The sequence below is a fragment of the Anastrepha obliqua genome, chromosome 1 (genome assembly GCF_027943255.1).
Source record: "Anastrepha obliqua isolate idAnaObli1 chromosome 1, idAnaObli1_1.0, whole genome shotgun sequence".
Taxonomy (NCBI): domain Eukaryota; kingdom Metazoa; phylum Arthropoda; class Insecta; order Diptera; family Tephritidae; genus Anastrepha; species Anastrepha obliqua.
Genome location: NC_072892.1, coordinates 62649553 through 62793731, shown reverse-complemented (window position 1 = coordinate 62793731; position 144179 = coordinate 62649553). Strand labels below are relative to the sequence as shown.

The 144179-nt window shown below is 35.1% G+C and overlaps 2 protein-coding genes across 4 annotated transcripts; one reads left to right on the top strand and one right to left on the bottom strand.

The window, feature by feature from the left end:
• Positions 1 to 77479: 77479 nt before the first annotated feature.
• LOC129249907 (G protein-activated inward rectifier potassium channel 3) lies at positions 77480 to 141312 on the bottom strand. Of its 3 annotated transcripts, XR_008582742.1 has the most exons (6): positions 140791 to 141312; positions 128901 to 129211; positions 90632 to 90906; positions 89790 to 90572; positions 82372 to 82783; positions 77904 to 78014 (listed from the first exon to the last, which is right to left on the bottom strand). XR_008582742.1 is itself a non-coding variant. In XM_054889574.1 (5 exons), exons 2-5 carry the CDS (start codon positions 129176 to 129178, stop codon positions 77716 to 77718), a joined length of 1635 nt encoding a protein of 544 aa, XP_054745549.1. In that variant the 5' UTR covers positions 129179 to 129211; positions 140791 to 141312; the 3' UTR covers positions 77480 to 77715. The 3 variants fall into 3 exon arrangements, 2 of the variants coding, with proteins under 2 accessions (XP_054745549.1, XP_054745552.1); XM_054889574.1 differs by lacking the exon at positions 82372 to 82783 and having other exon boundaries at positions 77480 to 78014; XM_054889577.1 differs by lacking the exons at positions 77904 to 78014; positions 82372 to 82783 and adding an exon at positions 87344 to 87552.
• On the top strand, positions 134416 to 136030 carry LOC129249919 (uncharacterized). Its single transcript, XM_054889587.1, has 2 exons — positions 134416 to 135815; positions 135943 to 136030. The coding sequence occupies exons 1-2, from the start codon at positions 134416 to 134418 to the stop codon at positions 135968 to 135970; spliced, it is 1428 nt and encodes a 475-aa protein (XP_054745562.1). The 3' UTR covers positions 135971 to 136030.
• Positions 141313 to 144179: the final 2867 nt, after the last annotated feature.

The following is a 144179-nucleotide window of genomic DNA, read 5'->3' as shown; positions in this document are numbered from 1 at the left end:
CTATTAATATTAGGGTTAAGTGAGGCCAATGTAGGGGCATATGTTAAAGGGCTAAAATGTTGCAAGTGAGTTTTAAATGGATGCAATAATGTGTGAATATGTATTGAAAAATTGCTTGTGGGTTTCATATGGATATGTATTGAAAAATTGCTTGTGGGTCAATAATGTGTAAATACTTATTGAAAATTGCTTTTGCACGAGTTTACTTGCCTTCCAAAGGTTCAAAACTACCAATTTTCTCCAACGAGAAATGTTTAATTATAAAAATTTAATGAAACTAAAGGATTTCTTTGTTTGTTGTTTATACAAACTTAATTTAAATATTTACAAATAAGCAATAATTAAAACATCAAAACTTGAGTTGCCCTACATTTAGTATAGCTCTCTTTGACGGTGGGCAAGCGCAAATGGTAATATCTGAACGAATAGCTGGCGCTTGAAAATAGAGCGTTTCCATGAGTAATAGTGATCCAAGTATTTGGAATATGGTTTTCAATCTTTTTGAAAATTGGTGCATTTGTAAGCTAATTGTATAATCAGAAGTTACTGAAAAATGTTTAAAAACAAAAATCTTGAGATTTATGTGATATTAAAAAAAATTGGTATTGAGATTTTTAATTTAACCCTAGATTACTAAACTTAACTCAGTGATACTCTGCCACTAACCATTCGTCTCACAGAATACAATTTGCTTTTTTACTTCAAATTTATATTTTAATTATTTTTATATTTCCTTTTTATGTCAAACAAATGAGGAAATATTGCGTTTTCCTATTTGACTATTTATAAAAGTTCTCTTGGTGAGGTGTTGTGGCGGGATATATAGAATTTGCAACACTGCAGGTATTCGTAGTCCATTAAGCGAATGTTTCGTGATCCGTGACTAAAATATCTTCGGTTCTTTCTAACAATTTTAATATTTTTAACTCTTTTAAAAAAATATTATTAGGTGCGCAACTAAGTTATCGCTGTTTTTATTCTGAAAAAATGGTTACAAGTGAATCATTGAAAGTATTGCCCATCGCTGGCTACTACTTTTTCCCATATTTCTGGTAGATCTCGTATAACGTCGTGGTAAAACTGTTCATCTTTTGAGGTCATCCACGGATCAAGCCATTTTTTGATGTCGTCATATGAATGGAACTGCTGGTCAGCTAAACCATGTGCCATCGGTCGGAACAGGTGATAATCGGACGGCACAATATCTGGAGAATATGGCGGGTGGGGTAGGCTTCCTCATTTGTTTCCAGGTAGGTTTCAACGGGTTTGGCAACGTGAGGCCGAGCGTTGTCATGCTGTAGAATCACTTTTTCATGTCTATCCGCGTATTGCGGCCGCTTCTCGCGCAGTGCTCGGTTCAATCGCATCAATTGAAGTCGATACCGATCTCCAGTGATGGTTTTGCTTGGTTTTAACAGTTCATAATAAATAACACCAACTTGGTCCCACCAAATACATAGCATAATCTTCACAGCGTGAATATTCGGCCGAGCCGACGGCGTAGAAGCATGACCTGGTAGTCCCCATGACTTGCTTTTATTTGGATTGCTGTAATGAATCCATTTTTCATCACCCGTCACGATGCGATGAAGAAAACCCTTCCCCCCTTCCTTTTTTGCCGCTGGAGCAGTGGTTTTAACTCATAAGGAACCCAAGTCCCCTGTCTCTGAATCATTCCCAAAGCATGCAATCGCTTCGAAATGGATTGATGGGTAACTCCTAATACTGAAGCAAGCTCTTGTTGCGTTTGACATGGATCCTCATTGAAAAATGCCTCCAATTCAACGTCTTCGAAGGTTTTTGGCCTTCCTTCACGTGGACGGTCGTCACCATTAAAATCACCGTCTTTGAAGCAACGGAACCAATCTCGGCACGTTGTTTCACTTAAAGCAGCATCTCCATAAACTTTTTGCAGCTCTCGATGCGCTTTAGCCGCTGTTTTTTTTCGAATGGAAGAGGAAAATCAACACTTCCCGCAAATGACGATTATTCGGCGCAAAATCAGACATTTTCACAAAAGCAAAAGTAGTTGATACCTAAACAAAATCACCAATGTGTCGAAGCAGTTTGTTTACCATATAACTAAGCTTGGCTTATGACGTTCAGGTTATGTTAGAATCGACTAGCACATACTGCTGGCGGCATCTATAGACAAACAGCGGGAACTTAGTTGCACACGTAATAAAAAAAACGAGTTTTTGTTTAAAATTTTTGGAAAAAATTATTTATTTGATATACAATTTTTGAAAACAAAATGCTTTTTGACTTTTAAAAGGGTACCTAAAAATACTTTGTAAAAGTGCGAGCCCAAATTTTTTTTAACTTCTGATTAAAAAGTTTGAAATTTTTGGTTGTATGATTAGATTAGATTAGATTTGTGGGGGGTTGGACAAGCCCAAGCACTCAGTCAGGAAGACCATTGTACGACACCCGCATAGATTACATTGGAAGGAATAGAGACAGGATAGACACAATACGGATGATAAGACTGAAAAATTTGGTTTGAAGTCACTCTTCCGTGAATCTTTTGGATTCATTGGTGAGTCTTAAGAAAACCATAAAGGAATGAGTATGAACTTTATCCATACTCAGAACATCGCTGTCAACATCCTAAGTCTGATTCTGGAAAACGCCGGACAGCTACAGAGAAAGTGCTCTACAGTGTCGTCATTCCCACGGCTCGATATGCTTATTGTGTCCTCAACGATTCCCATGTTAGACATATGATGACCACAGGCCTTTTGTCCTGTGATTACACCCTCCAGTACCCTCAGGTCGTTTCTGCTGATTTTAGAAGAAAGGTCCCTATTATCCTGTTTGGTTCTTTCACAAAGCACTTAGCTATTTTGCAGGAGCCCAACTCAGTCTTCTATTGGTAGACCTCATGAAATCGTCAATCCATAGTTGGATCGATGCAGAATTGGCCCCTAGAAAGGGTTCAAGGTCTAGTGGCATGCTTCCAGAGCCTTCATTAGCCAGTTCATCAGCCCACTCGTTCCCTGTAATACCGCAGTGTCCAGGAATCCAAATAGGACAAATTTTGTTGTGTTTTGCAACGCTGTTTAGTTTTGTCTTGCATTCACTGACTAATTTCGAAAAGTAGCGAGGTTCAGCAAGAGCTTTCAATGCAGCTTGACTGTCACTACGAATTTCAATATTACTACCCCGCCACTTTTTCTCCATTAGCCAGTATGCTACCTTGAAGATGGCATAGACTTCCGTTAAGAATACCGTAGCCATCTGTGCTGTAGCGTCTTCGTCCAAGTACTATCCAGATCTACTACCATCAGTGGCTTTGGATCCACCGGTGTAGAAAGTGTGCTGAAATCGCCTTAATGGATTTATTTAATATTTGCTGTAAAATGAAATAAAGTTTTACACTTCAAAAAAAATTATTTAAAACCAAAAATCGAAAAACAAAATAAAAAAAATATTGTTTTAAGATTATAAAATTGAAAAAAGTAGTCACAACTAATTAAAATGCCTTCTACTACAGTTTCTCGGGGGCTGTATAGTAATATAAGTACGTGTCGCCCATTTACTAGAATGTCAACATTACCCTTTATAAAAATATCTGGTTTTATCTCTAAAAAGTCTTTCAAAAGTGACACCTAGATATCAGTAGAAAATAATTTCTAGACGGTACCTTTTTTGGACGTTTTTTATGTTATCTTTGAGATTTGCCAAGTGTACATAGAACAACTTATTAAAATTGCTGAAATTCATTAGAAAAATGATCGATCTTTAAGAACAACATACCGCAAAATTCGTGATTTCAAATGAGTCGATAATCCAAAGGTTGGTGAAAAAATTTCAAGAAATTGGGCATGTCGAGGATAGTAAAAAGACTTGCTTTATTTGCATTTGCGAATGTCAGCGGGCATGTAATAAAATAAAATGTATCAAATTAAATGGATAAAAAATAAAATGTATAAAAAAATGGTTAAAGAAAATATTTACAATAAATTGCGTGAAAACAAATCTATAAACTTTTTGCAATATTTGAAAAATTATGTCTGTTTCTGGCTAATTCCAAAACATGACCAATATTTTTATTCCAATTCCAAGGCTTTGACGCATATTCCGCAGCCATGATAATTTCTTTCTTCCGATGACTCGGCTTCCTTCAATATTTCCGTCTAGTATAAGTTGAAGGAGATTATGATTATATATTTGGCATATATGGCCCAAGTAGGCTACTTTTTTCCACTTAATGGATTTTAGAAGCTCCCTTTCACTATTCGAAGTACTTCTAAGTGCGAGATATGGTCGTTCCACCGAATTTCCTATGCAATTTATAACCGAAATTTCATCGTCAAAATTTCTTTACTGAAATGTAAATAACTAAATTGACAAAACATAACATCTCACAAAGCGTATTTTTAGATTTGAATTAAAATCAGGATTTCTGAGAACAATGTTGAATTTATAAAAACCAAAATCTGTTCGTTCCGTTGAGAATATCGCTGCTGTAGCGCATAGTGTTGCCGAAGAACTTTCAACATCGATATCTCGACGGTTTCAACAACTAGGTGTTCATGACCCGATTGTTTGGCGGATATTACCTGTAGACATGCGGTGGTCATGGCTGACATTTAATGATCTAATTTTTCATATAAATTAGCCATATTTTTAATAAAAATGGTAAAATCTGAAAGAATTCAAATTTTTACATGTTGGTAGGAATGAAATATTTTTGGGATTATTTATTTATTTTTTTCCAAAGTTAAAAATTTTTTCAAAGACCCTTTTACTTCAAGTGGAATATTTAGTAAATTGAAGAACTCAAAGTCGCTTTTCGCGTTAATTTTCGAGTTTTGGATTATTTCAAGCTTCCATCAATCGGACGATGTGTGCATAAAAAATAACAGTGGCGATCTAGTAGATCAAAATGGCACTTGCTAGTTACTACTTGGGTGTTGAGTGCTTTTCCGCGATCATAACCTAACTCAACCTTCTCTATCTTCGCCCATTCATGCGGCTATAGAATATTTGTCAGTTTATTAGATTGATTTTGATAGCATTGCTTCGCTCGCTGCTCAACTGATCACCTAACAGGGTTGGTCTGCGTATGTGCATGACCTATTCGCACCATCGCTCCCCCCACACTCTGTGCTGCTATTCAACACACCAGCCACTCCCGTTTGTTATTCAATTGTCACTCTCAAGGTGTTAAATTGTTGGCTTGTAACAACGGTTAAAAGTATCTTAAGCCATTTAAGAAGTTGTAAGTTGTATATCTGTTGCATTCGTGGCATAGTTGTTCTAATTGTTATCTGACAGTTAACTCTTTGATGTATTTCATTTGATTTCACTCCATTTCGTTTGTAATGGAATTGATTTATTGCTGTCACGCTCAGCTGCCGACGCTGACAATTTGCAGCGCAGCATGTGGCATGTTTGGACGTATGTACGTATATGTACATATACACTTCGATATTTATACGGTAGTATGTGTGTACGTATGTATGTGTCAAATGAACCATATTTTTTAATTAATTGGCGCAGAGACAAAAACTCGCAACGAACTTTACTGATTTTATTCTTATTTTTTATTTTCTATTTTTTGTTTGTTTGATATTTCACTGTCTAACGGTGACAGTGCGTGTCCAATGACCCCCTATACATATATGTATGGATGTGTATGCATACATTCTTGCATATGTTTGTGTAGTTGTTTATTGTGCGTGCCTGCCAGACGTCCACATGTTTTTGGGTCAACACTGTTGTCCGTCAATCAACATTTCTTGAACATTTTTTGCATCTTGCCATTGATTGTTCGATTTTTTTCAGACCTGCGCTTTATTATTATTATTTCTTACAACTATTTTCACAGTTAACTTTTTTTGGATTTTTTGTAATTCTTATTTTGCATATGTCACTTTGACTGCGTTGAAATTTCGTTTACTGCTGCACAAAGAACAACATACTCGTACACATGTAAAGAAAAAAAATATTTATCATACAAAAATACAAAAAGAGGCAAAGATTCTACTATTCCATTGCATAAAAGATGTAAAAAAATCAAAACAACTGAAACTATTTGATTGCGAATGGCATAAATGATATGACACAAACAATTTGATCACCCCCACTGATGTGTAGTTATCTGACCAGGCATAGCAGAGATACATTTTTATTGTTGGAAAATAAGCTAGAAGGTGGTGCAGAATTAACCATCCAATTTTGTTTTTGAATAATTTTTTTTTTTAATAAAAAGAAATTATTTTGAGTGATGAAAAGACTTTCCGACCTTTACGCGTTCCATTATTTGCTTTTATACTGCAGTTCAGTTCTAGTTCAGATGTGTCAAATATGATTGGCATATGAGGACATTTGCAGAAATGATAAATCTTCGGATCGAGTGATTCATTTTGCGCCACCTTGTATATTGATGATTTAAATATCATAACCAAACTTGAATCAAATTATAGGAAATGACTGGCTGACTTTCGCCGAACGCTGCGCACAACCGTAGATCCCACCATTTGTAAGTAAAACAGCAGCAAGGAGACACTCAGGGGTGAGCAGCGACCTGTCGCACCAGCGTCCACAAGAGTCGGTTCTACGTTCCCGGAGCGACCCGGATTTACCATTAACTTCGTTAGTTAAAGATGCGCTTTAACCTCCACATCTGCTAAAAATGCACTACCTAGCGTGTAAAGACTTGTTCTAGCTAGTCTTTCTCACTCACACTTGGTGTGGCCTATGGGCTGAAGGAATCATTGGCCCACATTTCTTCAAAGACGAGGCTGGCGCCAATGTAACAATGAATGCTGAATGCTATCGCGCCATGATAAATTAATTTTTGTGCCGGAAATTAAAGCCTGTGATTTCTACAACCTTTGTTTCCAAAAACACGGCCCTACTTGTCATACAGCCCATCCGACAGTGGATTTACTGCGTCGTCATTTCGGTAAGCAATATATCTCTTGTTTCGAAGCAGTGGATTTGCAACCAAGATCGTGTGATATCAGACCTTTGGTCTTTTATTTGTGGAGGTATTTAAAGTCTAAATGTTTTGTGGATAAACACGCTTTATTGAGGCATTGGAAGCTAACATCACTAAAGTTATTCACGAGATACCGACCGAAATTCTCCAGCGAGTCATGTCAATTTGGTGTTTAGCGAACATTTGAAAGAGATTGTCTTTAAAATTAAATTGAATCAATGTTTCTACACAAAAATAAAAAAGACAGCCCAATCAATTTGAATTGTCGTTATTTTACTTCAATTTAAAATCCGATACCTCTAAGTTTATCACCCTTTACAACCTTCCTGAGCGTCAGACTTTGTCAAACGCTTACTGTATGTCCTCCAAACATTCAGCTATGGTTTTAACAACTTAATGGTAACGCGTTCCATGCGTCTGTCTGAAGCCAAAGTGATGATCAGGGATGATGGGTATATATCCGCATAGAGGCCGATTAGCCTGCTGACCATATTCTCGAAAATATTCCAAAGCATATTTCTTCGAAGATTACTAACAGTTCTAGAGACTCTTTTAATATGAAATCGAATATTTGAAAACGTTCGAGTGCATTAAAATGGATAATTTTAAGTGGTTTTTAGTAAGGCGTTTTTCAATAGGTGCGCTTCAACTTTTTTCCGATAGGGAGGGCGAACGACGCAATATTTTTATTATTCGCTTGTCATTTGTAAACTTTATTAGTATACATTTCATCATCGAACGCTACACACTTGAGCAACGCGTTAAAGTTATTCAGGCTTATTATGAAAACGGGCGTTCAAATCAAAATGCATATCGCGCACTTCATCTTCAGTGAGGACGCACATTTTCACCTCAGTGGATTCGTCAATAAGCAGAATTTCCGCATTTGGGCGAAAGATAATCCAAGAGAGATCACCGAAAAACCAATGTACCCACAAAGAGTGACTGTTTGGTGCGGTTTACATGCCTGTGGCGTAATTGGCCCATATTTTTTCGTTGACGAGAACGATCGCCACGTTACTGTGAATGGAAATCGATACCGCGACATGATAAACGATTATTTTTGGCCGCAATTGAATGGTATGGACTTAGACGACATGTGGTTTCAACAGGACGGGGCCACAAGCCACACAGCACACGCTACAATTGATTTGTTGAAGAGTAAGTTCGATGAGCGCATTATTTCCAGAAATGGACCGGTCGAATGGCCGCCGCGCTCGTGTGATTTGACGCCTCTAGACTATTTTCTTTGGGGTTATGTGAAGTCATTGGTCTACAGCCAATATTGAACGCGAAATTGCGGGAATTTCGGCCGATTTATGCAAAAGAGTGGTCGAAAATTGGGTTCAACGATTGGACTTCGTAAAACGTGCACGCGGTGGTCATGCAAAATAAATCGAATTTCATACTTAAATGTATATGTTCAAGCTCGATAGTAAAAAAAAAATTAGTTAAAAAAGTAAAACCGTTTGTGTTTTATTCAAAAAAAAAGTTGAAGCGCTCTTACTGAAAAACGCTTTACTTTAACTGATCTTAAACTGGTTACTTTAAGAGCATATTGGACAGAGTTTTTCATTTTTGTTTTTTTTTTGTTAAAAATACCACTAACTAACATGGAAAAAGATAGCCCACGAACTGGTTCAGCTGAAAAGAGAACGGGCAGTATTCTACTTCAATACCAGGAAATATTTTTCCTACAGGGTACGTATGTATAATACATGACTTTTATAACTGACTAATTTGCTGCTGACGAAAATTTCATTTTGATGGATTGCCATTTTTTGTGGCGCAAACAAAGAATTGACGGTCAAAGGGGCGAGGCATATTACAAATGGCGACTGTGTCATGTTATATCGTTGTTGTTGTTTTTTTTTAATTTTTTTCTTTTTTAATTTTTTTTCAAATTGGGTTAGCAATGTAGGCTGTAGGGCAACACAAAAAAACGATAACAATTGATGTCAAACGCTTAGGGTACGTGCAAGCGGACCTAAGTATTTTTCGCTTTCAGTGCTCGCAAACCAGGAAAATAAAAATGACACGCAAAAATAGAAATAATGTTAGTCGCTGTCAATGCGGAACTGCCGGCAGTGTCTTGGAAGAAATATCGTTACCACTAAACTAAATTAAATAAAAGCAACATTGGCGGCGGCAACAACAATAATAACAACCAACGGCGCATCGGCATATCGGCAACGAGTAATATGTGCGGTACGTGCGCATGCGCCTGCGCATTGGCGCGTGGGAGTCAAAAGCGGCACGATTTGTGTCGCTTAACTATTTTTAAATGAAGAAATAAAATAGCAAGGAATAATGCTAAGCGGCTGTCACATGCAATGCAAAACGAAATGCAAAAGCAAATACGATAAAAAAGCAGCGACAACCTGAATGTGATACGGATGGTGCTGGTGTGTTTTTTTTTCAAGACACACACACACACATGTACACACAGTCTTATCCACCAACTAAATCGGCGCTTGTTGCGCTTCTCGCCACAAAAACTAGAGCACACGCGCGGTCGCCAGCGGCACTTTATGGGTGGCCGCGCGCCATTTGCCTTGTCAAATGTGACCGCCAATGTGCAAAGGCATCGAAAAAAGCAAGGGAGACGGAAAAAAAATACTAACCGGCAACCGCAAACAGCCAAACAAAGTAAATATAAAATAGAAAAAAAAAAAAACAAAAATGGTTCCAAATGTGGCACAACAGGAAAGCAAAAAATGTTGCACATCCGCCGCTTGTTGCAAGTAGTGGCACGCAGGCGCGACCTTGCCACACAACGCTAGCCGCACGACCGGCAATGCCTGTGCAGCGGCAGCAACAGCTGCGGTGGCGCACTTAATTGATTGACAGCCATCAAACAGACAAGAAGCACTGAGCAAAAGTCGTTTTTTAGGCAAGAAAATTGCGAAAAAACTAGAAAAAAGTACAAAAGCAAATGCAAATCATCGCAAGCGGCGCACAGCGGAAGTGACTGTTGCAGCACTAAAAAGTATGCAGTTAGAAAAAATCAGCACGAGTTGCGCGCACGCGGCATGCAACCACCCACGCCACGCCACGCCAAGCAGCCAGTAAACAAATCAAAGGCTCTCAACAGGCGATAAGTGCATGTGTGTATGAGTGTGTGCATGTGTGTGCGAGCGATGGGTGAAGCTGCCGACACATTGCATGCCACCAGCTGAAAAAGAACGCAGCAGTTGCCGAAATATTGCAGTTAAAAAAAATTAACAAAATAAATGAAAAGCATTTTCACTTAAAAACCAACCAAAGTCAAAAAGCGAATTTTTCATAAAAAGAAAAATAAATTTAATGCGAGAGTAAGCATTCATGATAGCACGCGATTTTCGAAAATAAGTATTTTACATGCGGCTGCAAAATGACAGAAGCTTTAATATCCAGCAGTGCGCCAAATGCTAGTGAGGATTTATTGAAAGATTGAAAACGATTGTTGAAAGGCTGATCGGCTGTTGAGGCCTAGGCCAACAATCTATTAGTAATGGAAAACAGGGCTACTAGCCTAATAAATCATTTGCGTTTGTATGTTTAATATTAGGGTGTATAAATTATGAGATAAAAAATATGGTTATGCAAGTCCACCTACATTTATAAAGAAGGCCTGTCAAGACTGACGAAGCAATTCGATTTTCGAAACAAATAGATAACGGCCGTGAAAAAGCATAGCGCTTAATTATTTTGGGAAATTCTGACTACTTATAAACCATTTTTTTTTTAAAGATTGAGTCATTAGTAAAAAATTGATCTGTCCAATTTTCGAAATTAGCTTCCGAAAGCGAGATATGGGCCTTCGAAGTTCGAAATAAGGAGTTTGGTAGAAAATTATTTAAAAATAAAATCAAAATCCACTTATTCCACCTATTTAAGTAGCATACCACATTTATCTCACAAAACTTTTTCTAGGTGCTATTAAGGGTCATTAATCAGGTCTTTGAAAAATTAAAAACCTTATGTTTTACAAAAATTGTTGACCGATTTCTAAGAACTTGGTGTTCTAAAAGTGATTAAACGCTCTTTGCTTTGATATGTATTGAAATATGTTGATTCTGCCGCAAAGTATTATTTATTTATTTTTTTTTAATTTCAATTATTGATACATAAAATCATAAATCATTCTATAGTCAAAACCGTATTAAAACAATTTCTAAACTTTGTGCAAAATTCTTAAACATTCTAGAAAATTACGTCAAAATTGCAAAATTTAATAACAGAAGTGATTCAGGCATCTCATAGCCCCTCGAAGAACAAACTGAGACGGCTCTTTGGCATTCTTAAGGGGGTTGCATACGTCCAGCAGCACCAAAAATGCGCTAAAAGGAAAACTGTTTTTAGAAATAAATATAGAAAAAATGTATGCATTATTTATTAGTACTTCAACTTTATACAAAAATTTATTTTAACTTTTTTTTACAAAAATTAGTATATAAAAAGTCAAGTGACCCAAAGTACAATGAAAAAAGTTGCTCCACGGTCTGCATAGTTTCTCCTTGAAATGTTGATGTATCTGTAAAAAGTAAAAAATTCTTGTAAAATAAAGTTGTAGTTGTAGTCTGTCGAGCCAGATTTTAGAATTTCGAAAAATTACGGCATTTAAAAAAAGTATGCGTTTGACGTCATAAATGTCACCCCTTAATTATGTTTATAAAAATGTTTAATAAAAATATCAGAAATCCTTCAAAAATCGACAGGCTATAGGTAATACACTTTCAAATATTTAAAAAAAACCGCATCAAAAAATATTAAAAACTGTATGATTTATCATTCAGACCGTGGCGGAAAAAGTGGTTTCGAGAAAAACGAGCTTGAACGGCCAGCTGCCTTAAACAAAGGGCAGCTACCTGCGCGCATTAAACTCTCGTCCAGCAGTTACATTTTCTACCATAACTTTGTTTTTATGGGGAACTTTTACAATCGATTTTCACTAAAACTATAAAAAATAATAATCTGTAAAAAAACTCGATTTTTTGAAAATTCTGGACATATGTATATTAACTCCTTAAGGTCACTGCAGATTACGCAGATTCGTACGCAAAACTGTCCGCCTTCACTGTTGTTGGATCGCCCTGTGTTCCCAATCAATATAACGGAGTCGCGTCATGAGCTTAGCTGCGCAGTTTGAGCTGCCTCCCTCCCTCTTGTGAAGGTGCTGGAGGATGGTTGATGACCCAGAGCTAGTTTGTCAGGTCACGTTCCCCTCTGAAGCCGTCGCAATAAAGAATCACTTGTTTTGCGCTTTCGTCAGCTGAGAAACTGTGAAAAGCGATAGTTACTGTCTCCATGTTTGGTTCCCAACTCTACATCAACACCTGGTATGCCCTGCTGCTGCCACCGGCCAACTGTAAGCAATCGTTCAGATGCTTTTTGTTGTGGTGTGAGCCGTGCTCCTTGCACGTTATAGAGCTCGCTCATTTCATCCGCCGAGAGATCTAGAGAGAGAAAACTTTCCCGCTATTTCACAGATTTTGCCATCAGCCACAGTTCTGTACGCGCAGCTCGCCTCGCCTGTGTGCATGTGTGACTTCACCTATATTGGGCTTTTTGGTTCCTGCTCAGATGGGTGATACATAATGGATTATGGACAGTAAACAATGAAAGTAGTTGCCCGCGATTACCTTGGGTCGCTTTTATATTAGGTAGGAGTCGCGCTCGAGCATCATTGACCGAAGCTGCGTTGACTAACTACAGACTGTATAATAATATTTTACTAAAGGTTTACCCAAATTAGATGCTATAATATTATTTTGCAGATATTATAAACTGTTTCGTCTAAACTGCTAGTGTTCCAGTTTATAGGTAAATACTCTAAAAACTTATATTTATTTTGCTAATATAGTCATAAAGACTCCCTCGTAAGCAATCGTGCAACCATTATTTTGCAGATATTATAAACTGTTTCGTCTAAACTGCTAGTATTCCAGTTTATAGGTAAATACTCTAAAAACTTAGATTTATTTTGCTAATATAGTCATAAAGACTCCCTCGTAAGCAATCGTGCAACCAACGCTCCAATGCGTCTGGATTATCGAAAAAATTAAGATATTAGTCATGGTGACGCCTACTCATTAAACTGGTCTTTCGGCGCATAAAATGGGCCTACTCAAGAAATACACGCAATATGCATATTTAGTGCGTACAAATACAAAAAAAACAAAATGTTTATACTTATACTTGTAAGTAATATACATATACAACTACACGCTTGTACTACTACAACTTTGATGTATGAATTAAAAAGTAAATTACATTTCTCAACCGACAATAATCAATTTAATTGAACGGTGTCGTTGCTATTTAGGCTCAATAAGCGAGATTCGTGCCTGTTGTGTTTGTTGTTGTTGTTGTTGTCGTTACTGGTGATGCACTTGAACCTTATTTTGCTGTCAAATTATACACTTCAATGGTCGAACCGGTATGTGGGAAACGAAAAGAGCGACTTGTTGTAGTCCGTTCGCATGTGGCCGCTCGTGTGTAAATATATAAATACAAGGACATTATGTTAATGACTCAACAATTGTGCTGAGGCGGTCATTAAAGGCAAGCAGAAACAAGTGTGGCAAGTTAAGGTAAATTAGCAGTATTTGTTATTGTTGCCATTGTTCCAGTTTAAAGTATTGTACAGGAAGTTAAGAAACAAATACAAAATAAAAAATAAAAATTAAAAAATAAAAAAACAAAATATGCCGAAAATCTGTGAGAATCAAGTGTAAGTGGAAAATGTTTGCTGCTGCTATAAAAAAAAATTCACTTTAATACTAAAGTGTTATAAATAAACACACACATGCATATACACATTCAAAATTAGGTTCAGTTCTGATCATTGAAGCAAGGAGTAGTTCCCTGACGTACAGGTTTACATTTTAACAAAGATATTACAAATGATATAAATAATATATATATATATATATATTATATATATATATATAATATATATATTATAATAAAAATAATTTTGTGTTTGTAGTTTACCCAATGGCCTACTCTTGAACGCAAAAGGTCTTGTGTTTCCTATTGCATGTTTTAGAAGTAGTTGATACTAGTCCTATTGACAAACACTACCACCTTAAACGTATTACATCAGGCTCTTTTTAACCTAGATATCACCTGTCTCAGGTTGAGAATTGATTGAAAGCCAAATCTCAGAGCGTCTGCAGCACGAGCAGCAGCATTGACTTCATTCTGATCGATGTGATCTCGATGAGAGATATGCAGTCTTGTCTTTTCCAAAGCAATACAGTGGCAAAAGATATACTTTGTGGTTTCAAGATCCTCCAGACAGAATCTACATTCTGTCTCAATTCCAATGTGCATTTTTGAGAAATTTTAATTTAAGAAATAGTGACTTGTCAGAAAACGAACATTTTTCCTTATGTGTACTTTTCGCATGTTATGCAGTTCCCTATTGTAGGTAAAATGTCGCCTTATGTGACTTCTCAATGGGTAATTCTTTGAGCATTCTCCCATCTATTTACCCTGCATTTAGCTTCTGCCCAGTTGATACCACAGAATGGTTCTGGACCGTGATAAAGTGTTGCCGAGCCGTCCTAGCTAGTTCATTAGCAAATTCATTACCTTTTATTTCAGAATGCCCCAGAGCAAAATTCAATTTCGTTTGTTGCACTAAGTTGCTTTAGGTTCTTAAGGCATTCATCCCCTGGTTTCGATTCACCAGAATGTGAAGCTTGTGCTTTTAAAGCAGCTTGACTGTCCGAGTGTATAGCTTGTTGATCCTCATATGATTTACTTTCGCACAGATTGAAATTGCTTGAATTTCTGGCTGAAAGACGCTAGGTCATATGCCCTTTGGTTGGTAGATTTTTGCCTTTAGACCATAGATTCCCACACCGACTACAGTTATTGTTTTTGTACCGTCTGTGAACTATTCAAGACTTCTGCTATCGACCCAAAGACCTCCCAGTTCCCATTAATCATAGTCTGAGATTATGATTTCATACCTGCGATCAAAAACACGTATTGGAATATGTAGTCTGTCAATGAACAGATTATATTCTGATCCCGTACCTCTGTTATGATACTTGTACGATCAAAGTCACGACATTTCAGGACTGGCTGCTTATTTTTTAAGCAAAATAGCAGTGGGGGTAGTTCTACTATCGCCTCTGTAGCAATAGAGGGACAGCAGTTCATGGCACCAGGTGTTGCGAAGCAGGCTTGTCTGCGAAAACTACCAAGTAGTTGTTTCGTGGTTATTTGTTTAGCTTTCGGCTACCAAACAAGGGAGGCAATGAATCATTTTAGAGTCTAGACACCATATTTTGCCATAAAGACTACGATAGGCCCATACAGCTCTAGCGGCTTCATCTATCAATTTTTGGTTATATAACAGATGTCCTAAGCTTCGCCCTTTGCGAGATATTCGATTTCAAAGATTATTTCAAAAAAATATATACCCCATGTTTGCCTTGTAGATGTTAGTTTAAGAGTTCGAATTTCTTTTTTTTTTGTTTTTTAATAATTAATAAAACTCATCATCAATTAGAAGCAAGCCCTGACAGCTAGAAATGGCTGCTTTACAAAGCTGTATTATACAACATCTAAACGCAGATTTTAAGCCATAGCGCACATGGACTTCAGAAGTAACAAATTCCAGGAGTCGAGTAGGTTCAGAGTCCAGCCTTGAGCAACGGACGCACAGATGCTCATAACTTAGTTTTATATATTTTTAATGTTTTTATTTAATTATGTAGTATATACAGTGGGTACTTATAACTAGTAAAACAAAATGTACATACGTAAGTATATGACGGAACATTTTTCTTCATTTTTTATTCAAAGGATTCAAGTTCAAAAGTGTCATTATGAAATACAAAAAATAAAACTTCAGTAAGCACAAAATATTATTATTTAAACTCAAAGCAGGATTTATGGAAATTTATTTCAAATCTTCTGCTTCTTCTTGATTAGCGCGATGACCGCTTACTTGATTTAATCCGAGTTTCACAAAGCGTGCCAGTCGTTTCTTTCCCGTACTAACCGATGCCAGTTGGAAACTCCAAGAGGAGCCCAGTCCTTCTCCTCTTTCTCTGAAACCATCAGCTGGCATCGAATACCTCGAGAGCCGGAGCACTTGTATCTATTCGAACGATATGATCCAGCCAGTGGGGCCGTTTAACCTTTATTCGCTGCACTATATATATATTGTCGCAAAGCTCATACAGCTCGTTGTTCCATCGCCTGTAATACTCGCTCTTGCCAACGTAGAAAGGTCCAAAAGTCTTCCGCAGAATCTTTCCCTCAAACACTCCAAAGGGCTCCACGTAGGATGTTGTCATCGTCCAAGCTTCTGCGCCATTATTTAAAATCATTTCCCTACATTTAAGACAGCAGGATAAATATTAAGACAAAGCTCTATTTTTCCTAAATACTCTAAGCGAATTTTCCCTAAATACTCCAAGCGAAAATTTTTATAAATTGGGCAGATACCTATGATGTGTTGGACGTTTGCGGAGACACCCAAGTTACAAACTGTGCAGGCGGTAGAAAGTGCATTCTTAAAATGTATCGCATTTAGCTTAAGAAGACTTCCTCTTGTATGAAAAATTAAGCTAATAGCGTAGACAGAAAAATCATAACTGAAATATTTAATATCTCTAAGTGCTAAGTTAATATACAACCCGGGTGATTCTGATTTAGCAGCAGAGTCCAACAAAACTGAAAGTTTTTATGACTCAGATTTTCTAAAAACGAAGGTATGAGCACAGACAAGAACTCTGAATTTAAATCATTAAGAAGCCCCATATTTAACATTAGCGAGATAGCCTTCCACGTGTTTACCCAATGAACACCGAGGCGTACGATCTCTTCAGCATTTCATCAATTTTTCGCATATTGTCTTGACATTTCGACTGCTTTAGAAATTAAGCATTTATTTAAAAATTAAAAAAATGATAAAAAGTAAAGATTTTAATGTGTGGATCTTATCAAATTTAAGCCCACGCATCATGCGCTGCTTGTTTCTTAACTAACTTTACAGGCAATAGTAATTCTACGTTTTTCAGTTTCACAATATCGCAACGAACAGGCTGCCTAACCTGCCTGCCAGAAATAACGCACACAATACATGATTCCCTGCCTTCGTATTAATTTTCTTCACTTCTAATTTACTAATTAAAAAAACAAAAAAAGTACCACGCATTATGCTAAGTGGTTAAATGTCCATTAGTCGCTTCAGAGCAATTTTCTCATTAATAATTTTATGCTATGTTCGCATTCATTAAAAATTAACACCACCTTGTATACATCTACATATACAGAAGGCTTCAAGAACGAACCTGTTGTCATCATATCAGACGACGCTACCGAAGTATAACTTAATAATTTACATCAAAATTTATTAATTTTAATATGTTTTATACAAATTTATGAGTGCCTGAGGGGCATTGAAAATTGTCAAAAAATGTGTGTTGCTCTAGAGAATGCATAACAACAACTTTTTGCAACTACGATATATTGCGCATGCCAGTAGCGTTGAAACATGCAAATATAAGCTTCTGTCGGTTTGGCGTTGTGTATGTGTTGCAGGACCGCCGTTGACAGCACACCCTAAAGGCAAGCAAACAGGCCAGCAAGTAGGCTACCACCAACATAACATCATCAACTTGCCGCATGTCACAAGTAGCGTAGCGAAGTTTCAGCAGAAACAGGCACTCATTTTACTGCGAAACAACGAATTTTACTGGACAATGGTCGCTTTTGTTGCTATCACGAATTTTATTGCAAAATAATGGCCGCAGGCTAAAAATATGCATAAATTTGTGTATGTATGTATGTGCGCTCATATGTCATATAGCATATCATATCATACTGCGATAGCAGCCATACTGAATCACTCAAATTGGCGCGTACAGTGTGTAAGACGTGCAAGATTGATGAAGAAAAACTATTAACCTATTTTATTTGTTTAATTACAAATTAAATATACTTATAAATGATTACAACGGGCGACAGTAACAGGTATTTAAGAAAAGTTTCATGTGCACTGGAATCTATAGAATTAGCAAAGGAAAGCTGCATACTCAGTTTTCCATTTTCGCATCAAACAATATTTGTAAAGAACTTTAAAGTTTAAATTTCAATTTAAAATTTCCTACAAATTCATATATTTGTACTCACTCCCTGGTATTAACATGGATATTAAGCGATAAATAAATTTTTTTTTTTAATTTTCGTTTTTTTTTTTGCTGTAAAAAGTAAAAAAAGATAGTTAAGCTTTCGTCCTGTACAGACTGTGTGCCATAAAAAATCTATAACTGTCCTAGGGAAAAATATGCAAACCATTTTTGTGAAGTTATCCTTTTTTGTTGGCTATCTATATTGATATCACAGAGTGAGTACAAATATTTTATATTTTTACTATAATAAATAAATATTTTACTATTCATAAATAAGTTCTCTAAAACTCTAAGGTAGTTAGGTAGGTAGGTTAGAGGGCAAGATATCACAGGTACACTGCAAGTAGCACTAGAGCACCGTTTTGATACCACAGTGTAGACCAAGACCTGCGAAAAATGTTAAAGCTTAAAGGAAGAAAAAATTATCTACCGCCATCCAGTGCTATTGATGTAGGGGAGGAAAGAACCGAGATCTAGGCTATCCTCAAATGGCGCACTAAGGAACCTCAAGTACGTAACCTCCAAGCCTGGTCATTTAAAAAAAAGGTTTCAACGGTCTCTTTCTCTGCAGGATCCCAGAGCTTTTGCAATGGGGGCTGTTCGGAGTTTCTCTGCATGAGTTCCGAATACCCAGTGGCCGGTAATCCCCGCTAAGAGGGTGGGAATTGAATGACGGGAATCTCCAGCGTTCTAAGCGTCCTGCTTCCATCGTACTGACGCCAAAGTGTTTTTGAGATAGCGCAATAAGATAGAACTCCATCTGTCTTGCGCTTTTTTAAGAAAGAAATTATGCTGTTTCCCTTTAACAACGGTCAAGGAGATACCGAGATGGGGACAACGGATAGCAGTTTTGTCGCCTCCTTCCTGGCAAGCTCACAATTGCATATCCGGATGAGAAAGTGCTTATCAAATCTATGAGAAAATGAAAAAACTGAGTAGGCAGCGTTGCTATATACGAGAGTCTTTTGAAAAGTCCGTGAAAAATCAGAGAGATGGCACTACTGGCGCGTACCGAGTTTATGTTGTGTTAGCGGCATCTCTCTTTTTCTTTTCCATCACAACAACGCATCAGCTCACGTCTCAGCAGCATGATTAACTTAAATAGGATTCCAACTCGTTTCACTTCCCCCTTATTCTCAAAACTTGACCACCTTGGATCCCTCGGACTACTATTTGTTCCCCAATTTGACGGTATGGCTGGCGAAAAAAAGATTTTATTCAAACGATGCGATGATTGCAGAAACGAAAGGCTATTTTTCAGAATTAGATAAATCTTATTATTCAGAAGGGATCAACAAACTAGAAGTGTATATGTAATTTTAAAAGGAGACTAAGCGGAAAAATAAAAAAGGCGACTTCGAACGTCAAATACATTTTATGAGCAGCTTTCTCATGGCAGATATACACTCGGAGTTTTGTTATTGCCTGGCGAGGGGCGACCGCTATTAAAACAAAAAAATTTTTGTTCATTTTGGAGTTTAGAACCTAAATAAAAAAAAATAAAAAATTGGCGCGTACACTTCTGTTAGGTGTTTGGCCGAGCTCCTCCTTCTATTTGTGGTGTGCGTCTTGATGTTGTTCCACAAATGGAGGGACCTACAGTTTCAAGCCGACTCCGAACGGCAGATATTTTTTTGAAGAGCTTTTTCATAGCAGAAATACACTCGTAGGTTTGCCTTTTCCTGACGAGGGGCGACCGCTATTAGAAAAATGTTTTTATTATAATAATTTTGCTTTCACCGAGATTCCAACCAACGACCTCTCTGTGAATTCCGAATGGTAATCACGCACCAACCCATTCGGCTACGGCGGCCGCCTAGAACCTACGTACTTCGAATAGTAGACACGCAACTTCGGTTACGGTGGACATAGGCTTACCCCAAGTAGTTAAGTGGTTTTTATTTTTGTATGGACTTTTTAAAAGACTCTCGTAAAATCTATAGTTCCACGAAAAATGTTTATAAGTGGTACAAAGACTCCAAAGTAGGTCGAGAACGTGTTGATGACTTGGAGCGCTCCGGGCGACCATCGACGTCAACAGATGACCAATACGTCAATAAAGTGAAGGAGTTAGTGCTCAAAAATCGTCGGTTGTCTGTTAAAGACCTTACTGATACGATCGGAATATCAGAAGGATCTGTGAAAACCATTTTGAAAGACCATTTGGGCCTAGGAAAAGTCAAATCTCGTTTGGTACCGAAAACTCTCAATTTCTTGGAAAAAAGTCGTCGCGTTGATGTGTGTGAAACAATGCTTTCAGACTATCAGGACAAGCTCAAATGCATCATTACGGAAGATGACACTTGGAATTATGCTTACGACCCTGAAAAAACCGACTAATCAAGCGAATATCGTGCTAAAGGCGAGGCCAGACCGAAAAGAGCACGTCAAAGTCGTTCAAAAATAAAGGTCATGATGACAGTTTTTTTCGATTTTCGTGGTGTGGTGCACTATGAATTCCTTCCACTTGGCCAAACTGTTAATAAGGAATATTATTTGAGCGTTATGCGTCGTTTACGTGAAGCAATTCGTCTAAAAAGACCAGAATTATGGGCCAACAACTCTTGGTTATTGCATCACGATAATGCACCGTCTCACACTGCACTCATTCATCGTGACCATTTCGCCAAAAATTCCACGCATCGTTCCGCAACCACCGTATTCGCCTGATTTGGCTCCGTGGGACTTCTGGCTATTCCCAAAACTCAAGAGACCCCTCCGGTGAACGCGTTTCGAGTCGATTGAGGAGATAAAAGCTGAATCGAAGAAGGTGCTGATGGCTATACCGGAAATGGACTATTTGGCATGTTTCGGGGATTGGAAAAATCGTTGGCATAAGTGTATTTCATCGAGAGGGGATTATTTTGAAGGGGATGAAATTGATTTACAAGAATAAGTAAAGATTTTTCATTTTACAACCAAATTCACCTTTCTTTTTGCCCACAGGTACATACTTATTCTACACAATTAAGGCAACTGGCATCAAAGTCTAACAGCCTGTACTGCAGATCAATACTTTTAATTAGGTTGAGATTATTTAATTTTAATTCACTCTCCACACTTGCACTTTATTGTACCAAAATTCCGAAAAGTTTAATGGGCTTTAGATATATGAAAGTGGGTGTGAAACTTCATAGAAAACAAAAATTGAAATCCACTCGACAGCCTCCATTAGCTCTATATTTCACATATTACTAACCACTCTAAGTTGGAATACTATCGGTCTGTTAGTTAATTTCATTATTATGAAACACACCACTGTACACAACCGAATCAGCTTCAAAAAGCGGTCGAAAAATCTTTTTTAACGCTGTACTTTGCATTTTTATAAGCAACTTAAATCAATTGAGTAGACAACAACTACAAAAGCAAACTGAAGCGCTAATAAAGATGAAAATTACATGGAAAAAATGTAAAAAAAATGTCAAAGCGAAATCGAAATTTATGCACCCGGCGCATATTTCTAGTAAATTATCAAGGCTACATAATTTTTGTGTTGCCAGCTTTATGATATAAAAATTAATTAAATAGAACTCTATGAAACAAAGTTTTTTGTTAAAAATGGCATGAAAGTCCAACTTACGAATTACAAGAGGAAATCCGAACTATGATCTGACTAGTCGAAAGTGCAAGAGGCATATTTCCGCAATGGCTCTGTACTGCTGCTTAAATGCAAAAGGGAGACTGGGTGGCATCAAACAACGGAATACGGAGAGATCCAGAGAGTTAGTGTCTATATTCAAGTTATTCTTGAATGTAGGATTGCAAAAAACACCTCCTAAATCTATGAATGATCAGCTCAAGACATATTCCGGGCGCAGTAGAAAACGAGCATAGTCTTAACCACACCATTGAGTACAATAATAATACCTATAAGAAAAGGCATATCTCCGGGAGACTCTTTAAGCGCTCTGTGGTTTGTTCTTAACCTAAACCCTCTGTCTAACACACTTAACAACACAGCATATGGATTTAATATTAAACACGAAAAAGCTACAGAACACAAAATAAACCATTTAATAAATATCGATGACATTAAACTATATGCGTCAACACGAGCCCAGTTAAAGAACCTCCTTAAGATCACAGAACAATTCTCAACAGACATAAGAATGCAATTCGGAATAATTAAATATAAAGCACAACACGTGGAGAGAGGAAGATGGGTAGGAACACAAACAGAAAAAAATTGATAGTCAAACCGTGGACAATTTTCAAGAAAACGAAACCTATAAACATTTGGGTTTCCAACAAAGCATCAAACTAGACCACACAACTATTAAAAAAACCACTTGCAGCACAATAAGAAAAACGCCACAAACAAATCCTTAAAACATATCTGAATTCCAAAAATCTTACCAAAGCCATAAATATATATGCTATACCCATACTACCATACTCATTGTGGATCATACGTTGGTCCAACACAGATCTCAACAACATTGAAATAGCAACTAGAAAACAGATGACAAAATATAGAAAGCTACATCCAAAATCATGCATACAACAAATTACAATCCCAAGAACAGAAGGGAGAAGAGGCATTATAGACATTATGAACCTGCACAACAAACCCAAAAATAATCGCAAGCAATTTTTTCCAAAACTAAGCATCTAATCTATATAGAGCAATAGTTACAGCAGACAGAAACTTTTCCACACTAAACCTTCACAACACGGACCATATAATACCATGTACAACAATAGACGAAAAAAAACAACTTGGGCACAGAAACAGCTACTCGATAGACACTCACATATAATGCGGGACCAAAATATTGACCAGCAGAACAGCTATACCGGGCTACAAAAAGGAGTACTTTATCCTGAAACAGAAGGATTTGAGATCGCCGTTCAGAACCATATTATCCTCACGAAAAACACCAAAAATACATTTTGAAAAGTCCCAACGTCTCAGTTGATAAATGCCGCTAATTCCAAATACAAGCAGAAACGATAGATCACATAATCACAATGTCCTGTACTTGCCACTAACGAATAGACAGAAAGGCATAATGCAAGTATAGTAGCAAAAATCCTAGACCAAGAAAAGCAAGCAAACGAGAAACCATTTTAAAATACATTCTACGCAATATAATAGAAAATAAGATATATACACTCTACTGGGACATAGCAATACATACAGATAACCATAATTAGCACTAGACCAGATATAACACTTATTAACAAAACTAATAGAACCAACTTCTTTATTGAACTTAGCATCCCAAGTGATGCAAATATACACAGGAAATATACAGAACAAATAGATAAATGCATTGAGCTTACACAAGAAATAAAACGCGTATGGAAACAAAAAAGTGTTCGAACAATTCCATTTATAATATCAGCCCATGGTATATTACACAAAACATGTATACCGATAATTTGAAAGATTTAGAAATATAATATTCATCACAGAAGAATCGGTGATTCTTAAAACGTGCAATATAGCAACAAAATTCTTAAATCTCTAACGAAATCTAATTAAAAAATATAATAAGTAATAATTAAAAAGAGAAGTGAGATATACTCCATACAACAAAATTAAAAAAAACGCTAAACACAAAAGTGCCAACACAACTTGCCGTTCGAAGCTGCCGTCGCGCTTGTTGAAAATGGACCCCGCCTCGCGCGGTATGCGCGGAGGAGAATGACGTGAGAACAAAACTAATACTCTGAGCTTTTTTCAATTTTTCCATATTTGTAAGAAAACGTAGCCTACTATTTCAATTTAAGACTTTTTAATATTCTTGGTATAAGTTTTGCAAAATTAGCCTAAGAGCAGCGAAAAACTTTTTCTAGGTTATTTTCGCCTCTACGAAGTCATTCTGAAAGAAAGAGCCGATTGATGCTCACATTTGATTTGAATGTTTTCCTTATACAAGTATATCTACTACCATATAGGTAAATGTATGCCAGCCAGTAGTGCAGAATACATTTTAGGAGCAATTATGGGCAGCAAATTTTCGAACGTGAGATAAAAGTGGTTTTTGAACATGCTTTAGCATTTTTTACTCCCAAGATTTTGGTGAAGTACCAAAGATTGCACTAGAAAACATCTGACGTGAATGATAATCATCATAGCCTCCTCAAAATCAGAGATTATTTCAAAGTCAATTTCAATTATGACTCCTAGCCTTCAAGGTATAAAACACAAGGTCATATCTGTGCTGGCTACTTACGAGTAGCTACATCAATCTCAACCAAGGCTAATGAGCTTTGGGAATGGGCACAGAGCGGACAAGATTGAAAAATAGCTAATAAATAACTGATATTTTTCCCCAAAAAATAAGTCTTGGATTCTCGTTGCCGAAATTGGATGAAACATTTTTAAGTTGCGCGACTGAGATGCTTACTTCGTACTTATGCTTGGTTCATGCTTTTTCTTTTAACGAATTTTCAACTCCAACTCGTAACTTCACGGCTCGCCTCAAAATCAATCTTTAGGCGGTAGGAGTTCAGCATGTGGAAGCTTTTTAGAAGCCGTGACAACCTACATTACATAAGTTAAAGACAAGGGGCGAATAACAGGCAATTTTTCAAAGAGATAGTATAAACAAATACGCGAATAATCAGAAATCTGTGATTTTAGCTTTAGTGGAGGAACCGAGGTCTAAGTGAGTGATAACTGCGCTTCTGGGGGAGCTTCTTTATAAGTTAATTTGCTCGAGATTTTTTGAGAACATATTTCACGCAGAGCTTTTTATCATGAAGAAGGCAGCACTGATCATCCTGAAACAGCCACAATCTTCATTAGTACTAATGTTGTGCTGAAAGTGGGGTAATATAGTGAAATAATGAATTGTAAAGAAATTTAGTCCATAAGTCTAGAAATGATATCTAGGCAACAACAGTGTTATTCTTTTGTGCTATTCTAATTCAGAGGAATAATGCCGCCGTAGCCGAATGGGTTGATGCGTGTCTATCATTAGGAATTCAGAGAAAATGTAGGTTTGAATCTCCGTGAAACACCAAAATTAAGAAAAAGTTTTTTTTCAAATAGTGGGTGCCCCTCGGTAGGCAATGGCAAACCTCCGAGTGTATTTCTGCCCTGAAAAAGCTCTTCATAAGAAATATCTGCCGTTAGGGATCGGCTTGAAACAGTTGGTCCCTCCATTTTGTGGAACAACATCAAGACGCACACCACAAATAGGAGGAGAAGCTCGGCCAAACACCCAGAAAGGGTATAGCCGCCAATTATAAAGGATGATTTTTTTGCTAATATATTATCTTTTTAAAAAGTTGGTTTACACAGCTGACGCACGTTTCGTGTTTTGTTTCACTTTCAAACATCTTCAGTTTGGTCTATAATTTAACCATGAATCATCTTGCAAACGAACAACGCTTGCAAATCATTGAATTTTATTATAAAAATGTGTGTTCTGTTAAGAAATTTTATCGCGCTCTTGTTCGATTTTATGGTCAGTTTAATCGACCCACTGAAGCGGCTATTCGAGCTATTGTGTCTAAATTTAGAATCAAATTTACATTATTGGACATCAAACCACCAACACGCTTATGTAGAGTGCGAACTGAAGAAAATATCGTAGCTGTATCGGCCAGTGTTAATGATGACCATCAATTATCGATTCGTCGCCGTTCGCAGCAATTTGCGAAAGGACTTAGGTGTGAAGCCTTTCGAAATACATCTGGTGCAAGAATTGAAGCCGACCGACCTACCGCAACGCAGAATGAATGGTGAATGGGCTCTTGGAAAGTTGGCCAAAGATCCACTTTTTTATCGAAAAATTGTGTTCAGCCACGAAACTCATTTTTGGATCAATGGGTATGTAAATAAGCAGAATTGTCGATTTTGGAGTGAAGATCACCAGAAGAATTGCAAGAGCTACCAATGTATCCAGAAAAGGTCACAATTTGGTGCGGTTTATGGGCTGGAGGTATCATTGGACCGCACTTCTTCAAAGATGCTGCGAATCGTAACGTAACTGTGAATGGTGAGCGCTACCGTGAAATTATATCCAACGTTTTTTCCCAAAATGCAAGAGCTTGACTTGCATGACATGTGGTTTCAGCAAGACGGTGCCACATGCCACACAGCAGGCGCAACAAATGGACTTGCTGAGAGGCGAGTTCGGTGAACATTTTATTTCACGTTCGGGACCCGTCAATTGGCCACCCAGATCGTACGATATAACGCCTTTAGATTATTTTTTGTGGGGCTATGATAAAGCTCATGTCTATTTAGACAAGCCTGCTTCAGATAACACATAGGAAGACAACATTAAAGCATTTATATGTGAGATACCGGCCGAACTACAGTAAGGGTTCGTAGCGTCACTGGGTACTTGCACTACAAATTCAATGATGTCCTACACCCACTAGCTGACTATTCGACCTGTGTGATGATAAAAAAGAATGGCACCATTTCAGCCCTTCCTATATTCATATTCAAGTCTAAAGTAGAAGCCCTTTAATCCCTTGGAATCTTGATATCACATTTGACTGTCAAGATAACAAATCTTCTATTTCATCTGAGGAAGGGGTACTAAAAGATGCTAACACACTTTTTGTACTATTGAAATTACAATTATATATAAAGAAGTAAGGATTGGGATTCCTTAGAAAATATGTGACCTACTCATTGAAAAGCGGGCTTGACGTCAACTCATCGAACGCTGGGTTAGTCCAGAGATCCTTCTGGTGATAGGAAACTTTAAAAGTTTACAAAGCAACAGCTTTCGAATTTTGTGGAAATTCTTAACGGACATTGGCCGTTAGGTATCCGTGAGGAGAGATTTGGTATTGCTTCGAGTACTTTCTGCAGTAGCTGTCTGAAAGATGAGGGGAAATCACCTCAGCAACTTCTTCTCAGCTGTCCTACTCTCACCGAGCTTAGATTCAGACATCTCGCTTCTCATTTTTTTGCTGTACCTGCGGATAAAGGAGGTTTAGTAATTATTCATCAGGTATGAATTTCACCTATAACTTAAAATGGTTAGCGGACGCATTAGCCAGCGGTCGGTCGTCATACACCTCTCAAAGCCCCCCTTCCTTTTTCCCCTCCGTTCAGTTCTTTCCTCTCTGCTTTAACTGGGTGTTTGGGCAAGCTCCACTTCCTATTTGTGGTGTGCGTTTTGATGTTTCTCCTACAGTTTTAAGCTGACTCCAAATAGGAAAAGATTTTTTTATGAGGAGTTTTTTCATGGCTGAAATACACTCGGAGATTTGTCGTTACCTTTGAAGGGGTGAGCACTATTAAAACAACTTTTTCAATAATTTTCTGTTTCCTGCACTGCAATTCGAATCTGTGCACTTTTAAATGGTAGTCACGCATCAACTCATTCAGCTACAGTCCCGAAAAAAATAATATTTGCTTGCAAACTTTTTTAAGAAATCTGATACTTTCCTTGAGTTATCGGATAGAGGACTAAGAGGACTAAGAATCTTGGCTAAATCGATTATTCCAATTATTGGGAACATTTTGGAGTACAATTTTCGGTTTCGTTAAGCCTTCAAGTGGTGATTTAATACCCAAGTGCGCTCGTGCGTTGAGTATAAAAAAATGCGTAGTTGTTGGCTTTACTTTACAACCGAGAGGAGTCCACGAAGTTTGGGACAACAAATTAAATGAGTAGAAGAGGAGAAGTAAGCGGAGAACAACGCAACACAATAACCCAGTGCGTAAGCATATAATTTATTGGCAACATAATTTCCTTATGCACCTTAATAGGTACCGACATTTGTTGCATGCGCGCTAGCATATATACATACATATCCCCACATGCATCTCCAAGTAAATTGTTGTTATTTAAATATTTCGTTGTGCTTGTCGCTGTTCACGAAATAAAAGACATGCATGGATGGAAATATTTAAAAGAAGAGGCATATTGCAACTCCCAAATTTCCTTCAAGATGCGTGCAACAACAGCGCCCAGGAGTGCTTTACGCGACATTACAGTGGCTTCTCGTGTAGCGTTGCGAAAAATACAGGCATAATTAATCAATTTTCTACTCAACAGCCGAGACAGAAGCGGCAACGCGAAAAAAATGGTGGACAAATCAGGCGGCAACAGCAGCAACAACAGAAACAACGTAGGTTAATAATAAAAAAGAAGAAAAACAAGCGTGCAACATATTTGCATATGAGTCAATTTATAGGAACATCTGTATTTATTTACAGGTGTGGATGTGTGCATGTTTGCATATGCCTTCTACTCCCTGCACACACACACACACACACAGACATAGAAATACTACATAGGGCTCAGAGAATTACTTAAGCAACACTACACCTCAACTCTAGCGTGTATGTGGTGTTGTTGCTTGCCATTTGCTTTTTTCACAATAATGAATGCCGCTTTCGCTAAAGCACAAACTGCTAACGTATTTGTTGTTGCTATTGCAGTTTTTATAATGTTGATTCATCGTATGTAAAAACATTTGCTACAACATCATGGACTTTTTTCGCGCACTTTTGCCGCGAATTGTTATTGTTTTTGCATTTGGTGTTTTCGTCGCCGCTTTCGTTACCTTGCTCGGTAATTTTTTAACCATAATCGAGTTTATTTTTTTGTTTTTGTGCCATTGCAGTAGGTATACTTATTCTCCGTAAATCCCCTCTTACCTTCGAATTTGTCCCTGTGCGAATTTGTAGCTTCACGTTTATTCGGTTTTTATTCTGCTTCTTACTCTTCTTCTTCTTTTCTCTTCTTCTCCTTCCCTCTACTCTGGGCCGTGTAATTTATGTTAACTTTGCTTGATTATGCATGAATTGTGAATTCTTTTTTTGGCGTGGCCACTGATGCTGTACTCTGGCAGTTCGTTGGGGCAGTTTTCGTTGCTATTCTCGCTGTGTCGTACGAATACCTCCTACAATAACTTTAACAAAAACGAAATTTGTGTACTTCAATGCATTTTCTTGTAGTTGATTTTTAATGTTGTTTTTGTTTGGTAATACTCAGAGGTGTGTGTGTTTATGGGGCTAGCAGTTTTAGTCCTTTATGCTTCTGTCGCTTTAGCTGTAAATTTTTGCTTTGACATTTACATCATTTAATTTGACACATTTGCAATCGGGGTTTTCTTGAATTTCACTAGGATCTGGCAAAAAAAGCAAATCGTAAAACTTTTGGTCGAATCCCTAGTCTATGTTTTATAACAGCAGAGAGACTTCGCCACCAAATATTCCTCTTCATTTCATTAGAGAACATCTCGCCATCAGTTCACATCAAATAAAAATTAATAATAATAAGTCTAGTAAAGGAATCGATCGCCGTAGCTGAATGGATTGGTGAGTGACTACCATTTGGGAGGGGGTAAGTTTGAATGTCCATGTATGAACATCAAAGCAGCGTCGTCAAAATTGGGAAGGACCTCTCCAAGCCGTTTGATATCAAACGAGGTTTCAGACAGGGTGACTCGCTGTCGTGTGACTTCTTTAACCTGATGTTGGAGAGGATCGTACGAGCCGCAGAACTGAATCGCTCAGGCACAATATTTTATAAGAGCGTACAATTGTTGGCGAACGCCGATGAAAAAGAGGCAAAGCGAAGGGGTCTGGTGGTGAACGAGGACAAAACGAAGCACCTCCTGTCTTCAAACAGGGCGCACTCGCGTATCGGCACCCACGTCACTGTTGACAGTTATTATTTTGAGGTCGTAAATGACTTCGTTTACTAGTACTACTTTGGACTAAGTACTAAACTGAGTACTAAAGTCCTCTCTCGATGAACAAAACTAACACTCTATAAGGCTTCCATCATTTCCGTCCTATCGTATGGCGTAGAAGCTTGGACGATGACAATATCCGATGAAGCGACGCTTGGAGTGTTTTAGAGAAGAAGTTTCTGCGCAAGATTTTTGGACCTTTGCACGTTGGTGTCGGGGAGTCGCTCAGGCGATCAAATAATGCCCTGCATGAGCTTTACGACGTGATAGACATAGCGCAGCGAATAAAGATCCAGCGGCTGGGTCATGTCGTCCGAATGGATACAAACACTCCGGCTCGGAAAGTATTCAATGCGGTACCAGCTGGGGGTAGCAGAGGAAGAGGAAGGCCTGCTTTGCGTTGGAAGGATCAGGTGGAGAAGGACTTGACTTCTATTGGTGTGACCAACTGGCGCCGGTTAGTACGAGAAAGAAACGACTGGCGCGCTTTGTTAAACTCAGCCAAATTCGCGTAAGGGGTAATGACGCCAAACAAGAATAAGAGGCGGACGCCGTAGCCGATTGGGTTCGTATGTAACTATATACCATTCGATTATATCTGGATTTGAGCACCGTGCACGCAACACCAATTTATGAAAGGAATAGTTTTTCTGGTGTGCGGCTCTTAGCAGGCAATGGCGAATTTCCGAATTTCTGCCATGAAAGAACTCCTCATAAAAAATCATCTGGTCCTAAAAACTGAATTTGTTGATATTTGCAGGGTTTTACTGCAAGTCAGCTCACATATCCTTTCTAGTACATAAATTCGCATTTGAAGACGTATTGAAGATATCCAAGAAGACCTACCACCCATAAATGCTAGAAGGAGCGATACAATGAACCGCGACCTATGGAGAGATATTGTAAAGGAAGCACTGGCTCAGCCCGAGCCATAATTCGTATGATGATGAAATTCGTATTTGGCTTTACAATTATGCGTCCAGCTTCAAGAGTACGAAATTGAGCCTCTATCTACTTATGAGTGCATTAGTGTGACAAACGCTCAACAAATTTTAATCACATTTAAACGCAAATGGCTTTTTATTAATTAAGAATTTTCCTAGATTCTGTTTGAAAAATTAAAATATATTTACACACTAAAAACGAAACTTTTAACAAATTAAGTTATTATTCCTTTCCACCAGCTGGAGCCTTTTAAAATGCGCAAACTATATCCCCAGCTTTATAATAACTTTGGAGGTTAAATTATAAGCGAAATTCAGTTCATTAAAAAAATTCCACTTGATCTATAAACAAAGTGACTCAAGAAATTATAAATTGTTTGAATTATTCTCTATAAAACGTAAAAAGAAACAAGTCCCACACAGCCTCTGTGTACACATCCACACTTTTATTGCAATTTTAGAGCCTTTAATTGCCTTTTTGTGATGACAAACAAAAAAAAAAAACAACGCATCACGAACAGCAGCAACAGGTTGTTGCTAAAATTAAATCGAATTCAGGCGTAATTGAGGCGTGTCACAGCAACATGCCACACTGACACTTCCATCGCCTGTCATGCACCACCTGATGGCCGAGGCTGTGCTGTCACAAGTAACACTTTAATACTGGTTTTCCATTAAAAACTGTCAAAAATCGTTTCAGCTTTTCGCCCACGAAGGTGGCAGAAAATGTCAGAAATTCAAAATTTTTAAACGAAAAAATTTCAAACTAAATAGGCTGGAAGAAAACAAAAGCCGCCAATCTTTTGATTCAGCAGGAAGTCATTTGCGAAGGCAAAACAAAAATATCAAATTCGGTTGATCAAAAGTAACTCGCATTGAGGCGAAAAATGCTTTCTCTGCTGCCATTTAAAATATTTGGTTAATTTAAGGTATTACGAGGGATTTCAAAGAGTGGAAAGACTTTACAGGATTTTAACAGCTTAGCAGAGGTTTTAGTAAATTGACTGCCAAATGTATGAAGGAATCGAAATACTGGGTAGTATAAAAGTTCTGTAACTAATTTAATTTAATTTTATTGATATGTACTATATGCGCAATTTTTCAACGCTAATTTTCTGACGTTTTCCGAGTAGCTCAATTTCTCTAATATATTATTATAGAACTTTTGGGTTTACTGAGGGAAAAACTGACTCAAGTTCATTTTCAAATCCATATGAATGGAATGAAAGTTTGTAAGATACCTAAAATAATTATAGTTAAAGGTTGCAAAAACAGAGCCTGAAATATACACTCCTGAAGAAAATAATAGAATCACGATATTTTTAAAAGTTTTGTTACATTTTTTTTTCGAGTTATTTTTTATACAAATTTTATTTTTTTATAAAAATATAGTCCATTATACATACATGAAATAGCACTTACAATTAAATATTCAGATATTATATATAAAAATTCGACCAATATCCATAAAAAGATAAAACATTTTATTAAAACTTCAAAAAAAGAAAATCAGGTGCGTAGTTTTCTGGCTCATTAAATTTTAGTCGAAGAAAATGCAAGTTTGTTGTGGCTCAAAATTCGTGTTACGTACGCAGGTAGGTGGAATGGTTGAAGTACCAGTCTGGCACTCTCAAGTAGCAATAAAGCGCAATTATGAGACCTCCAACAGAAAGATATCTACAGCCAGCAGGACTTGTTGATATAATGAAGAAAATTGAGGGGATTTAGGTTGGCGCACTGCCCCAGGCTGTCGAAAAAGGAGTACGCAGTGAACTTAGTGAAGGTGTAATTTTTCAATAATTTTCTTTTCTGAAGGTTGTGCACAAGAAAAAATTGCAGGCAACCGTTACTTCTTAGGGAAAAAAATTATCAAAAATTAACTGAAACTTAAAACTATTTCACACTTCAACTTCATTATCCTACAATTCAATGGGCTATAAAACTTCGTAGGGAATTTCTTTTCTAAATTCTTATTAAAATTTTTGAAGTTTTGATGAAAATTTATTGAATTTTGATAAATGTTGTACAAAGTTCGACAATTTCATTTATATGACACTTCATGAAAAATAGGCTATATTTTTTTGAAAAACAATAAAATAAATGAAAATTAAAAAGAAAGTAAAAGGAAGTAGTCAAAACTGGTAGTAGTTAAAATGTCGCGATTCTAATATTTTGCCATTAAGTGTATATGACCCAGCATGGTCTTTCTGTTGATCAAACATCAGTAAAATTTCTAGATACCATGTCATAAATTGTTGACAGTAGTGATAAGAGTCAAGTGTTTGGTCAGGCAATGGTGGCTCATAAAGTACTAAACACTCCACTTTACTCTTCCAGTCCCACAAAGAGTCTATTGAGTTAATATATCCGATCAAAAGCTTCAGCCTGGCTCGCTCATAAACCTTTTCATACATTATTGTCGCAAGTGATAGACTTTTCATCATCACCAATGTTTCCCATGATTGTTTTAGTGGCTAGTCGAACAGAGCGAAGTTTTCCAAATGAAAAGTACGAAGCATTAACAGCTTATTAAATTGTAAAAGTGACGTATGATATGTTCATATAAAGCGTAATTGATTCCATGCTCCAATTTATATTTACAACAAGGCCCAATATTATTTTTCTGAACTCCCTTAATTAGATGGCATCACTCATACTTAACATTCGGTACTGCATTTAATTAAAATTTTTAAATGTGTAAGAACAGCCATAGAGTCTATTACTAAAAGTCGATATTTTAAATCTTTGTGGCAGATCTGCTTGAGATTTAGGTGCCGTATGAAAGGTTTGACGCCCGACGCTTTGGATGGTGAGCAAGACGGTTGTTATATCTTATTTTGCCAATTTCTTCATGTAACGGTAGCACTGCAAGATCACGATTAATTTTATCGTTGCAGACAAACCATGGCACGTTGGCACATACACGTAGCATTCTTGGCTGGAATCTCTGTATGATGACAAAGAATTGATTTTGAAGCTGAGCCCAAGATTTCCACTCCATATGTTCATATAGGTTTCAGTATTGCTTTATATATGAGCAGCTTATGGTACAGCGACCAAGTGGCCAATAAAGGGATCAAAGTTTTATTCCAAGTTGCTTCCGCTTTAAAAATATGACATATGATATCGCCACGTAAGGCGTCGATCAAAATGACTTCTTAAGTATTTAGCTTAATCCGTTGGGGGTATCTCGCAGTTGTTAAGATGCACTGGGGGAAAAGCAGCCTTGCGGAGCGTCAAAGTTATTTGTGCTGATTTTGCTTCATTGGCTTTTATACGCCATTTGTTCAGTCGTATGCTAAGGCTATCAAAGTTTTGCTGAAGTTGATGAGAAGCAGTAGGAGCGTGACTATTTCTAGCCCTTACAACAGTGTCATCTGCATATGCAGCTGTATGTGTGCTTACTGCTAAAGGTAGGTCAGTAGTGAAAATCGTATAAAGTACTGGTCGCAGGACACTTCCCTGCGGTACAAATGTCTGCTTTGTAAGTATGATTTTTGCAGTATAAAGAAAAACACCTGTGTCACTTGATATGAAATCCCTCTATAAGCAACTTGTTATACAGAAATTTCGGTCTAAACTATTTTTTTTTAATGCCTTATACTTCATTCTTAACTAAGTTACTGTAAAGGGGAATAAGACTCTTTCGTGATGGCCACAAAAATGCGTTTATTTTCAAAACATGCCGGGTAATTAGTTTCTGGATTTATAAGAATTTGGAAAAATGTGTGCTAATAAATCTCTGAAAATTTAAATACCATCCTATAATAGATAAAACAATGTTTTCTTTTTCCGCACAGTCATCATTTACCTCAATATACTTCGTCCAAAGTTTTTGAATTTTTTGCTGCCATTCCAAAAGTACGATTTATCATTATTTTGAACCAGAAGATCTCCTTCGCAACTATCTTCTGGTTCAAAATATGAAAAATTATAATTATGATAAAATTGAGCGAATAACTCGTAATCGGATTCTGGCTGTTTTGCTACCCAGGTAGAAGATAATTTTTTCCTTGTAATTTCCTTGCTAAAATCGGCTCTATGGTTTTAGCTACTTTGTGTTACTTAGTATTACTTGCTTACGTAGGTTTAAGTTAATTTGTACTGTTCGTAGTCTGTAAGATTGTAAATGCAAACACTGAATAAATAAATAAACCTTTTTAATAACTCTGCACAACATGCACTGAAGATCGTCAATTTCAATGTAATTGAGACATATGACGAACAAAAAAAAACGTTATCGTCGTGACCTTGTTGGCCGTCTTAAATAGATCCACAGATTCATTTATTTTTTTCCAAAAAATTGTACAAAACTATTTGCAATATATTATTTAATTCATTTAACAAAAAGCAATGACTTTAAAAGACGTCTGCCGGAAAATTTAGGTATATTTTTGCTTGAAATTGAAATTTGAAAAGGTCGAGCCAAGGACCACCAGAAGATTTGGTGGCTCCTAAAACACTCAGGCTAAAAAGCCTATTGTATTTAAAGCTTTGGAAAAGAGGCCGATAGTCAAGGAGGGAAGGAGAAAAGTATCAGAGAAAGAAACAAGAAATAATAGAGACAGATATAGAGATAGTTAGTCCTGTGAGAATTTTCCAGATTCTTAGGCAAATCTGTAAATATCCTCCAATTTCAGAGAACGAATATTACTCATTCTCATGACGTCGGAACCCAAAACTCGTAGCCGTGCTCTAGCAAAGGCAGGACACTCACAGAGTAAGTGCTCAGTGCTATCCGCCTCCTGCAAGCATGACAGGCTCACTGGGTCCTCAATGATTTTAATGGTGGTAATGATACACCGGAGTGTCCCGGAACCCATATAAGTACAAGACTGTTTTGTCTTGTGACAGAATTGAGCTTCTTCTTACATTCTTGAACAATCTTTGAGGTTTGCTTCGCGTTCTCCAGGGCCTTTAGTGCAGCCTGACTGTCTCTGAAAACTCCAATCTGTTTCCCGCTCCATCTCCTCTCGATTATCCATTCGGCTACTTTCAGGATGAAAAAAACTTCTGTTTGGTAAACAGTTGCCAATTCCCATTGGTAATGAAAATATCCGTCAAACCTTCCTGCATGCATTCTGGATTGCTCCATAGTTCACGCAATGGAAATCTGACTTCAAATTCCTTTCCAAATGAAACTGTGTGTATCAGGTCGTCTTTAGGTGCCAAAACAGATGATACTTCTCAGATAGCAACCTAAAGATTTCTCTGTGTCCCGAAGTTCCGTCTTCGTGCCAGAAACCATATTTATGGAGTCTACACATTGCTTTTATTGCTTCCTGTTGTATCTTAAGATCCAGGGGGAGCAAATCAAGCATAGCATTTAGGGCATCACCAGAGGTTGTACTCATGGCACCCGTGATGCATAAACATACACATCTTTGTAACCTGTATAGTTCCCGGATTGTGGACTTAACCATGCTCCGTCGCCACCATATCACAGAAGCGTAAGTGATGATTGGTCTAATAAGTGCTGTGTATGTGCATAGGACCACAGCACGTTTCAGACCTCAGGTTTTACCAAAGGCTCTACGGCATTGCTGAAAAATCTTCAATGCGTGATTCACCTTCAGTGAAACGTGTGTCTCCCAAGTCAGCTTCTTATCCAAGATTACACTTAGATATTTAACTTCATCGGAAATACCCCCCGTATTTTTGCTTACAAAGCTATTTGCCTATAATACCTTGTCTATACTTTAAAGCACCCTTAATAAAATTGGTTAATTTTTTCTATTGAAAAGGTATTTCTAAAGGACACAGCGGTATTGTTTTAATGTTGAGCATCGTCCTAGAAAATGTTGACTTATTTTTCCCCCATTTAAGTCACAAAAAAGCAGTTTTTATTATAAAGACCTTAAGCATTATCCAATTACTGATATTTTAATTATTTAATTTAATATTAAAATAATAAAAATAAATAATGTAAAATTTAATAGTTCTGAATTTAAAAATATTTGAAATTTAAAATTTTTCTATGACGCCCTTAAAATAATTTTTAAACTACTTTATGGTCAAGTTCTTTACATATTCTGTCCATACTATTTAGTACTCTATTTCACATTTTTTGCCTGTTAGTAGTTTTACTACAATTTAGAAATATTTCAGTTTTTTCTAAAACCGTTTCGTCCAATTTCAAACTGGAATCCAATCCTATTTGGTTTACAACCTTGGCCCAGAAAATATTTTTTAGGAGGCTTGGGAGCCCCCGGGCTTTATATGCAAACATTGTTTTTGGATATAATTGAAGTGTAATGCAAGCGTGTAAATGAGACCACACTCGATACCTGTTTCTAAATAAATAGTATAAGTTGGTGAACAGCTTGGGAGTTTAAAAATTTTCTTTATGAATTGCAGTTGCAATTTGTCAACATTATCAAACATAGAGTATCTAAACACCTACCGCCATAACTTTGGACAGCTCAATAGACTGATTGAAACATTTTCCGTTTGACGCCTAATTTTATGTCCGTCTTTCCAAAAGAGTTATTCCATTTGAGGTTTAAACTTGAGATTGCAGTGTTACTCCTTTTGCTTCTTGAAAACCACAAGGTATCTGTTATAATAATAATCTCTCGTTCATATTGCTATTTTTCTTTATTCGATAGTTTGCCCCACCTCTATGTTCCATTTTTCACAGTAAATCTCTAGATTATTTATCATTTTTAAGGGATAAAAATGCAGCCTTCTATTTAGATCGTTAACTTGCAAACCACCACCCAAATCTGCAAGCAAGTTAGTTAAATATAGCGCAAAAAGTTCACTGTCCCGACTTCCTTGATGTTTTGCATGTAGCAGTGAATCCACTTTCGTATATGGCCCCAAAAAACTGCAAAAAACATGATTGAATTGCAACTGGACCTCACTAAAATAGTGAAGAATAAGCTAACAAATTTCCCCTATTCAACTTTTATCAAGATTATTTCATAATAATTGACACCTATGAGGCGACGAACATCGAAAATAAAATTAGCCTTGCTGGCTGACAGACCAACCTTGATCTTCTTTGTCTTTGATTTTCCTCTATTTCCCACTGTCCCGACTGTAGCCGTCCGTTCCAAATGGCTGTCACAACAAAACTGGATATTTTATAGATAAGTCAAAAAATTAGGGGTCGGTCTTTCGGAAGATGCTTCCTGACTAGAAAAATATTGCATTCGGGGTATACTAATTCTCAGGCAACTCAAAATCGCATCATCAAAACCGGCTCTTCGTCTCCCATCCCTCTTCCAAAATTTAAGTAAGAGCACGCAAAAATGTATCTTCAATATTAATACCTACCGCCATTTTAGTAATTTTGCTGCATAATTGGCGATAATTTTTTTTATGCGAATGGAATTAAGTTATCAACGGCAAAAAATACGGCATAAAATTTAGCGATTAATGCAATCAGGAGAAAGTAATTAAAATTAATGCACTCAAAAATAAGCCACTCAAAAAGCATGACAAATAGCCGTGAATGTACCTTCGTTGCACATACGCGTGTAGGTATGACAACAACTATCAGCTCGATGCACCATCCACACATCACCAGTCAGAGCCAGCCACAGCCACTCTCATTGCCGCCGAGGCTTCTCATCTTTGCTGAAGATGTTGATAACGTAATCGCTTGACCGCGAAATAAACGCAATCAATCATGCGAAAATCAGCGACGCCACATAATGCGGCAACGCCCCAGTAACTAAAAGAAAAATACGTAAGGCCGACTGCACTCAAACGAGTGATGCGTTCAAATTTTGGGGTACCAAATACGGAAGAAGCGTGCGAAATCAGCTTCAAAAAAAACCAAAATTTCGCTCCAAGTTACAATCAACACTTTGGCATTGGCAGTGGTGAGCTACGCTAAAGCCCAGGCACAATGGACAACGCTTGACTGGTGTTGGTGCATTGGACGTGAGTGCCAGCGGCAAGAACTCGCACTGTCCATTATTTACTACGTTGCACGCAACTTGGTGGACAGTTTTTACGCGCACAGACGCTTTATTGGCTGCAAATACCCAAAACAGCTTCCGATGCAGTTGTTAACGAAGTTGGTTTCTGCTGAGTTGTACAGTATTTTAATTACACGAAAATTAAAAATTGTTCATTAAATTCACGAAACTTCAAGGACGTAAAATATAAATTGGGAGTATAGTTAGGAAGTTTAGCTTTTACTTTATTTAACTATTTTTGTATTAAATAAAAGTTTTATTAATAGCACTGCTTAGCGCTTACCATTAGTTGCGCCCATTTCTGAGACACTTTCGCATTTATTCTGGAAAAAATCGACTGCTCTTTCCTCTAACTCTGGTTTTCGGAGAAATGCGGTGTTAACTACCCGAAAAAGCGACCATGCCCCTTGAGGGATTACCTCCAGAGGCCCTTAACCTGATTGCACTTTGAGCTGCGATGGAAATAACGTAAAAGTCGATGGGAAGTAAGTGCGAAAGGGCATTTAGGGCAGCACTGGGACAAGTTTTATATGATGCGGTGATGCCAATGTATGCAGTCTTTTGCACCCTCCCCAGTTTAGTGATATTATAGTCCTTTCAAATAGCTTCCCATAAGCTTCCCATAAGTTAAAATTCGCAAAACCACTGCGTTGTACATCCACAACACGACCTGTGGGTTGAGTCCCCATTCCTTACCGAATATAGGTTTGCAATAGTAGAAGGCTATACTGGCCTTCTTCACCCGATTTTCAATATGTAGCTTCCAATGGAGTTTGGAATCAAGTATCACTCCAAGATACCTAACTTCCGATGAGAGCGGGAGAACGTAGTTGTTTAATTTGAGAAGTCGAAAGGGTGGAGGTTTATATTTTCTGGAAAATATCACCAACTCTGTTTTGTCAGAGTTGACTTGGAGGCCACAAGTGGCAGCCCAGTGACTGAGTACAGTCAGTGACCTTTCCAAAATCTCAGCCATGACTGAGGGAAACAGTCCCGATACCATCAGGACCAAGTCATAGGCGTGTGCTACTACCTTAACCCCACCCTTATTTAGCATTATCAGAACTTCGTTAATAGCAAGTAGACAAAGTAGCGTCTACTTTTATGAGTATTTCTCAGTAAGCCCTTGCCAAATCTTTAATGAGAGATTAAAATAAGGACTACTTCCTCATCATATTGCATGTATCCCATAGTGAATAACCGCGAGAAGGCTAGTTGACTCTAGTTGGTTTAGCTCAATTACATTCAAGATATTGTTGGGGTTAAACTCCTACATTTCCAAAATCGACCCCGACATATTCAATATATATCAGGCATGTGAATGTATCCCGCACGACACAAAACACCTGTTCAAATACCCTCTGAAACCCACTCACCTAACACCGCCCTCCCTCTAGACTCAGCGGTGTCAACACCGTACTGGCAGGGCTCAAGGAACTGCTACAACAACAACCTAGCCTAACTCAAAATAGGGTACTTCTTAGCTTGTGATTCATTGAAAAAATAAATATTTTAACATTTTCATTTTTGGCATTTTTTCGTAGCATCCGCTGGGAAGCGTTTTTTTTACATTTGCTCATTTCTTCCCATCATCCCATATCTCTGCTTCTTCTCCTCAACCAACTTTGTTAAGCTACTTAGGGTCGTGCGTCACTACCGATTATTAATGCGGCATGCGGCTAAAGTTGAAATTTTTGTTTTTACTGTTAATCATACGTCTTGCAAATTTGACCACATGCAACGAAACTCCGTCTCCATAAGAATCCGTTAATTTGTGGTATTAGCAGAAAACTTAACCCTTTGATGGAGAAACCAATTTTGTTATCTTTTTTATTTGTCGCTATCTCTCTGAACCTGAATAATATGCATCAAACTTTAAATCTTACCCATCAAAGGTGAGTAAGGAAAAGCAAATGCTCCTTTAAATACTTTGTGAAACGAAATTAAGACTGCAAGGTTGGGCACGAAAGGGTTAAAAACAAGCAAGTCTACATCATCAAAACACTCCAGCGCAGTTGCCTTACTCTGCTGATTATACCGTTGATGGATGTGAATTTCTGTGAAGGATTTTTCCCTTAACTCACTAACACTTGCATAAAGCAGTTGAAGAGCGGGGCAGGCAATATGTGAGAAAATAAAAATATTTGCATATAATAAAATCGTGGCAGTTTTTTTACGGAGAGTCCATGCACATACATATATGAAATTTGTGTTATCATTAACAATATGGAAGCAAATGTGGGTCAGATTATGCTTTATCCGAGTAAAATTTATGTCAGTTACGTTTCGCTTTCGAAATTTGCTTATTCATTCAGTTTTCAAAAGACGTAGATTTCTTAGCACTTTGAGATGCCAATTATGCCAAGGGATTTAATGGCTTATGCCGTCAAAGTATTTGTTTCAATGCAAAAACCACTTAAAAATTATGAGTTTCAAAAATTTTTAAGCATAAGCAAAAAAGAAAAAAATAAAAAAGAGAAATAATAATAGAAAAATACTTAAAAGGCGAAAGGTATTTTTAATAGCATTTGTAAAAAATGCAAACCCTTTTTTTGTAAAATTATTAAGCACAGAATTTTTCAGTTCAATTAGACGGCTGCGTTTTGGAAGTCTTGATTCTGAATTTTCCGTGTCAAGTACTTATAATACTTACTGATTATAAAAAGCACTACAAGGAAATTATATTTTCAGACTTAGGAAAACTAGTTTGAAAGTGCGCAACCATTTGCTGTCTCAAAACAAGAAGAAGAAAATCATTATCGAAGCCCTTAGAATTATTTTCAGGCTGTTCAAATTGTAGTAAAGGATACCAGCATTTTTTTTTAGATCGGCTATGTTGCCTTTACCAATAGCTGATTTTAATAAATTTGTTCTATACTGTATGAATGTTGTAAGGAACATAAAAAAATTTTAATTCAATAGATTTTATGTCAAAATTTACTAAATGAAATTTACCTCTGGGATAGATGGTTTTTGGAACTATGCCCAAAATAAGCCCAATTCGTCAGCGTTACAAATATGATTTTATCGAGCTGTAAAACGTTTTTCAGGCATCGAAACTCTTTTTTTTAACGCTGACACTGCTTTTTGGTCAGAACACAGCTTTTTACTGCAAATTTTCAACAGCCTAATTCCCAATTTAGCCTTTAATCCATTAAGAGAACTGTAAGGTTATTTTACCTTTATATAACACATCCGGGAACAAAGGAAACGCACGTTTAAACTGCTCGGTTGCTTTATTTCAACTAACTGTACATATTAAAACTAAGAATAACGGCTGAACCAAAATGTTCATGGCCAACTATAATTCTTACAAATCATGGCCTGCTATGATTCTTATAATCATGGGTTGCTATGATTCTTACAAGAACTTGCGTTAAAGCCACTTCCATATTCATGCATTTTTCATGCAGTTTCTTATAATAATTAAAATAAGATAACCAGATTTTGGAGTGCTCTTACTTTTTTTACGTGATTAGCTACACATTTATATGGCTTAGTTTCCTAGTCAGCTTTATTTTACCATTTTTAATACGCGATGTGGTTGATTTTATCCCAGATGATTTTAATGTAGAGCATGTATCAACCTTTTTATAATTTTTTATTTTGTTTTAAGTAATCAAAAATGTTGAACTTTCTTAGTCAGCTATCAAAAAAGTGCGTATATTGTTATCACTAACTTCGCGTAACCGCTTCAACGCAATGGGCCGTACTGAACAATGTATACAATGTAAGTAGAGTCTCAGATATCAATAAAAAATGTGAGAAAAACTTATAAGCTGGGTTTTTTTCTAAAATGACAAAAAAAGTTTCCTTCTAACACTTTCACAAAATCAAATTTTGTTTTTAATTTCTTAATTTCTACAGTGACTCTCTGCTTATTTGATGCAGCTTAAAAAAATTATTAAAATAACACATATATTTTGGGGTATTTCCATTACAAAAAAGTCTTATAGTCTTTTTATTGTTAAGTAATAAGTTTATTTAATAACAAAAACTGTTTCTTCATAAGAAAGATATGGCAAATTAAAATAATTCAGTTACAGTTTTGAGGTCACAGCTTAAGTGATGCACTAAATTAAAAGTATTCAAAAAACTTAAACACACTAATATTTTGATTTCATGATTACGGCTAATAAAGGGTGGTTAAATTTCAAGGGCCGCTGTTGAATGTGAAGCACACCTAAACATCAACGACACCGTTGGACTTCTTTCTTTGGGGTTATTTGAAAGAAAAGGTGTGCGTCGATTAGCCAGCAACAATTGAAGAGCTAAAGGATTATCAATTATGCCTAAGCGTCATCGAAAATTTGGACCATCGGATGAAGGTATGCCGCCGAGACCGCGGCGGCTATTTGGCCAATATTTTGTTCCATACGTAATTGAGCCGTACCAATATTATCATAATAAAGAGAAATTACTATAATTTCCTAAAAAAAATTGTATTTTATTCAAAATCAACACCGGCCTTTGAAACTTAACTACCCTTACTTAGTGGGATATCCCTTTTGATTAAGAACAGCTTTTAATAGGGATTCATAGATTCTACAAGTTTTGTTGTATAATCGGAACTAATTTTATCCCATTCTTCCTGTAGTGATCGTTTCAGATCAGAAGCATTAAAAATGTTGTGGTTTCTTATTTTATTTTCCAACATTGACCACAAATTCTCAATAATGTTGATATCTGGACTCTGTGCAGGTGTCTGTACTACATATGGGCAGTTCCAGGTAAGCCAAGTTTATACAATACCAAACGTATGATTGGGATTGTTGTCTTGGCTGAACCTAAGCGAATCTCGAATTCCCATTTTATCCGCACTTTGTTTATTTATGTTTCCTTCGATAAATGTTAAATTTCCGATGCCTGAATAGAACATGTAGCCCCATACCATCACACTGCCCCCGCCTTGTTTAACTGTAGAGCGCAAATTACATGGTGGAAGCGCGGTGTTTGGATTTCTCCAAACGCAGCACTTCTCATCAGACCTGAAAAGGCTAAATTTGCTTTCATCAGCAAAAACAACGGACTTCCAGAACGAAATGGCTTTGTTCAAATGTTGTCTGCAAAACTCTATTCTTTGTTTTCTATTACGAGCATAAATCAACGGCTTATTTTGGGCAGTCATTCCATGAAAATTTTCTTCGCGCAGAACTCTACGAATAGTTTCAGGCTTACAAAACTTGCCTAAGTATTTTTCGACTTCGTACGTTAATTTTGGAGCGCTTAAATCGGGTTTTTCTTTAACTTTTCGAACAATGCACCTCTTCTCTGCATCATTAAATATTCTATTTGGCGCAGATCTGCTCTTATCTTCTATACTGATTTCGTGGCGAAACCTTTCTATAATGTGCTGGACAGTTGAGGAACTAATAGCAACAATTTCTGCAATTTTCGTTGGCTTTTTCCCTCTTTGTAATGACAAATTACGTGCCTTCGCTTTTTTAAAGTGAGGTCCGTCTTCCAATTTTAACAAATTTTAATTTTTTCAATGATTTAAGCTGTGAGCATATTTTGATGAGAAAGCTATGATATTTTTTTGTATATTTTTTCAGCAATATTTGTCTTTGTTATTGTTCTTTTGTTATTTTTTACTGGTAAACAGTACATACATATCGTATCGTATACATTTTTTGAAATTTAATAACATCGAGTCATTTTATTTTTTCTAAAAAAGTATTACCTGCATCAAATAAGCTGTAAGTCACTGTATATATTTAGCTTTACCAAAATTAAATAGAAATATTAAATACAAAAAAAAAATGTAAGTAAAAAAAAAAACAAAAAAAAAATTATGAAGTACATTCTATAAAAACAAAAAAAAAACAAGTATGAATAAAAATTTAATAAAAACGATTTTAAACACTTTGGCCACAGCATCATAAAATAGTTCTCAATATTTCACTCAGTAAAATTATTTTCTGCCAAATAAAATACTTAAAAACTAAGAAAAAAGGATGAGGTGATAGAGTAGATGAAATAATATTTGAGCAAGGAATTGATAATTGCCGAATTCATTACGCACACTCTGGACTTAAAAGCCATTAGCGAAGCATTTGATTTGATGCATGCTGGCAAAAGCATTCATACCATTGTAAAATTATACTGCATTTAGTTTTTTCTTAATTTTAAAAAATTGAAAGAACATAAGATATTTCTCGTTCAAGACTCTATCAAAAAAAATCCATATCAAAAGTTTGTTTAAAAAAATTAAAAAGTATAAAAACATTAAAACCCTGTACCCAAATTTTAAACTATGAATAAGTCCCAAATTTATAATTTTTTTTCAAAATTTGTCTTGTATATTGTTTTTATATTCAAGCCTACAAATATAATACATTAATTCTCTGAAAAATTTACAAAAATGTTCAAAAAACGTGGATGGTCCATGTACTTGACATGGAATCACTCAAATATTAATCGCTGCTGCCTGATATTTGCACCACATCGCACATTGGATTAAAGAAATCCAAGGGACAATTAACAATCATTTAGTACTTACGAAATAATCAGCAATCAAATAGAATTTTATGAGCTTTCAAGTACACACAAGCCACCTATTTATGGGCGAAGCATCTTGTTAGTAGGAACCATGTTTTTGTAATGTTTATAACTGTACATGATTTTTGCCACGCCCTTTTTCTTCATTTCAGCTTTTAACACCTGCAAAAACAACAAGGTAAATGCCTCATCGGATAGCGTGTCATGTCTCATGAAAATTTTCCATTAGCACATAATAAAATTTTTTTGATCTTTCATATGTACACATATCAATAAGCGACTGAAATATTATAATGCAGATATCAAGAAACAGTATGCAGCTCGTAAAAATATACAAAAATTAAAACATATTGAAGAATATATAAAAACAACCACAACAATTAAGAAATAAAAATGAAACGCAGGTAAACCGCAGTGCAACAAAAAGCACAAAAATATAAGATGCATACAAACAAAGTACGCAGAAAGAACTTAAGGGTAAAGCTAAACTTAAAGAAGCAAATAATTGTAAAAAGACTAAAAAGAGGCGCAAACTCAAGCAAGAATGCAACAAGAAATGAAAAAAAAACGATTTTTGTCAAAAGTGAAACTGGTAATTAAGTACTGTGGACGCCACACGCAACTTGGCATACAAACGACGCCTTTTTGCCTTATTTATATGTGTGTATGTTTACCTTTATTTGCTGTATATTATTGGGGTGCACCCGCTAGCCTGTGTCAAGTATCCTGTAGCAGCCGCAAATGGACACCGCAATAAAAACAAATCGTAAATCTGCCGACTGTCATTATTTGCTGTTAATATATCCAGTTCCAACAGTACCAGTTAAAAACAACAGCAAGAAAAAACGAAATCAATGCAATCGCCCAACGCAAGAGGAAAGACTTAAGTAGCGAACTCGCTTGCTGCCACCACTGCCAATGCCAGTGTCATTGTTGAGCTTTGCAATTTTGGCAATACGCTTCAACTTGTTTTTTTTTTCTTTATTTGTTTCTGTTTTTCTTTATTTGTTTTTGTTTTTTTTTTTAGCTTCCTCCGCTGTTGCAAAAGTTAATTTCGGCCAATTTCCAGTGAAGTGCATGAAAAAATTGGACAGCTCCTTGAATGCTTCATTTTTTTCAGGAAGTTTTTTTTGTTCAGATCTACTTATTGGTGCTAAGAATTTCGCTTTCGGCTATCCGCTAAAAAACAGGTGTTGCAGGTGTTGTTGCCACTGCACCGCTTCTCTGACTGACTGACTGGCTGGCGCACAACTATTTCATGTTGCTGGTATTCTTTGTTTGTTTACCGCAAAGCTTGTTTATGTATTTCTCAGAAATATTTGTAACAACAACAATGAAAACAGTAAATGAAATTTCTGCAGGCAAACTGTCATTTTTCACTCGCTTCGTCGTGGCGTGCATTTGTTTGCCAGCACCGAAATTAAGTTAAGTAAGAAATAAAAAAAGGGACTTCAAAACACTTAAGTATTGCTCGATTTTTAGTATCCCGTTTTTCCACGCAACTAACATTTTTCCGTCAAAATTACTGTGCCACTAACTTTGCTGTGGAAAAGGGGCTCACCTCACTCTTCCCTTATGCTTTCTATTGTGCTGCTATTTAGCTTTGGTGGACTCAAAGCACATTGTTGTTGCTCCGTTTATGTTTCTGGTTTTCTTTATTATAGGTTTATTTTCATCTTGTTCGTTGCTGCCACGGTTGTTAATTCAAGTGCTGCATTTGTTTAGAGTTCCTTTAAAATTCATATGAATTGAAGTCTTACTGAGTTGTACTGCAAAGTTCCCGTAGAAGCAGTCAAGTGTAACTGCAATGGCACTTAGTCAACTGTGACAAAAATGCAAACATCTACTGCCGTTGTTGTTGTTGTTCAAGGCAATTACAGGACTCAAAAAGGTATACACTTGGAGAAAATTTGTGAATTTGGATGGAGAACAGCAGCTTATCCACTTCTTTGCCAAAGTCTACTCCAAAATCAACTCAAAAACTTTGCCTGTGGCGTGTGAAGATTGTCAGAGCAGCATAATTACTTCGTTTGGTGGCTCAAACAGAGAACAAAGAAATACATATAAGTATACCTGTTGTTGAGCCGAGCCCCCTTCCAGCTGATGTGACTTTCCTTATGTAAGATAATAATTTATAACTAATTTACAATAAAATGAGACAGTCCAGCAAATTTGCAAAAATTTTACTCAGCTCGAAAAAACGTACAGTACTAATCGGTTACTTCCCTTGAGGTTAAACTTTTTTATGGATAAGTTCGTGCGGTTTTACAACAGATGGCGTAACTTGATTATTATTCCATCGATCCACATTTCCAAACATTCATTGGAGAGCTACTGTCGTAAGGCACAAACGTCAGTATAAGTTTTTTATTTGAAGCGTAAACAACAATATTTTTACCACACTTGAAAATGTCGAATTTCGTGCCAAATAATGTGTTTTTGCGGGGAATTCTTTAATATGAAGAAAAAAGCAGCCGAAAGTCATCGTATCTTGGTGGAAGTTTATGGTGAGCATGCTCTAGCTGAGCGAACGTGCCAGAAGTGGTTTGCACGCTTTAAAAGTGGTGATTTTGGCCGCGCCGCCAAAGTTCATGGATACCGAATTGGAGGAATTGCTCGATCAAGATCCGGCTCAAACGCAAGAAGAGGTTGCAAAAACTTTGGGAGTTGATCAATCAACCATTTCCAAACGTTTAAAAGCCATGGGAATGATCCGAAATTCAAATTTCGAAAACAAAAACCGCACGAACTTATTCATAGACCTATTAGTAAAAAGTGCAATTAACTTATCAAAAATATCAGATAGAAACTGACTTGAAATAAAATTTTGTGCTGATACTTCCACAGTAGAATTTTCTGAGGATTTTTTGTGGTAGATTCTAACCCTCTAACTTCTCCCTAAATGGGCATTTTTAACCCATTTTTAGAACAGATATAGCAAAAGTTTATTAAAAAGGGCAGTTAGAGGGATAAGTTGCTCTACAAAATTTTTTAAAAAACAATTCTATAGGGGGTCAGCGAAGGCAAAACACACGTACCAGTTAAGGTACGGAAGATCATTAAAATCTACCCCAATCTGAGGACAACCTCCTCTACTAAAATCTGCTGTGCAAGTCTGAGGATAGAAATTTTATATAAAATCGATTTCAAAATCTTGTTTTCCAGAAATTAATCATGGTTTCGATAAATATGCTACAATAAAATTTTAACCCGCTCCAAAAGAAATCAGGCCCACTGCACTAGGAGTGTCTTCGGCCAAGTGAAGTTAATTATTGCTTCCAATAGCCTATTAACCATCGTATAAATACAGAATTGGTTGGACAATAGTAAGCTCCTTGCTCAAATTCTTCATATTTTCATTGAAAACACTACCAACATAATTTAGATTTCAAGTCAACAGGGCATAAAAGGTAACGAACTTGTTGATATTACTACCGAATATGCACCGGCCATTTATCTGCATTGAAAAAGCGATATTTAACAGTTTAAAATCACTTATTTAGAGAAAAACTTTAAAAAAATGTGTACCATTGCAACCTATTTTTTCAAGCGCTAAACTCAATTTATTTCAGGACTTAGACATTTCTTTAAGTGCAAGCATATGGCAAGCAATTGAATGGGAGTTCGTGAGAAAGGAATTTCGTATCCACTTATTTCGTTATTTTTTTACTTCTCCGTAGCAAAGGTCAGCAAACATATTTTTCATTTTTCCTTTAAGAAATAGCTTTTTTATTTAATTTGCTTTTGACATAGCTTGACTTAAATAAGCCTGAGTTCTTGAAATTCTTAGCTAACTGCTGCTAGCCTAAAATAAGATTTGTTCAAGTGCAGTTAATAATAATATTAAAAGCAAATCAAAAATAAAATAAACCAGAAATATAAAAACATTTAAAAACAAACCAAAATTAAGAAAACCACGTTGCACTTTTTCTTAAGCCTTGAGTAAGAACCTTAGTTTGAAAGCTACACACCGGTTTTAGGAGAGATAACAACACCACGCGGCGTCCCGTTTGGCTATGAACCTGAGTGTATCCTTATTCAACCTAACCCAGTCTAACAATCTTAGTTTTAGTTGCTCAACTAATTAAACAAACCTTATACAAGATTTATAAGAACTCGAAAAACATATTCAGAAAATACACAACACCACCAGCATAAAAGTTGTCAAAAACTAACGTAATTTGTGTGCTACTTGAAGTCTTACGCCGCCTTTAAAAGTATGCCGCCGCCTTTTATTCGCTTCAACGTAGTATATGTCTGTCATTCTTCGCTCTACCTATATTCTCCTTCATTCTACCTATGTATATTCCCCTTCGCTGTTAAAACTGTTACGCTTTCACACAATTCAATTCCGTAAGGGTTCAATTATTTCAATTGCCAATTGGGAGCAAATGGAAGCAAAGTTCCATGGAAATTTCTTATTCTTTATATATTGCATTCTGACTACTGATCGGGTGTTAGATTGAACACAAGTGTAAGATTTAAATTGTTTATAGAATTATAAAGAATTTATAATCAAAAGTTGAAAAAATTAACAAATTTTACTGAATTTCCTACAACATTTTAAGTACGGCTTTCATTTCGCACTCGACTTCACATCAAGCCTACATTTTATTAAATCAACATTTTATGGAAAATAAAAATGCACATAGTAATTTTTCAAAAAATTTTGATTACAAAAATTTAAATCTGTTGAATTTGTATACACCTTAAAACTTCGAAAAACCAAGTTTTATGGTTTCATATATAAATTCACGTATTTGTATTTGCATATGCCTTCTTATTGATTATTATTAATTTGATTTACTTGAAGAATTTAAAATAAAACCAAGTTTGTTAATAATACCTGTTGTTTTTATGTTATTATTATTAATTTTTTTATTATATATGAAGGAAAAAATGTATGGTAATATTTACCATATACCTTATAAGATATGTTGTATACTAATATATGTATATAAACATGCATATACATATACAATTTCGCGCAATTTTCAAAAAGAACAAATCTATATGTAAAGATGCATACAAATCATATGGACATATCAAATATACGAATCCATTCCGTACGCAAGCAAATGTAAGCTAATGTGCGAGAGCGCGGAACGAACGACAAAGAGCACAATCGGCCCCCGCGTTCGGCAACGTTCGACATCTGGCTCTGTCCTACTTGAGTGAGCATATATATGTATGTATATGTATGTATATGCGCATTTGTATATAAATTCACATAATTGTATTTGCATATGCCGTCTTCCTGTGTGCATGGTAATGAACCAATTCTCCGTTGAGAATAAACGATGATAGAAAAATAGGAAATGAAAGGGAGTGTTTCAAGTGTAAAGTGTCTTGAGAAAGTCAAATCGATGATGATGCGTCTTAGTGTTGTTGACTTATTAACGTCTGATGCACAATCGAAATTGAAGATATCTTTCATGAATTTGCTAAATGTTTCGTCATTTTTTACGTTTGCGTAAATGTAACTTGACCTATTCCATTGCAATTCCATTTACCTCCTCCTCTATATCCACACAAAATATCTATCAAACAAATAAAATTAAAATTTTGTTTTGAAAATTGCAACCATTCCATCAATATTTTCTTATGACGTTGTCACGTTAAACTATCGTCAGTAAACCGACTTTACAGACAACCTCTTTTTATTTTGGGAGCTTTGTACCTGTGCGTGACACTTAAGCCAGAACCAACATTTTAATGTACAGTACAAAGTATTAGAGTGCAAAACTAGCTTTGTTTTGACTTTGCAACATCAAATAAATTTCAAAATTCTGGTCCCGAATTGCACAAAAATTACTTTATAGTTTCTCTTAACATGAAGAAATAAAAATTAAAATTGCCTTAATTATCACCTAACAGCTAAGTTAGCATTTTTATGGTTGTAAAGCAGCGCTAAAAAGTAAAAACGAAAGACTTAAGCTACGAACTTAGTTCCTTTTTGCACGCCTATAAAGTTCCCGGTTTGCGATAATTGACTTAGCCAAAAGGAAAATCTACACGCCTTACATTCAAATCACATCAAGTTAGCAATTTTTCTTCACTCCAACTACGACTGCGGCTTATCAGAGCCTTTTCGACAAACGCGTCAACATAATTTGTCATTTAGGCCAGCCGCTATGGCTGCGCCGCAAATATATACATTTGTATCTAGTATATAGTGTATAGCCGAAGGCCTCAGCTGACGTGGCAGCCTCGCAGATTACGAAGTTGAGTGACGATGGCGTCGAAGCGATGGTGTGGCGGTGATTAGTTAAGTCGGCGTTGTTGGCGCGCGATGCGATAAAATTGATAAAAATTTACTTTTAATTTGATTTGCAAAGAGTGGCCGATTGCTGATGGTGGTGGTGGTGGTAGCGACAATAGAGAATATGTGGGCTATGTAAGAGATTGGCATGAATGGCATTTTCTAGCGCGTTGTGCTCAATCAATTGACGCTTATCAGTGTTGCGGTATCGCAACAATAAAACAGCTGAAAGCATATACGCACACTAAGCGCTTAAATAAAAGCTTCCTTTAGGCAATTAAAAAATACCAAGTGCATTTTCTCCAAATTTTACAATTTCATTTCTAATTTAGCAAGAAATATGAATGGAAGTGTAAGTGAAATTTTTTTATGATTTTATTTTGATTTTTGTTTTTTGTTTTTCAATTCTTCTAATTCCCTTGCATAGCTGGCTCAACATTTTTCTTATTTCTCCACGAGCATGTCATTTTAATACAACGTCACGCTTCATACTGATCCGCCATCAGCCTGTGATACCGATCTACATCTCCACTCCACGCAGCAGCAGCAGCAGCTAACCAAAATAACAACATCTAGATAAGTGATTATGCAATTACTACTAAGTTGTTGTAGTCCAGGCAAGCTGCTGTGTTAAAAATACGCCAACATATATCTACATAAATGCGTATCTAGTACATATGCATTCACACAATTTGTCATCTAAAGCGCACTTTTAATGTTTCAGACATTTTTCATGCGGCCAAAGACAAATTCAGCACGGGAACGCAAGCTGATGCAAATAAATACCAAGAAGGCAATTTTGTTACAGTGGCATATTTTTCGAGTAGAAGATTAATTTTTAGATTGCCATAAACGGACTCAAAATTCATCCTTATTCAGCACCTGGCTGCTGCAAATCCACAATAAAATTTGAGGTTTTCTATTTAAAGCAAGCGCAGAGAAGAATTACTGTAAGGTATCTTTTTATGCGAATTACTTTTATGTGATTTTGAAATTGTGCGGTATGTATTCCATTCAAAAAATTGGTGGACAAACATAGATATCGGCCTTTTTAGCAAGCCGGCGTACAGACAGACCACGCCATTTTTTCCCCTGACATTAACATTTATGGATGTAAGGCCATGATTATATAGATGAGTTGCTAGTGGATGATACCTTATGTGGCAATGATATTACTGATCCAACCTTAGATGTCGTCATAGGCTTAGAAGGTTATAACCATGAGGAAGAAAAACCAACACCCCGTACTTCAAAATTAATTCGAGAAGGGTTTCAACTTTGCAGTAAATTAAAAAAATAGTTTTCGTATTAATTACCCAATTCTGAACGAGCCTTTAACTTACAATGTAATCTGCTTAACTGCAAGTCTGGATATCGTAAGCTACATGGAAAAATAGTACAAACATCATCGCAAAGTTCAACTACCGTTTACATTGTCAGAAAAGAAAGAGCTCCACAGAACGAGAATGAAATTTGTGAAATCCATCGTCTTTACCGCAAATATTTCTGGCAGAGACAGTCTGAGATGATGAAGGTGATTCGAAATAACATCGCAAACGGTGCAAACCATTATTAAATAACAATAAAATAAAATGAATTAAATTTGAAACCAAGTTTAACGTTTTTATGCGATTTTAGAAAATTATGGAACGTATCCCCACATTTTTAAGGCAAGTAAAGGCTTTTTTAATGCGAATTTTTTATATGAGCTCTTCTGTTAAACGTATACACATAACGACCTGATTTTCTATAAACGTATCTTCTCTGTATCTTTATCTGAACACAAGCTTCATTATTTTTGTCTTTTCTTCTTACAATACCTCTCTATGGATCTGTAAATATTTCAATAAAATAAAAAATACTGCACTTTTCTCTCTTGGCTCACTCGCCTTTTTAGCGATTTTCTTTCTTTCGAAAAGTACAGCCACCGTTCCTAATCAGCTTCCAATAGTCGAATTTAAGTCGTGTTTTTCCAATGGCAGCAATGTACCGTGGGCTGACTCCAAACGGCAGACCGTTCTTTGTTATGAGTTTGCCACTGCCTGACGAGTGGCGGCCGCTATGAGAAAAAACTTTTTCTATCATAGGTACGAACCTAGGAACTTCTCAATGGCGATTGCACACCAACTCCTTCCAAGTGCCGAACCATCTAATTTGTGTGTTAAATCAGTCACTAAATCCGAAAATCTACATAATTTTTCCCTGAAAAAAATATATATCTAACTGAATAGCACCTATTCATTCATAGTAATAAATTCAGCCCGATAGGCCAGCTAGAATGAGTCCGTGACATGGCTTCTGGCGATTAATTGTTAGTTCGTCTTTCAAGTTTGATACATGCATTCTTGCTATTCTTAAAAAATGGTTGCAAAGATATTACTAATATGCAGGACTAGTATTTTTTTCTGGAAAAGCCAACGATGTTTCAAGAATTTGTTCTGGCCTCTTGTTAGACTTTGTTTTAGAATCGCCAAAGCAAAACTGAGAATCTTTATTCTCATGCGAATAACTTGCATTGCTATTAGAGGAGTTTTGTTCATTCATACTCAAATTTTTTCTGGTTTATGTTAGGTTTCAGAAATATGTAAAAAAAAATTTCGGAAATCGTTTTCGAAAATTTTCATGTTTTTACAAAAACAACTCTTTTAACTATGTAAATATTCTGACAAATTACTTCGTTAGGTCTTTAAGCTATATACGATTTTTAATCATCATCATCAATAGCACTACGGTCTTGCGCCTTTCCAGTTTGCGATCCGCATTCTCCGCAAGTCTGCTGTGACTTCATCAATCCAGCGTTTGATTTTTAAGTACCTGTGTGTAAACCTTAGCAGCGCTGCAGACCTCCTAATCGGCATCAATAATTGACTACAAGCTGCTAATAGTAGCTATTTTGTCACCTGGAACTTTTCAAAATTAAATTACTATAGGGGATATTTGGTCGTAGGAAGGATTTTGGACCAGTAAAAGAAGCTGATGGATCTTATAGAATAAGTTACAATGATGAGTTCGAACAGCTGATATCTGGTTAAAAATTGTGCATTTCGCTAAAGCTCAGCGGCTGAGATGGTTTGGGCATCTACTCAGGATGAACGACAACAGGATTATGAAAAAAACCTTCAACTCTCTTATTATGGGCAGTAAAAAACGTGGATGAACACCAAGATGATGAGCAGGCGATTTCGATGCAGATTTACGTCTCATAAATGCTAGGAGAAGCGACGCAATGAAGTGAGCCATATAGAGCGCTATTGCGAAGGAAGCACTGGATCACGCCGAGCTATAATTTCTATGATGATGATGATAAAATACCCTCGCAACATTCTCTAGATATTAAACATTTTTTCCGATCTAGATTTTTTTAATCTAAAATCATAATTTGGTGATAAATCATAAACTACAAGAAAGAAAGCAAAAAGTAAATTTTCGCTCTCAGTGAGCCATTTTACATAAGAAAAGACTGTTCGGATTGTTGCGTTTGTTGGCTGTGAAGAAATGTAATTTTTAATCCATTTCAAAGTCGTGTAGAGTAAAAATAAAATTGTTTTTAATATAAATACTCTTTTCATTGTCAATAAAAAATTATACAAAATACAAATTCCATTTATGAAGGAGAAATAAATAAATTTAGCCACGAAAATTGTCAAACTATTCCTATGTGCACCGCGTGCCCTGTCAGTAGGCGTAATTTGTTTTTACCCGTAGGCGTCGTAATACTGCCATTCAACAAACTGTCACTAACTATTTAAACTTACCATTCATCCTATTGTACTGACCCTTCAGGAAATCTCATTCGTATACTGAAATTCGAATCATGAGTTTAGTGGGCTGGTATCCATATTTTCCTCCGAAAAGAGCTCATTCAGACATATTTCAATATTTCCCTATTGCGCTTGAATTACTAAATTTAAGCAACACTCTTCGCTTCTCCCTCCTGGTAGCACTGATGTTATATTTCTCCCCACTTCATTTTCTGATTTTTCTCGGCAGGCAGCCATACTTTTTCTGAACATCCATGCGAATTTGCTTACGCACGCATAATTGTCAATTTTATTGATGGTATTTGTGCAAATTTATGATTTCCAACGTTTATCTGCGGAATTAATGCGCCACTGTCTTTGTGTGCGTATTCGTACATTCATAATTTCTGGCACTTAAAAGGATCCAGATTTAGTAGCCACACCACTTCTGAAGTTTTGGCTTTTATTTCAGTAGCAAAAATTAGTTGCGTATTTATCGTTTTTGTTGTTGCTTACATAAAATATTTACACACATTGACTTGAAGGCGATTTGCAAATGCCAGTCATAAAATTCATTAGAGCAGCCATTCAATGGGCACATAACCAAAAGTTTTCAATTGAAATTGTGAGCAATGGAAATGCAAGCGCGATTAAAATTTAACAGATTGCAATCGCACATCAAGATTGTGGCAATTTTTCATGTTATTCCATTTCTAGCTTGCCGGCGATTTTTCATTTATCTATTTTTCTGATCTACGTGAAATATTTTTGCAGACATAGTTTTTGAGCCACTCGCGCATGAGTGTTGAGTAATTAGTAAAACTATTTATTAATAATTTTTCATTTAAAAGCTTTTCTTTACGGTGGCACTGCTCCTGAGCAATTAATTTTTGTAGTATTCGAGAAAAACCTACTAATTGGGCGCATGCTGACAATAAAGTTGACAACTTGCAAAGATCACAAGAATTTACGATTTATGTAAAATTGACTATGCAAATTTGCTTGAAGTAATAATTATGGACTTGATAGAGAAAAATTGCATATTTATGCTTTTGAGCGCTGAGTCATTAAATCTTAAATGAGCTGCGTTTTTATAGTTTTTAAATAATAAAATATTATATTTGAAAATTTAATAGGCTGCAAACATCTGCGGAAAGGAATATTAAGGCGAAGATCAAATTGGTTTTCTACAACTTCATACCATTTTTCGTCTAAGTGCGCCCTCTCTATGAGCAAACATTTCAGCCTAATCTAACATAATTTTTTACCACAAGAAGAGTCTTAACTCTTTAGTGTCCAAGATCGCCTGTAAGTGACCTAAATCTATTCGTTGCCTTCTTAATTTTGCAACCTTTAGTTTTGAGAAGCGCAAAAATTGGTTTTATTGCATTTGCAACTCATCCTAGTGGTGGGATCGACTGTGACAGTCATTTGCAGTTGGAAATTGGTGAAATTCGGGCGACTTAATTATTTCGCATAATTATGAGCTCCAAAAAATTAAAAACCGTTAACAAATGTGGTCGCAGTTGGAAATTAAAACTATATTATAGTTGTGTTGGACAAATGCGGAGTATAAAAATTGCAGTCGAAATGCCAAAATTTCACTGAATGCAAAGGAAAAATGTTTTGCAAAATTTTTACATTTCCTTCAAGAAAACCCGTCTAGAAGCGATTTTGAGATAATTCGGAACTAAAAATTATGAATTAAGTTTGAAAGTGGAACATTTTAAGCAAATCAGACAACTTATTTTAATAAAATTAAAAGTTAACACTGCGGCCGCCGCGATGGTTAGTGCCTGACTACATTCGGAAGTGCGCTGGTTTGAATCTCCGTGATAGAAAAAGTCAAAAAATGATAGAAAGGTTTTTCTAATAGCCTACGAGTGTGTTTCTGCCATCAAAAACTCATTATAAAACAATATTTAACTGGCATGAAATTGTAAGTCTCTCGATTTTATTGAAAATACCAAGACGCACTCCGCAAAAAGGAGGAGGAAAGGGTTGTAAAGCACCAACTATGCACATAAAGAGTGAACAATTTTAAGATGTCGGTTTTCAAATTGAAATAAAACAACTGAAATTCCAATCTATTGCGCAATATTTTCATTTCATTTTATTTCCCTTTCAAATATTGACCGCAACTGCACCGTAATTTGGCCATCCGTAAGAACCAATTTTAAATGACTCGCTGGAGGATTTTGGTCGGTATCTTGTGAATAACTTTAGTAATGTGGGCTTCCAATGTCTCAATCGATACTGGTTTATCCACAAAGCATTTCGACTTAACACAACCCCACAAATAAAAGTCCAAAGGTGAGATATCGCACATCTTGATGCCCAATCGACTGGTTCGAGACGAGATATAAATTACTCATATTGCTTCACAGGCTGTATGGCTTCGAGTTGCTCTTCAAGCCAAGTACAGCACTTTTGTGTACTGACATAGCCATTAAACCAAAAATGATCTACATCACTGAACACCAAAAGTTGGCCTGAGCGCGCGAAGAACACTTTTCACAGAGCGTTGATTTTCGTAATAAGGGTGGGCCATGTAAAATTTGCTTTTGAATCGGCTTTAAAAAAAAACGAATCAATATATTTCAAACTTTTTTTTTATTTTGAAGATTGAACATTGTCATTTATGAATGAAAAATAATATCGTTCGAATAACTGCCACGACTGGCTTTATAATAGGCCATTCGATCAACCCAATTTTTAAGCACATTTTCGATGGTTTGGGCTCCAACTTCATAAATGGCAACTTCGATTTCGTGTGTTAAAGCATCAATCGTCTCTAGATGGTTCGCATAGTATTTGTCCTTAACGGCTCCCCACAAAAAAAAGTTCAACGGGCTTAAATCACAGCTCCGAGGCGCCCAATTGATATCGGCATTTCGGCTGATTATTCGGCTTTCAAAAACGGTAGCCAAAAGTTCGAGTGTAACTTTGGCAGTGTGACAAGTTGCACCGTCCTGTTGAAACCAAATGTCGTCCATGTCATCCTCTTCAATTTTTGGAAACAACTCGTTGAGCATGTCACGGTAACGCTCGCCATTTACTGTAACCGCGGCTCCTCGCTCATTTTCGAAAAAAAATGGCCCGATGATGCCGCCAGAACAAACAGTGACTCGTTGAGGATGCATTTGCTTCTCTACAGTAACGTGTGGATTTTCTGAGCCCCAAATCCGACAATTTTGCTTATTGACACCGCCACCGATGTGAAAATGAGCATCATCAGAACAGATGATTTTTCGGTAAAAATGCTCATCTTCGGTCAAACGATTTTCTGCCCATTGAGCGAACCGAAAACGCATTGGATGGTCATTAGGTTTCAGTTCTTGCACCAATTGAACTTTGTAAGCCTTCATACCGAGGTCTTTATGCAAAATTCTCCTCAAAGAAGTGCGTGAAATGTTCAATTCTTGAGAACGATGACGAGTTGAGGTTGTTGGATGTTCACGCACATTTTCGGGTACAGCAACAATGTTTTCGGGTGTACGCACGGTAGGAGTACGTTCACGTGTTGTTTTATCCATTAACGATCCACTTTCACGAACACGATTAACAAATTGATCCACAAACTGTCTTGTTGGCAAATCTTTTTTTTGGAATTTTTTTTTCAAATTTCTTACAGTTTGAGTAGAAGACTCATCACTTTGGAAATAGGTTTTCAATATTTCCCAATTTTGCTCAAGCGTATAGCGTTAAGTAAATTATGAACACATTTGACATGTCATTTGTGTTACCATTCTCAAAAAATAGTTCAAAAAGCAAACGCTATATGGCCCACCCTATACAATTGTATGATCTCTCAAAAAAAACCCAATTAGAAAGAGTACCTCCAATCGGGTGATTATTTACATATAGAAGAAGAAGCCTACTACAAACTGAGTGTATAAATAGCTTTATCTTTGCTAACGGGTTAAGTGTAGTGGTAGAAATTCATATTCCTTCAAAATACTATTTTTTCGTTAAACCTTAACTTTTTAAAAGGTTTTTATGTGTTATCGACAAAACTAAACATGCAAAATAATGCATATTTCAAATAACACTCACCACCACCAGCCGGTGTTAACATACAGAAGGTGAAATATACGAGAACGATTTCATGCTAAATGAGCCAAGAATTTTGGAATTTCTCAAACATTTTTATGAAAATTAGTTTATTTGTAGGTTTGAGTAAATTGAAAAAATGTTAAGTACCCCTACGTATTTATATGCAATTGCAAATACAAACCGATACTTTCTTACAGTTTGAGTAGAAGACTCATCACTTTGGAAATAGGTTTTCAATATTTCCCAATTTTGCTCAAGCGTATAGCGTTAAGTAAATTATGAACACATTTGACATGTCATTTGTGTTACCATTCTCAAAAAATAGTTCAAAAAGCAAACGCTATATGGCCCACCCTATACAATTGTATGATCTCTCAAAAAAAACCCAATTAGAAAGAGTACCTCCAATCGGGTGATTATTTACATATAGAAGAAGAAGCCTACTACAAACTGAGTGTATAAATAGCTTTATCTTTGCTAACGGGTTAAGTGTAGTGGTAGAAATTCATATTCCTTCAAAATACTATTTTTTCGTTAAACCTTAACTTTTTAAAAGGTTTTTATGTGTTATCGACAAAACTAAACATGCAAAATAATGCATATTTCAAATAACACTCACCACCACCAGCCGGTGTTAACATACAGAAGGTGAAATATACGAGAACGATTTCATGCTAAATGAGCCAAGAATTTTGGAATTTCTCAAACATTTTTATGAAAATTAGTTTATTTGTAGGTTTGAGTAAATTGAAAAAATGTTAAGTACCCCTACGTATTTATATGCAATTGCAAATACAAACCGATACTTTCGTTGGCACCATACGATCCAACAAACACCACTAGAAATGAAAAAGAACAATTCTCGCCCAGTGCTTTCGTCATTATTTGGTTTTCATGAAAACCTTGTTACAATCAGCAGCTGTGTGCCAAAAAAGACTAGAGTAGTTCATGTACTTTCCACCGTTTGTTATACCAAAGATTGTGAAGGCGCACACAAAGTGGCGTCAATTGCATAGATTAAATGGTCACACATTTCACATCACAACGGCCAACAAGTCGATGGACCTTTGCTTTCGTCTGCGACATGTTGGATGTCATGGAACGGTTTGTTGGTCCTTGCAAACAACGAAAATCGTATAAATAATCTTACCGTTATTTCTCACTTCACTACTCGTTCGGCTTTGGAAACATTTTTCAACAAACCAATTACTATACCTGGGAATATTGCGTACAGCCAACCAAACGGTGCCGATACACTCACAGTGAAGATAGATTGTTGTCTTGGGCTACAAGGAAAACCTCGCTTCTATTGTATTGTAGGGAAGAATCCATTATGCCAACGGCATTCAACAATTGGTCACACAAAACATGCGACACACCCTTCCAGCGAATCCATAAATAAACATCATTTCATATTATACTATAAATTTCATTGTAGTCAACTTTATTTTCCTTCAACCTTCTTCGAACCGTCAAAATAAAGAACAAAACTAAAAACTGCTTCTTTCAATTGCCTCATATGTAATTAGTTTCTATTGATTTCAAAGACAAAATTGTTCAAAAATGATTACAATTTTAACATATAATATATTCACTTTAGCTCGATATGACCACCTTTTGCCTTGACTATAGCCTTCAAACGGTCAAAAAATGAGTTGCATGCTGCACGAATGTGATCTTGAGGTATTTTGGCCCATTCTCGTGTAATCGCTTTTTTCAGCGCATCCATACTGGTGTATTTTTTAGTCCTCACCTTGCTCTCCAAAATGGACCAGATGGAATAGTTCATCGGATTTGCGTCTGACGAATTCAAAAGCCATTGTGTGGACGAAATGAAGTGTGGAACATGATTTTTTTAACCATTCTTGGTTCACACGAGCTTTATGAAACGGTGCCGAGTCTTGTTGGAACGTGGTCTACGACGGAAATGTTTGCGTGTCCACGGCTCTAAAGCAGCAGCGGTCACTGCGGCCCAAACCATTACTTGCGTTGGGAAACTGCTTCGAGTGGCCATACGTAGGCTCGAATTCTCGTATGAGCGTTCGCTCAAGTAAACACGATCGTTGTGAGTGTTTATGAACTGCTCAATTCGGAAATTTTTTTCATCAGAAAACACAATGTTAGGAAACTCGCCACGTTCGTGCAAGCGCAACAACTCCTTTGCTCCTTCGCACCGAACTTTTTTTTGCTGGGGTGAAAGATCGTGTGCTTTTTGGAACTTGTAAGCCTTGACCTTGAGTTCATTTTTGAATATGCGTCGAATGCTGTCTTGCGATATTTTCAGTTCTTTGGCCTCTTTTCTTCCACTTCGACGTGGATTTCGTTCAAGCCGAGCCTTCACTTTCCGATCCATTTCTGGCGTTGTTGTGGTTTTTTTTGGTCCACCGGAGGTGCCCAACCGAAGATGTAATATAATTTTTAAATCCTTCTTTCTTCCTTTTTGAGCATCCTTTTTTGAAGGTTAAATCCATAAACCGATAGAAAAAAAATTTTAGGGAGCTACCTGGAAGCTCAAGTTGTTAGCTATAATAGAAATATGTTAAATTCATGTCCAAAATCGAAAAAGGTCTGACCAGACCTGGGTGCCCAACGGATGGACAAATGAAATATTCGATTCTTTTTATATGTATTTCTCTTAATTTTTTTAAGAATAAAATATAATTAAAGAAAGAAAAAAAGAAATAAAGAAAAAAATATATAATAATTAAAGAGGAACCCATCCTTAGGCAAATCAAATGCAGAAAGTGGCGATGGATAGATTACACGTTGAGGACACCACCAGATAGCATCACAAGAATGGCACTGGACGAACCCGCAAGTGAGCGCTCGACCAAAAACTACTTAGAGAAGGTCGATGTTGCGCGAACTAGCAGATGCCGACATCTCATGTGACGGTGCAAAACAAAATTTTGTTTTTGTTAAAATTTGTTTGTTAATTTTATCTATTTTTTTTTTTTTGTTAAAAATATATGAAAAGTAATGTTTTTCTTTATTTTTTTTTTGTTTGCTAAAAAATTTTTGTTTGGGAAACAGCTCCCTGATATAACTTGTCGCGTTATATTAAAATATGGCTACGATAAAATAAAATTAAAAAAAAACAAAATTTCGTTTTTCTGTTAATATTTTTTGCAAATTTTGTTTGTTTTTCTCTTTTGCTCAAAATTTGTGGGAAATAACAAAATAATTGTTTTGTTTTAATTTCTGTGTTTTTTTTTAATTTTTTTTGATTTTGTGCCACATAGAAAAAAAAATTGTTTTTTGTGGGGGTCCCCTTTTTTGTTAAAAAGTATGGAAAAATAATTTTTTTTTTGATATTTTTCCCCCCTTTTAATTTTCGGGAAATTCATTGGCTTTATGTCTGAACAACAGGGTATATGAGAGAATAAATCATAAGGGAGCGAACTAATAGTGATTGGGGCAAGTACAAACGTCGTGAAATATGCCCCAGTAAAGACATTCAGAACTTTAGGTGAACCGGGGTTTTATAAATATAATAAATCAGAATTACTTAGACACATTTATCTGGCGTTGGGAGATCAGTGTTTTAGCACTGAAAGTTTCAAAAAATTCTAAATTTTCTACCACTTTTATCACTTTTTATTCCCTAAGTGGTCCACACTTGTTTCAAGGATTTTGTGCACCAATAAAATTCAACTTCCTTTGTCTCGATTAAGTGATTTTACCTGATTGGGCTCTGACATTTAATACCTCATGTCATTAACTACTATATTTTTCCAGCTAATCATGCGCACGCGCACCAAAAACTTGTCACATTGCCATAAACAATTTATTATGCACCTAATTGCCGCCATGCAAACACTCACACACCTACGAAAATATGTAATATTTAATACAAAGTACTTATGAACGAAAATTGAGAAATATTTAGCAACTTTAAGCGCAAAATGCATGCGATAAGAATTAGATATCATTCATTCTTTGAGTGCAGCGTCAGGTCACTGCTCAGCCCATAAGCCACTGAGCCAATCAACTAGTCAAGTGGACAAATGGGCGGCCATCAGCTCGAATTACTAACCCATGCAGGATATGTTGCAGAGCCAAGCACCCACTAAGCACCTATACATACATACATATTGCAACGGCATATAAATATTTATTATGGCAGAATGAAAATCTATGATTTTGCTTAAGTCTTTTGTTGTGGCAGCAATTAATTGCATTGTGAAGCAAGTGTCTACTGCATTATACATATTTAAGTTAAACGAAACTTTTTGTGGCAACTTGTGTGAGGCAGCTGGTTTTTGAATTGGTAACCTGAGTTGCTTGTAAAATGCCTAATGACTTTGCATTAGGAAAAAATTAATAAAAATCGGTAATTGCTAGCGCCTAAATGATTGGAAATGCTCAAGAATTGTAAGATCTCGTGGAGCGACTCGTTTGACGTGGAAATGTTGATTTGCGGGCGTTTTAATAAAAATTACATTTAAAATGAAAATTATTATTTTTTTAATTGTGAATGGTAGTACAAGTCTGTAAAGTTTGCTGTGCAACAACAAGTACAGTAAACTACTTTTCAGACAGGTTTCAAGCGGTAGGCCACCAAGCTACGTACCTACATACGTCGCGTCCACATGAAATGACTAATTTAGTTGTGCTTAAGTATTGCATGAACAAAAAATATTGCTTATTAAGCATTTGAGTGCATGAATAGAAATATTAAACGAAACTTTTGCACTTGCAACTGACGGTGCCACACACGCGCTGCTGCAACAATAGATTACTTGAAAAAAATCTGGCCAAAAAATGGTTATCGAAAAATGACGTTGAAGAAAAATTGCTCGCAAAGTCACACAGCTTGTACAATTTAGCGCACAGTTAGAATAATAAGCGCCAACAATAACAATTCAAGCATCAGCACCCCTCTGCCCGCGCTGCAGAAACACCTTTTAGCCACTTGAGGCAAGGCACAATACTGGCATACGGCATAAGCGCCCACTCGTGGCAAGGCGGTGGCAACAGCGCGGTTGCAGTAAACGTCATCACCCACCCACCAATTTTTTCAAACACACACAAGCATACACACAAATGCTATGCTTTATCAAATTTTTATTTTAATACATTTTTTTTGTTTGCTCCGAAATCAGCATGCGAAAATCGCCCAAATAATTAATAGCTGAAATTTAAGCCACTTTAACAACAACAATACCAACAACCACATTTTAGCTACTATAATTCAAAATAATTCAAAATTTTAGTAGGCAACCACAACTAGTAATCAAAAATATATAGATATATGTATGTACGTACAACAAAAACAAAACAAAGGAAAATAATAGTCGGTGCAGCAAAAATCGTGCTTGCCACAAATCAGCTCAAAACGCCTTGTTTTCTTTGCAGCGGCAGCAGGCAACCCACGAACTTGATTTTTACTATTTTTTATTTATTTATTTTTTTGCTTTGTTTTTGTTTTTTTATGCAACATTTCTCGATTTATATGCAGGTAAGTGTGAGTTTTACTCGCATTCGGAGCACATCAGCGAACATGTGCCCGCCGGAAGGTGCGCAAACTATTAAAAACTATGTTGCAGAGAAATATAATATTAATAAAGGGTGTTCCAATTACAGATATGTATGTTTCCGAATCGAATGTTCTTTTGACGCAGACACATTTTTATGCCCAAATTCTCGAATCATACCAAATGCGACGCTTTGGCAACTGTGAAAAATATTGCAAATTTATATCAAAAAATGAGCGCTGCAAAGTAGAGTTTATTGAAAATAAATTTTAGCCGAAAGGAAATATCTAACACACAGAATAAAAACGCCTAATTTAGTGATCTAGGAGCTTGTGCGAGGCTGTAATTAAGCTTAAACAAGCAGAAAATGGGACGATAATTGATTGCTTATTTTAATATTTTTATTCATTATTCATGTAATTTTATTACCTAGAATTTTATGAAACCAATAACTAATTATTATATTAATTCATTGCTAATAATTAATGAATTTCGTAATCTACGTGCTTATTTATTAGTTTAGTTTTTCAATTTATTAATGAATTATTTCGTTTATTCATTTTGGGTCGAGAACTGCAATGAATAAGAATATATTTTCATCAATTCGTGAGCAGATACATTCAATTATTTTCAAGTGAGCCTTTATTGGCCTGCAATCATATTAGCCGATAGCAGACAATCACTGGATAATAAAAAGCAAAATTGGCGCTGCCAAAAACTGCGTATCGATTGAATTTTACCCTGTGAAAACATGTGGAAAGTTTTATAAAGAAGATCAGCTGCTTTGAAACCAGTAGGGGCAACACATATAACTCAATCACCCTGTATATAAACAAATTCGAATGAAAAAATCATATCGCACAACAAAAACCAAGCACTGGTGCCACAAAATAAAATAATATATCAAATAAACTTCGCACAAATACTTATGTATTCATATGTATTCAAAAGCAAGCATATGTATGCATACAGAACACTTTTTATGTGCCCCATTTGGTTGCACCTTTTTCGCAGACAAACTTCTAATCAATACAGGCGCTGAATAATGACCGCTGATGACCGCCCGTAGCTCTGGCGGGTGAGTAAGTGCCGATCAAAAATAAAAATTAATAAATTGCAAAAGAAAATAAAGGAAAATAAATTAAATGAGTGATATCAAAAATGTTGCAAGCGACCTTATGTTGCTAAATGCCAACACTTGTTTGAATAACTTTTAAAGGCAAAAGCGATGAGTATACTCGTATAAGCCAAAGTTAATGGTTAGATAAATCGATTCTGCAGTATGCAAAAAGAAATGTCAGCCTAACATCTTAAGCTGTATTTTTTATGAGAACCATTTTTGCAAGCCAAAAACGCAATAATAAATAAACCACAACAAATAATAAAGCATAAAATAATCGTAACCGAGGAATAATGAGCAGGTAGAATGAATGGCATAAACAAATTCTTTGTAAAATACACTTTTTCTATTTGAAGAGATGCCGGGATATCTTTCAGGTATCCACATAAACTCATAAACTCTTAATTTAATTTGTATTTTTTTTTTCAAATAACTATTGGTGGTAAATTGCCCAGTATAAGAAATAGTCCGAAATAAAAGGTGAAGTCCACAATAAACAAGACTGAGCTGAAATAGAAACTTCGAGTTTATATATTAAAAATAGTCCCCTATAGCCTCGACACACTGTTTTGCGCAATCAAAAAGCTTTTTGAAAGTGTTTCAGGTCATTGACAGGAATATTCCTTCAGGGTGTCGATACAATTACTTTTCGGTGGCCTCTACGGATGCAAAACATTTTCCTTTCATGGCCAAATGCAATTTTCCGAATATGTAAAAGTCACAGAGAGCCATAACAGGCGAATACGGTGAGCGATTGATGGTTAAAATGCGATTTCTAGTCAACAAATATGTCATAAGATGGTGCATTATCATGCAATAAGCGCCAGCCTCCTCCTTCGCAGTATTCAGGGCGAATTCGAATGCGATGCAACAAACGCTCCACAACGTCAAGATAGAAAACTGCAATAACGGTTTGGCCCGTTGGTATGAACTCCTCGTAAAAACAAATCAGTATCTGCCGCCGTAGCCGAATGGGTTGGTGCGTGATTACCATTCGGAATTCACAGAGAAAACGTTGGTTCGAATCTCGGTAAAACACCAAAATTAAGAAAAACATTTTTCTAATAGCGGTCACCACTCAATGGCAATGGCAAACCTCCGAGTGTATTTCTGCCATGAAAAAGCTCCTCATAAAAGTATCTGCCGTTCGAAGTCGGCTTGAAACTGTAGGTCCCTCCATTTGTGGAACAACATCAAGACGCACACCACAAATAGGAGGAGGAGCTCGGCCAAACACCCAAAAAGGGTGTATTATATATATATATCGACTTGATTTTTGACTTCTCCAAACGCGATTTTTTGGGTGGTGGCTCGACTAAGGCCTTCCATTCAGCACTTTGCCGCTTAGTTTCAGGTTCATGTTGGAACACCACGTTTCATCACCAGTTACAATGTTGTAAAGGAAGTACTCGTCGTTCCGCGCCACTTTAATGAGGTCTTTCGAATGTTGAATTCTGAGCAATTTTCGATCCTCAGTTAACTTATGCGGCATAAAACGTGCACAGACCTTTCGTAAGCCTAAATGATTAGTTAAAGTGCGATAAATTGATGTTCTGGAGATATTCAATTCCGAGTCCATGAATTTCTACGATGAGTTCGGTTCTTTTTTGATAAATTTACGAACAATTTCGATGGAGGTTTTGGTGATTATTGGTTTTGGGCGGCCTGTATACTCATTGTCATTTATGTCCTCACAATCATCTCTGAGACATGTAAACCACTCATGAACTCTGACACGAGATGGACAATCATCGCCATAAATTTGTTTCATCAATTCAAATGTTTCGGTAAGCGTTTTACGTTTTACCAATTTTGAAACAAAATTTGACATTAGCTCTTTTTTCGAAACTCATTTTTGTACTTATGACACAAATATACTGACACTGTAGACCCAATAACTTCGCTTCCACTGATCCGAATGTCACCAAACTCTCACTGGAAGTCAGCTAGAGATATAACTTCCAACGCCCTAACTCATTAAAAAGATGGCGCCATCAAAAACATCTTTATGACGCGAGTCTTGTTTATTTTGGACTTCACCTTGTATATACCTACACCAATCAACTTGTAAAGAGCCTTTCAAAGTGACGCCCAGATGTTAGTAGTAAATGGTTCTTAGACTTTACCTTTTTATATCATATTTGATATTTGTCAAGTAGACAGATTTCCAATTTTACGCACTAGAACAACGCGTTAAAATTTTTGAAACTTATTAGGGAAATGGTCGATCTATAAGAACAACATATCGCATAGATCGTGATTTTTTTTTTTTTTTTTGCGGAAATAATCGTCCAAATAAGTCAAAGGAGGGTAAAAAAATTTCAAAAAACTGGCCCTGTCAAGGATAGAAAAAGGACTGCCGGGGCAAAAACTGGGCATTCTGTTGAGGATATTGCTGCTGTAGCACGAAGTGTTACTGAAGAACCTTCAACATCGATATCTCGACGTTCTCAACAATAAGACATTCATGAATTGACTGTTTGGATTGGATTTTAGCTGTAGGCGTGCCGAAGTCATGGTGGACACTTAATTCATGAGGCCGTATTTTGAATAAGAATAGTGAAAATTTGAAGAATCCAAATTTTGCTTTATTTTAGAACAACATCTAAGGGCGTCTTTCGATAGACCTTCTATGTATTTACAGTCACAGCAACTAAGTTATAAAAACCAGCCCTTATCGATTTTAGTATTATTTGGTTTTCTAATTTATTTTTATTTATTTTATTTTTGTTGTTTTGCTTTTATTACATGATATATTTATATTTTGCATCTGAAATTTTTCTAATTTGTTAAAAAATTAAGTCCAGTGATTAAACTTCATGAACTCAAACTTTATGCCTCTTAGCAGTCGATTGCTTTCAACTTATCGTTGCTGTTTTGTCACAGCTTACGAGATATTGTCACTTGAGTTTTGTTAATATTTTGAACTATGAATACCTCAGAATTAGAATCTTAACTGTTACTAATTACAGCTGATAATCTTTCCGATGCTGTCAATGGGAAGGAGCATGACCGTCATAGCTTAGAAATTATGACTAATTCGACTCTCGCAAACTGTATTGTATGGGCTTATACTATTTATAATACGCAATATATTCCACCATTAACTATAATGGCTTCATATCTTCGAGTCCTACTTTGTGTTAATTTCTGTGGAAGGTGTTGAGGTAATCGGCTACAAAGCAGCTGACTTTGCCTTGATAACTGTTTGGCCGTCCATATGTGTTTCTGTTGAGTTTTTGCTTAACTCCTTCCCAAATATTTTTAATAGGGTTGACATCAAGCGATTCTGAATGCTAATCCAACATTTCAATCCGTTTTTTCTGTTTTCAACCTGCACACCTTCGACTTCGTTGCGTGGTATAGTTGTTTGCAGCTGACGATAACTATGCTTTTTGTAAATTGTAAACACAAATAAATGGTCAAATCGTTTTTCTTATAGGCAGCCGCAAATATGATCCTCAACCGGATACTTAAGAGTTCGTTGAAGTTGTCGATTACCAGCAGGGCGCTAGGACCTATGAATGCTACTATGTTATTCGCCTAAAAGGTAGGCTCGTTCGTGAATACTACGTTTGTTCAATTCCGTTCTGAATTTGCTTTAGCCTATGCAAGTTTTTTTTCAATGTGTGATAATGAGAGCAGCTGTTTTCCAATGAGCTTCAGAGTTTGAGTTCTTCTATATGTAAACGTAATCGAATCGTTTCTTTGGATACAGTAACACCACTTTCCCGTGAAATGTTTCACCTTCATGCAGCGATAAGTACGGTTTTGTCACAGTTCTTCTGATCTTGCTTTGGAGAGGCATTTGTAGCCTCGTCCGGGTAGCTCCTCAATGTTTTTAACTTCCATATACCTTTGTACAAATTTATTTATGAAAGTCTTAGACTTTTTCAAATATTTTGCTGCATATGTGCGTGACATTTTTGGGCCTTTAGGATGCGTACAAAGAAACTAGTCAAATCGTTTTTCATGTGCGGAATTCATTTGGTAAAAACGACGTAATTTCCAAATTTCTGATAAAATTAGCAAATTTTACAACGTGTATTGCTGTATTTTTCGCTTTAAAAAGTGAAGTGAATGATCTTTTATTAATAAATCTGTACAAATAAGAGGAATTTGTGATAAGAATATTAATATTTGGTAAGTCCACCCTATAATCTGATAGCTGCAGCAATCCCCTGGGGCATGCGGCATACAAAGTTTGCACATTCAGCTGTACTTCAGCAAGGCTGCTTGCGATGTTATTCTGTGTTCCTTTATCTTATCCTTTTAAAATAGCCCAAATATGCTTTATGGTGCTTTGGAGGCTATGTTGGTCAATCTAACAAAACAGTGTATCTAACCAACGCATAGTAGTCGCTGACCTGTGACAAAGAAGATTGTCGTGTTGGAATTGAACTTCATCTAAATTAGTATTCCCGAAAATGCGCGATAACGAAGTCAAAAGCACAACTTCTAATGCACTTATGTACCTTTGAAAAGCCACACAGCCCCAGATCATAATGCTGCCTCAGTCATACTTAGCAATGGGTACCACACAATCTGAATGGTATTCCTCGCCAACACGTCACCTAGCGAACAACATATCAAGTGTTCCAAATACCTGTAGGAAAGAGAATACCAAGGTTTTATAAGATTTGTGTTATTTTATTGAAAATGGACTAGGGTAAGAGGTTGTTGTTGTTGATATTTTAAAATGATGTAAACTAAGCCTTCGTCGAAATTCGCTCCATCAAACCACAGAACATTTGACCAGTCGTCCTCAGTCAAATATTGGCATCGGAGAGCCCATTCTAAACGCTTTTTCCGAAAACCACGACTTCTTTCGGGCTTTCCATACCTGCTTCCAGAAACCTTTTTTTAGCTGTTAGATCACAAACGGATTTTCCAATTTCTTCCGACAGGGTAGCTGCGTGGCCAGATGAGAATTTTTTAAGATCCTTCAGGGACTCGCGTATAAGTGCTGGGTCTTCCCGTACCTAGTAAAGTGTTTTCTTCCCCGTTTTAATTTTTTATGGCGAGATTTTGTCTCCACAAATCGCTTAATAGCACATTCGACTGTGCACTGCGAACATCTCACCAAATCGGGAATTTGAACCTGAGACCTCCCTTCTTCTGTTAAGACTTAAATTCTCACTCTTTTGTCGGAAAAAAGTTCATTTATTTAGGTATTTCGATACAAACAAATTATTCATATGCGCTTGAAAATTTTGCACTAAAGATTAGTCACACATTGACTACCAATGAAATTTAAGATGCTAAAATAGTTTGATTATATCTTTAAAAATGCAACTTTTTATACTTACGCACCTACGCACCAAGTGTGACATGGCTTTTCCCATAACACAATTGTTGTAATCAAAAGTCAAGCACATTGCTGACACATTTGAAAAAGCCAGTGTATTTTAGTGAAGTGCCTAATACTTTTGGCCAAGGCTGTAGGTTCCACAAACTCCTACTAGGAGCACAGGGAGTCAGTCGCACAAAAAACAAATATGTTACTTATTATTACTATTATTATTTATTAGATATATCAAAAATGCTCACAACTAAATACAAACCAAGGGTACCAACTGGCAGGACTTACGACTCCAGGCCTCTTACGGCAACTACATAAATTTAGGTAGTCATTCTATCATATTTTCTTGTCAAAATCGTTCGCCATACCTGGCAATCATAATCAAGCATAGACATTTCAATAAATCGCTTTGGCATCTACAAAAACAATTCCATGTTTTTTCCCCAGAAACACCTCCAGCACTCAATAAGCACTTACTGCCGTGTTGCCGTTAAGTACCTTTTAATAAAATAAATATTTTTAACAAGCAATTAAGCTAATGCAAGCGAAATAGCCGAAAAAAGCCAATATTATTTATATTGTAATAAATTGAGTGGCCAAAAATTTATAACGACATTGTTGCATTGCGGCTACTACATATTTATTTAGTATGCCGCTTGATTTATGCCTAATGTCTTTATATTGTTGTAATTTACGCGAACGCATTTGCGCATGCGCAACGTGCCACAAGTAGGAATATGGGCAACATGCAACTGGGCGTATTTGCATATTGGTTTTGGCAATGGCTGACAGTGGCAGTGTCTTGTCAATATCCAATTACAACAAGCAATGTCCGGCTTATGTAATATTGCATATATACAAATAACGGTAAGTATGCATGCATGTGTACGTTTGTGTGGTGTGTGCGCTGTAAGCAACGAAGGCGGGCGTAACACAAGCTCGAACCGCGGGATAGCAATGGGTTAAGGACACGAACAGCAACAATAAGAACGAAAACTCCAAAATCCAAATGGCTTGCACAGAAATAACTTTGTGCTACAATTTTCATTACACAAATACTTTTTTTCACGTTTTTCATTTCAAAATCAGTTGAAAAAACAATATACTTTTTTGTATATGTGTACATACATATATAGAGCTATTTTAGGGGGTATTAATGGCATAAGGAGTTGCATATATTTTCTGAAATTTACACGAAGGGGTTAGGGATAGTCAGAGGCCCGAGAAAATTATGATTTTCAATAATTTTATTTTGCTAGTCAATTGCTTTATTGTACAAAAATAAAAACATAGCATTAATAGTTATATATGTACATCATATTTCGGCTTGACTTCATCAATATTTCCACCCTTGCGGTGACAATCTCAAGTCCTTGGAGACACACCTTAAATCAATCGGACAAGAGAAATTAGTTTTATTAATAGATGATCTTGTGACTGATTAAAGCTTTTTTTTTAAATTAACAATATGGCTGCCTCAGGAAATATTTTTCAGATTTTCGAGAAAAAAACCGACAAATAGTTATTTAAAAATAAATCGAAATTTTTTTTATGTTTTTCAAAAGCAGTACAAGGTACAAGTACAGTGATCACCAGTTCAAAAACCATAGTTTTGAGAAAAGCGCATTTAAAGCTTTGCTATCGATTTTTGTAGAATTTACGAATTATTTAATTATACAGGCCGACAAAATTTAACCAACATTCAGACCCAGAAACCAGACTATATATTTCCGAAGGTTTATGATGCGCTGAATCCAAATCTGGCCTCAGAATCGCTCTATCAGCTCTGGTTTTTGAGATATCCTAACCTAAAAGTGCAAAAAACACCATTTTTGCCCATATTTGAGGTTATGTAGCCTTGCAGATGTTTTTTTTCACCAAAATTAAAGAATGGCATCTTTAAATACAAACCTTCTTTTTTTAAATGGCGTTGAGTTTGCTCAAATATCATTTTTTTTTCGCTGAGATATCGCATTTTGAAATTTTCATGTTTCTAAATTTTCCTACACCTGAAAATCGATTGAGATAACATAGACATGATATAGTCGATTACTAATTTTCTTGAATTGAGTCTTATTTTTCTTAAAATTTTGTCTCACACCATAAGTGTGGTAACTCACCAAAGAAATATATGGTCTGGTTTCTGGGTCTGAGATGCTGTCGGCCTGTGTTACTTACACTGCGTCATGTATTCCTGGGTCATATAAAAGTTCTTAAGCCGACATAACAGCTTCTAAAATATCGATTTGCTGTTGCCTACGTAGAATTCTCCCTTCTCGAGTGTTATCGTTAGCGCTCTTATCTGGTACTCTCATACGTGCAGCATCCATTTTTTCAGCATACGAACCCTCCGGAGCGCCCAAACGCTCTTTGTTAATTGTTGCATAACTCAAAAAGTATTTGTCGGATACACTTCAAATTTTCACACAGTATTTTTAAGGTATTATACTTTAAGAAAATGCAAAAAGAAAAACCAATTTTTTGAAAATTCTGACTATCCCTAACTCCTTAAGCATTTATCTATTCACCTCGTTATCAAAGCATTTTGATTTTATTTGTTTCGATTTGCGTTTATTTTTGTATTTTTTTTTTTAATTTTAATTCGTTTGTATTTTTTTTCATTTCTCAAATATTCTTTTGTTGTTTCATTCTGCTTGTTTTTCGTATTTCTTTTTATTCTCTTGTTGTTGCTATTTTTTATTTCTTTTTTTTTTTTGGTATATTTTTTTTAATTGTAGTTTTTCTTTTTTTACTCAAATATTTTGATTTGCATGTGATTTTCTGATTTGTAATTCTTTTCTTCGTTATTCAAATATTTTGATTTTATTTCTTTTGATTTGCATTTTTTTGTTTTTTAATTTTAATTGCTTTAATTTTTCAGACATTTAGATTTTATTTGTTTTGATTTCTTGTTTTTTGGATTTTTTTTAATTTTTGCTTTTTGCTGGTTTTTATTTTGTTGTTACTGAAACCCTTAGTTTTTATTTGTTTTGATTTATATATATTTTTTTTAATTTTAATTCTGTTCTTGTTTTTGCTTCGTTGCAGAAATATTTTGGTTTTATTTGTTTTGATTTGCATTTATTTTTGTAATTTTTTTTATTTTAACTCCTTTGTGTTTTTTTTTCGTTACTCAAATATTCATTTGTTGTGTCTTTCCGCTTGTTTTTTGTTTTTGCTTTTTAATTCTTTCGTTATTGTTGTTTTTTTCTATTTCTATTGGTTTTTTTTGTTTTTGGTATATTTGTTTTAATATTATTTCCTTTTTATTTTTTTTTTCTGTTTCTGAAATATTTTGTAATTTTTTACCTCTTTTTTGTTTTTTTTTTTTGTTTTTTTAACTCCTTTGTGTTTTTTTTTCGTTACTCAAATATTCATTTGTTGTGTCTTTCCGCTTGTTTTTTGTTTTTGCTTTTTAATTCTTTCGTTATTGTTGTTTTTTTTTATTTCTATTGGTTTTTTTTGTTTTTGGTATATTTGTTTTAATATTATTTCCTTTTTATTTTTTTTTCTGTTTCTGAAATATTTTGTAATTTTTTACCTCTTTTTTGTTTTTTTTTTTTTTGTTGTGGCTTTTTTTGTTGTTACTGAAACCCTTGGTTGGTTGGTTTAAGGGTGAACCCGCATCGGAGTGCCACATAGACCGCAAGTTGGGTCCGTTGTGTTGCCCTAGAGCTCGTTATGTTATATGATTTCCCCACCTAACCGAGATTTTTACTATAGATTTTGGTCCAAGATATTAATTCGTTTTGAGAATTTAATGAGAGATTCGATTTTCAGGTCCGAGAGTACTGAAAGATTGTCAATTATTGGAGAGCCTAGAAGAGCGAGTCGACTTCTGGCTAGGCCGAGACAACTGCACAGCAAATGCCTGCTCGATACTTCCTCCTCATCTTCGTCCTCGCAGTATCTGCACAGGTCGTTATAAGGGTTACTGAAACCTTTAGTTTTTAATTGTTTTGATTTATATCTCTTTTTTACTTTTAATTCTGTAGTTGTTTTTGTTTCGTTGCTGAAATATTTTGATTTTGTTTGTTTTGATTAGCAGTTTTTTTTCTTTGCTATTTTTTAAATTTCAGTTCCCTTTTTTTAACTTAAATTCTTTTGTTAATTACGCAAATACTCAAATATTTTGGCTTTATTTGTTTCGATTTACATTTCCTGTTTTTGGTGTTTTTTTCAATTTTAATTTTTTTTTTTTGTTTTTACACAAACACATCTATCACTCAAACATTTGTGGTGAATTTTTATTTTGTTTATTCTCTTTTTTATTTATTTTTTTATTTTTATCCTTTTTTCGTTACTCGGGCGTTTTTTTGGTTTGTAATTTTAGTTCCTTAGTGCTCAAACATTGAAATGTTTTTAAATTTTTTTTTAATTTTTGTGTCTCTTCTTGTTACCCATACAAAATGACGATGTTTGTAAGTTTTTCCCCCCTTACTTTGTCCCTGCATCGTTACTCATAATCAGTGTAATTGTAAGTTGGAAATGGTTTTAATTGACTTAAATGCGGCTAAAACCAAGGACAAGACAAAAAATGTATATTTACAACTCAGTAGCATTCGGAAGCGCAATGTAACTGCGGCTACAGAGTATAGGAGTTATATGAATTGATGGCTTAATGTAACTGCAATATATCTGTTACTATATAACGTTTTTTAAGCTTATATGAAATATTGACTCATATTCGAACAATCGAACATACATAGATATGTATATAGCCATGTGCATATACTCCAATTTTATCAATTTTTGGAACAGTCGATTGCTAACTGCTCAATTTTTTTTTTCTTTTTGGAAAAAAATTAGGAAAAATAAAGGAAAAATTATGACACATTTTTTTTGAAAAGTATTTCATTTTAATAGCTTATCCACTATACGAAAATACCAAAAACTTATTTTGATCTCTTAGTATTGATTTCCGCATTTTCTCCGTATAAAAAAAGATGTTGTGCATTCGTTCCATAGACCAAATGTGCAGTACTTTCGGAGCAAAAAATATGAATAAATATCTGTGATAATTTAAATAAATTCTTTCATCCCACCAGTCTTATTGTTTGGCATGGAAGTTTAGCCGATGACCAAATTTTGTATTTTTGAGGAGTGTGAAAAAATTGTAGTAGACTTACTCAAAGTACTGGGAATGGGCAGAAATGATCCTTATATGCAAGTAATAAACGCAATAGTAATAGAAACAGGAGAAATGAGTTGCTACCTATGAACTATTAAACTAAGTATCGAAAAACTAAATTCATTAAATTTTTTAATTGGCATAAATTTTCTCATCGAAAGAAAACTATTGCGAAGGCGGTCGTATTTAAGGAGGAGCAGCTCCAGTGTAGGAACCATAGCTCAATGCAATACTTTTCATAATTCCACGAGCACTTAAAACTTCTGCCTCTCCACTACGCCTTGTCGCCTTTATTTGCCAACATCGTTATAGAGCTAAATCACGGCAATCGAATATGCCTCATATCAGGAATTAGACTTTAACAAACTCAAGTAACGAAAGGGTTTGAAAAAGTTTACTCCTAGTGATTTCGAAAAATCTTATATTTTAGCGAATGCGCAACTTGTTACACATTTTACTTGCCCACCCTGTTTCGCTTTTTAAAAATCAAACTCAAAGACAAAATGGCATATTCAACACACACTTTTGCAAACACTGGACAGCAAAATATGCCGGCTTTTGACTGATATTTCTTGAATTCTCAACAAAATAAATATTTGTTGACACATGTAAAATGCCGCTAAAGGCGCACCCACATATTCGACTCTGAATGAAATCACATATTTACGAGTACTCTCCAGCAGCACCCCTGCAACGCCTACTTCAAACTACACACTCACACATGCATACACACCCAAATGAAAACTTCTCTAAGATATCACAGAGCATTTAAAAATTTATAAAATAATTGTATGCATGCAAAGAAAATTTTATTTGGTCATTTCAATTACATGCATGTATGTATGTATGGACGCATGTGTTAACAGCAGCAAGTTCATTCAGTTCGAAAATCGAAAGACTTAAGGCACGAACGTGACGTAGGGAGACATGAAGCAAAGCAAAATTTCGGCTGCTTATACAACCAGTTTAACAACTTAATTGAAGGATGAATTATTAATTAATCATTTCAACAAACATGTACGTGTGCTCTCATATAGATAAATATTGCACGTAGCTTACATGCACAACATTAATGTCCGCTAATAAGTACTTTTGCATTACGAAAAAAAAAATATTGGCGGAAAAATTTTAATATTTTTTGTTTGTCAGATGCATCCCCAAAAATAAGAAGCTTTGTAAGTAAAAGCACATATTTCTTTGTTTTTACCCAAATTATATAATTAAAATCTCGTCATAAATGCGGTTAACCGCTAATTATCTGATTTCACCAAAAGTAGCAGAAAAAATGAACGAATTCAATGTGAAGTGTAACAACGACCTTCAGCAATACTTTTAATGTACATATATTTTTTCGCAGTAAAACAAATACAGTTCAAGTAAAATTGCAATAAAAAATAATAACCTAAAATTATTTCAATTAATTCCAACATATTACATCTGTATGCATAAGAACAGGCTTAAAAACATATATTACAATTTTCGTAAAACTAAAACAACAAAACTAGACAAAAAATAAAAACAAAATTTAATTTAATTTATTTTATTTGCTTTTCTTATACCATCTAAGCCATTAAGTAGTGCCATGTAGTGCTGCGCCCGTTCGTCGCCCGAACCAATGCTAGAAAATCCTGAGCTACGATCGCTCACTGGTGAGGCCGGTGTGGATGGTGACGCAACTGCTGGTTTATTGATTATAGTTGTTGTATTTCTTGCTTTTGGCGGCAATGGTAATGAAAGATGCTTAAGAAGTTTTGAATCTGGCGACAGCGAACTCAGACGCCGACACTGAGGCTCGTATGAAGCGCAGCGCAGCAGCGGATTGCGAAGCACTGAAAGGTAAAGTAAATAGTGAAATTGATTAAGGAACGTAGTTAAGATTTGATGAGTATATCGATTTTCTTTATTTCACTTTATATGTTGGTTTTATGAACACTTTTTTTAATATTTTTATTTCGGTTTATTTCATCATATTTCTCGTTGTTGTTTAATATAAATTTAACTTGTTTTATTTCGTTTAATTTTTATTTATTTTTTATTTATTTCTTATATTGAACTAAATTTTCTTTTTTTGTCTAATTTACTTGTTAGTTCTTTTGGTCTACTTTGTTAATTTTTTTTGTCTTAAGTTCAAGGGACAGCTATTGTTTTCTCCCTTGCGTCTACATGTAATTTTTATTTATAATTTAATTTTTATTTTTTGCTTATTTCATTCCATTTCCTTTACTTTAAAGTATTTCCTTTCTGTGTATTGTTAAATTTTAATTTTATTTGTATATTTTATTTTATTTTTATAAGTTTTTTCTCATTTATTTTATTACTTTATTATTGTGTGAGTTTTTTCTTTATATTAATGCGATTTTATTTTAATTTCTTACTTTATGTCACTTTATTTTATTTTCCTCTTTTTATTTTAATCCAGTCTTATTTTAATTTATTTTATATATTAATTTTCTTATTTCTTTTTTAATTTATTTTTTGTACAGGCTCTCTCTTTATTTTTAATTAATTGTTTTATAACTCATCTCATTGCTCTTTATTTTATTTTATGTCATGCTATAGTTTTTTATTCTGTTTTATTCTTTTTTAATTGTTTAATTTATTTTATTTTATTTTGAATCTTGTATCTATGCATTTTTAGTTTTTTAGTTATTTTTTTTAATTTATTTATTTTTCCTTTTTAATTTTTTATTTTATTTATCTTTACTTTATTCCACATGAATTTATTTTATTTCTGTTTACTTTTTACTTTGTATCTAAATTGTTTGGTATTTTAATTCGAGCTTTTTATTTTAAGTTTTATTTTTTTTTTATTCACTTCATTTTTCTTTCTGTTTATTGTTAAATCAAAATTTCGATATCTTTTTTTTAATTTAAGTTTTAGTTTTCTTTAGCTTTACTTTTTTCATTTATTTTATTATTTTATTTTGCGTATGATTTTTGTTTATATTTAATTGAGTTTTTCATTTTTTACATATTATTTTATTTTAGCTTTGCCCTTTAATTAAATAAATCAACTTGCCACATAATATTTTATTTCGTTTTGTTTTATATCAGTTTATATTTTTTTATTCCGTTTTATTTTTTTTTATTATTTCTTAAATTTATTTTTAGTTTATTTATTTTTTACTTTTTAAATTTTTATTTTTATTTTATTTATCTTTACTTTATCCCACATTAATTTAATTTATTTGATTTCATTTTATTTATATTTACTTTTTACTACGTATCTAAATTTTTTGATAATTTAGTTGGTTGAATTTATTTAATTTTTTTATTTAAAAATGGCACCTATGAGTTTCTGCCCTTTGCAAGCTTTTTATTTTGAATTTTTTTTTTACTCCATTCTTCATTCTTTCTATTTATTGTCAATCAATATTTGAATTTTTTTATTTTAGTTTAAGTTTACTTTTTTCATTTAATTTATTATTTTATGGTTTTGTATGTTTTTTCTTTATACTAAATTGAGTTTTTCTTACATTTTATGTTCGTTTGTTTTCAATTAAATTGCATTTAATTTTAATTTTGTTTTTTAATTAAATTAATCAACTTGCCACATTATATTTTATTTTATTCTGTTTTATTTTATGCCAGGTTATATTTTTTTAATAAATTTTTAATTTATTTTTATTTTACTTTAATATACTTTGTTTTGTATCCATGCATTTTTAGGTTTTAAAATACTTATTTTTAGCTTATGTAGTTTACTTTATTTAATTTTTTATATTTATTGAATTATATTTTTTTATTTTTTGTTTCTTACTTACATTTTTTCACATAATTTTCTTTAATTTAGTTCTATTTTTTCTCTCTTTTGCACTTAATTAACAATTACTTACAATATTTTTATGTTTTTCTTTATATTAAATGAAATTTCAGGTTTTTATTTTAATTGTATTCTACTTTATTTTATTTTAGTATTTAGTCATAGATTTTTAATTTGAAATGATTTTTTCATTATTTTTGCCTATCATTCTATTTTATTTTCTTTCATTTAATTTAATATTTTTAAGTTCATAAAGTGACAGTTTTGTAAATACTTTTCATTTGTATAAGTTTTTTTGTCTTTCTATTAACTTTAACATATTTTGAATTTTTCTTTTAATTATTTTACTTTATTTTATTTTTATTTTTATATCTTTTTTGTAAATGTTTTTTCTTCTTCGATTTACCTGAATATTTTTTTTAACTTTTTTATTTTATTTTTATTTTACTGTATTTTAAATTTGTTTCAATACACTTTTTGTTATATTTTTATTTATTTATTTTTTTGTTTTTTTATTCACTTGAAATATTTTTTATATTAAGTTCAGAAATTTACAACTATTAAGTTTTCTTTTGTGTAGGCATTTTTTTATTTTCATTTAATTTAATTTTTTTTTTTCATTTTACTTTCTTTGTTTTTTTTTTTTGTTCCGTTTTATTTCAATATATTTTTTTATTATCTTCTTATTCTTTGCTTTTTTGGATTTTTTATTTATATTTATATTTGTTTTTATTTTATTTTATTTGAGCTAAATCCATCTCGGCTATTGCCGGAGATTACACATCCCTGATAAAACTTTCAAGGGATTGTGCTCTGCTGGAGCGTAGTCCAAGTTCTACGCCCATGAGATTGCTATTGCCTAGATATTCAAAAATTGCACATGTGTCCAGTATGTTCGACTTCCGCAAGTCTTCTAAAAGGTGTTGGCAGTCACACTTCTTCAAATTTTTGATTAGATGCTTAGGCACTAATCCAGTGGAAGATATAATTATTGGTATTATATTCACTTCCCTTGCTTTGTACGTCCGTTTAAGTTCTATAGCCAAAGCTGCATACTTCGATATTTTGGTGGAGTATGTGCTTTGTATGTTGCGATTAAGAGGCACCGCTATATCAATTACTTCGATTGTTTTATTTATCTTGTCAAACAAGATGATGTCAGGTTTGTTGGCAGCTGTGGTTTGATCTGTGGAAATAAATCTGTCCCAGTACAGTTTAAAATTTGCACTTTCCAATATTGCCTTTGATTCATATTTAAAATACAAGACTTCTTCCTGACATATTCAGGGGGAACAAGTAAGCTACATCCAGCAATTACATGGTCGAATGTTTCACCGTAAATGCCGCACCTTCGGCACCTATCTTCTATTGCCTCGCCATGTATCGATCTTCGGAAATTTCTTATTGGAATAACTCGGTCTTGGATAGCGGTTGCGAAACCTTCTGTTTCACAAAATAATTTTCCTCTTTTTAACCACAAATTGGATGATTGTGCGTCTACCCATTCCATATTTTATTTTATTTTATTTTATTTAATTTAATTTTATTTTATTTTATTTTTTTTTTTTTTATTTCATTTTTTCACAAATCTGACGGCTATTAGTTAGTTTTCTTGTATATGCTGCCTATTGTGTTTGTTTATTTTTTGGCTTTTCGTGTTGTACTAAATTAATTCAGTTTATTTTTTTTTTTTAATTTTTGTATGTGTTTTTCTTATACTTAGCTAAATCCTTTTAAATTACTTGAATTTATTTTACTCTTCCTCGTTTTACTTCAATTGATTTTTTCATCATTTTTTAATATTTTTATTTTAATTTTGAGTTTTATTTCATGTTACTTAATTTTATGTTTTTATTTATTTTTCATTATTTATTCCATTTTTTTTATTTTTTTATTTCTATTTACTTTAATTTCTTTTTATATTTTATTTAAATTTGTATGATTTTTTCTTGGTTTTCTCAAGTTCAAAAAGTCACAGATATTGGTTTCTCGATTGTATATGCTTCTGTTATTATTTTTTTATTTACTTTTATTTTATTTTAGTTTAATTACGTTTTCATTATTATGCTTCCATTCATTTGATTTATTTATTGTTTTGTTTTTTTTTTTTTTGTAGATCAGAAAGTGCCAGTCAGTTCCAATTATTATTTTTATTTTCTTTTTGTTATATTTTGCTTCTTTTTATTTTATTAAATTTTTATTTTAATTTGCTCTTTTACTTTTTTTTTACTTTGTGTTCTTTATATATATTTGAAATTGTATTAGCTTTTTTGCTTTATTTTGTCTTTTTTTACTTAATTTTATTTTTTATTTAAAATTTGTTAACTTAATTTTGTTTCATTCTCTAGCCATTTCTCAATAGTAAATGTGTGTAATAACATTTTCGTTTTCAAATTATTTTTCAATTTCTGCAAATCACTTACTGTAGTTGGACAAAACAAATGCAGGACAACTGTGGCGATGGGGTGATTGCAGCGGATTACAGGTGTATTTTTAAGTTTGCCAAGCCATTTGCCGCTATTTTATTTATTTTTAAATGTGCATATCTAAGTCGTTACTAAGTAGTTCGAGGTTTTACTTTAAGCTTTTTTGTGAGTACATTTACTCGTACATTTATTTAACAAATACAAGGGCACACAAATACACACTATTAAAAAACAACAAGTCGATATTTATATTTTCTCTTATGGATGTGCTCGTGGTACGTATACTGATGGCAATGTGAAGTGCACTTATTTTGTATGTATGTATGTATGTAAGGAAATTATTATTATTTTTCTATTTCTCAATTATCGGAGTGGTTGGTGGACAACTGACGCGCGGTGAATGTGGTTTCTGTATGTGGGGGAAAACAAATTATATTAATTGGTGGAGGTTAAAATAGGGAAATCAAAAAATGTAGATGTACATATAAGTATGTAGGTATATATGTTATGCCGATGTTACATAAATTAATTGGAATGAAATAAATGGGTTGGCCAATTGCATATAAGCCAAAACTCCTACATGTAAATATTAATACGTGCTAAGGCCTCGATATTCGCTCCTTTTTAATTTTTTATGATTAAATATTATTATTTTCCATAACCATTACAATTTTTTGAAAACTTAGTACTATCAAAAATAAAAATATCATTAGCATCTCTAATATCGGTAAAACAAGTTCCCTATTCCCACTTTTCTATGTTACCCCTTACAAACCTCCGAAGTATGTACAGTAGCGAGCGTAACGGGGTGCACGTAGGTTTTTTTTTTTTAATATATAAAAAGTTTTTCGAGTCTGATTTTTTTTTTTAATATCGTTGATTTTTAAATAAAACCATATACATTCAATTCTCTAACTTTATATGAACTGTAGGAAAGCTCAATAAATTTTCATATAAATTTAAACATATAAATTTAAACTTGTAATATTAATTTTTAGAAATATTTCATGTAAGCTATTTATCATTTCGAGTTAAAACTTTTTTAATTTTTTTTTGTTTTTCAAATATTGTTCATTATATAACCAAAACCAAGTAAAAACAAACTTTTACAACCAATGAGCTGTAAAAGTGCATACTCAAAAACCAATTTTTTAAATAAAATTATAAAGTTTAAAATTTAAACGGAAACTTTTTTTTTAATTTTTTGTAAAGTTTGAAAGTTTAATTTACTTTATTTTGGTTATATAATGAATAATATTAAAAAAAATAATTACAAAAGTTTCAACTCGAAAAACATTGTAAGCATAAAAATAAAATCATCCGGCTCGCTACTGTTTGTGGTTGCGTTAAGGTTAGCCAAGATTAGTTAGCGAAGATTGGTGGGTTAATTTTAAAGGGATCAAATAAGTGTATGCATTATGTATAATTAGAAATGCTTATTGTTGACCAGTCCATTTGTTGCTTACAGCGTAGACAGACGGCTGCGTTAATCGTGACTACCGGCGCAGTTAATTCTGATTAAAATTGTAGTGTGATAGGCGGTTGTTACGCGGAATAGTGAATAGCTGATTTACTTATTGGATAGTTTTGTTAGTAAAACATGAACTGCGGGCGAGAAATACGGGTATTAGCTATCCTCTTACTAAATAAAAATAAATAATTGGCGCGTACACTTCTGTTAGATGTTTGGCCGAGCTCCTCCTCCTATTTGTGGTGTGCGTCTTGATGTTGTTCCACAATTGGAGGGACCTACAGTTTCAAGCCGACTCCGAACGGCAGATATTTTTATGAGGAGCTTTTTCATGGCAGAAATACACTCGGAGGTTAGCCATTGCCTGCCGAGGGGCGACCGCTATTAGAAAAATGTTTTTATTAATTTTGCTTTCACCGAGATTCGAACCAACGACCTCTCTGTGAATTCCGAATGGTAATCACGCACCAACCCATTCGGCTACGGCGGCCGCCTCTTACTAAATAGTTATTATTTATTGAAAAAAATCTTACATTCCAATTTCTCAAACTGCTCTGAAATATTAAAATAATTAATGATATTTCAAATGTGTTGGTGCAAACTAGTATTTCATACTGTCTCTCTTTTTCTTCTCTTTAAAAGTTTCATTATTTTCCATTCACATATTAACTGTCATGTTTCGGCAAGGGCGCCATCGAAAGTTCCTCTAATCCGCTTACATTATGCGACTTAAGTCTAGTATTAATTCAATTCCTGAGATAATTACGGATTAAGTGGTTAGTCACGTTTAACTCAACCGTCTGTCTAGGTTATTACGCTTCAAAATAGATCTGTTTGTAAACTAATGTGTAAACCATTATTTTTCCCTTAACCACCTATGGTGTATCTTTGTGTGATTATTGAGTACCCCATGCAATGTCTTTTTTTTTCTAAAAAATCGTATGCATCGCTGATTATGACTGATATTTCAGGTAAGGATTATTTGGCATCCCTTAACTGGACCAAGAGAGTAGGTTAAATAGGTTCGTTCACACTACACTCGCTAATTCGTTCGCTCAGGTGTGGCTAATTATCAGTTACGTATTGGCCCTTTGGAAAATATACATCGCTTTTTATAAAGCTGGTCGCATTAGCTCGAGATAATCTATTACTGATTTATTCAGTAAGCATGACTCAAAGCCAAATAACTATCGTTTGGAACGTCAAGGTAGAACTGGAACTATAAACAGAACATCTCCCCGAGCAGATCATATTTTGCACAGGATTTGCTTAAAAGGAATACTTCAAGAACTTCATAGGAATACAGAACAAACTTAAGGAGCAACATAATGGAGCAATAAGTGCGAGAACTTTATGCAGGAAGCTGCATAAGTATAGTTTAAATACATTAAAATCAACGGAAGAACCACTTTTTACTAAACAAAATGAGACTTGCTTGGATGGAATGAGCAAAAACGGTCGGATGAAAGCAGATTTTTACTTGCATTGCAACTACTATTTACTGCATGCCCGCCGATTTCCAAGGCGACGTTTTAAGGAAAATTGTGTGACGAGAACGTTAAGCATTGGATGATCGGCACCAACGCTAGGTTTGCCATTTGAGCCATATTGCAGAAGAATCCTTTCTTTCAGAGAGCACTTTCTCTCCAAAAGTCCGGGTTTGCTAGCCAGACGATTAAAGTCACTGGGTGCTCCTTTCTTCGACAAGCTGGCGTAGCGATCCAAACTAAATTCCATCAGCCCTTAGCTAGGCTAGGCTTTAGTGCTACTTAGAAAGACTGGTACTTCAACCATTTCACCTATCTATCTACGGTTAAGCAACCTGAATGCCAAATAGTCTGGTCCTGCTTTTCTATGTACGAGAAGTTCTATAAAATTGTATTGTGCTCTCCTTTTAAGAAGTTGGGACATCGACTTTCAATTATTGAATGTAAATAAGATTTGCTTTTCGACCTCACGCCCCTTTCTACGCTCTACTCATAACAGTACTTCATCCAAACTTAGTTCTCCTAATAAACTTAAGATAGAGCTGGGTTGGGCTGAGCATATTTGTTTTTCTTTCGGTCACAGCCGGAGATTTCACATCTTACGGGCCATAGTATCATATTCAAGAAGAATGTTTGCTGCAGTCTCTGAGAACTGGTCAACTTTCAGCACGACTTCATGCCATGTCATCGAACCGGCGGGACCGAACACAGCTTCAGCTCTGAGGTCAACGTGAGATTCAGCGGGAGAAAACTGCACTTTGCTCTTCGAATGCATGCATCTGTGTTTCAAGCGGGGGTATATGCTGTTCAAAAAGCGATGAACTTTGTTGTGGAAAACAGATGGAGAGGCAGTTCTATGTGTGTTTGCAGCGACAAACAAGCTTGCTCATGGCGTAAACACCATCTCGCAACCACTTCAAGGGTAGTCGAGACCTGTAAATCCAGGCTGAACTATGTCGGTAGACCTAATAACCTGATGCTAACATGGGTCCCGGGACACATAGTAGACCTGTAACTCCTTAACTAGGATGGGCTCTGAGACCCAATTCTTTGGCCCGAAGCCCGTTCTGCCACTCCCTTCAGCAGTCATCAAAGTCACGGTTAGCAATTGGGTTACTACAACTTACAAGCAAGCTTGGCAGGCTGATAGATGATGCAGATGAACGAAACTGATGTTACCTATATTAAGCAAAACAGAAGGGACTGCATTAAGTAGAAGGGATCGCAGACAGCTGGTTGGACTGATGACGGGCCACTTTCTGTAGGCGAAACACATGGAAAGGTTGAACATCACAGACAGTGTACTCTGCCCTGCTTGTGGAGAGGAGCATGAGACGGCGGACCACTTTCTGTGCGTCTGTCCAGCCTTCGCTCGGATCAGGCTTAAGGTTATTGGCACTGATGTGTTAAGAAGGGACAACCTTGGCTCCTTGGCCCCACAAGATATGTTCAGATTTTTTCGGAGGTCGGGTAGATTTAAAGAAAATTAAAAGAGGATCCGATTGCAGTACAATGGACTTAATTGTGTCTGACTGCTATACTTGCTAGTCTATCTCGATAAAAAAAAATCACCTTCAAGAGGAATGTTTGCTGGAGTCTCCGACGACAGGTCAACTTTCAGAGTGACTTCACACCATTTCATCGGGCAAATTCGATCAGTTTTAATGTCGAATTTAGGGTTGGCATTTTGCACTACCTTAAATTGCACTATCACTAATTTTTTTAGTGATAGTTAAAATAAGGGTTTCATTATCACTATTTTCCAGTGTTTTAAAATTGCATTAATTATTTAGAGCACTATACTCAACCCTGCTGGAATTTCATCACCGATGTACCCTCACATCAATAATTAGTAAAAGTTTCATCTCTCGCCATTTCGTTTCTTACAGCTGGAGAAAATGTTTGCAGACCTCGGAATATCGCATATGGCATGGCCAGGGATACTCCCAATTGCATGTAACAGAAAAGTTATATTCATAGTTAAAAACAAATAATTTATGCTACAAAAGTATTCATTGGTGAAGTATTATTTTCTATTTTGTAAATTTTTTTAGTTTTCCAAATGATTTGGTAAGTTGAAGAGCAGTAATCGGTAAAATCAGTAAAATGAAAAAAATGAAATTGTAGAATTTCCACTGCCACCAGTGTATAAGATCTTACTCCTTATGCCAGAAGCATGAATGTTTTCCAATTTTGAGTCAATGGGCTGTGTTGATTAACCTTAGAATGATACATCTTTATTTACTTATTATACCAATGAATATAATAGACTCTTATAGGCTAAGTAGACATATTTTATGGCTAATATGCAATAAAAAAAAGAAAGTGCAATGAAACTATTTGTAATAAATATTCAAAGATTTTAATATGTGATCTTTTGAAAATGAAAAATCTATCTCAACAAATTTAGAGATTTCATTAAACTCAATTAAGGTTCTAGAAATAGAAGCATTCTGAGCGCTTCATATGTAGGGATAGGATCCGAAAAGCGTAAATTACGCCAAGCGAGATGTAAGAATACTTTCTGGATTCGTTCAATTCTAGCAGCGTGAAAGATGCATACCCCAGTTTGGAACAGACAAACGCCGTATACAAAAGCTTCAGCGTATAAGGGTCGGAGAAATCGGAGCTATGACGCCCAACAAATGCAAGTACGGCGTAAGATTTGGTAATAATTAAATTTATATGACTAGTAAAAGTAAGCTTCGAGTGAAATATTACACCCAAGTCTATAATTTCACTCACAAGTGACAGGGGTGTTCTCGATATGTGATAAGAGGAGTGAGTCAATAACAGTGGCACGCTTCGAAAAGGTAATTTGTAAGCACATATTTATGTTGAGCGATAGACGATTATTGATTATCTAAATCAATTTGCTTCAATTCAGAGTCGAGGGAGCTAATAATCGTCGAATAAATCTTAACGTCGTTTGCATAAAGCAGGAATCTTGCTGACGAAAAGCAAGAGTGAGAAGCAAAAAAAGAAGCGGGCCCAGAATACTACCTTGCGGAACCCCACAGCAAGCAACGAAAGGAAGAGACCTAACCGGAACTCAGAATATAATGCATACAAGGAAGCTATATATTAGATAAATTTGTATGTCAGAACCAAAGCTTCGAGCTGCGAGCGCAAAATAATTTTTAACTACTTTTCTCAACATTTGCATTTTTACACATTCGTTTTTCTGGCAATTTGGGGCATTTGTTAGAATTTTTGGAGTTTGCCCATAACTGAGAGAGATATTTTTTAAGGGGAAGAAGAGTGGGTATTTTTTTCCTTGTTCACTCCACTCGGGAGCATAGGATCTCGTCAAGACTCAGTCTTCCGTTGTTTTCATTAATCTGTTTTGCTTTCTGGCAAGGTAGGTGATTAGCCTGCCGCTACCAGTTCTAAATAGTGGGAATGCCCACCTGTTGTTGCTTAGATATAACGCCGTCTAACTGTTTAGAGCGACATCTGTGTTTAGCATTTTTCTGCCAGAAGGATCATACATATGGTTGAGGACTTCGCTAAATTTGGTGTGACTACGCTATTTTCGCGATTGCTCGCTTCCTCTTACTGGCGCCACTGATGCAATGCGTACGTGTCTCTTTTTTCATTGTTATTTAGCAGCTACAATGCAAGTAATACGCTGACTTTTGTGCGGGAGTACGGATTGGAAGGATAAGGTTGTTGGCGTTGTAGAATGAACTTGTTTTTGTTTGGTTAGAAACTAGGAAAGGTAGATAAGTTTGGAAAAGTGCAAGGACCGTGCTTTACGTGGCATTCGAACCCACAACCTCAGAGATGGCAGGCTATTGCACTTACGGTAGACTACCGAGGTCGTGGGACTACAATGGCTAATTTTCAAAAGTTTTCAATGAAAATTTCAGAAAGCATTATCCAAAAAATTCTATCTTTGATATGTGAAAAGTGTGAATAAAATTGAAATAAAAAAATTTAAATAAAATTAAATAAAATATTTAAAAATCTTTACCTTAACTATTCAACTTAAAAAAAATAGCGAAAATATTTTTCTTAATCTTCAAAACGCTTAATTTGGCTAACTTTGCTCCAATATAAAGAACTCAGCGCCATTTACGATATTTACGATATTTTTCTTATACCATACAGGGCTCTTTAATAGGAACATCCTTATAAAATTCTTTGAGATAGCCCGAGAATCACTAGGACCTTTCATAATATAACTTAATTATTAATAATTATATTTCTAATAAATAAATAAATAAATAAAATAAAATGATTTCCATTATTTTATTTTAATAAAATTGCCCTGCCAACTAAATCCTGTGGCCTCCTAGAGTTTTGAAGATTTACATAAAAATTTTGCTCTTTGATGTACACAAACAAATATTTACAGACACTACAAAATATTGCAGTTTCCATAAAACTTGATAACCGAAGCTCTTATTCTATCTACTTATAATATCTTCTATCTCATATCTCTCACAACTCACCTGGCGTCCTAAAGCCCTCCTGAATCTTGTAGATCTCATTCAACTCTCGCGCGCTGCATAGCGGCGTATCCACTTGTGTCGTCTCATTGAAACGCGAATAATCAATTTCGTAAGCCTGCAAATCTTTGTTGTACATTACGACCGGATCAAAGCGATGACCCCACAATATCTCCGTGTTCACATAACTCGAACGTGCCTGCGTCGATTGGCCAGTCGACTCAACAGTACCCTCCAAAATCACAACCAATTCAAATTTATCCTGCAATATGTCGGTGGCAGACATACTGTAAAATGGCGAATTCTCATCGATTTTATGCTCAATAATCATCGGCCAAATGAAAAACAAATCCGAGCCACAATCATCGGCACCGATTTCCAGCTCGGTGAAATGCTGCGACATCACCTCACCCTCCTTAGTGCTGCGTGTGCGTATGAGCTGAGCGCGCACGGCCGCGCCAATGATATGCGACTTCCGCATATCACCGACGCGGAACATCAGCGACAAGCCGCCATCGCGCTGACAAATCACAGCATATTTGGAGAAGAGCAACGTTTGGGCGCGTTGCTTGGCGCGTGTCATTTTGGCGAAGACGATGCCGCCCATGAAAGCAGAAGTCATGACACCAAATATGGATTGGAAGCACATCATAAATATAGCCTCAGGGCACTCTTCTGAGGTGGTGCGCACACCATAACCGATGGTGTGTTGTGTCTCTATCGAGAAGAGGAAGCACGAAGTGAAGCCGTGTATAGCGGAAACGCAAGGCGTCCAACCAGATTCCTCTGCAAAGCAGAAAAACCAAATAATATAAAGGATGTCTTGAATAAATGTACTGGTATACCTTGATTTTCTGGCAAATGCATCTCCTCCAGATCGCCGTGTGTGTACACGATAAGCCACCAGAGCAAAGCAAAGAATAGCCAGGAGAGTACGAAAGAGAGCGCGAATACGAGCAGCGTCCAGCGCCATTGTGAGTCGACAAGCGTGGTATAGAGGTCCTGCATGAAACGCAAACGGCGACGCATCAGATTTTTTTGCAAAACGTTGCATTCGCCATTTTTGAAGACAGCGCGACGACGCACTTTGCGCATGCTGCCTGGCCGGAAATTGCGCGATCTGTTGGGGGAAAACAAGAAAAGAAATAATAGTAAGTAACTGTGCTGCAATAAAAAGCAAGAACAAAACATAAGTAAACATCTACAAATGCGGAAGCTAAGGCAAAGCATAATCAGTGCCACTCAGTACAGAACTTATGTCGGAGGTTCGCCTGAAAGCAGGCAATGGTACACAAAGCGCACATTTAACAACAGGGCAACTCAGTAGCTCAAATATTTGCAGAAAGAAGAGATAAGAAATGTATTTGTCCAACATGAAATGTATTTTTCCAGGTTATTTCGATACATATTTAAATACTAATTACAGAATGCCGAAAAAACGTTGAGTGTCTGACACTTTTATGGCTCGAGTTAAAATTTCAATTGCATTGACTAACTAATTTATGCCATATTGCGTGCAAATTTTATTAATTAAATGCATCTGATCAATGTCAACGCTGCAAGTGCACTAATGATTGACATATTCCACACGCAATGCCTTAATCTGTGAAAACTTATGACTTCATGCCTGCGTACGAGGTGTGGCTGTCAATTAGACTTGAGTATAAAAGAAGAAAACAGAAAATACAAAAATTTTATTTTATTATTTTGAGATTTATTCAATGTTGAAAATTATGGTAGAGTTTCTAAAAGCGAAATATTTTCGGGGCTTATTAACATTTTTATAACTTTTTTTATATTTTCTTTAAACTTGCTTTAAAAAAAATGTTCTAAATTTTTAGGACAAAATTATCTTGAAAAAAAATGTTTTCTGTAAAATTTTTAGGACAAACTTTGCTTTAAAACAATTTTTTAAATTTCATTTTTTTCAAATGCAACAATTTTCAAAAATATATAAAAAAATGTACATATTTCCAAAACACAAAATTTGTTTTCCAATTTTTTTTTGGCGCGTTTTACAAAACCAACAAGAAATTGGTTTTTTATTACTTTGTTAATATTACCTTAATGGTGTTCCCATAATTTTCCCAAATAATATTCAAATATGTAATAAGAGAAAACTGAAAAAAAAGTTCATTTCATAATTTTGAGATTTATTCAATGTTGAAAATTACGGTAGAGTTTTTAAAAACGAAATATATGCTGCTTTTTTAACATTTTCATAAATTTTTTTTTCAAAATTTTTATGACAAAGTTTTCTTAAAAAAAAAGATTCTAAATTTTTAGGACAAATTTTTTTTGGAAAAAAATTGTTTTTCTAAATTTTTAAAACATAATTAGCTTTAAAAAAATTGTAGAAACAAAATTATATTTGTTGTTAAAAATTTTATGAAATTAATTTATTGAAATAAATAATTTATTGGCACTTTTTACAAAACGAACAACAAATAGGTTTCTTATAAATTTTTTAAATTTTCTTTAGAACATAATTTGCTTTAAAACAAACTTCAGAAACAAAGTTATGTTTTTTGTTAAAAATTTTATGAAAACATTTTTGAAAAAACAGACCATCCTTCCCCTTCAAATGGTGTTCTTATTTATTTTCGTAATACTAAACGTACATATGATATCACAGTTTTACATATAACTAGATTATCTACTTTTTCGAGCTTAACTCCCAATCCATAATTAAAAGGCCAGATTACCCATACAAAATATTCTCTACCGAAATCCGAGATTATAAAAAAAATCTTACATTAAAAATACACTTTTTTCCGTACCACCCTGTGTTTTCTGCATTACCGATAATTTTGTTTCGAAACGACAAAGTAAAATTAAATAAAACGGACGCCGGCAAAGAAAAGAGGTATGGCATAATTCTAATAAAATTTTCGTTAGATATTATGCATTCATATTTCAGAAAACGTAACCGCATAGACGTTTTGGTCATTTGGCTTTTGCTCATTTTAAAATGTCATATTAAATTTCGTATGCTGCCATAATTTTTTGCACGCTTAGTAGACGTCGTTTCGGATTTCTTCCAACTGTCTATTACTACCAGCAAATTGCGCAATTAAATTAACTATTCCTGTCGTTAATATTAATTAAACAAACTAAAAATACTAAAATATTCCACAAAACCAATTTTATAAAGAAAAACCCTTGAAAACAGTCCTGGCAGCTGAATGTTAATTTTGCAACTAATCTGCCATATGTGAACGGGCAGAGATTTGCGGATTTATTGCTTATCAGTGCATATGCGAACGTTCTTTTAGACTATCAAACTACTCACCTATCATTCAAGCTTTTTCATTTTCCGAGTCACATTCAAATACTTACAGCCAATTAGTGGAAAATACCAAGCAGCTGGTTACTTATTTAGGTATTTTAACACTTAGCTACAGCGATATTTTTCACTAATTCGTTGTACGTATAAAGGAGGAATGTATATTAAATTGTTAGTAAATAAATATGTATGAAATCACAATAAAATATTTTACGGCATCAGCCTCGTTATTTAATAGCCACGACTCGTAATGTATGACATCAATATATAAACTGGTCCAGTCTACGGATTCAATAAATATAAAAATTAAAAAGTTGAAAAAAAACAAATATTTTAATGGTGCAACATAAAAGTGCAGTATATGTCCAACAAATCACTAACGGTAAGAGCTTAATATCAAGTTCAGTTGAATAGTCAATTGTGAGCAGACTTTAGGATGCCAACCCGAAAGCCGGAACTAATCTATTTGATGTTGAACAAATGCTCACTGTGGGCTGCATAAACACTACCACTAAACTATTGCAAGAAGGAAAGATTTTTGAAAGTAAAATTGTACGGACAACGGTACGACAATACATTTAAAATTAAAAAAAAAATACTGAAGATCTCCAAACTTTATTTTCCAAATGTAGTTTTAAGTGACGAAAGTTCTCTTTAAGATATGACAGATATCCTAAGTTTTATACGATGGTTGGGCTAGATGATGCCACCGAAAACTATTCTATCCTTTTTCTACTTGGTCCTCTGTAAACCATTGTGTAGCCTTTAAAAAGCTGGCTTTACTAGCTAGTTTGAGATTCGCAACATCCGCAATGTTGTCCAGAACAGCACTCTCAATCGTCTTCTACAAAGAACCATGCACCTACATATATTCCTCTTCTATGTCCTAACAGCTTCTACAATAGTCATTGGAGGGCACCATCCTAATCTACTGGCGTGACTTCCTATTAGACAGCGCCCAGATAGGACACCTACTACGTTTCTTAGACCCTACCCACTTAATTTAAGTAGATTCTTAGTACGAACCATGTTCTATTCGGGTCACGTTTGGCTAATGATAGCGCAGGTGTTTAACTGTTTCCAGTTGGAATTTGCAATAGTGTGTCTGTCTATTAAACTCACCAACCTTACAGTTACTTTGAACGTTACTGTGTCCTGGCGTCCAGAGTAGATTGATAGAAAAATACTGCGCAAGTATTTTTAATAATTTGTAAGACTATTTTACTCTCTTAGACGAGTTTTAATGATAGGGGCGATTTTAGTGCTGCCTGTCTACAGGAGTTAATAAAGATTTCTCTATTCTAAATTAAATTTTTCATAAAAATTAATGATACTTTTTTTGGGTTTAGTTTTTTGGGATCGGTAGTCTAGCGTAAGTGCACTAGCCTGCCATGCCAGTGGTTGTGGGTTCGAATCCCACGTAAAGCGCGGTCCTTGCTTTTTTCCAAACTTACCTACTTCCCTAGTTCCTATATAAAAAAACAGTCATTCCACAACCCCAACAACCTCATCCTTCCAATCCTTACTCCCACACAAAAGGCAGCGTATTACTTGCATTGTGGCTGCTAAATAAAAAATAAAAAAGAGGCACCATGGGTGCAGCAAAAGGAAGCGTGCAATCGCGGCAATAGCGCAAACACATCAAATTTAGCGAAGTCCTCAACCATCTGTGTGATGCTTCTGCCAGAAAAATGTGACACACTGATGGCGCTTCAAGCAGTAAGAAGGCGTTGTTCCTAAGCAACGACAGGTGGGCATTCCCACTACTTAGGACTGGTAGCGGCAGGCTAATCACCTACGCTGTCAGAAAGCCAAAAAAAAAAACAGAAAACAGATTAACGAAACCAACGCAAGACTGAGCCTTGTCGAGGCCCTATGCTCCCGAGTGGAGTGAACAAGAAAACAAAAAAAATTTGTTTGGAACGTAAATAAAACTCACTTTTGGAGCGAATTTTTTTTTTCTCTCAGAAAGTCTCTTCTGCTGAGTGAAGGTAGCTGATCAGAAATTTCATTATTCGGCGTTAGGAATTGTTTTGCTTGTCACTGACCCATGGAATTTCGCCAGTGTTCAACGAATTTCTTCTCCTCCCACATCCTGAGAAATTAATTTATAAGTCCACAGAAATGATCAGGACCAATTAGAGGCATGTTTGCCCCTTTCTTATTTAGATAGTCCGCTATTTCATTTCCCTCATGTTTCTCGTGTCCACCAACCCAACCTAATGTTGAGGAAGCTTTGCCAAGTCATGTATCATTTTTGAGGTGATTGTAGTTGATGTTCAAAGCTGCCTGACTATCTGAAAGTATGTAAATGTGCCTTCTTCTAATTCTACGGAAAATGCATGTATTCCATGTATTTCTGCTGGAGAATTGTTGGGTAAAAACCCATTGGAATCGATTTTTTGAATTTAGGCCCAATGATTCGTGTCCCTGCTCTACCATCTTTTTATTTCAACCCATCAGTATATCATATCTGGAGTCCAGGTTTGAAGGTGAACCTGAAAGTTCCTCAAGAGAATGGGTTTCGGAGGGAATGTATCAACCCTATAAAGAACAGTAGTATGTCGGAAGTCTTTAAATATCGATAAAACCAAAGTAAGTTTATCCTTCATAATCTTAGATGTTATGTATCGGAAATTAATTCCGACCAGTACGACACCCATGTCCAAATTTAATACGACCGCAAAGGGTTAATAAATAAATAAATATTTTCCTATTGCTCCTAGTTTTTTGGTCAGATACTGTATATGCATTCTACTTGATCTTACATAGAAGTGCTGTATGTATATGTTAGTAAGATTGCAATAATTATTAACGCCAGTCGTAACTCAGATCACATATACACACACACCTACTTCCGCTCGATGAAACTCAGCAGAAATGAAATCATAAGAAATTTAATGCAGCCGCATTAATTAACTACTATTTGCTAAATGCTTTTTAGTGCAATAATTTCTATTTTGAGTAGTAAAAATAGACACTGAAATTTTTAGTGGAGTTAATATTTCTTTCTGCCACTTAATAATTATTTATTACAAAAACTACACTGAAAGGAGCAGAATATCCCTAATGTAGTAGCTGTTGGAAAGCTTGTTTTATGCCACTGGTTATCAAAAGAAATTCCTTTAATTCTAATTTGGATGTAGATAGAAGAATTTGGAAAACTTTTGAAATCGAACTGGGTTCCATGTTGTACATGCAAGTAAAGAATGAGTACATCAAGCATTTCAACAGCAGTACGATATAGAACTCCAATTTTGTGGCTGATAATTATTTCTGCACTAAGTGTTAGCTCATATCCTATCTCACATCCTGTAAAAAGGTCGAGGTGTGGAAGCAATTTTCTCCAAGACAACATTGAATTTGCAGTTTCCTCGATCAGAATGACTACATGGCGGACCTACTCACTTTCAAACCTCTAATTATGGGAAAAATTAAATATAAAATTACAAGAAGGTAACTTACCTACTTATCTAAAGGGTAGTTGTTAGACTGTACAACACTCGGCTGGGTATTGGGCCAAAACATTTTTTTAAGGGATTGAGTAAAAAAATTATTTTTCCGACTTTCGAAGTTTTCGAAAATCGAAATATGGGCATTCGAAGTTGGAAATAGCAACCTTTATAAAAAATTAGTTAAAATTATTAAATAACTAAAAAAGGAAAAACATGGTTGCTATCCGCTTATTCCATCTTTTTAAATATCGTATCACTTTTTTCACACAAAACACTAATCAGATCTTCGAAAAATTAAAAACCTCATATTTTGAAATATTTTTAAGCTATTTTTAAATAAGTCCATAATCATATACTTTGTATACGAAAATTAAAAAAAAAAACAACTTTTAACAAGAAAAAAAAATTTTTTATTAAAAATAAATTTAACAAAAAAAAATTACTAAGCTTCCCGAGATCATAATTTTGATCGAATTTGAGTAAATTTGCATTATTCGTCACAAAGATAACTCGCGTTCTGCTTTTTTGAAAATGGCCGTTGGGGGCAGATGGGTATAATTATTAGCCGATTTTGCACATTTTCAAAACCAAGCTAAATGAAACAAATAGTATATATAAAAATATATGTATAGATGTGTGTATATTATCTGCATATACATACATATCTTTAATCGTGTTAACATACAAACGGTCGGACTGAATCGACTCCTCTCATCACTCGGAGTATTTTGGTATATATAAGAATGTATATCTATATCTATTTCGATTTCTTGCTGCTGTTACACACAACCGATATGTGAGCAGAACTATAATACTCTTGGGTACAAGTGCGCGGGTATAAAAAAATAGTGATCAATTCAGTAATAAAATGCATTTATTAACTTGAGGAGCATTCCATGGAATATGGCGACTCGAGAAGCGTTTGTTTCTCTGAATAAATTATTTGTTTATTTATTAAAATGAAATGTAAATAATTACTATTCTATATGCAAATATTTTATAGCACTTATTACAAGGCATTTGGCTGTATGATAATTTGTTACATATAAACCTATTCCAAATGTATTCAGTTCTGAGTGACAGTGAGATTTTTTAAAGGTTTACTGCTTGGTATTCATTTGGTATTTTTATTATCAATTCATTATCTTATTATTGGTTTTCAAACGGCTCTTCATAGTTGAAATGATTTTCCACCTTATACTTCCTGTAGTTAACTGAAAAATTTTAAATTTTCACTCTGGGAGTCTACAAAACTTGTATGTAGATGGTGTATCTAAATTTCCTTAACCATCAGTTACCGGGCGTGTGATGACTTATATGTATTGGGTATGGGTATAAATTTCCGTCCTTTCTTTGTCAAAGTTACGAATTATTTAAACAATATTATGTGATGTATGTGCGATTGGAAGCTACAACTTTACTCCATCTTTCAGGCAGTATACGGATTACTCCGACGAAAAATTCGAATTCTTTTGACTTGATCCATTCATTGAGCCAGTTTGCGATGCTCCCGTAAGAAGAGAACCGCTCTCCAATAAGGGGAGACTGCATTGATCGGAACAGATGGTAATCCGCAGATGCAATGTCTAGGCAATACGGCGGGTAGGGCAAGATTCAAGATTCGCCCTCTAAATATTCCTGGACCGATTTAGCAACGTGTGACCTGGCGTTGTCATGCAGTAAAATCAGTTTGTCATGTCTACCGTCCCATTCCATTCATTGAGAGCTCCATCCAAGCGCATTAGCTGCAGTCGATAACGATCGCCAGTGATGGTTGCAACATAACCTTTGAAGCATAAATATATTCTTTCGCTGTCGATAGACCTGGTTCACTTGGCAGGCTCCAACATTTTCAACGGTTAGGGTTACCATAATAGATCCATTTTTCATCGCCAGTGACGATGCGATGAAGAAAACCTTTTCGAAACCACTCCTTAAAGTTAAAGTAGTATTTGATGGAGCGTGATTACCGTAAATATTGATCTGTATACGACACGTTTCAACTGCACTTTCCTTTAAAAGGTAATAATGAACCATAACTTCCCCCAAATGCCGTTTTTTTTTGGGACGAACGTAGACATTTTTGATGTCAGATAAAAAAATATATTTATGCTTTAAATGAATGTCAACTATTCCGATCAAGACCTCACATATACACCTTCAAATCACCAATATATTACCAAAGATAGTATCAGGAGCGACACCTCTTTTACGAGGGCGGATATTTTTTCCCATACCCAGTATAACACGAAATAACAGTAAAGTTGAAATTTCATTTAAAAAGTCAGGAAAGTCGTAAAAATTCATTATTTACATAGCGGGTATAGTGTTTATAGTTTTACTGTAAGGGTATGTGTATAAATATATTTTGAATTTTTTATTTTATTTTTTTATTTATTTATTTAATTTTATTTTTATTATCGGTCAGTCACTAATGCCAAAACTCAAGAGAAAATTAGTCAATAAAACTTTATTATGCACGATCTGGGAGTTTAGTATTTGTTTTTAATTAAGCCGCATATAAGCCGCAGACGACCCTTGCCTTCATGGCATAACCTCACTGTCTTTGTTCGAATTCACATTTGACGTTACCAATCCGTGGCGTACATTTGGGCAATACCCTGTTCAATATGCATATAAGGAGGTTTCGAGCAAATAAGAGATTTTTAATACCGTCACAACTTATTTTATTCCATTTTGATTCACCCTTTTTGAAAAACATTGTCCCACTTCCATACACCTTACTAGTATAAGTGCTCACTTATTTAAGATGAAGTGATCTTTATGCGAAATTCTTTTGTAAATTTTTTATAAAAATATATTTCGTTGTATAAATGAAAGTTCCAAACTTCGGGGTATGCAGTTTTATAATCCGTTGGACAAAACTCGCTTTAATTTTTTACATTTTTGTTTTTCTTGTTTTTTTTCGCCTACATGGAAGAAAATATTTTTTCTTTTTGAATAACGCAGGTTATGTATCCTTATGGAGAGTATTCTTTATATTATTTTAGATTTCCACTAGCGTTTATAGTGAAGTGATTCCCATCACTTTCTTCAAATATCACAGCTTAGAAGTGATTAAAATGTATGAAATCTGTGAGATGAGATATGTCTGATATAAAAAAATAATATGCAATAAAACAAAACCTCCAAGGGCAGATATTTTGGAAACCTCAAGGTATATAGTTTTATAATCCATTCAATTTTAGAGATATATTGTGTATTGTAAAAATTAAGTCTTTACTTTTTACATTTTTGTTTTGCATACAACGCTGAGCATTTTCTTTCATACAAAATACTTCCCAACATCTAATTTATATGGAAGAAAACTCGTTTGCGTTTTGAGGACGTCCTCGCACCTTTTAGAATTCCGCAAAATTTGTGCAGTTTCTTTTAAACATTCCCATCACTTTCTTCTAATACCACAAATCTGTGAAATGAGAAATAAAATAAATAGGTAAAACAATAAAATAAAACTTTCAAGGAGTGGACAAGGCGCGGGATAAGCGCTTGAAGTTCCTTAACGTGCCTTTTGAATTTAGCCTAAGGCAGTTTTTCAACCAAGATCCCTTTTCTCTCCTCCACTACATGAACAGCACTGGATGGCTGTAAATTAGGGCGGGTCGATTTAAAAATCGCTCATTGCTCTGTGATAATCGTATTTTAGAGATCAAAATAAGAAACTTTGCCGAAGGAACCATACCTCTAAAACGAATTCTGATGTCCCCCAATTTGGGTTGAACGAAAACCCACTTTGACCCATTTAGAGTGTTCCAATCGAGTCCAAATGTATGACCGACCCCCACTAACTTTGGACGGCCGATCCACCCATGCCAGTGGCACACCCCCTGGAACTCCCCTGGGGGGTTCCCCATATAATCATTTCAAAATATCACCATTTTTGGCCTTTACATGAGAAAAGAAACTAAAAAGTTCGAACCAAATTGGGGGACATCAGAATTCGTTTTAGAGGTATGGTTCCTTCGGCAAAGTTTCTTATTTTGATCCCTAAAATATGATTTTCACAGAGCAATGGGCGATTTTTTTGCCTCCCCACAAATCGACCCGGCCTACTGTAGATGGTTTTTCTTCCTTTAAGTTTTATAATTTTTCGCAGGTGTATCAAAACGGCACTCTAGTGCTACTTGTGGTGAACCCGTGGTACCTTTACCATCTAGCCTACCTACCTATCTACGTGAGACTCCTCGTCACTAGTTGCATATGAACTTGATAAAAAATCATATCAATATAATTTCGTATACGCGGCGTTGAACGCATTCCACTAACGAATGCTCGACATTTTTCTATATGAAGAAAAGGCTTAGGACCGACACATAAAAAAATGTCAAATATCAACGCCATCTTCGAGTTACTTCAAACTTATGCTATATTATACCCAAACTCAGTGTTGTTGTAAATGCATATTCAGAATTTTTCCACTTGTTGGAAAAATGTGAAACTTTGATGAACATTTGTGGTTTTTTTTTTTATTTTGTAAAAAAAATTAAAATTTAAGTTATATGGTTTTTTTGTGATATAAACTATGTGGATAGAAAAATGTTTTCTATAATAAATCTAAGTTCTTCTTTGGAATGTCATCTAGAAATTACAAAAAAAGGGAGGAATAATACAGAAAGGAAGCAGAAAATAAAAAATGATAAAAGAAAGAAAAAAAAATAAATGAATACAAAATAAATATAGGTATGATCGCAATTTTGCAATATAGTAGGAGTAGTAGTAGTAGTTCTTTATTTATTTATGAATATTTCATCATACATTTCAAAAATTTTTACAATAATTCGTTTAAATATATAAATACATAAAGAAAGAAATAATAAATTTGTGGCAATAACAATGTTGTCTGTCACAACTCAAAAATTAAACTCTGCAATAAGAAAATTTCTATAGCGTAGGGCTGAGTATATAAAGCAAGTTAGTCTTTTCCAATTCTGGCCATTAAGTATATCTATTACTTCTGCTTATTTTAGCTTCGCTACGTTTAGGTATTTTGTTCTGATCTCCTTCAGTACCGGACATCTTCCTAAGAAGTGCTGCATATTTTCTTCCTCGTTTAAATTGCAGTGGGTGCATATTTTCTGAGCATTTCCATACGTAGTTGTATTTAGCTTCAGTAAACCACATCTTCCATTCCCATGTCGTTCAAATGCTTAAGCCAATATAATTGCAAAATATTTCGCTGCTTTTTTTACAGACGCAATTACATACAAATACATATCATCATACAGCTTAGTTTTAAGCCTATTTTATTTTGCCTGTACGGTCTTAATTTTTCTAAAACTTACTTTGAGTTTAACTTTACCTGTGTATATGTAACTTTACCTATTATGGCTATGCACAAAACAAAGAAGGCAAATTATGCATTAATGAGCAGTTTAAAAACTCATTTGCACATTCAACCCTTAATGAGCAAATTTTATATTCGCAATAATACCCACATCCGCACTCGCCTGCCTCATGATTTCTCTCAGTGTATCCGCTAAACGATGTAGGCCGAATAAAATATCACTAATTATCACAATATGTAGTATAAGACGTCTGTGAAAACGTCTATGAAAATGTCTGCTTAGCGTATTTTTCTCAACTCAATGAAGAAATTTGCATATAAAAAGTTGTAAAAAAGTAAATGACAGATAGCCTATAAATTCACTATTACGTTGTTTTTGTTATATACCTACTCCGGTAAACACACGTGTATGATAGATACTGGCATTTGTTTGATGATGCAACAATGGCGCAAAGGAAACTTTTTTCACAATATTGATGATGAGTTGAAAGGTATGCACATACTTTGAAGGGCTCAGCTCAGTAAATATAAAACGACATTTATAGCTGCCTCCGTATTAGGTTTGCTACCCAAGCAGCTTTAAATTAGTTGCGATTTTCATTTTTTTCCTTTTCAATTGCTTAATAATAAAACGATGTTGAGTTATTTACAGCGAAGGCAAATCAAATGTAATCGAATTGATTGAGTTGATAAGTATTTTATTTGATGTAATATCTGGAAATGAGTAGATAAAACGGAAATAAGCAATTGGCTTTAAATGCAATTGACGCTTAGATAAGCACTTTCCCCTTTCAGAAGAATAGCACGAATAGTAGGTATGGCATGTGCCAGCATTGAAGTTTTTATTGTTGACAAAAAGTGAAAATTAGTGCGATCTAACCCTTTGCACATGAGGTATTTTCGCTTGCGCGAAGACGGTTTTGGCTAAATGAGGTGAACATTTTACAAATACTTTAAAAACAATTATAAGCAAACCAGCGTATACAAATAATAAAACTGAGCTAAGACTATAGTGTTGCTTGAGTTCACACTTATAATCGGCCGGGATGTAAAAAGGGCTAATAAAGTTTGCTTCATGGATGACGGGTACCACACCCAAGTGTGCACAACGTACAGTTTTAGTTCGATATCTAATACGTAATACGTAATAGGTAATACCTGCATTAGGTGTTAAAATAGTTTTTGAAATAGTGGTCGTCCATAATTCACGTGCTTTAATACTTCTGAACCACACAGCTGCAATATACAAACAGACAAGCAACGCAAAGGTAAAAAAAAAACAATTTCCATCACTCAAATTTTTTTTGTTTGATTTACGAAAAGAGTTCTTTAAAAACAAAATTGTATGACTAATTTTACATTTTGTGGAAAGAAACTGCCAAAAAGCCTTCTACATGGTGTTTTTTTTTTTCTTTGATTCCAGGAAGATGATTGTATAAGCAATTTTATTGCTTTTGATATGTCTGGTGTTTTGTTTTTTTTTTTCTTTGATTCCAGGAAGATGATTGTATAAGCAATTTTATTGCTTTTGATATGTCTGGACTTCTGATTCTCGGCTGGTCCCTTTTTTTTAAATAAAAAAGTTATTCAAAAACAACATTGGATGGTTAATTTTGCTCGAAGTAACCAGTTCCACTGTTTTTCGCTAATTGCATTTAGTGCACCATAACTCACAATTCATTTAAGTAAATTACCTCGGGCCATACTATAGGCAATTTAAAAGCGATTCTATACTTAAAAAAATTTTTGGGAGAGTATGATTTTTTATGAGTTACAGCATCCATGAATAAAAGTAAAACAGAGAAAATTCGAGACTATCTTTAGTACGACTGTAGCGAAACTGAGAATTCAGGTGGGGAAAACTTTGTGCAATTTAAGGCTCCAATATAGAGTTAGTATCGAATGTCAAAGCAGCACGATGATTTCGAAGATTCTCTTCTAGCAGGCCAATCATCAAATCCTGTTTTAAAATCATGGTCATCGTCGAGTCGGACCCACATTAGAGCAGCTAAATAATTTTTTTTTCTTGTGATTTGGTAGTTTGAACGGCAAAGTGATATATTTTTTGTTGTTGTTATGCTTGGTTATGAGTTCGCATGGGCGTATACTTTTTTTCTTTTATAAAAAAATTTTGAAACACTTTTTGACCTTGTTTTCAAAAATTTACAGAAAAACTTTTAAACCATTATAAAATTTTTTAATATAATAAATTAACACGTATAATTTGTTTTTTAATTTTTTTTTTTAATTTCCAAAAATTTTTTTCTCCTTTTTGATAAAATTTTAACTTTTTTTATAACATATTTTCCAAAAAAATTGAAGCGCTTGTAAAACACTTTTTAAGAAATAACTTGCATATTTTTTTTATTTTTTTTTTATAAGAAAATTTCGGACATTTTTTTTTGTTTTTGTTGTGAAAAATTGAAAATTTTTTACAATAGATTTACCCAAAAAATTTTAAACACTTTTACACACATCTTCATAAATTAACATGCAAAATTTTTTTCCCCGTTTTTTCCCCCGTTTTTTTTAATGTTAACTTTTCATAATAGATTTACCAAAACAAATTTAAGTACTTTTAAAAAACTTTTGAATAAATTAACACAAATAATTTCTTTAAATTTTTTTTTAGAAACATTCATTTTTTTATAATATAAAAAACCCATCTTAAACACTTTCAAAACACTTCACAGGTGTATTCGAAAAAAACGCATCGTAATTTCAAAATTGAAGGTGCAGTAGGTCTAGCCACGCGCCATCTAAAAATAGGCTTCATCGAAGCAAAACTATTTAGAAGCCATTTCATTTTACAGTATTTTGAGGGAGAAAAAAACAATAATTTATTGCCTTAGAACATTTATTTATTTAATTGTCCTATATATTATATATATGTAATTGGCGCATACACTCTTTTTGGGTGTTTGGCCGAGCTCCTCCTCCTATTTGTGGTGTGCGTCTTGATGTTGTTCCACACAAATGGAGGGCCCTACAGTTTCAAGCCGACTCCAAACGGCAGATATTTTTATGAGGAGCTTTTTCATGGCAGAAATATACTCGGAGGTTTGTCATTGCCTGCCGAGGGGCGACCGCTATTAGAAAAATGTTTTTTTTTTTTCTTAATTTTGGTGTTTCACCGAGATTCGAACCGAAGTTCTCTCTGTAAATTCCGAATGGTAGTCACGCACCAACCCATTCGGCTCCTGCTTAAGATAATTCCAAAAATTTGCTTAAATTTCAGTAGCCTCACTCATTCAGACTTTGCGCCGCTAATACAAATTTTCCAATAAATGTAGATTTTTCTATACCTAAACATAAGAAAAAACACACCCGGTTAAGAGGCAATCGAACATTTATAAGGCAATTAACAAATACGAGGGGTGCCTTTTATATGTCGGGATTAGAGAACAAAAACAAATTTTAATCATCGAAAATCACTTTATTGTTTTTCAAAATATTCTCCATGAACATCTATATACTTTTGCATGCGTTTGAACCAATTGTCGAAGCACTTTTGCCACTCTGAATGAGGTACCTCCAAAACATGCATTCTGAATGCCGCAACCGCTTCTTCAGGTGTCGAAAAACGTTGACCTCTCAGTTTGTTTTTTACGTACGGGAATAAAAATAAGTCATTCGGTGCCAATTCAGGACTATACGGCGGATGACCCATTAATTCGATGTTTTGGGTGCTCAAAAATGCAGTTGTTTGAGCCGATGTGTGAGAGCTCGCATTGTCCTGGTGAAGAGTGATCCGTCTTTGGCGATTGGTTTTCCTGATTTCTTGGAAGACAACTGGCAAACAAATGGTTGTGTACCACTCAGAATTTACTGTTCTGCGTTGTTCTAGTGGTACGGTTGCGACATGCCCAGTTTTTCCGAAAAAACAGGCGACCATTTGCTTGGAAGTGCTTCGTGCGCGAACAACTTTTGTTGGATTTGGCTCATCTTGAAACACCCATACAGTCGACTGCTGTTTACTTTCGGGCTCATACGCGTAAATCCATGATACATCACCTGTCACGATGTCATAGACGTGTTTCGAAGCCCCGCGATCGTATTTTTTGAGCATTTACTTCGACCAATCGACACGAGCCTTTTTTTGAGCGATTGACAAATTGTGTGGGATCCAACTCGAACAAATTTTTTTGACAGTCAAATGTTTATGCAATATTGAATGTATGCTGGCCCCACTAATGCCTAAGATTGTCTCAATCTCACGATAGGTCACATGACGATCTTGCAATATCAGTTCGCGCACAGCATCAATGGTTTTCGGAACAACAACTGATTTTGGACGACCTTCACGAAATTCGTCTTGGAGTGAACTACGACCACGATTAAATTCACCATACCATCGATAAACACTGATCCTTGATAGAGTTTCATCGCCAAAAAATGAATTAAGTTCATCCATGCAATGTGCTGAGTTAATCCACGTCGAAAGTTGTAAAAAATAATCGAACGAAAATGTTCACGATTTAATTCCATTTTTGGACCGAGATGAATCTTTTAAGTTACTGTAAACAACACAAATAGCGCTGGTATTTCAAAACGTTCTGAGTACGTAAAAGCCAAAAAATGTCAAACTTTGCGACACAGCTGTCAGTTGCCAAATTGCAACACAAGGGTTGCCAAATCCCGAAATATAAAAGGCACCCCTCGTATAAAAGATAATTTAAACCAAAGTTCCTGATAGCGACACCAACCTTTTTGCCACATGATTTCAGAAACCCAATGAAAGTTAGAATTAAAACCAAAAACTTATATGTGCTCAAAATGTTTGTTTCGAAACTATGTTAATTCAGCTTATCAGTAGTGATCTCACATGGACTAGGTCTGGTCCTTAGTCTTGCTAAAAAAATGCACATGTGAAATCCTGCTCGTGATGTACTATTTCGCAAGCTCTAGTAAATTACCTATCCCTTGAGATAAAGGGTAGGATAGGATTGCCTGCAGGCTCAAGTCAGCTTGGTCGCGATCTGCAAAATGCTAAACAGTGACACGGCAGAAGCGCTAGAGTGTCTTTAAAATTGCGTTATGACAATTGTGTATAACTAATGCGAAAGCCGACTGGATAAGCGCGGATGGATTAGCAAGTTTTTCCTTGCACGCGCTTAGGAGGTTTCATGGCTTTTCCTCTAGAATGGTTTTGCTTTTACTTCCCAGAATGTCCACAAGTATTTCGTGCCAAGCCAGTCGAGCCAATAACATGAATGAAATCGGGTTCCATAAATAGTATTTGCTTCTTCGAATAAGCCAATGTACCAAAATGTTTCAAGAAAAATTTGTATTGCTTTATTTGTATTTCTTAACTTCTAAAAAGAATCTACTATATAGAGCAGCCTGGATGTAAAAAAAATACCTTTCAGTTTACTCATTTCTTATTTATTTCTAAAATAAGCTATATGCGAAATGTGCCACCCTGTGTTTGAAAAAAAAAAATACAGTGAGCAGAACATTCTACCATAGCAAATCAGCGTATAATTCATCTCTGGGAAGACCTGTATACGCTTTCGCCATTCAACAGTCTCTTTGAAAATCGGCATAGCTAAAAAGTTTTTGTTTTGTTTACACAAATCATTTAAAAATGAGTTATGCCCTTTTCTATAATTAAATTTTTAATTAATGAACACAAAGTATTCACGCGACTAGTTAATTTATCGGTTTAGTTTGTTTTTTCTTTTATTATCAGTCACCCACTTGCCCCATTCTTTGGCCGATTTTAATTGTTCCCATTCAATTGCTCTATGACTGCAGTATAAATTAACTAACAAATTTAACACCAAGCTAATTCAATGTGGTCGGCATAACGTTTGTTGAAAAGATGAAAATTTATAGAAGACAATCCCAGTGAACCACATGAAGCTTTAAATTTTTAAGGCGATTGGTAGACTCGATATTGAGGTTTACACAAACGTTTCTAAGATGAACTGTGGTGTAGCAGCTGGCCTCTATTCGGTACCGCTCAACTTATCCAAATTCATTCGACTTTGCCAGCGTGTTCCTGGCAAATCTATCAGCAATTGGAGAAACATGAAAAACACGACAAAGAAATTGATGCAAGAGTAGCTATCTTTTCAGACAGTCAAGAACTATCACGGCCTTAGATTTCAATTCCATTTCACGAAAACTAGTTTTACAATGTAGAGAGGAGGCCATTGGCTTCAAATTACACTGATATGGATGCCCGGTCATAGGAATCTAAAGGATAGTGAGAAAGCAGATTCGCTAGCAAGAAAAGGTTCAGCACTAGACATAACAGAGGCGGTGGCAGTTGCTACTACATTCAATAAAAAACATCCACTGCTTCACACTGGTATGCCTTAGCCGAAAGAAGGTGGAAGAAATTAACTATAAGTACATGCACCACAACAAGAAAAACATGGCCGTCGTACAACATCTAGAGGGCGAATTACCAGTTAGGATGCTCTCGCCCAAGCAACTCACGTATCACTGCAACACTTACAGGTCACTGGAGGGTAGGGGGTCATGCAGCTAGACTTAAAATTCCTTTCAATACCATCTGCAGAGGCTGCCATGTGTCGTGGATGAAAGAAAGACTTCTTCACTATTTATACGAATGTTCAGATTTGGCTAAAGCAAGACTTCGCTCTTTCGATAAGCCTTTCCTACGGCAAATTAATTAAATCTCAGACATAGAGATAAAAAGTTTGCTTCTATACTTGAATCTCATAAAATGGATGTGACTCAAAAAACAAGACATCAGATGAGAAAAATGGTAGTAAAACAGCGCTAGTCGCCAATTAGAATTATTTCAGTACATCTCAACAACAGTAACAACTTTTCACTCTGGAGTAAAATTTAGTTACAGGTAGAGCATGAAATTAATTTTAATAAATTTGGTAGGGAAATCTAGAAAAATAAATTTACGACTTTATTTTGACTTTGAAATTGAAGCACCTCATTTATCATAAAAGAATGCTTACTCCACATATACACCTACCATAAACTATGTTAAAAGCGCTCTGTTAAAACAGAAATGTCAGGTGGCGACCATGAATTTTACGGTTAAAACATATCTGTTTTACCAAGTCACCAGTGTCTTAACATCAGCTCCCATCTCGTAGTTTGAGAGCTCAATTTTCATTTAACCGAGCCATTTACTTGCGCGATTGCAGCGACCCGATCTGCTTGATGCCATTGTGAAAATGTAGCGTTAGGACAGCTTACATGAAGAAACGGGACAGAGTCACAACTAAAATTCGACAGATGTTAAAACACATTTGGTAGAAAGTGTTGGTGTTGGGTTACTTATTGTGTGAAAAAAGCCAGTAGGGTCCGAAACTAGCTACAGGATGTACATATTTATGTATGATCTAATCCCTAAAGAATTTATTTCAAGTGAATTATAATATTTCAGGTAAGAGAAAAATTCTTCAACATATTAACCACCTAAAGTGCTTTAGTGGCTAAGTGCCTAAAGTAATTACAATAGATACAGCTATTCTTGAGGCATTGAAGCTTAAAGTACTCTTTTTCGCAAATATAGGTGGCGAGTGAATTTTCTTTAATTTGAAGTCTTACAAGCAATCGTAAGAAGCACAAAGCACAAAAAGTTCATATAGATGCATACATAGTATTTATATATGTACATATATTCCCTATATGTTTCAAAGATAAATTATCAGCTTACATTCGAATTTCTCATACTATATTCTGACAATAAAATGTTTGCTGGTAATAAATTCGTATATACATACGTACATATGTAAATACATGTGTATGTGTGTTTGTAAATATACTCATTCATTTATGCTCACATTTGATCTACAATAGTTTTATGATACATTAACATACGCGTACCCAGTGGGATGTAAATATATATGTACATACATACCGCACAACACAATATTGGATAAAATAGAAAAAGCTGTGGGGAGTAACATAAAAATTGTTTTGATTCACAATTAAGCACTTAAACAAATTCATGTTGACAGCTGATTATTTGTTTAGCTGTCAATTAGCGGCACATTCAAAGTGGTAAAGATGCGATGGTGTTGATGGATTTACATAGATTTCTAACCATATGAATGGGTAATTAAATTAAAACCAAGGAAAATTTTATTTTCCGAGCACAGTCACAAAATCGATAGATCACATAATTTTGCTGGCATAGATTCAGTTTAAAAATTTACCAGTAATATGTACATACATACATATATAGATTAACCACTTCTTACTCATTCTTATACGGTGTTTTAGCTCGAAGAGCTCAGACCTTTACACTGTCAAATTACTATTTACTCTGCGTAGAAAAATTATCTACTAAGATTGACTCCATCAACCCATGTTAGGGGCAATTTAGAGGTTTTTTGGATTTTATTTTGACAAAACAGCAGGTACACAATGCCGATGAATTTAGGCTTTTTTATTCGATACAAAAATTGTGCGGTTAAAAGAAACCGCGGCTCCGAGGCATAAGAGCGGTAAGAACAGAATAACGATCCCTGCTTGTACAAATGATGCTCGAAGTCATAAAGTGAAAATAATGATTACTGGAAATCGGCGAATCCGCGTTAATTGAAAACTTTATAAAGCTTACTATATCAACTACAAAAAATCCCTCTTAAGTGACATTCCTGCTCGTGGAGAAAATATCGATGACTCAATGCGAAATATCGTCCTAAAAATGAAATATGCGTTTTAGCTAGCGCATGCGATGTTCTTACTGTAATTACAATTCCGTCATCGTTTCAAAAAACTGTTTGAAAAAGCGTCTGACTGGGATTATGCCGACGTCTTTCCTCTTTCGGAGTTACTATTACGATGACAAATGTTTAAAATGTTTTTTAAAACTCGCCAAAATATGTATCACCAGCTATGTTTAACACCACTCCAACAACACTGGTAACTATACGAAACTTTGAGGCCCATGTGAGCCTAACCTACGATTACGATAGCTAATGACGCATCCAATATTCAATTGCAACTTTGCTTCGGGAAGTAGAATATTTGCAGCAAATTTCCCAATCTAAAATTAATCAATGGATTATTGAACCTCATTCGGTACCCACAGCATTAAATGGAGAATACTGTAATGACGATGATGAAACAATCGGTAGTTCCTTCACCGATCTGATACTAAGTACATACGATTAAAATTACATTGGAGGAGGTAATATCAGCATTCAATATATAATTGGATTGAGCAGAGTAGAACAATGCTTGCCTCAAAGATGTTATGACGCTGCAGAGACTCAGAAACAATGGGGTACTGATCATGAGAGTATGTAATTATACAAAAGAAACCAAAATCGAAATTTTCTTCAATCTCAAAAGAAATTTATTGCTTTAAAGTGTATTTATTTAAGATAATAAAAACAAAGTAACTTGGATTGCTACCAGTAAAAAAACTATTTTAATTTATTTTAATAAAAAAACCTTAGTACTTGCAATAACCTCACTTTGTAATAAACCTGTTCTGGGTGCCGGGCTATAGAGACATAGAAGGCAACTGCAAAACAGATGAACTAGCGAGATTGGGTACCACATTACCGATCCAACCAGACAAAGCGAAACCTTTAGAAACTTGTAAGATCATTTTTGACAAACACAGTATCAGAGCTGCCAACAGGCTGTGGACTCAGTCCCTGACCTGTGCAACAAGCAGAATAACGTGGCCAGAATGGAACATGGGCCGCACAAACCGACTGTTGAAACTGAACAGGAAGAACATGGGAAGTCTTCTCGGGGTCCTAATAGGGCATTTTCTGATTGGCTGGCATGACAGTCGACTGGGAGCACCCTATAACGTCTATGGTAGAAGCTGTAACGACATTGAAAAAGGAGAGACTATACAACACTTTCTATGCGGATGCATAGCTCTGGATAGAAGGAGGTTCAATATTTTAGGAAAAAGTTCCCTGAATAACTTGGCAGAAGTAGCCAATATAAGAATAACAAGCCTTATTACATATATTAAAGCCACAGGTAGGTTAAATGAGGAGAATGTAGAATGAGGAGAGAGGACAGCCCAGGTGGTATCAATGGGCCTACAGCAAACCTAGGTGTGTCAACCGACAACAACTATAATTACCTACCTACAACCTCGGCTTTCATTACGTCCAAGAATTAAGTTTCTAATCTAGTTCCAAAATAACGTTAAAAAAATAATTTTGTATGCCAAAATAAAATAATAATATAAAATAAATAAAGTGAACAAATATATTTCGGCTCACTCGTGCAAAAACATCAAAATTTGGCAATTCACTTTGGCAGTACTTATTTCAAATTCACTTGCGATAACAAATTTTTCGTAGTAGTAGCGGAGGGTTGTATTCGTAACCTTTCCACGACGAACTGAGTGATAAGGATGATGGTTAACGGAGGATTGCGGATCTCCAATGGCCCAGAAAGCAGTAATAAAGTGGACTCTAATATTTTATATTATCAACTGCAAAGTGTGAGAAAAATAAGTAGCTGATGAACTTAACATTTAATAGGCAATTCTTAGGCTTTCAAAATTACGAAAATTTGATATTACCAAGGAAGTATATACATAGATACGAGGCTCATTTGAAAAGTCGTACAAAGTCAGAAAGATGGCACTAATGGCGCTGATCGAGGTTATGTTTAGTTAGTAGCATCTCTTGCAAGAAGCACAGAAAGTTTCAACCAGATCGGTATATTTCTTTGTGTTTGGCATGCGTTTGAATTGAGGAAGTCGAGTTATTTTCCTTTCTCATCACGACAACGCAACGGGACACGCCTCAGCAGCAGTGATCGCAAAATTAATGGAAACTATTTCACATCCTACCGATTCCCCAGACTTGGCTCTTTCGAATCCCTCGGACTACTATTTGTTAAAAAATTTGAAGCAATACCTGGCGGGCAAACGATTTTATTCAAACGGGGAGGTGATTGCAGAAACGAAAGGTTATTTTTAGACTTGGACAAATCCTATTATTCGGAACATTTCAACAAATTAGATCAACGTTGGACGCGGTGTATAAACCTGTCACCTTTTAGTCGAGCAATAAAAATGGTTTATCCCAAACAACTAAATAATTTTTAAATTTTGCACGAACTTTTCACTCGTGACTGTGCACTCGTAACTGTGCACACCTGTACTCAAAATAATAGGAGCTTGACAAATTATCAAGTTTTTCGAATTTGATTTTTTTATGTTTTCAAAAAAGTATAGTACATTCTACAACAAAAACCAGATTACTCAAAGCTTGAAACTTTGTACAAAACACCCGAAATTTTAACAAATTTCAAAGAAGTACATTAAAAGTTTTAACTTCTTATTTTTATTGCTCCTCTTTATTTTTCTTCTTTTTTTTGGAAAACTTCTGTATACACAATTATATAACCTATTCAATTTTAGCACAATAAAGTGATAAAGTCTCAAAGTCTCAAAAATCGCGCTGATCTTTGACAATTTTTTTCTTCAATATAAAGGACATGCCCGGATGTGTTTCCTATGGATAGCTAAAATGACATACCTACAACATAGTTTTTAAAATATTTACAGAATAGTTTAATTACAATTTTTTTATTGGTGTGAAGTAGGAAGCACTTAAAATCTTAATTCAAAATTTGATCATATATGTAGAGGTTCGGGCGTCAAAACTTTATCAAGCAGCCATATTTTAACTCTCAGTTGGTTCAAATTTTATAGCTAATTTTTATTAATTGATATACCTTTTAACCAAAAACGCATTAAACGTATCCTTGAAATAAAATTTTAGAAAATATTACCTACAAGTAACAAAAAAAAAATTTTTAAATACGCTCTAAAATCGAATATCTCGAAAGCGGTTAAGTTTTGAGCTTCATGTCATATAACCAAATCAAAAATAAATTGCATTAAATAGTAACGTTCTTAAGTACCTAGAACGACCTTCCCGGTAACCCTGTATACAGATAATATGTGTGTATGCGTGTATGCGTGTATGCTGTGCTACCGACTAATATGCACTGATTGCAGCAGAATTGGCACTATGCAAATAAAACAAAATACTTCCGTACATTAATTGAAATATTTAAGCGAGCAACAAAAACATAAAAACATAAACATAAATATATATGTGTACGAGTATGAGTGTCAGCACGTCAACGCACGCAATGATAACGAAAAAGTGTATCTTGATTTTGCGCATAAAATACCTCCAGTTCTAATTTGCACTATTTTTTTATGTTATTTTTTTATTGTTGTTGTTATGTTATACCATTTGCCTGCGGTTGATATCGCTGACGGTTTCAATTACCCTAAACCAACAAATCCAAATACAAATGAAACATTGAAACAGTCGCCAGTTGTTGGTTGCATTCGATTGACTGGCGGAAGGAGATAAAGGCAAAGTGCAAAGAGAGATGCAAGCAAATGAAAACAGAGAAAAGCAAAAAGAGTTAAGCAACTGAGACATTTACGCGTTGAGTAGTTTATCCGACTGACGGAATGCATGATTCAATCATTAGGCGGTAGCGAACTGATAGACTTGCCTGGGTGGTAGCCGCCCATACCTAAGACACACATACATATATGCGTGTATGTATGTATGTGTACGTAGACATTATCAAAGCTTGTAATTATGCAATTCGCACGAGTTCAAGTTGAATGTCAAATGCGATGGTGGGAAATATTATATGACAACTGTTATGTGTGTGTTTGTTGTTATGCAAGTAGCCACACACAAACATACTATGTGGGTGTATAAATATAATACAGATGCGGTCAAACAGCTGCGCGCATTAAAATAGCAGCACCTAGAATATAAAGATTTTCGTTTTTTTTTTTATGCGTCCAAATATTTTTAACAAAATATATTACTAAGCTTTGGCATGAGGGACTAGTTGCTTTGTGGGAGAGTAGGAGAGTGGAAGTTATTCTAATAGCCAGGGTGTACTCATTTACTGCTTTATTTACAAATATTAATAGGTGGCTAAGAATAGCCAATTTATTCCATCCAAGCACGCGGGTTATCATCAAATTGTTTAATGAGCCTGTTGAGAATTGCAGCAATTATATATATGAAACCCGCTGTGGTACAGTGGATATACACAACACTTGTCAGACCAATCATCACTTCTGCCTCAGTGGTTTGGTGGCGACGGAGCATAGTTAAGTCCACAATCCGGGATCTATACAAACTGCAAAGAAGTATATTTTTATGCATTACGGGTGTCATGAGTACAACCTCCGGCGATGCCCTAATAGTTATGCTTGATTTGCCCCCCTTGGATCAGATACTTCAGGAAACAGTAAAAGCAATGTGTAGGCTCCATAAATATAGTTCTAACACGAAGACGGAACTTCGGGACACAGAGAAATTTTTAAGATGCTATCTGAGCAGCATCCACTGTTTTTGGCTCCTAGGGACGATTTTATGACCGTAGTTTCAAATCCAGTAATCCAGAGTGCACTCAAAAAAACATGACGGATATTTTCTATACCGATGGGTCTAAGAATGAAATAGATTCTGGAGTCGGATGGTACGTAAACGATAGTAATAAGTATCATTACACTATGGGAGGAATAGCGACTGTTTCTCAAACTGAAATTTTCGCCATTTCGAAAGTAGCAGAATGGATAATCGAAAAGATGAAGATGGAGCAGGAAACAGATTGGAGTGTTTAGTCAGGCTCCACTGAAGGCTCTGCAGAACGCAAAGGAAACCCCAAAGATTCTTCAAGAATGCAAAAAGAAGCTTAATTCTTATACTTATAAGGTTTGCAGGGCAAGGCAGTGTTCAATTTTCGTGTTTGAATTTGGACTCGTCTGCAAAAATAAGTTTTGCGAACTAAGTTGAGTACAATTTTTTTTTGTGGTTTTTGGCCTACCGCAGTCGATTTCGATGCATTTTTGTAAGGAATTTTTTTAAATTTTGCTGGGTCATCGAGCATTTACACAACATTCATGACGTACTCAACTCAAAGTGTCGTTGTAATGTGATTACCATCTACTTCTATGAATGCCTTTAAGGATTTAGACACTATTTTATAAGCCGAAACGCTCTATAAATCAAGTTTTCCTTTTTTTTTTTGCAGTGAAGTTAGACTCAAAATGTCTTCGCGCCGTCGCTACTACGTGTGTGATGACTCCACTAACAATATCCCTTCTCTTCTCACTAACAACGTGCCTCCGTATTTCTGCGAGGTAACGGCGTCCTAAGGAGGACACATTGACTTACTCACCCTACGTCCAGGGTCGCCTTTTAATGCTCTTCAGCAGTTCCTATTCATGCCTCTTTTCTTCGGATAATGGAATGCAGTCGCAAATTTCATAGAAGATATTTCATAGAAGATATTTGCGACGGCATTCCATTCTTCTTCGCCTATCATTATTTCGTCGATTATTTCTTCAGGTGTACAAACAATAAAGCTCGTTACAAAACTGTTCTCTCTGTCTTCTACCTTTCGCATTTGAAGGTGTGCTCCACATCATCGTATTCAGTATCTGCATTAATGCAATTTGGTAGATTCACCTTTCCCATTCGCCACGAATACCTACGAAAGCACTCGTAATAATTAACTTCACTTCTTTTTACCTACTTTTTTTAGGTCGGGTTTTAGTCTCGCTGTCCATCTACCGTACAGTTCAGAGTTCCATCTTGCCTGCCAAAGTGTGAGCGTTTGAATTCTAACGTCACCATGGATCTGGCATTCCTGAGATTTATGCCTCCCATCTCCGTTTGCGCTCTTGTGCTAGAAGATCTATAAGATGGTTCTGCTGATAACTAAAACCGCTGCTTCTCATACTGTTCTATATGAGGAAACTAATATGAGAGCGCAGGTGCGATTCCCCTTAACGAATCTACCCATATTACATATCTGTATAGAAGAATCACGACGAACTCGATTCTATTAATTATTCCATTTAAAAATTTTGCTTGCTCGGAATTAGACCTCCAAGGTTTGCCACGAGCTTACTTTTTCCTTGTACTAAGCCCTTTTTTACATGGCTATTGATGGTTTTCCCCTTCAAGAACAAGATATTACTACTTTTCATTTCACTCATAACCCTCTTAAAATTATTTATCACGAAAAAGAAATCAATAATGATAACAAAACTTATCGGATGTACTCAATGCCCATAACTGTATGCACCTAAAAACCGCTTAGTAAGAGATCAGTATAATATTTAGCCACATTTTATCTCCGCTTATAGGTAATTATAGATTTCTACGCAGATAAACAAGTACTGATGAGATATAACTCACCCCATTTGCTTGCCTCTCCACTCTTGACAGCTGCATCAAGCAAGATCAGTTAATTGCTGCTACGTGTACACGTAGGCCTGTCTTATGTATGTATCTATATGAACAATTTTTTGTCATCATCTGGCAAGTTGATAAGGAAGCAATTGTGTAATCTATACCTCGCAAGTATGAGTTTATAAGCAGGTAGATATGTATGTATGTATGTAGATCAAGTTCAAGTCATCTATAGATAAGTTACTTAAGATAAATAAACACCCATGTTTTTATTAGTCAAACAAGATAACTTTTCACTTAAACTGTTTATGTGTGCGTAAATGTATGGATGTATGTATGTATGCTCATTTGGTATATATTCATAAATGTAATTGCCATAATTGTTATGGCTGCTGCAAATAGTTTTATCAATGCACAATAGGCTTCTTAAGGAGATGAATATAAAGAATAGTTAGTCAGTAGAAACAAAGGAGATTAAGCTATATTAAGGGTGACCCAAACTATTCGGTGTAAAGTTATAGAATATTTGTCACCTATGCAAAATGTCTTACAGACTAGTACAGAGGTTTTAGCAAAAACTATTATAATAATATAGTAAAACATAGCGGCCACCGTAGCTGAATGGGTTGGTGCGTGATTACCATTCAGAATTCAGAGAGAACGTGGGTTGGAATCTCGGTGAAAGACCAAAATGAAGAAAGAGTTTTTTTTAATAGCGCTTACCCCTCGGCAGGTAATGCCAAACCTCCGAGTGTATTTCTGCTCATGTGTATTTCTAAGCTCCTCATAAAAAATATCTGCCTTCGGAATCGGCTTGAAACTATGGCCCCTATTATGAGTTATATTCGATCTTCGATATTCGCTGGTTGTCGAAGATCGAAAATCGAATGTCAATTTGGTATTATGAGCGGTGCAACCCTATCGAAATTTTCGTTGTTTACCGAATTTAGAGTCGAATGCAATTTTGCTTTCGATTGTGTAGCGTGTTGTGGGAAAACTTGTTTAAGTGTAAGTTGTTTGCGATTATGTATGGTTTTGTAGTAACCAAATAATAAATATATACTAATTTTGTTAATTTTATGCAGGTCGAAAGTCGTGAGTACCAAACAACAATTAGAAAGGCGAATCCACAATTCCCAAAAGGGATTTGCACCAAAGTTCAAGCAGCAAAAAAATGGGAGGAATTTACAACGGAGCTGAATTGCTTGGGACCACCAGTGAGAACGGCAGCTAAAAGGATTAAGCTTAAAATGTTTTTTTTTGTGATGTTTATAGAAATACATTTTTATTTTCCCTTGGTAGGTATGGGCTGAAATACGTAGAGGAACTGAAATACATATTTTTTTAGAATGACGAATAATTGAATAAAGAAAATTTATAACAAAAATAAAACAGAAACTGTGGCGTAAAGGTTTCTATTTAATACTTTTTAGATTTTTCTATAATATTCTCAAAATTTCACTTGTTATGTTTTCTACTTCTCCGTTATTTGACTCCACTTCAATATCTTCAGCATCATCGTACACAGTGGGTTGAGCAAGTCCTAGCATACCTTCATTAAAAATACTCAATTGGAACGATCCCTGAGCACAAAATCTCGGAACTGTGGCTAGCTTTAACATATTTGGAATGGATTTGGCTCGGGTGCACTGCTGCAACTGGTTTTCTGTACTGGACAGTAGGTTCATAAACGTCTCTTTAGATAATCTAAAGTTCTTTAAAAATCTGTAAGGAAATTTCTGTAAAATTAAGTAAGTCAACACATTTTGAAAATTCTCAACTTACTCAGTGGAAGCCATTTCTAGGAGGTTGGATGCGCCCCTCAACTGTTTTCTACTTCTAGCTAGTTCCACTAGTCTTTCATCGTCCGATGAATCGTCGAACCACAACTCCGTTGTACTCATTTTCAAAAAAAATACTTTTTTTAACTTTTAAAAATGTTGTTAGCAAAGAATTTCAACACAATCGGTTGTTCTTTTTTCTTTCTTTCTTCTTTCGATTTGCTGTATCAGCTGAGAAAAAGGTATCTATTGTAAATGCGTCGAGCGATAAAAATTCACAATAGTCCTATTCTTCAACGAATGAGCATCATAATACCAAATGAAAATTCGTTCGATCAGCACTTTCGACTACAGTCGAAGATCGAATGTTGCTCATAATAAGGGCCTATAAGTCCCTTCATTTGGGGAACAACATCACGACGCACACTACAAATAGGAGGAGGAGCGCAGCCAAACACCCAAAAAGGGTGTACGCGCCAATTATATATATCACATATATGCAGTGGTCACACAATTTATTCGTACACTCACAGTTTATAAACTGATACACCTGATACTTAGCACGATTTATACAAAAGAACCAAATTTGGACATTTTCGTAAAAAATAATATATTTATTCAGTATTTAATGAACAAAAAAATTTCAAATTCTAAAATCAGAGAACTTAAGGCTATAACGAAATAACGCACAATTTCACGCAAAAATATTATTCGTGCATAGCCATATAAAGAATATTTTATTAAAAAAAAATAATAGAAAAAACTAGTATTCGGTACATTGTTGGGCCGCCTTTAGCTTTAATAACTGCTTCCAAACGTCGATGCATACTTTTTACCAATGCCTTGATTTCATTAGCTGCAATTTCCTCCCACTCAACACGTAAAATCTGTCTTTAATGACGCCTTTGATGTTTGATTTTTGATTTTTGATTTTGTGCTTTCTGATTCTTCTTTCTAAGAGCCCCCAGACATGCTCAATTGGGTTTAGGTCCGATGATTGAGGTGGAGTTTTAAGCTGCTTAAGCAGCAATTCTTGCACGAGGTAAGATGAGTGTTTTGGGTCATTGTCGTGTTGAAAAAACCCCCTTTAGCATCCAGTCCAAGTTTAATGGCACTATCATGCAAATTATTCAAAATGTTTAAATACAGATGTTTGTCCATTTTATCATCAATAAAAACCATTTTTCCTACTATAGTTGCAACTATGCACCCCCAAACCACTGCATTTCCTCTTCCATGCCTAACGGTAGGAATACGATTTTTTCATTCTGTTCTATATTTTCTTTTCGCCAAGCTTTTGGAGAGTCATCTGATCAGGAAACATTAAATTTCGACTCATCATTGAATATGGCGTTTTCTCAAAAAGATTCTGGCTTATTTATAGAGCGTTTGGCGAGCTCCAATCTCTTCTTTCTGTTAATATCTGAAATGTAGGGCTTGCAGCGTGCCACTCTACTAGCGTTATACAACAATTACCAACTGTTTATGGGCTTACTTTCTTATGCAAATACTCTCGAATATTTCGGCATAGTATCGTGGAGGTTATTTTTGGGTTTTGCGCGACTGATGCTACTATGTTGCGTTCCTCACGAGAAGTCAATATTTTTCACCTTCACCTGGTGATTAGCAATAACACTTTGCACCGTAAAATGCGGTTTGCCAATTTTTTTGCTGTTTGCGCGCAGAGACTTATTACAACAATTGTACGCATTTGTTATGCTAAATCCGGACTTCATCCCATTTTGTCACTTTCAATCGAGATATTACGCACAACTGAAACTGAATCGGCGATAAAAACTAAGAAAAAACAATCATATTTCATTTTCAGCAATAAAAAAAGTAAAACACAAACGATTTTTACTGTTATTTTTACAACAACAAGGCATGTTTCCTTGGAACCCTTCAGGGTAAGTTGAAATAATGGGAGCTTTGTTTGCGGTAATTCATTAGGAATGTAACATTCTTACAGTGATCCGAAATTAATATATTGTCACAGGAAGTATTTTGCGCAAAGCTAAAGTCTTTTACGTACTACGCGTGGTGTACGAATAAATTTTGTGACCACTGTATATATAATATATATATGTATATATACAATAGTAAAACATACTAAATTAAAATAAATTAAAATCTTTAAAACATTATGGAAGAAGTTGAATCTAGGTGTGTTTAGAGGAAGCAAAGTGAATCCCAAATTTGTGAATAGCATTGAATTCGATCTTTCGTCTACAAATGCCTCCGCATCATCTGTAGAATATTCTGGCTGAACAAAAAGTGACGATGAATAGGTCGCACGCTTGGAAAACAAACAGATAGCATCACGAGAACGGCACTGGGCTGGCACCTGCGAGGAAGCAGAGATCGCGTCGGCCAAAGAATACTTAGAAAAGGTCGATGTTGCGTGAGGTAGCAGATGCCGATCAGATCATCCCATGTGACGGCGCAAAAACAACATCCCAGAACCGTTTGCGATAGAAGAGTCTATAATCTCAAGGTAAAAAAAATTGAATTTGATCTGAGCTCCAATAATGAGAGCATTCCTTGCATACTGAGTTCTTATAAAACCAATATGGAAAATATCTAAATTATGAAGCGCTTTAGATGGGGTAGTAAGATAGGTTCGCTCCAGAAGTAAGGGCAGTCTAGGTTGAATAATATCAAATACGAAAGATAAAGACAAAAGAAATCGACGAGACTGCAGAAATTTCGATTTCAAATTGATAAGAAGGCATGTAGGCTATTCGGACATGAAAACGAAGGGAACGTAGAGCAAAGGTAGTGAAAATACTTTCAACTCGAGGCATGATAAGGTCTCGAGATGAAGGATGTATAATCCATTTTAGAACGAACAAATTACGTCTAGAGCAATTAAAGTGGGCTATTAAATTCTGTACCATTGCGGCTTAGAAACGCAAATATAGCATAAGATTTTGAAATTATATTATGAATATGACTAGTAAATGTGAACTTTGCGTCAAGAATAACTCCTACATCCTATATTTCACTGACCGGTCTCAGACTACAGTTATAGATTTTTTTAGATTTAAATTTATTGGAGATTTGCACTTCATGGTCTTTTGTGCCCTCTACTTAGCATAGTACCTCATCCAGTTGGAGGTCTCATAATGGTATCAAAACGCCACTTTAGTGCTACTTAAGAAGTACCAGACTGGCACTTCAACCATTTCCCCTACTTACCTATCTACCTCATCCAGACCCAGTTCGAAATGTCTCAACCTCCTCCGCGCTATAACGCAGCATTCAAGGAGAAGGTGCATTGGAGTCTACTGATATTAGTCACAGAAACAACAAGAGTCAGTGGACTATATCTCGATCATGTGCAGATAACTACTCGGTCTGCAATGGCCTGTGAAAATGTCCGTGAACATTATCAATTTATCCTTGTCGAGAGTTATGAGATTTGAAAGGTCTTTTGGTTGTACCCCCCAGCAAGGATTTCGCCAGGCGTAGCCTCATAGTTGGGCCTTAGCTTTATTTCTTCACAATTAAGCTTATACTTGTTGGTATGTTGTCCCATAGTAAGAAGTGGCTCGGATACTATTAATAATGAGGCCACAGGCTCTCTTCCCAATGTGTACGCTACATCGTTTCAAGTTATACCGCTGATGATGACTTTTTGATATCATCTCTGGGTAGCTGGGTAAGGGGAGCTGCAAACTTGGCAATTCGAATATTTAACAGGGTACGCTTGGCTGATTGCTGGATTACTAGGAGTGTCAGCTCGAGCATCATCCTCATCGCAGCTGTGGGACAGGTCCGCATCGCTCCCGTGATGCACACGCATTCTAAGGGCTGGAGCTTAGTTGTTATTGCACGCAATAAGAGTGGCTTGTTTTGCCCAAGCAACCGCTCTATATGTTATCATTGGCCTTATTATCGTGATGTACATCCATCCTAGGTCTACAACCCCAAAATTTTCCTCCTAGACGTTTGCAGGTCATGAGCGTGTTTGTTGCTTTGGTAAAGATTGCGTTAAGCTTCCAAGGCTGTAAGGCCAAGACAATTAAAGATAAAATAAGATATTTTCAAAGGGGGAAAAACACTTGGCGCACTTTATCAAGCTCATTTGGGAGCATTTGTGAATCGAATGAGTTTCTTACAATAGAACAGTTTTGAAAGTCATCCGTAAAAAGTAAAAACTTGCATGTGAAAAATAGGCTTTTATGTTATTAATAAATCATACAAATAGCAAAGGACCCAAAATTCTAAGGACTCCACATGGCACAATAAAAGAATATGACTGATGGCTGTCAGTTACAATCACACCTCTACGATTTCATTAATATACAGTAGCATCAATAGTGTAAGAAAGAAGAAGGAGAAAATATTGAGTAGTTGCTGAGGTAAATGAGTTCAAGTTCTTTTTTGTTTTTTGTTTTTTGTTCTTTGCATTATAAGTCGAGAAATAAAAATAAATGGTTTCCAAAAAAAAAAATTCAAGAAATTTTAAAACTACATTTTTTTTATCGGTCATGGGTACTTTCCAAAAAGAAATTTAAAAAAATCCAATTTTTTAGAAATTTCGAATTTAAAAAGAAAAAAAATTATTTAAAAATTTTGTTTTTCAATTTCAAAAATCGATTAACGCGCAGAGGCATAAACAATTCGATTTTTCTAGCAACTGCAAGTTCGGAAAACTGCGTAAAAGATCAAAATTCAAGCATGAAATTTTATCTCTTCATAATTTTAAAGCAAAAAATTTGAAGTGATACTAATATAATTAAAAAAATTTAAAATACCCATACGATTTTCCACGCTCACATATCATATATGGAGACAAGGAACACAGAACAAAAATCTTCATTACCAAGCCCCATCATCGACGCATAATTTTAAATAAAAATTTTTTGACTCGAAAACTTGGAACTGTTGCTATTTTCTAAAGTTTGTAATAGAGGTAAATTTCATTCATCGTCTATTCTCGAATCACCTGCACTAATACACAATGCACCAATTTGATTAAGCCAAAAGTAAATGTCCTATACCTGCCGTAAGATCAAATAATTATGATTTTTTTTTCTGTACGCCCTTTTTGAACTATCCTGTATACAAGAAACAATTCGTAAAATTCGAACAATGTCTTTTTTTTTGTTTTCAATAGGACCTAATAGGGGTTTTGGTCAAGAAATTGAATCCTGATATTTATTTTTACCTAAAGCTTACGATAGGTGGCGCTGTCGTGCAAATTATGCGAATTTATGAGTATTCATTGGAAGATAGCATTTTTACTGTTTTTAAAGCAGATAATCGATTTTTCATGTATTTTTCTTTGCAAAACATTGCTGATTGCATTGCAAAGATTATTTTTTATATGAAGGGCACAAAAATGTAGTGGAGAGGACACTCTGACACGTCCGGTAAAAACACTTTTTTAATTTAGCTTTTTATTCCTGATTCTTTCAGCGAACACCCTGCACATACATGGGTTGCTTACTTCCTGTTGACTATCATCCCAAATTCTTTCTATATATCAAATGTTTAAAGCCTTTAATACGTATGGTGTTACTTATTTTTAGCTGCAGCTTCTTCCGAAGTATTATGCCCCTTTTCAAATATTTATTACAAATATAATTTTACTCTCACATACCCTCTGGCTAGCGAGGCACTGGATCCTTTCAACGCCTCATAGTAGACGCATGCCTGTGAGGGTGCAGCAGATATACCACGCATATAGTGGCGTTTCCATTGAAATGACAATGGATTCGGATCCTCCTTCTCAACGGCCACCTCCTCTACTTCATTCACAATTGACACTTCACTGCGCGGGTTTTGCATTTTTGCTCGTATTCGTAATTAGAATATCCTTACCAAGAAAGGATAATTTGAAATCGACATCAAAAAGTGGTAGGCATGAAGTAAAAGTGCAAAATAATCGATACTTTTCGCTGGCTTAAGCGACAAAATAATCAGCTACGCACGCGTACCACCAACCAAAGCCGCGAGCACTCAACTGACTTCCAATTCGCTGGGCTTTCGAAATGAAGCATAGAAATGAAGAAACGCTGCAGTGAATTTTAAAATTGATTTACTTCACATGCAAGCGTAGTTGCTAAAAGCCTATTTAGCAGTTGTTTTGTTATTCCTTAGCGTATTTGTCGAATTGATTATTTTGGTGCTAAAATTTATGTGAAAAACAATTTTAAACGGCTAATTAATATTGAGGAGCAAATGAAAAGCGTTTACATAAAAGAACAGATTTTTTAAATTTAGCGCAGGTTTACGTTAAATGTTGTTTTCCAAACGTCTGTTAGTATTGACTGAAACGATTAGTTGTTTGCTTTGATTTAGGCGCTTAACTAAAGCGTGTTTGAGGGTATTTTTATAGTTTTGAAGGTGCCAAAATATGCAGCTGGTAGATAGAAATCAAACCACACAGATTATTATGAAAAAACATTGACTACAAGTATGATTGTGCATGCATTAGGGTAAACCGCTTTTACTCGATGTCGGCATGACTGTAAAATGTGCTTTTCAAATATATTCCTTGCAGTAGTACATGTTTTTGCTTCTCAACAAAACATGACATCATTATGCACAGCGTTCAAGGAGCTCAAGTTAGTTATATATATAAAATAACAAATATCTATGCAACTCCTTCAACAGCCTGATGTCAATCTATTCAGTTTCCTATAAATCTAATGGATACTTCCTTTACCAACAAAATCCACTTTTCACTAAGCAGGTAATTGAGAATCACTCTTGATGAATTTTTCATCATTTCTATTCTATTTAATTCTTCATGAAGCAGAAGTTTGAAATTTGGAACTTGGATAGGAAACTGGAACGTCCCTAGAACTCAAATCGATGTTTGGCAACACACCACTTAACATTTGTGTTACGAAAAGTCTGGGAGCACAGCCAGTGTAAATCCCAATATAGCTAATTGGCAATCCTCTCATACGCGCCGATCGCTGATTGGTCGATAAAAATTGAAGAAAAAAGGGAAAAGTTTAGCAAAGCGGGAGGCAGAACTTCAATAGAGGGTGAGTGATACGAGACATTTTTTTAGTTATCTGAATAAAGCATAAATTTAATAAATAATAAATTTAAAAGTAGTAAAAATTAAAAAAAAAAAAATGATGAATAAAGTTTATCCGGCATTGCAAAAAATGTTTGACTTTCAACAATTTGCATTGAGGTATTTTTTATATTTTATTAAATATTTTAGATTTTATATCACCTGCCAAAAATTGTGTTCAGGCATACAAATTGCACAGATTTTCCCATGACTTGTCAAAAGAGGATGCCAAATTTCGGTGCAATAAAGTGCAACCTTAAAGTGACTCAAAAACCGAGTTGATTTTTGACAATTTTTTTAGCTGGCGATCTCTTGCATTTCCTCCATATAACGAATGCTCGAAATTTTTATATCTGGAAAAGAACACCCCACATCGTCCTGCATAAATAAAAATTTTCAAAAATTGCTATTAAATAGTTGGAAATTTTATTGAAAATTTGTAGAATATATTTTAAATTTTCACAAATTTTAAAAATTGGATTTATATTTAATTTTGTAGAAGAATGAAATAGATTAGGTTAGCTAGGATACTTGTGTAAGACTCAATGGCCCTAAGGCCTATTGTGATACCTTCATTTAATCTCCATCCCCTAAATAAGTTGCTTATGCGGCTTAGATCTTTTTAAGTAGGTAACTAATCCTTCCAGTGAGACGTTGTGCAAATTTCCCAGGTCTTCGAAGAATTAATCGCCAAGATGTTTGGCACGGCTTCCCTGAAATGCAGAGCATTCACAGAGGAAGTGTTGTACCGTATCCATTTCTTCTTCATCTCCACAACTCTGATTCTATTGGCTAGGGTGACAATAGTGGAGTGGCCCATTATAACACCTGTGAGGATGCTCGTAGTTGATCTGAGCAGACATTTTGTCCTTTTAAGACTCACTTTTGCCCAGAACCCTTCGGAGGATCTGCAGTTAGTAGTCAGAGACCACCTTTTACTAGTTTTCGCGATTACGTTAGAGTCAATCGCAGTGTACAGATCATTTATAGGAATGCTTATATCCTCTACCACTCGCTGAAGGTCAATGTCAGAGCCTTTCCTTGCACACTAATTCGCTCTTTCATTTCCTTCCACTCCAAAGTGGCCCTACAAAGAGTGGCGTTATGTTGTTGGATGAATCAAAATGACCTCCTGCATTCTTTGATACCTCTTGAATTGATTAACGTTGAGACCCGTGCATTGATCGCTGCTTGACTATCAACAAAAATGGTAAAGTTTGTCTAAGATTAGTCCACTAGTCTTATCTATAGCGTAGATCTCAGCTTGGCAGACGCTACACCGGTCTGAGAGTCTAAAGGAGCAATTTAAAGATATTTGTTCCGAGTACGATCCCTATGCAGTTTCATTGTCCACGTTTGAACCGTTAGTATAAAGATGGTGACCACTATCATCTGATTTCACTCTGTCCCACACAAAATAGACAATACACATTTACCTTAAAAAGCAAGACCCGCTTCTTTCTTGTGCATTAGACTAACATACCTAACTAAAAATTATCCACTGATTAGACCTTTAAGACACTTTTTATCCAAACATAGCCCTAAAATAACTTTTCTATTCCCAGCTCTTTGAGTGCAACCCTATTAAGTCGTTGCCTTAATGAAAATAAATGATGTTTTTGAAAACTCACACCTTATGTTTATAAGTAAAAAAATTACACCTATTATAAAGAGGCCGTAATATGCCAGTAACGATTTATTTATCCAAAAGCCACGCGCAATTGGACACAAATAAATTAAGCGTAGGTTAATATACTTAGTATATCTTTTAAGAAAAAAACTATTGCTTTTTTCACATCATATTTGGCCTTTGCACCTGTTTTTAACACTAAACACACCCGTTTTAATTTAATAACATAATTCGATTTTTGTTTCGCTCGGATGCAATATCTTTAAGAGAGTCAATTTGAATAGCAAAAACGTTGCATTTGATCAATTTTGTCCTTTACCATTAAATAGCTGCCTATTGATTTTCGGTTTACGTTTGCCCTTTTGCAGAAATTTTCGAAGACTTTTTCGCTTAGTGTCGGCACAATGGCGCGACAATTATTGTTCACCCTGGGTAACATTACAAGAACAAGCATATACCTATAAATGAGCATTGTATGCAGGCGCTTCGCCATTTTGTCCTAAATATTTCATTGTTTCCCTTATCGTATATGTACAAGTACTTCAGTACAGAAAAAAAAATTGCCAAAAATCAGCGAAATTCCGCAGCCACTTGAAACTTGCACTTTGTCGTACATAAATTCAATTGGCTATAACAAATTCCCAAATAATACCCAAAAAATTCGAAAAATTCTGGTGAACACGTTTCAATATTTGATGTAGCTTTCAAAATGTTTGAAAAATGTTGCACAAAGTTTGAAACTTTGGCTTATGCGAATTTTGCTGTAATGTCAACTATATTAAAAAAAAATAGTGGTGTTTTTTGAACTTTTATGAAAAAATATAAATATTAATATAAAAAAATAAAAAATCTGGGATATGTATTTGAAAAATTACAATACCAAAAAAACACCTTTTCAAAAATTTTGGACAAGTTAAACTGAGTTTTCTTTAAATATTTGTATTAAAATTACCAAAACAATAATTTTTTGAAAATTTCGTACTAGCTAAACGGTATTTTTTTCAAATATTTTTATTTAAAAATATACATGCTTTTATTAAAGTTTCAAACCAAAGTATAATTTACGCTATTCCTTAAAAAAATATTTTAAAAAGTCGGGGAAATATTTTTCGAAAATTACCAAAAAGACAGCGCAAACAAAACTGCATTTCGTTTCAAATATTTTTATTGAAAATTTTTTCCTCCCTTTATGAAAATTATAAACGTTGCAAAGTATAGTTTGCGTTATTCCTTGAAAAAATATTAAAAAAATCTGAGAAATTTAAAAAACTGTCTTTTTGTGGTTTTCGAATTTTGGACAAGTTACACTAAATTTTTCCTGGAATATATTTGCCTTTAAATATTATATTCATTTTGTATTTCTAGCTTATAAGATTTTGCAACCATAGACTTAATGAAATTAAATAAAAATAAGTTCTGTACTCAGAGTGCTCGCTTACCTGGAACTTGCCTGTCGATTAAAAGTTCTGCCACCATTTGTCGGATAGCCATAGAAACTTGCCGGCCGATTTGGTACGATTGTTATTGGATACGACTGTGGGTTACTGATAACACTATCGAGTGAATCAGGCTCTGCCTCTATGGTAACTTGGCGTTGTAGACGCGGAGGTGGGGATGACGCCTTTAATGGTGCTGAGAGTGAGTACTGCTCAGAATTAGAGACAGATGTCTTCTCCACAAGGGCGGGTTGCAAGGTGTTCAATATGTTAAAACGCATCTTCAAAGCACGCAAATGATAGCTTTAATAAAGCTGCAATACATACAAGGCATAAAACATAAAATGTAAAATATGAAATATAAAATATAAAATGTAAAATATAAAATATAAAATATAAAATATAAAATATAAAATGTAAAATATAAAATATAAAATGTAAAATATAAAATATGAAATATAAAATATAAAATATAAAATGTAAAATATAAAATGTAAAATATGAAATATAAAATATAAACTATAAAATATAAAATATAAAATATGAAATATAAAATATAAAATATAAAATGTAAAATATAAAATATAAAATATAAAATATAAAATATAAAATATAAAATATAAAATATAAAATATAAAATATAAAATATAAAATATAAAATATAAAATGTAAAATATAAAATATAAAATATAAAATATAAAATATAAAATATAAAACATAAAATATAAAATATAAAATTTAAAATATAAAATATAAAATATAAAATATAAAATATAAAATATAAAATATAAAATATAAAATATAAAATATAAAATATAAAATAAAAAATATAAAATATAAAATATAAAATAAAAAATATAAAATATAAAATATAAAATATAAAATATAAAATATAAAATATAAAATATAAAATATAAAATATAAAACATAAAATATAAAATATAAAATATAAAATATAAAATATAAAATATAAAATATAAAATATAAAATATAAAATATAAAATATAAAATATAAAATATAAAATATAAAATATAAAATATAAAATATAAAATATAAAATATAAAATATAAAATATAAAATATAAAATATAAAATATAAAATATAAAATATAAAATATAAAATATAAAATATAAAATATAAAATATAAAATATAAAATATAAAATATAAAATATAAAATATAAAATATAAAATATAAAATATAAAATATAAAATATAAAATATAAAATATAAAATATAAAATATAAAATATAAAATATAAAATAAAAAATATAAAATATAAAATATAAAATATAAAATAAAAAATATAAAATATAAAATATAAAATATAAAATATAAAATATAAAATATAAAATATAAAATATAAAATATAAAATATAAAATATAATAAAATATAAAATATAAAATATAAAATATAAAATATAAAATATAAAATATAATATATAAAATATAAACTATAAAATATAAAAAATAAATTAGAAAAATAAAAGAAAAGCAGCAACAGCAATGGTCATATTAATAAGTAAGTATATCATTATTTTGAATTTATTATTCCGTCTAACAGCTACATGTTAATATGATAGATATACATACATAAGTGCATACATACAGATACAGTTATATAGTTCTTGCCTCGCACACTTCATTCGATATCTTATATTCATAGCTGGCGTTGTTTGGTAGTGGTAGCGTGCAAATATTTTAGTGTTAAATTGCACTCAAGTGCACAAATATTTAGCCAATTTAAATAGCTCTGTATTAACGAAAAACAACAAAAAATGTAGGCAAATAAAAAATAACAAGCGCAATGAAATTATTTTCTACCGCTTCAACGACTTCCTGACGGCAAAGTGTGAAAGACGTCAAAATTGAAATAAAACACGTACTTTGGCAGCTACTTGCATTGTTGTTCCGCGCGCTTTTTAATGGCTCAAACCGTAAATAGTACGAATATGTTGAATTACTAAAAATTAAATATTTCAAGCATTTCTTTATCCAGATTTGTTATTTTTAGGTGTTCTAACAAATATATAGAAAATAATATTTAATTCATAATCATATTGTGCCACCTTAACCTATATTGGGCCTGATAATAAATGCGATACTTTTCAATTATTTTCGTTGCAACTTTCTTTCTGCGTGACATTTCTACGCTATCGCTTCGTTTGTGATATTTATTGTATACGTTTCACTATTGCATATATAAATAACAGGGTTTTCTGTGCAAAAGCGAAATGTTCAAAATGCACGTCATTTTTATATCATTGAACACTTCAATAAAATCATCGCTGAGTCAAAGACTTTTTATCGAAATTTTCCTAAGCAAATGCGATTTCAGTAGGTACTAAGCTACTCTATACGCATAAGGCTCTTACTCATCATCATCATCATCATCATCATCATAGCAATTACAGCTCGGAGTGAGCCAGTGCTTCCTTCGAAGTCTCTTACAGGTGTTTCCCTAATTTTTTTTGTAATATTCCAAAAAATTAAAATCAGAAAAACAGAAATATTTATTTATCTATTATATTATATTGTATTTTATATTATTTAGTCCAACACATTACCTATAGATTATATTTACAATTATTCAAATACATTAAATTAAAACTTAGTATCTAAAATTTATTAAATTATTCGAACAAAGGAAGATCGAAGAAAAAAGAAATATACAAAAATTTGGCGAAGTGGAGTTTAAGTGACTGATGTGTGTCAAGCAGATTCAAATTGTCTCTCACTCGGCATGCAATGCAACTTTATTAGCCCTGAGTAGCTCTTCTCTCTGTTGATTGTCCTTCCCCTGTTTTCAGTCGACCCATATTTGTTCTTCTTTGCGGGTTCCATTGGAAGACGACGTGTGCTATTTGACTCACAAACTTGCCAACCTTCTTTTCATAATTTGTTTGTCAATTGGTTGTTGTTGTGTTAAAGGTCATAACTGCACCTATTCTTGGCCGCCATATTTTTCTAATTTGTTTCAAGCATTTATTGATAAAGGTTTGCAACTTATGTGTGATAGAAATCGCCACAAACCAAGCTTCTGAGCCATAAAGTAGCACTGTTTTGATGCAAGCATTAAAAAATTTTAATTTAGTATTTGAGACCAAGCCCCTAGTTATCCCGATCTTATTTGAATTGGCAAAATCGCATCTACCTTCTTTAACAGGTTGATGGTGTCAATGACGGTAGCCCCTCAGTAATAACAATACAGTTACTCAAATTGAGTAACGCCTTCTACTAGATTTCCACTAATATTAAACTGGGCATCTATTTTGGCGTTGATTCGCAAAAATTTGGTTTTATGGTCCGCGACCTGTGATATCTGTGTTTGCATATGAGCATGGCGATTTAATATAAAGACCAAATCATCGGCATACTCGAGGTCGCTTAACTTGCAACGCAGCCCCCAAATCTATGCCATAACTTTTAATATTAACAGATTCTAGCACAGCATCCAGGGCTTTGCTAAATAAAAGCGAAGACAAGGCACAACTCTGTCTCACTCTACCAGAAGAGGAGAACGTCTCACTGAGAATGCCATTATGCAAAATACGGAATGAAGCTCCTTTATAACTGCCTTGTTCCACTGGCGATATACACCAAAAATTAACGTCCCGATATTACACGGTTGAATTTCATGAGCAGAAGCTATATGAATAGTGACGATTAAGCAATTCAAATTTAAGACTTTTTAGGTGCGGATCCCCTTCTGAGACTACCATTTTATGCAGCATTTTAAGGCATTTGAGCTTCAGTATATCGTCTAGTGATATTGAAATTGTCTTGCGAGCCCATTGGGAGATGTCGTCGTATGACCGCTAGATTCAGAGTTCGCAAGCAGGTTTGTATATGACTATCTCATGGTTTGTCCATAGACCGGGGACTTCGACATGAAATGAAGATAGGATAGGTTAGGTTAGCCAGATGTTTTGTGTAAGACAAGACACTCGGTGGCCCTTAGGCCAATTATGATACCTGAATTTGATTTCAATCCCCTAACTAAGTTGTTTAAACCAATTGGATACTTGGCATAGCTTCTTTGAAGTGCAGGACATTCACAGAAGAGGTATTGTACCGACTCAATTTCGTCTGCAGGCAATGGCAAGCCTCCGAGTGTATTTCTGCCATGGAAAAGCTTCTCTTAAAAAATATCTGTCGTTCGGGGTCGGCTTGAAACTGTAGGTCCCTCCATTTGTGGAACACCACAAGACGCACACCACAAATATGAGGAGGAAGTCGGCCAAACACGCAAAAAGGGTGTACGCCCCAATTATATGATATATATGTAGGTCAAGAGTTTGTCATAAAAACCCATCTAACTTTCGAAGGAGGAATAAAATTTAAGGCCATTCCACTTAGAGGGTAACATCAAGAAGCGCACCACACATTAGAGAAGAATCTCGCCAAACACATATTTTTTGTTCCATCAAGTTCACGCCTGACCACACACATACGGATTCTCCAAAACCTACTGCAGCTTGGGAGAGAGGTTTCTATGCATCTACTTTCCTGACTGTTCTTGTCTATGACGCATGCATTTGATAGTGAAAAACTCGCCTCCAGAGTAGCGATCAACTCAGTTTTTGCTATTAAGGAATTACCTTCAAAATGGTAGGTTCAGTATATCTGACTGATCTGAATAGATCTTACATAGACCACAAGAGTCTGCAGTGTTACCAGTTTTGTTAGAGTCGTGTTAAACATAGTTCAGGGTACATGTCTTGGCGAGTTTTAATAAACAGTTTAAACTTTTGTCAGCAATATCCTTCAGAGATGAAAAGTATACTGATTTTAGGTAAATGTATCGAGTTCAACTTAGAGCAGGACGGTGGCAAAGGAGTTGTTCTAATGTACCACTTTCTTCTTCGCATAAGTTGCACACGTCGTTCTGGACCAATCCCATTTTGGATGCGTGGTATGGAGTGAGGCAATGTCATATCAGTACTCCAACCAATATTTTACATTCCTTCCTTACACTCCCTTCCTTGGAAGTGATAAAATAATAGTTGGTTCCTCGTCTAGTTCCACCTTCAAAACTGAGAGTAAGGAATATACATATATTCGACATACTCATTCTAGGCAAGAGGCTGCCTACCTTAATATGGCAAAAAGTAATATAGTAGAGGGAGCTAATAAAAGCATCTGGTTGAAAGTAATGCATATAAGTAAGTGTATTTTTGTTAAAAGTTCAAAGGATATTAGATAGTGTTAACACGCAGCCCTATCTCTAATGAGCTCTTCAATCAATATATTTAAATCATATTTGCCAGTCATTTCGCTATTCATATTTGCTAAACGATATATTGTCGGACTATCTTCAATCAGAAGACAACTTAATGTCAGGACATTAATCTTTACACGCAAATACTCGTGCATGCGTTGGCTATAAAGGTGCAGCACACAGGAATATAAAATAAAATATCGCCATTCATTGCTCGAGTCTGAGCACGAAAAGTTCGAAAGTAAGTTGCGGAAGAGTTCAACTCAACGTGTGCGAGAAGCAATTCAACGTAGCTGATATGCGGAGTTTCAGTAATCTCACGGCGCTACTCAATCTAATTGGGCTATCAACAATTGGCCAGGAATTCTCGCGCACACTTACTAGTATTGCGGTGAGCATTTCTTTGGAACACCCGGTGAACACTATACTCTACACCAGCTATAGAAATAAAACAGCCGATGTATTAGAGGTCTCGCACCTACTACGCGCACTGACCACACAACTTGCACTACCAATGCTGCATTTGGATAGCTCACCACCTATCGAACGTTATGTAAGAAAATTCAATACTGAACTATTGACCATCGCCCAACTGAATCACCAGCTCAAGTTTGACTTGGAGTTATTGAAAAGTTTGTGGCAACGCCTTTGGCGCAACAGACAAAGTCACCTCATCCTACTATTCGACGGTTCAGCTAGCGTTGAATACATTGAATTAATACTGAAAGTATGTGCAAAGCATCGCGCTCTGAATGTGATTGCTCTACAGCCGATAATGGCTGTGCTGGAAGGAAGCTATTGGACCTTGCGACTGTTTCCCATACAGACAGTTGTTAAGCGCACCTTTGCTGCGGATTGCAAGAATATATTTCCCAAACATATGGAAAACATGTATGGACATCCGATACGCATAATCATGAATTCATGGCACCCGCAAATTTATACTTACACACCGCAGAAGGGCAACGCAACACTGAGCGGCTTTTTGGGCAGAGCTTTAGCGGAATATGCATATCGCCACAATGCGACAATTGAGTGTCCAATATCCTTGAACCATAAAATGTTCACTTACAATGACATGATGGGATTTTTCGTGAACAAAACCATTGACATCGGCTCACTAACGCCCATAGAAAGTGGCGATCGTGATTTGAGTTTCGCAGTTTTTTTCCAATGGAGCAATTGGTGTCTGATGGTGCCCGTGGAGCAGCCACTTTCCAGGTCGAAATTTTTCTACAATATTGCACATAAAACGGTCAAAGTGCTATTTTGTCTCAGCTTGGTGGTGATCTCTTGCATTTGGGCACTCATCGCACGTTGGCAAGTTAAGCAGGAACTATCGCTCATCGATCATGTGGTGAATTTCTCAGTGCTACTGGGTCTACTCGGCATGCCATTTTGGACGACGAAGCGCGCTTCAGCTGTGCACAAAATGATTTGCATTACTATTTCATTGGTAGGTGTCATCATAGGTACCACCTACAATACATATTTGCAGAGTTTCAGCGTAAATGCACCCGCTAGTAATAGAATAACAAACATCGACGATTTGCTAAATAGTGGCATCAAAGTTGCTCTCCGCCATGAAGAACTGTGTTGGGTTGAGGATAGCATAGATTTTCGCAAATATATTCAAAATTTGACTATTTTTACTAACCTCACGGAATTTCTATTGCTGCGCGATACATTAGATACAAGGTATGCTTTTCCGATCACTGATATATGGACCATCTACGATCAGCAACAAAAATATTATTCACGTCCACTCTTTCGTATTTCGAATATTTGTTTTGGTAAAAATTATCTAATGGTGCTGCCTTTGCAGGAGAGCTCAGTGCATCGTAAGCATTTAAATGAATTCGTAGCGAATCTACAACAAGCTGGGCTGATAGAACACTGGCGCCGGAATAGCTTTTTGGAGTTGCTGGAGATGAATTGGATTCGGCTAGATGACCATAATAAACAGCACGGTTTCGAACCCATGAGACTTTGGGATTTGCGTGCAATACTCGTAGCGATGAGTGCATTAATGACTTTAAGCATTTCTTGTTTCGCATTTGAGATTTTGTGGAGGAAAGTACAAAAACTTCCCGCACCAGTAATGGAAATTATGCATAGAATGATGAAAATTAAAATATAAATTGTGTGTTTACTAGAAAATAAAAGGGAAAAGTTTTGAGCCCGTGATTGATTTCCAGACTACTGAATGGATTTTTATGGGTAAAATTTTAAGATATAAAGAGTACTTTCAACATACTGTACATCTCAGTAACCCTTCCCGAGAGGGACGATATTTTTTGGCGAAGTGTTTTAAGAAAAACGAATATTAAGAAAAATTTAATTCAGGCCTAGCTGATATAGCTCCTAACAAAAATAGCTTATAAGGTTTAGGCTGTAAGCTAGTTTTATGTGAAATAAAAATAAAAAACCTGTAGCTAAACCAATCAGTAATTCGTGTGCAATATTTTGACTTATTAAACAGAGTTTTTAGAAAAATTCGGTTATGCAGTTTTGTAGCCTACTCAATTTTGTGATAATATTGATTTTTGATATTTTTTAACATCAACATTTTTGATAAAAAATTGCAAAAAAATTAACACACTCTTGGACCCACTTCAAAGTTGTACTATTTAATATAAGAACCAATGGGCTATAAAAACATGTACCCAAAATTCGCATTAAAAAGCTTGAAATTTGAGTCAAATTTGTTTAATTTTTTTATTTTGTACTAAATTCGACACTTTCAAGTATATGGTTAAGGGTAGTCAGAGGCCCGAAAAAATGATGATTTTCAATAATTTTGTTTTGCTAGTCAATTGCTTTATTTTACAAAAATAAAAACATAGCATTAATACATCATATTTCGACCTGACTTCAGCAAAATTTGAAAATAAAATAATAATTGTAAAAGTTATCGATGTTTGTGTGGAGCCCGTTTCTCCAGAAGGTGATCATCTCAAGTCCTTGGAGATACATCTAAAATCAATCGGACAAGAGAAATTAATTTTATTAATAGACAATCTTGGGCCTCATTGAAACTTTTCTTTTTCAAAATTAACAATATGGCTGCCTCAGGAAATATTTTTCAGATTTTCGAGAAAAAAACCGTCAGTTAATTTAAAAAAAAAATCGAAATTTTTTTTTATGTTTTTCAAAAGCAGTATAAATTTTATTGAAATCTAGCAAGCGGTTTTTAAGTTACAGTGATCACCGGTTCAAAAAACATTTTTGAATAACTCAAAAAGTATTTGTCGGATTCACTTAAAATTTTCACACAATATTTTTAAGATATTATACTTTAAGAAAATTCAAAAAAATCCAATATTTTTAAAATTCTGACTACCCCTAACCCCTTATATGAGTTTTGTTGTAGTATGAATTATGTAAGAATTTTTTTTTGTTTTTCAATAAATAAAAAAATTAAATAGAAAATTAATAAATGGTCAAAATATTGCACTACTATTGTATTATAGTGAATGCAGGTGTAAATGTAACTCCATGCCTCGTAAGTTTAAACTATAGTACTTTGTAAGGCGAAAGTAATAAAGTAAAAAAGGTAGAAGGTATGCTTCTAATGCTAATTTTTCCAGATTAAAGAAATGGTCTTTGTCATAAATTTGTTTGAAATGATGAATGGACCCCTATAGCGACTCGTAATGCAAATATGGAGTAAGCCGTTTAGATAGAGGCAGCTGCCATGGACAAGGTGTTTAAATATCCACAAACCAAGCTTTGTGCGAAAGATAACGGTCTCGGAAATGGTAAATGACATTAATGTAATCTTTTTCTAGACCTTAGAAGAAATATGATATAATTTAGAAGGTAAATCGAATAAGAAGGACGAAGAAGAAGACGGAGAATTTTTGGAAGTAAAAAGATTATTATGTGTTCCTTCTCAAGGGGTTACATACGTCCAGAATTAAAAAAAAATCGATTGTTTTTCGATATTTTGAAAGTATAGTCTTAAGAATATACTGCGAAATTTTTATCCGGAATTTCCCAATATTATAGATCAAACAAGCCATTAACTAGGTAGAGAGCTGTTCGCGCGCTTCTACTTCTGCTCAAATATGAACGAGACGTTATCAATAAAACGGTCCGCGGATGACATATGGCAAAAATAAATTTTTTGTTTTTTGGTAAGACTGTTATAAGCTTACATGGCAAATTTCAGCGTGATATGTCACATAGTTTGTTTTCTGTGCTACGGTAAACAAGTCAAGCTCGAGTGTGTTCTTCGAATTCTCTTTTATGACTTCAATTGTCTCAAAATGTTTTCCACGGAGCGGCAACTTGAGCTTGGGAAACAGGAAAAAGTCACATGGAGCCATATCAGGCGAATACGGTGCTTGCGGAACGATATTAACATTATTTTTGCTCAAATAATCGCGAACAAGACGTGATGTGTGAGCTGGTGCATTATCGTGATGCAAGAACCATGACTTGTTGTCCCACAATTCCTTCCTTTTAAGACGAATGTTCTCGCGCAAACGCTTTAAAACGTCTAAATAATAAAAACGTTAACCGATCGGCCTTGCGGCCAAGCACAATTTCCTTTACTTTTCCGATGTTTTCGTCGTTTACTGATGTTGCTGGACGACGTTCATGAGGCAAGTTTTCAACCGATGTACGGCCCTCTTTGAACGATTTGTACCACTGGAAAACACGTGCACGCGATAGAGCAGAGTCCCCATAGGTTGTCTGCAACATTTTTAAGGCGTCTGAAGCCGAAATTTTGTTGGAATAACAAATTTTCTAACAAATTCTTTGTTCAACTGGAACAAAAAATTTATTTTTGCCATATGTCATCCGCGGACCGTTTTATTGATAACGTCTCGTTCATATTTGAGCAGAAGTTATACCTCAAACTCTCGTTTTTCTCGAAACTACTTTTTCCGTCACGGTCTGCATGATAACTCACACAGTTTTTAATATTTTTTTATGTGGTTTTTTTAATATTCGAAAGTGTTTTCTCTATAGTCTGTCGAACCGGATTTATGATATTTTTATTAAAAGATGTTATAAACATGATTAAAGTTTGACGTTTATGACGTAAAAAGCATACTTTTTTTAAAACGCCGTAAAGTGCAAAATTTTTCGAAATTCAAAAATCCGCCTTGACAGACTTTATTTTACAAGATTTTGTTTGCTTTAAAAAGATCCATTAACATTTCAAGGAGATATGATGCAGACCGTGGAACAACTTTTTTTTTATTGTACTTTGGGTAACCTTTTCTTTACACACTAATTTTAGTAAAGAAAAATTAAAAAAAATTTTTTACAAATTTTAAAAACTAATAAACAATGCATACAATTTTTTTGTATTTATTTTTATTGTTATCACTTGTAAAAATAGTTTTTCTTTTAGCATATTTTTGGCGGTGCTGGACCTATGTAACCCTTTAATGTTAAAAATCAGAGATTTACAAAAATTCAAAAAACTTCATATTTTTTAAAATACATATTTTTTAAATTTTATTGAATCCTAAAAACAATAGGGCAACCGGTGAAATAAATTTTAAGCACTATGTCTCCTGTACCCTCTGTTGACATAAGAAAACGAATCGTAGTTTGCTTAACCCCCAGGATTTTCAGGTAAATTTTCTTGACTTGGACACCCAACGCGCAAAAACATGATGAAATAAAAAATCTATTTTGTAACCAAATTATTATTTTCGAATATCTTCATCCAAATCGCCACTACCATTGATAGCATCAGCATTGCAAATGGTTTAAAACAGTTTTATGGTCGATCTTCTGGGCGATGCTCCGACTGCTACCATTCCGCTCAGCTTTGATTATTTCTGACATTTTCGACATTAACGATATTTTCTTTAACATCAAAAATGCTTGAACGGAATCGACGAAACCAAAATTGGACGTAATTACCCCTGCTACAGCATCGGCACCAAAAACTCTATTCACAATTTTCAGCGGCCTTGATGACTTGCATTGCTAATACCTTTTAATTCACAACTGAATGCCTTTGTTCCAAAAACCGCAAAAGAAGTTTTTTTAGTGTAAAATGTCACCTTGACAACGAGCATAAACTTTAAATTGTTTGAGCGATACTTTACTAGATGTCGATGACTACAGCCATCTAGCCGAGAAGATAATGGATTTCTTTTTCACCAAGTATTTGGCCGAGCTCCTCATCGCATTTGTGGTGTGCGTTTTGATGTTTTTCCACAAATGGAGGGATTTACAGTTTTAAGCCGACCTAGAATGGTTTTTAGATAAGAATGGGTTTAGGACAGTTTTTTATTAGTAGCTTTTTATGGCAGAAATACACACAGAGGTTTGCCATTGTCTGATGCGGAATGAGCACTATTCGAAAAAATGTTTTCTATCATTTTTTGATGTTTTAATGCACGGAGACTCAAACCTGTGCATTTTCGGTTGTTTGTCACGCACCAGCCGATTGGGCTACGGCGGCCGTCCTATTCATCACATTTAAGCGGATGATTCGCTCTTTTCAGTAAAGCAAGAAATATTTAGCTTTTTTGTAGTACTTTTAAAACGAAAAAAGTAGATGGATTATTCCAAATGTTGAATATTCCTTGTGCTGACTACACTTAGTTATACTTATTGTTAAAAAATTTTTTATATTTTAAATTTATTGTACTTCACTTTAAATCCACTTTTTAAGCATCAATAACATTTAAATACTTACATTTGTAATTATGGTAAATACTTTCAGCTCAAAGCCAAGTGAAAAATAATTCAAAATAAACCACTTCATCAATCTTCAATATCTACACTTGAAAAAATTAGCTCGGACACTTCAAAAGCGCATTCGCTTTAATGCTAAAATTACTAAATAACATTGGAAACTAAGCACTTCAGTGGCAATTAAAGGTCTGTCAGCATAATTTTTGTGAATTAGCAATTTAAAAAGAGAAATTTTGTTTTTGTAGCATTTTCATTTATAACTGTGAGTTGGCGTACATCATTACATCCTCACAACTCTTCACTTTTATATATCCCTTATGTCCTGTCAACACCACACGATTTCAACGCACTGTCACTTCCACAATCCTCATGCACAACGAGCCTTCAATAACGATTTGGCGATGAATCCGCTTATAAATCAATTGTCCAAATTACAAGATCCACCTCTACGAAATGAGCTGGACAAACGTGCACTGGGGGACAAACTGACACGGACTGAGTAAGTGAGTGGCCGAGTGATTGTGTCGACAGCTATACTTGAATGCCGGGTTGGCTGTATGACCATATGACTTGTTGAGAATATCATCAGCAACAACAGCAATAATAACAATAACAACAAAAATGTATACATTCGTGTATTATAGAACAACAGTGACAAACACTTGACAGTTGCGAAATTACAAACAAACTCAAATATTCATTCATTTGTAAGTCATGAGTATTTGTATACACAGAGTGAAAATAGAATCACACATGCACACATACATGCATATATATACATGTACACACCTACATGTGAATAGTTAGAAAGATAGTTGAAGATGTAAGAAAATTTCCTAAACAACAGAGGGTGTAAATGAGCGCCGAGGCAATGCAAGTGAGTAGGTGAAGATGCAGATGCATGTCTGTGGACTTTTGAAAAAAGTTGCTATTTGACTTTCGCGGATTTTACTTTTAGCACAATAAATTTTTAATTTTTGATTAAGCTGAATTTTTATGCTACCGATATGAAGAGCTAATGGTTGAAATAATCCATGAAAATCCACTAATTTTGTAATTTCTGATTAGAAACTGCGAAGTCAAGTTAAGTTGCTTTGTGAAAAGTACTCTGCAATAATATTTGAAATAAATTGAAAATTTTCTAAGCGCATAAATCGTATAATGACTAGCTGCTCACCAGTTGAAAAGGCACCAACGTTGGGCCATTTTTTCAATAAAATATACATTTTTTTACATTTCACTTGCTTACAAATATTTAATTATTTTTTTACTCAGAATTGCAGTACTCAATTGCTGTGTACATTTAACGATAGCGCCACTTTGTGAGGAATTTTATTGCCACCTGGCTATCAGTGAAAATGTAGATATTATCTCCAGATGTCGCATCGCACTGTACTAGTGTCAGGACTTTTATTATTGCCATCAGTTCAGCCTTAGTATACACCTCCGCTCATGGATGAACTCGCCCTGCTCTACATCATCTTGTTCCCGCTTTTGTAATGTCAATTGTAGGCTGGAGTGCATTGTCCCGCAGTCTGAAAAGCTTCGAAATGCCAGACAGGATCTTACTATAGCCGTAGCCATAGCTCGTGTTTGACCACTTACTTGAGGTGTTCAACCTTACTCTCGCACTGCCAGCACATCGCATATCTTGCCTGCTGGTTTACTGGTAGGAAGTTTAGTGTCGCATATAATCCGTTTGTAGGCGTGGTTGACTTTGCACCAGTTATGAGAACAGATGCGAGTCTTTGAACCTTGTCAGCCCTTTTAATGTACACACCCTTCTGAAGGGCATTCCAGCACACTACAATGGCATAGTAGTGCCTTGGCCTAACTACCGCTGTGTAGAGCCAATGTTTGATTGTAGGTATTCCCAATTAACCTTTTGTAGGCGTACAACACCATCATTTCTTTGCAGTAGAATCTTCTTATCCAGTACAAGGCCTGGAGAAGCTAAAAATGTATTGAAATTTTCAACCGTTACTATGTATTTTTTCGTTACAGCCATGCCCACCCTTGTCTCCACAGTATACGTCAGAATTGGTCAATTGCATATCTTATAGATTCTATCTTTGCTTTCGATCCTCATATTCATGCTTCTCCATACAGCACTTCTCACGCGGCGAGACGTCATGGAGGTGAGCATCAAAAGACTGCAACATCACATGAAATGGTTCAAAAAGTGAAGAAGCGACTTGAGCGAAATCCCCAACGAAGTGCCATTCAAATGGCAAAACCACTGAAAATATCTAACCATAGCGTCCGCCGTATACTGAAAAATGATCTCAAAGTCAAGGCTTACAAGAACCAAAATTCGCAAGATTACATACCAAAGTAGCAACAAGTCAGACTTGAGAGAAGGGAGGAGTTGCTTCGCTTGGCCGAAAGCGGTCAATTTCCGAACATTACGTTTTCTGACGATAAAATTTTTCAAACTGAACAATTCGTAAACTCTCAAAAGGATGGGATTTATTTGACCAACCGTTAATACGAGAATTTGATTCATCGATTGGCCACCAGGAAGCAATACTCGCCACAGGTAATCGTTTGGGCCGCTGTAACCGCAGATGGGTGCTCTCCAATCGTTTTCATCCAGCCTGGCGTCAAGGTAAATGCGAAAAATTATCGGGAAAGTATGGTATTCTGGAGGTTGCTTTGAAGCCGTGAGAGGACAAGCATTTCGGTGGCAGCCGTCTCACAAACCTCGAGTAAACCAAGAATGGCTAAAAAATAACGTTTCGAACTTCAGAACGTCCACACAATGGCTCTCGAATTCACCAAACGTGAGGCAATTTTGGAGAGCAAGATCCAAACTAAAAGATTCACCAGTCTCGAGGCGCTGAAAAAATCCATTGTCCGTGAGTGGTCCAAAACACCAGCAAGTCATACTCGGGCAGCTTGCGGTTCATTTCTGGACCATCTCAAGGCCATAGTTAAGACAAAAGGTGGTTAAAGCAAAAGTAAACTGATTCTTAATTTTGTATTATTTTCACACATTTTTTACTTTGAATTGATTATAAGTAATTTTCCGAACTAAATTTTTTCCGCTTCAAGTGCCGGACCCCGTACTTTCGGCTAATTCAGCATTTATTAACAGGGGGGCGAAATGTTTGATCCCGAGAAGCATTGTAGATATTAAAAAATGCACTCAGTTATGCTCGCCACTGTATATAGTTTGCTTTAAGCAAGTGAGTCTGTGTATATCGGTGCTTGCTGTGTAAAAATTATTTGCAAATCGGATTTTGAAAACTGCTTATATATTATGAGTGAAAACTAATTTTTTTTTACATATTCATTATTATTATATATGATTTTTTTTGTCATTGTTGTTGCACTTTTATTGCTTTTTATTGCTGTGCCTTTGTTTTATTTTATTCGCGGTTATTATTT

Excerpts from the sequence above, each read along its gene's own strand:
- LOC129249907 (XM_054889574.1), bottom strand. The coding sequence starts at position 129,178 with ATGCGTTTTAACATATTGAACACCTTGCAACCCGCCCTTGTGGAGAAG. Across the intron at positions 90,907-128,900 it reads AATCGACAGGCAAGTTCCAG|ATCGCGCAATTTCCGGCCAG; the intron begins GTAAGCGAGCAC and ends TTCCCCCAACAG. Across the intron at positions 78,015-89,789 it reads GGAGGGCTTTAGGACGCCAG|TGCTTCGCAATCCGCTGCTG; the intron begins GTGAGTTGTGAG and ends TTTACCTTTCAG.
- LOC129249919 (XM_054889587.1), top strand. The coding sequence starts at position 134,416 with ATGCGGAGTTTCAGTAATCTCACGGCGCTACTCAATCTAATTGGGCTA. Across the intron at positions 135,816-135,942 it reads CGCGATACATTAGATACAAG|GAGAGCTCAGTGCATCGTAA; the intron begins GTATGCTTTTCC and ends CTGCCTTTGCAG.